Here is a 133364-nt window from a genome sequence, read left to right as displayed (position 1 = left end):
CAAGTGACACAGAGGCACAGATCTCTTACTTGCTGTGTACATGGTGAAAGCCTGGTGTTGAAAGTTCTGACAACATATTTGTTCACGTTTGTTTTTATTTGTGCACAGTATATCCTTGGGCACTGGGAGAACTTGCATTCTGGTTGTGAGAAGCTACCATTCTCTATACTGATAAATGCTATAGAGAAAAGGAGAGGGTAGGAAGGTGGCTTAAAGCATTTATCTTGAGGGTTGTCTGAAGTGAGATGGTCAGCTTGATTCTCTGGAGAAATAGGGCATGTCCTTTTTTTTTTTTAATACAAAGAGTTCCTGGATGTTAGGAATGTTCAAGATAAAAATTTCAGTGAGGAAAATAAGTCTTTTGTTAGGCATAACAGTTTACCTTAAACATTTGATGTGCAAACCTTCACTCCAGTGTTCTAGCTGTTGTCCAATCCACTTTATTTACCTCTAGTACCCTACACTATTCTTTCTTCCTCTGACCCCAGACAGGTTCTGTTTCCGGCACTCCTGGTGGATGAAGTGAGCAAAGGTACCTCACCTGCTGAGGGTCAAGGCCGGGTCACCAGTTCAGATCCCACCAGGCATTTTTAGGGCACAAGGAGAGTCAGTTGTACCGTTTGCTGCTGCCTCTAAAAAACATTAAGAATATGTGGACTTCCCTGGTGGTCCAGTGGTTAAGATTCTGCTTCCACTGCAGGAGGCACAGGTTCAATCCCTGGTAGGAGAATTCTGCATGCTGTGCAGTAGGGCCAAAAAAAAAAAAGAAAAAGAGATAAATAGGGAAAAGAGGAAAGGAGAAAAGAAAGTGTTTCAAAGAACCAAAAGTCCCGTGAAGTCACATTCTTAACTACTCACCAGGGAAAGGGCAAATAATGAGAGGGAAAATAAGAACTAAAATGGTTCAGCATTTCCAATGCCTTTAACTCCAAATGGAGGGAAATTAGTTCTCAGTAATTCTTAGGGGCAGAAGCTCTTGCCTATTCCTTGTCTGTTCTCAAGCAGACTCAGAAGGAGTGACCTCAGGTGCCAGCTAGTGACTGCTTTTTGTTTTACTTTGAAAGATACCTAAATTATCTAGTTATTCCCCACCCCACCCCCACATCTGTACTTCTGAGATACTTTAGAAGTTTGTCAGGAAGTAGAAATCAGGATTGCTGTCCTGAGCTCCAGGCACCCTTGGTCATGCTTATTTGAATTCGTCTAAGATTATAGTCTACGAAAGTGAGGAATGGCCTCCCTGGATGCAGGCACACACGCACATGTGGGATATTTTAGACACAGTTTTAGGCATGACTTCTCATAACTCCTCCAGAAGTTGTAGGAATATGAAAACCTCGGATTTAGAAGCCCTGATGGTCAAAGTTTGTTGGGAAGCATAGCGCCCAAGCATTGAAGCAAAAAGGCAGTTTCCCTTTATTTGAGAAAACATAGGGACATCTCAATAACTCTCTCAAAGGAAAACGTGATGCCCTACCCAGGTGAAGATGCGGGTCTCTTCCTTTGTGCGGTGTGGTGGGTGGTGGCTTTGCTCCTTGGGTGCTTACATCCTTGTATCAACCCCTCCCACCTGTAATCTGGGTTGGACTTGCTACTCTAACCCAATAGAATGCAGCCAAAGCAAGGCTGTGCCAGCTCCGGGGACCAGCCACCAGCCGTCGGCCAAGGCTTGGCAGTCATTCTTGTGCTCCTGAGCGACTGTGTAGGAAGTCCGGCTACCAAGATGGTGAGACCACATGCAGAGGCCGTGTGGAGAGGAGAGGTCACGCGGCTGCCCACAGCTGACTCCCATCTCTGGCCACCATCCTGCCAACTGGAATGCAAGAGAGGTGAGAAGAACAACGTCAGGATGAGCCCAATCAATTCACAGGTAGGAGAGATTTAAAAAAAAAAAAGATGGTGGTTGCAAATTATGAAGTACTGGGGAGCTTGGTTACTTAGCAACAGATTATCCAGCAGTGTTTTGTCCTTAAATGACCCTTTCTTATTTTGAAGTGTAAGAATGTGGGTTCTCGTGGAAAAATCAAGAAAAGAGTTTTGGGTCCTGTCAAAGACACCAATACAATTTTAAAGTTTAAGGCAGAATGTAGAACTTGACTCAGGTTAGAGGTCTGTGGTGTCACCACATGTTCAGAGTCCTCTTTCCTTACCAGACTGAGATGAAGTGACTGTAAGGACCAGCTCATGACTGTTTTTTGTTTTTTTTTTTTAATTGGAGTATAATTGGCTTTATAATGTTGTGCTAATTTCTACTGTACAATGAAGTGAATCAACTATATGTATGCATATATCGCCTCCTTCTTAAGCCTCCCTGCCACTCCCCCCATCCCACCCCTCTAGGTCATCACAGAACACTGAGCTGAGCTGCCTGTGCTATACAACGGCTTCCCACTAGTTATCTGTTTTACACATGGTAGTGTATATATGTCATGACTTTTGTCAAATATTAAATTTGTCTCAATTTTAATGGTTTTATTTTGGGAACAAATACATAAAGGACACACTGCTTCCCCTGATCCTTCTTGCCTCTTCTTTACCTTGGAATTATTTTAGAATTATGTCAGGAGGTAGGAATCCAACCATTTCATGGGCTGAGGTACCCAGACTGGAAGCCAGCAGAGTCTACACACCTTTGAGGGACTCAGAAAAGAAGAGAATATTTTCTTTTCCACTGAGACACTGCCTTCATCTCTATTAAAGCTGCAAGGGCAGGTCTGATAAATTACAGATAAATGTGTAAGCTTCTTATACAAGCAACTATGAGACAATATCCCAATGAAACTATTTCTTTTACTTACTATTCTTATGTCAGAAGATGATTGTACCTTTAATCTGAATTATAGTGCAAAAGACTTCAGATTTTTATATAAATTTGTGCTGATGTCAAGAAAAGCACATATAAGCAAAAGAATTTAAGAGAAAATGAAGTAGGTGCTACGAACCAAAATATATCATTGTGGTCTAACTTTCTTAAGTGTCCCATTTCATTTTGTTTTTATTTTTTATTAATTTTGTTTTGTTTTCTTACTTGTTACTTTTTCCCCCCCTGCATTGGGCACACATCATGCGGGATCTTTCATTGCAGGCTGCCTTTGCTCCATTGCATGTGGGATATTAGTTCCCCACTTAGGGATCTAACTTGCATCCTCTGCATTGTAAGGCAGATTCTTAACCATTGGATCACGAGGGAAGTACCCATTTTGTTTTTAATACTCAAAACTGTCTCAGTCACAAAATAGATGTTCAACACTGCCTTCCTCCTCCTGTTCTCCTTTGATTATTTTTGACAGCACTGGCTGGGGGAGAGAGATTTCACATTTATTATTTCAACATTGATTTATTCTTCCTGATTACAAGGTGTTTCCTTCTGAATCCCGAGTATTCATCTGAGAAAAAGTGGTTTTAGTGTCCCTGTTCATCCTTGTCTGGAATAGGATGAGGCATGTCTTGCTCCTTCTTCAACATGATCCTGAGACTCACAGAGCATTTCTTGAGGTTCCCTGATCTGGGATCAGCTGCATCCCCTTAATTTTTCACTGTAACACCTTCCTCAACTTTCCCTCCAGTGAGGAAGCTCTGTGCTTTCTCCTGAATCATTTGGCAGCTTCCCGTGAATCAGTTTGCACCGTGCGCCTCACACGAACACCAAACCCTCACCACCGGCAATTCTCCCAGCGTTATTCAAAATTCTGGATATTAAAAATTCTCCGTGTGATACAAAATAGTATTTATATCATAAAATAGTACTTAGCAAAATATAAAATTTCTTAGCACTGACGGCAAGTGTTAAATAAGTTGTTGCTATAATAGTAATAACATTCTTTAAAGTAAACATTCTCTGCAGATTAGGCCCAAACGGTTTGATTAAATAAAAGAAAAAACTTTTCATCGTATTCTTACTGAAGACAGTTAGCTTAGAGGGTCTTCTTTCCACTTGAGCCAAAGTCTCAAATAGTTTGTCAGAGTCAAATCCATAAATCCCCAAAGTGATGTTGCTCAGAAGGATGGTTTGTGAAATTCCACTCTGTGTGGTGATTTGGATGATCAACATGCTGCAGCCGCCGTGCTGTGGACCCAGATTCTTCCAGGCTCATAGTCAGTGCCCTCTCACATACTTGATCTCTTGTAAGGCAAGGAAAAGAATGGTTAGCAGTATTCTGGTCTGTCTGATTCCTGGGGGATTTCAAGGAGCACTGGGGCACAATGACCATGCATTCACTTTGTGTCTCCTAACCGGCACCTTCTAAGTGCTTAGAAATGGACTGAGTGACTGGCTTGTACTTGGTACCTCCCTCAGTTTTCCATTGGACATTCCTGAAGGAATGGGGAGTTCCTGTTTGGCCTCTCTTCTATTTGAGACAGTGGCCAGTGGCTAGAACTCCTTTCTGTTGAATACGTGTCAGGACTGCAAACCTAGCAACACAAAACATAAGCTTTTGGAGCAGAGCAGAGAATGGCTGAATAAGCGGAAGTGTTTCGAAAGGAGAAAACTCTTAGGCTTTGAGTCAGAAGTCCTCTCTGGCTTAGCATTGTAGCTTTGTGAGTTTGGTAAAGGCACTAACCTTTCCTGGTCTCTGCTCATCTGTAAAAAAGTAGGGAGAACAATACAAGCCCTATCTGTCTCCCTTACTGGCTTGCTGTAGGGATGAATTAGATGGTGTTTAAAGGATTGTTTCTGCACCATAGGAATCGCTTCCTCTTCTCTCTCCCCTTCTCAATCTTTTGATTCCACGTGTCTCCATCTCTCCCAGTAGAGTCGAGGGATTTGATTTCCTTGTTCCATTGGGAAAGAGAAACAGCAGTAACTCCCCTCCCCTGGTGCTTTGTCTGGTGGATTGAGAATTTCCCAGCCTCGCAAGCTTGCCTGTGTGAGCTGGCAATCCAGATTGTGTGTTTCACTCTGAGCTTTGGGCAGCTTAGCCTCTCTGGTTTTAAAATGGAAATGATTGTCACTTGAAGAAGAACTTCACATAGAATGCCTCGATTCATATCAACTCTCGTTTCGCATGAAAATCTCAAGGTCTTTATAAAAGGGACACACTGCTCAGTGTCAAGACTGCTAGTATTCACCTTTTAGTCAGCACTTTTCCCCACCAGTCATAGTTTCTCAAGTCCTGAACTACATGGCCATGCCATCTATTTTTTTAAGGGCATGAAAGAGTTGAAATTCTTGAGGATGAGTAAATGCAGTGGAATGAAGAAAGAAAGTGCATGAAGAAAGAAAGTCTGGCTTCCAGGAGTTCCAAGCAGCTCCAGCAGGTTTAAGTTATGTTGGAACTACATAGAAGGGATTCTGAACCACCCAAGTCCTTGGAAGTTATTTCTTCCAGGGCAGTGGTTGGATTCAGTGAAAACAAGAAAACCCTGACCCAACCATGAAATGAAGGGACAGTTTTAGAGTTGTTCCCTATGTACTGGGTTCTGCTAATTTTTGTGTGTGCATGTTTTCTACTAAATATATTCTTTTTAAAATTTTATTTTTGATTGGAGGATAACAACAATATTGTGTTGGTTTCTGCCATACATCAGCATAAATCAGCCATAGGAATACATATGTCTGACTCTTGCAATTCCAGGGACTGTAGCCCTCCAGGCCTTTCTCTCCATGGGATTTTCCAGGCAAGAATACTGGAGCAGGTTACCATTTCCTTCTCCAGTACATAGGTCCAGATTCTGCTTATTTTAACAAATCTGTTTGGGTGTTTGAAAAAAAGACTTCAGATTGTAGATGCACACAGATACACACACCGAAAATATTAAACTGAAATGGGAGATTACAGAAGGGAGAAATAAAATAGAAATTCAAGTTTGTAGTTTCAGTGAAGAGGTTCTGGGTATGGAAAGTGTATAGCTTTTTTTATTCATTAAACATGATTTAAATTTTTTCCTATTTAATTCATCTTTTTAATTTTATGTATTGGTTATAAGAAATGATTCTTGCCTGACAACCGTTACTTCATGTCAGCTTTCAGAAAAATTAAGGCATCCAAAAACTAGTCAGTTCCCGTCTCCCCTTTTGGTCTCATGGGTCTTTACCTACATTGGTAACTTTTCCTCTGGCGAATAATTAATGTGCCCGAGAGGCCAGTTCCACGTCCATCATTGTCAGACACTGACTTCCAAGCTGGTCGTCCCGCGCCTCCTTTCACCGAACAGCCTTATTTCCATTTGTTCCATTGATTATCTTTGCCGTCTGGGGAAACCCCTCCCTCCATTTTTTTTCTTTTGTTGTTGTTGTTTGTTTCATTGCAAAGGCAGGAAGTCTTCTCTCCCCTCTGCGAAGTAAGACTATCAGTGCCCCCTATTTTTCCTCTGTCCGGCGAAAGGGGATGTTTGGGGATAAATTTTTTGTGTGTGAGGTGAGGGGAGGGAGCAGACGGAATAGTGATGGTGATGCATGTGTTATATGCAAAGGTACCTGTGTTCACAGCATTTCAATCAATCCCAGACAGTCGGGACTGCTTCCCACCGTGGTTGTGAGTTTAGATCCAGTCCCTTCTTCCTCCCAATAGGAAGGAGAAGTAGTGTCGCTGAAGTTTTGCACAAAGAAAATGAAAATCATGTTCAGGGGCGAAGCCTGCTCTCGACAGTCAGTTTCCACGCCCACCCCCACCCTCCGCCACGCGCGGGCCCAGGTGCCGGGAGGCGGCGGCGAGTCCCTCCCGCGCGGTTGTCTCCGGGCGCAGAAGGCGTTGGAAGCCCAGGGCGCCGCGCTCCGCTTGCGGGGAACCACGCTCCGGCTGCTCCTAATTCAGGGGGCATTTCAACCAGACCCTGAAGTGACTCAACCTAGAAGGTAAAAGCTCTTAGGTTTGCTGCGGGTCGAGGAGAATACAGCCCCCCTGCTGACCGGGACGGAAAGACCACAACGTCGTGCTCTCGCTTCGAGGCGTTTCGCTCGCTCCGGTGGCTCTGCGCCCTCCGGCGGGCTGGTCGGAGCTGGTTTGCGCGGCCCGGAGCGAATCGGCCTCGAAGGGTTTCCCTTCCGAATCTTTCAGGAGGGGGTCGCCAGGCGGGGACCTCAGAGGTCCCAACGGGACATCCGGGTCTAACTCTTCCCCGGGTAGGGGAGGGGTTTGGGGTCTCGGCCTGTGACTTTCTGCCGAGGGAGAAGGTAAACCCAGACTGTACGCCGCGCCATAGGGAGCGGGTGGCCGCGTTCGCGGTGCTCGTGTCCGGATTCTCGGCCGCTCGGGTGCGGCCAGCGCCGGCAGTAGGGCTCTCGAAGGGTCAAGAGGTCTGTGCAGGAACGAGCCCAGGGCCGGGAAGCGCCCGTAGCGTCCCTGAGCCGGCTGGGTCGCCGACTGCGCCTTGGGCTGGGACTGGAGACGGGGTCGGGCCGGGGGCGCGGGCATCTCCCCCTCCTGTTACCCACCCCTTCCCTCCGGCCGGGCGAGGCGGCGTGTCCGGCGAGCCGTTGCGGGGCGCGGGGCCGAGCTGGATGGCCGAGAGCAGCCCGAAGGCGAAGTACGCCACTGACAGCCGAGCCAGACCTGGAGCGCGCGGCGCGCCGGAACCGCAGGGCTGGGCTCCCTGGGGATGTGAACCTGAAGACGAGGCGGCCGCGAGCGGCGGGGTGCCGGCCGGGGCCGCGGGCCGACTGAGGGCGAGTCTCCACCTGGCACCTTCGAGGAGCAGCGCCAGCGGCCCGCAGGACGCCCGGGCCCGCGCCGGACTCCCTCCCGGGGAACACAGGAGGGAGAAAGGGGTGGGGGCGTCTGCGGGGCTGGATTTGGTGGGGTGGAGGGGACGCTGGCTCGGGGAAGTCTGCGTGCGTTTACCCCTGAGAACTCGCTCCTACTTAGAGCTTTACCAGCAGGAAAGCGGTGAACAGGCAGGTGCAGAATCGTCTTGGAAGCAGGAGATGAAATCAGGTTCAAGACAAACTGTTCACCATCTCCAGGTGTAAATGGTAAAGAATGTATTTTTGCGGTCTTCGGAATGGTTCTAAAGGTGTCTTCTAATCAGGCAAGTTTCTGTGAAAAAGAAAGCTCGAGTGCTTTTTTTTAATTTAAGTTTTTAAAAAAGAGCTGATTCCTTCTTTATTTCTCAGGTAGAAATTGAGAGATTTATGGCAGACAAAACTGCTGATCATTAATAAAGCTGGAAATGAATTAAGGGCACCTTTCGGAAAACGTGCAGAACTGTAGAATTTCAAGTGATAAAGGCTGCTCATCTTGAGCTCTGTTTTATTTATTTATTTATTTTTGATGCTAAGTTGGTGTTAGAAAGGTGGGAGCCATGGCCTCTGGTTGTGAGGAGTTCAAGCTCCTTTTACTTTCGGTCTTTCCGACTTGGGGGAAAGTTGGCTATTAAAAAAAAAAATTGCAATGCTTTATTTTCATCTTACCAATGCAAAATCGTTTGTGTTCTGCATAAATAGCTTCATTAACAATTATAACTTTTCCTATTTTTTCGATAGTCATGTAAGCAGAACATCAAGGGAAAAACTAGTGGCCTCTACCTGTCCTGTAGGATCCTCCCTCTTCCTGCCCCCACAAATGGGATGTATTCTCCCTATTATTCTGCAGCTTGCCTTTTCAGTTAAATATATATATTATATAAATACATATATAACATATAAATACATATATATGAACTTATATATAAATACATATATACTATATACATTGTTGCTGTTCAGTCGCCCAGTCCTGTCTGACTCTTCCAAACCCCATGGACTGCAGAACACCAGGCCTGTCCCTCACCATCTCCCGAAGTTTGCCCAAGTTCATGTCCATTGCATCGGTGATGCCATCCAGCCATCTCATCTTCTGATGCCCTCTTCTTCTGCCTTCAATCTTTCCCAGCATCAAGGACTTTTCCAATGAGTCAGCTGTTCGCATCAGATGACCAAAATACTGGTTTCAGCCTCAGCATCAGCATCCTTCCAACGAGTATTCAGGGTTGATCTCCCTTAAGATTGACTGGTTTGAACATATATGGTACATAAATACATATATAAATATATAAACATATATACATGCATATATAATATATAGATGCATATATAATGTATGAAATATATAAATACATATGCAATATATAAATACTTATTAAATACACACACATATGTGTGTGCATGTGTGTGTGTGTGAGATTTGGTGTTCCTATGTTCCTACAGGCTGAACCTCAGTTTACCTGGTTGGTGGTTTTCCCCACTCTCCCCTGGGGTCAGACCCAGTTGTTCCACCTCCAGTGCCGCATAAGTTTGTATACTAATCCTTTCATGCACAATTACAATCCTAAGACTGTCTCCCACTCGTGCAAAGACAGCCGGTGCACAAGAACGGAGAGGCCCTGCATTTAAGCAATAGGGGATCCCTGGAGGAACTTCTTTTGCCTGAGAGGGAGAGGCTGTAGGGGATCCCTGGGGGACCTCCTTTCGTCTGAGAGGGAGAGACTGGAGCTGTGCGCGTCCTAAGCGCAGTCTTCCGGACCGGTCCTCTCGGTCTCGGGTCTCAGGGATGCTGGCAGCCGGGCGGTGGGTAGGAAACCCCGCCGGCGGTCCTCACTCCTGGTCACCGTTCCTCATCGGTCTGCCTCACTGGGGCAGGGGTCGGGCTGCGGGGGAGTGGGGCTTCGTGGGCACTTCTAGGACCCTAGTAACTCAGGACTGAGCCGGCCACCCGAGAGACTGGTTCGGTCGCGGTGGGTGAAATCGGCCGCAGTACCCCTCAGGGGACCGAGTTCTGATCTGACAGATGGCTAATATTAAGCTCCGCGCCGTCTTCACTCTGATGGTGGAAGGTGTGGGGCACATCTCTGCGGACCACCCCTCTGCGGGTCTCCCGCCAGAGGGACTTAGGCCGGGGCTGCGGAGATCCGATCTGGGAGCAACTCGGTCTCCAGGGAGGCGGGGTGGGCGGTGCGGTGGGCTTCCTGGAGGAGGTGGCGCTGCGCTGGGGCCTTGCTGAACCCATGGGACAACCGAACCGACTCCCCCCGCCTCTGCCAGGGCCTGGGAGCGCCCCCGCTCTACGGATCCCCTCTGCCCACGCCCAACAAGACCCCCCTGGACCGCTTGGAGCCAGACCCGAGCTTCTTCGTCGTACGGGTGCCCAGACACTGTAGGCCGTCGGGTCCCTGCACCTCCGGCTGTGCCTGGAGCCCCCCCCAGCGCACGGAACTCACCCCCCACTCCTTCGCCGAGGCGCCGCCCGGGGACCGCGCGGTCCCCCACCTGCCTGCTCGCCGTCGCGATGCTGGCTTAGACCTGGCGGCGCTCTGTCTTCGGAGGTCGGCTGAATTACAACCGCTGGGCGTATGAAACTTTGCTGTTTGTCCCCGAATGAAGGTTATAATAAGAACGACGTTTAACATTGTTAGCATCTCAGAGGAGGCGATGCAAAGTGTCCGCGGCTTCAGTGAAAAATTGATGAACCGCGGTAAAAAGCACTTTTTCCCCTCCTCGAAAGCTCTCTTACCCCAGTTGGTTTTAAACTTTTAACGTTGACTGTGTATCTTTTGCATTTCAAACCACTGTTTTCTAGACTTTTTTGGTTATCGACACCTGTAAATTTGTAAATAAAGCTTTCAAAAAGTATCTGTATGTGGAGATTTTATATTCTTTGGCAAAATTATTTAATAAGTTGTGTCTGTGTCAGTCGGGGTCTTAATTGAAATGGTGAAAGAAGGAAGGTTAAGGGGCAAAAGAGAGTGTTTATATAGGGGGCTCTTCCGAGGGACCATTGGCTTCCTAAGCCAGGCAGTGGCTCAGAGCGTTACCCATCACCAGTGGATGGAAGAGGGAGAGGCCCTACTGGAGCCCAGGGTAGTAGTAGACTTAGGGATCCTGCTAGCCAGGAGCTCTGGCTAGGGGACGAGGAGTGAAGCTGAGTCAGTCAGAGCCCACCAGGATGGGGCCAGAAAATAGACCCTGGGAGAAACTCCTGTCACTCTCCTGACTTTCTGAGACTGCTCCTCCTTGGCCAGACCTACCTACAGACCTAGAGGACAGGGGGGCATGAATGCTGCCCCAGGGAGGGGATGGGGACCGCGTCTCCTGCGGTAGAAAAAGTCCAGGCTTTCCTGGAATCGGCTCCATGGGAGGGAACTCAGCACAGAACTCCAGACCAAAGTAACCGCCGGGCTCTGTGTGTAATACCAGGAAGGACCCTCAGCTAGCTGCTGCTCTTCTCAACCTTGGGATTCTTGGGGGGAGCAGAAGTGAAGCTGTTGCTGCAGAGGTACACTGGGCCACCACTGAACCTGCATTCCAGGTGACAGTACTGAGCCAGCAAGTCCAGGCTCCTGGGAGGAAGGAGAGCCAGACTTCTGAACTCTTCAGGTGTGCATGCACGGTTTAAAATCATCAGTGTTGGCGATCTTCTCGCTTAGAAGACAGGGATTCCTAACAGATGTCCAGGGAGCAAGCAGGCTGTAGATCTGATGGCAAATTCCTCCAGTCGTCAGATGTGCGGGGCCCTGGGGTAGCAGCGTTTGCCCCGCCTAAGAGGTAGTTAGTTAGCAATGCCGAGTTCCAGGCCAGGGCAGCATTTCTGTGTCCAATCCTGAGTTACAACAGTGCTTCTCAGACTCAGATTGTGTCTTGTTCAGTCGCTGAGTCCTGTCCGACTCTTCGCGACCCCATGGACTGCAGCATGCCAGGCTGCCCTGTCCTTCACTATCAGAGTGTCTCTGCCTCTTACTCAATACAACGCAAATCCTGACTGAATAGGGCCGAGATGCTGCATTTCTAACAAATTCCCAGACGAGGCTGACACCCCACTCTTGCAGTGTCAGACGCTAGATCCCTTAGCCACAATGACTTCTTATGGACCGTTCATGACCTAACACATGCCGTGTTCAGGAACAAACACAGAGTCATTTTAGAAGAGCCACTGGACAGTTCTGGGTCATTTTTGCCCACCGGCTATGTGTGCCCTGCTCTTCCCCGCTCCCCCCACCCACAGCCCACCCTTCCACCTTGGCATGGAGATCTCACTTTCCTCCAAAGTCCTGTGAATCCTCTACCTAGACCACAGTTGTGACGGCCGTGGCAAGCCATGATGCTCGCTGAGAGGATCATGTGCTGCGCAGCTTGCTTTGTTAATCACTGGCTTATGGAAGGTAGAGGGACTCAGAAGATTTAGAAGGCTCTGAATTCTCAGAATTTGTACTACCGGAAATGCCCGGCTGTAACCTAGAAAGAAACAAGCAAATAAGAAATAGATACAGATACGTGAAGTGTTAAACAATAGCTAATTTGGGGTGAGGCCATGGAAATGCCCTATGGGTGTGGGCATGACACCAACAGCAGGGCTGCACCAGCTCAAATTGGTCAGGTCCCCTCTTCGTCGCCCTGGTGCAGTCCTGCTGTTGGTGTCACGCCCACACCCATAGGGCATTTCCATCGGTCTCACCCCAAATTAGCTATTGTTTAACACTTCACGTATCTATTTCTTATTTGCTTGTTTCTTTCTAGGTTACAGCCGGGCATTTCCGGTAGTACAAATTCTGAGAATTCAGAGCCTTCTAAATCTTCTGAGTCCCTCTACCTTCCATAAGCCAGTGATTAACAAAGCAAGCTGCGCAGTACATTCAGTCTTTGAGAAAGAAGATCTCCCTCTAAGAGATTCTGACCAAATGGTTTGGCCTAAAAATTCCCACTGAATAAAATATAACTCTCAACTTTGAGGTTGTGACTATTTTTTAAGTTGACAGCTTGTTTCATACTCGATTACAGCCAGGCATTTCCGGTAGTACAACATCTGAGAATTTAGTACCTTCTAAATCTTCTGTGTGATTATCAAAGCAAGCTGCACAGTGCAATCTATCCTTTAGAAAGAAGACTGAGGCTCGATCTCCCTCTAAGAGATTTTGACCAAATGGCTTTGGCCTGTCCATAGACAGAGGAGCCAGGCAGGCTACAGTCCATAGGGTCACACAGAGTTGGACATGACCGAAGTGACTCAGCATGCACACATACACACCGTCAGGATGTTTCAAATTTTAAAATCTCTCAAGGTGATTGTGATCGTGGCTATTAAATAGATGAAAATATTGATATCAGAACTATCCAAGAAGTCAGCTGTTTGTGTATTTATTTCATCAAATATTTCTTGAGCATTTATTAAATGCAAGGCACTATATTGTTTCCAAAGATAAACAAAGGCACATTAAGTGTTCTCAAGAGCATAAGGTTTTTTTACATGCGGGAAAGGCATGTAGACAAACAATTGTTAATGGTGGTCAGGGCAGTAAAGAATTGTTCTGGCAGAAAGCAGAGGGATGGATTCTGTGTGAAGGGGCCCGCACTAAAAATAATAATAGCTGACCTGGACTTCCCTGGTGGCTCAGACAGTAAAGAATCTGCCTGCAATGCAGGAGACCCCGGTTCAATCCCTGGGTCAGGAAGATCCCCTGGAGAAGGGAATGGCAACCCACTCTAGTATTCTTGCCTGGAGAATTCCATGGACAGAGGAGCTTGGTGGGCTACAGTCCATGGGGTTGCAGAGAGCTACGACTGAGCAAGAGTCAGACATGACTGAGGACTATTTCCTTCTGTTCTGAGCACTTCCTCAGGATGGGGAGGCCCCAGGGAAGCACTTTTGCTCACCTGAGGCCTTGAAGGAGGACAGAGCCAAGTGGGGAAGGGGAGTGGGGGTGGAGGTTGGGAGGATAGTGAGAGGGTAAGGCAACTAGGGGAGGTTACTCCTCCTTCTTCGTAAAATCAGAGTGGAGTCTCTCTGCTCCAGGTGGAGAACCTCTGTGTACTACGAAGGCCCAGAGGAGACGGTTTCCCAAACTGAGTTCCCTCTTCAGGGCGCTGTTCTCAGAGCTCCAGATTAGCATCTGAGAAGTGGGACTGGAGGAGGCTTTTGAAGCTGGGATTTTAGAATCACTGCCTTGCGATCAGAATCACCTGAAGAGATTTTAAAATTTGAAACATTCTGACGGCAGGCCAAAGCGCTTTGATCAGAATCTCCTAGGGGGAGGTCGAGCCTCAGTCTTCTTTCTAAAGGATAGATCGCACTGTACAGCTTGCTTTGATAATCACTGGCTTATGGATAATCCCTCAGAAGATTTAGAAGGTACAAGAGGGTCAGGGAATGTTGGTCAGATTTCAGCTCAAGGGTTTAATGGAGTTGGGTATGGAGGGAATGATGTCTGGAGAGAGCTGTTAGGCTGGAGCCAGAAAAGTAAGGAAAGAAATTTTTTTAAAGGGGGGAAAAAAAAAGAAACCGAGGGAGAAGCCAGAATGCTAAGAGAATGCATCAGAGGGGACTTCCAAGATGACCCGGGTCAGGGTGCTGATAGTGAGCCAGGTGGGTCTGGGGTGGGGCTGCTGGGGGTGGGGGAGGTGAAGGGCAGAGGGCTGTGCAGCCAGGGGACATGGACCCCATGTGGTCCCTGGAGCCCCGCAGGGGCAGTAGAGGAACGGGGACCATAATTCTCTCCGTGCAGATTTCAAGAACCTCCGGCCAGGGGGAGTAGATTTAATCAAGTCATCCAGGATATGAAGAGGGAAGTTAGAACAGAAGGCCAGGAGCTGGCCATTGAAATGCAAAATGGAGCGATGGTGAAACAGGAAAATCCACTCATACTGGACCACAGGGAGGAGGAAGAAGTAGCAGAAACTCTTAGTGATAAAAGGAAGTTTTCCACATCTCTCTGGAAACTAGGAGATGGATGTTTTTAACTCAGGGGCATAAGATCTAGAGTTGGGACGTGTTGCTGACAGACATGCTGCTGACAGCAGCGGCAGCTCAAGGCTAAGCAAGCCCACATCTCTTATCACCTTTGTAATCAGCGGTGGGGTTTACAGATAAGAGAGATTAGCAATGCCCTGCTTCTAAGAATTTCCTGTTTGAAATAATTATTCTTGATCACTAAGGTGCTAAACTTGAAAAGTCATTATTAACAAAACCATTTTTTTTTTCCTTCCTACCAGCTCAATATTGATTCCTTAGCCAAAGCCTCAGGCTTTGGTTAGGGTTCTGCTCAGCCTGGATGGCCTGACTTCCCACACTTGGCCTCCAGGGAGACCCTCTCATTCCTAATATTGAGCAACCCTGACCAGGCTCCCTGACCAGGCTCCCTGACTGTCCGACGGGCACAGGGACGATGCCCTGTGTCAAGATGGGCCCTGCTGCCCTGAGGCCTGACTGCGGGTACAGAAGCTGGCGCCTTCTGCTGAGTTGCGCAGGAGGGAGGGGAGCACACAGGGACACGGAACCCTGGATTCTCCCCAGTGTCTCCAAAAAGGCCGCTCCAGAGACCCTAAGAGGCGCGCCCCTAGAGAGAGAGACAGCAGCCCAAGGACCTTCAAATTCAAAACCAGAGGCAAGCTCCACTCATGCCTTAACAGAAGCATCACCCGACTCCCGACCCCTGGCGGCCAGTACCAGGCCTCACCAGGGCCGCTCATGCCTCTCGGGAGAACGTGCAGGGGAGGTGAGTTCTTGGCTGTCCTCAGGCGTTTCCTGGGCTCAACCCCTGCGGGGTGGCCAGCCTCTCCACCCCAAAACCCAGTGAGGTGTGAGGGAGCATCAGGTCGCCAGCCTCTGGTGTTACTCATCCCAGTTGGCCAGGCTTGAAAGCATGAACAATCCCTTCCAGGCAGTCTCCGTTCTCACTTCCCTCTTCCCAGAGGGCCCCTCCTCGGGTCTGGTCTGACCCGTGGGGGTCAACATCCTCTCCCACAGACCCCCCCCTACACACACACACACACTTCCTCCCTCCGGCTGTGCTCCAGCCTGTTTTTTTTTTTTTTTGGTTCAGGAGCGCCCAGAGAATGGTTTCCTCTGCTTGGCTGGTGATCATGTCAGACATTCTGGGTTCAGGGTCTTGGGTTACTGGGGACTTAAAAGCAGAAAGATCTGGGAGCCGTGGGAAGAGACGTTCTTGGAGGACAGAGAAGAAAAGTCCACCTGGGAGGCAGGCAGAGGGGCCCCAGGGGAGGAACCAGCCAGAGGGGCTGCAGGGGCTTGTGAGGGGCTCTGAGGACAATCACCGGCAGGTGGCCGTGGTGGTGGTCAGGGCACAGGCACACAGAGAGGGCCACATTGCAGTGGGGCTGCTGTCACCTGACCACTCAGAACGTCTCTTTCTTCTATACAATGTGAGTAATAGCAACTACCCGCGGAGTCATTGATAGGGCTAGAGATGTGTGTGGCGTGCTGAACAGAGTGACGTGGCCAGTAGGACCTCTGCATTCTTATGTCCAGGTGTATCCTTGCAGGTTGAGGGGGTGGGTGGCGTCTGTACCTCACCCTATCTGAGCCTGTAGTGACCAGGTAACTGACCAATCTCAATTCACTGGGACATAAACACAGAATGGTTTTGTGTTTCTTTCCAAGTATGGCTTCCGTGATGCTCTCCTAATTCTCCCTAACTTGCTCTTTAATGAATTCTTGGGAAGAATTTATTACTTTCTAGTTACTTTTAGTTGTTAAAATCTAACCCTTTTTATTTATTTGGAAAACGAAGAATGTGAAAGGTCAGTTCACTGTCAAGCCTCAGCCTTAGTTGAAATCTTATCCTTTCCATTCTCCTCCCGAGGGCGTAAGCAGGGACCTATCTCTCGGTGCTGGAGGAGGGTCTTGCTTGTCTCACAGATACGCCCTCCCCAAGGCCAGCACCTGCTGTGTGAGCTGGTGGTGGAGTGTGGGGCAAGGAGGGGAGGAGGACAAATGCCTTTTTACTTACCTGGCCACTGCCGTAGTTCTCTCTCTAATGCACCTGTGGAAATCATTCACCGATTTTAAAGCCCCAGCGTGACAGGGCTTGGCTCTCTCATGGCTGCAATGCGGGCCCTGAGGGGCCTCCACCCTGCCCCCTTCTCTGAAGGGAGATGGACTGTGGCTGGACGCATCCACATCCACTCTCCTCTCAACTCCTGCCCTGGGCAATGAGCCCACAGCTTCCTGGGAAGGTCTGACCACTGTGCATGGAGCCCTCCGTCATGACTCAGATGGTAAAGAATCTGCTGCAATGCAGGAGGTTCCATCCCTGGGTCAGGAAGATTCCCTGGAGAAGGAAATGGCAACCCACTCCAGTATTCTTGCCTGGGAAATCCCACGAACAGAGGACACTGGCAGGCTAAACAGTCCATGGGGTCACAGAGTCGGACACAACTGAGCGACTAACAGAAAGACACACTTGGCCCCAGGGAGATTCGTGTGTCTATGGACGTCATGAGATTACCCGGGGTCACCCCTGCTGTCCCCTGTCCCTGCCAGTTCCTGCCACTTCACCTCTGTTCAGGCAAGATCTCAAGTCTGATTCTAAGCTCACAATAAAATAGAGCAATTATAACAATATACCATAATACAAGTTATGTGAATGTAGTCTCTCTCTCTCAAAATATCTTACTGTCCTGTAGTCACCATTCTTGTGATGATAAAATGTCTGTATGATGGGATAAGGGAAGGGAACGAGGTAGGTAATGTGACACCGTTTTGGCCACCACTGACCTCCTGACAAACTGAGGAGGAGGAGCCTTGCTCCAGCTGATGTTGGATCTTCAATTGTAATGACGTCGATGATTGGATGTCAGGAGCAGATGATGCTCATGGTTGGGGATCTGAGACAGGATGGAGCTGGATGACTTGCGATTTCATCATGCTACTCAGAATGGCACACACTTTAAAACTTGGGAATTGCTTATTTCTAGAATTTTCCATTTAATATTTTCAGACCTCAGTTGATCATGGGCAGCAGAAACTGTAGAAAGCAAAACTATGGATAAGGATTGCTAATTTGCATCTTCTGCCTTTCTTTGTCAGTCTTGCTGGAAGTGTGTTAATTTTACCGATCTTTTCAAAGGACCGGCTCTTTGCTTCGTTGATTTTCTTTATTGTTTTCCTGATTTCAGTTTCATTGATTTCTTATTTTCCTCCCCTCTCAGTAAGGTATTCTTTTTCTCTGGCTTTAATGCTGCTTTCAAGAATTTTACTTTGTCTTCAATTAATTATGATGTGTCTTTGACCAAATTTCTTTGAGTTTATCCTGTTTGGATTTGTACAGGTACTTCAATCTGTAGATTTATGTTTTTGACAAATTTGGAAGGTTTTGGTTACTACTTCTTCAAATAATTTTTCAGCTCTGTTGTCTCTCTTTCTGGGACTCTGATTATAAGAATGACAGCTCTTATGTTAAGAGTCACAAAGGTCCCTGAAATCCATTCATTGTATTTTTAAAGTCTGTTTTCTCTGTTGTCCAGACTGAGTAATTTCTATTTTTCTCTCTTCCATCACTGATTCTTTCCTGTATCCCTTTTATTCTGTTGTTGACCCTTTTTTGTTTTGTTTTGTTATTTATCCTTGGTAGTGGATGTCCAAAGGATCTCTTTTGGGACTCTGTAAAGCTAGGATGACCCAGAAATGGATAAGAGAGACTCCTAAGAGGGTGAATTTTACTTCCTGTTACTCACACACACATGGGGCATCAAATCAGTTTTAATTTAATTGAAGGAAGTGAGTAGTTGAACTCCAAGCATTTGTTTATGCTGATTACCATGAATTGGTAAGAGACATCACTTTGCCGACAAAGGTCCAGTTAAAACTATAGTTTTTCCAGCAGTCATGTATGGATGTGAGAGTTGGACTGTAAAGAAGGCTGAGCACCGAAGAATTGATGCTTTGGAATGTGGTGTTGGAGAAGACTCTGAAGAGTTCCTTGGACAGCAAGGCAATCAAACCAGTCCATCCTAAAGGAAATCAACTCTGAATATTCACTGGAAGGACTGATGCAGAAAATGAAGCTCCAATACTTTGGTCACCTGATCCAAAGAGCCAACTCATTGGAAAAGACCCAGATGCTGGGAAAGATTGAAGGCAGGAGGAGAAGGGGGCAACAGAAGATGAGATGGTTGGATGGCATCACTGACTTAATGGACATGAGCAAACTCCAGGAGATGGTGATGGACAGGGGAGCCTGGCATGCTGCAGTCCATGGGGTTGCAAAGAGTTGGACACGACTTACTGACTGAGCAACAACCACCACCATGAGTTGAGGTCAGACTATAGAAGCTTTTGAAAATCAGGCAGATGTGTTTGAATTTTAATTCAAAATTTTAATAGGCAAGCAGAATCATTAAATGCTTGTGAAAGGACATGTGAAATATCCCACGGGCAACTATATGCTAAGGGCATAGTATCCTCACAGGGTACAAAACTTGTAGTGTGTGCAAAAGCCTGTGGGGTCAAGCAGACAAGCCAACCAGCCTGTCTGGAGTGGAGGAGAAGTTATAAACCGTCAGGAAAGAGAAAGCCCTGAGTGACGCTTCTTAAAAAGGGGTTTCCCACAAGGAGTTAAAAACAATTCCAAGATCTGAACTTATTTCCACTCTCTTTCTTATCAGAGTAAAATGCGTTTCAGTGGATATTTCTCGGAGTTATCAAGGGAATAGGTTTATTGTTCATGCAGAGGGTGGCAGCACCATTTACCAGGGAGAACATATTTAAGAGTCTTGGGCTCTTTCCAAGGCATTGTAAAAGTACTTTACAGTGTCGGATTTACTTTAAAGCTCCTTGTTATTGCAGTTGAGAAACAAAATGTATCCTGCACACATCCTATTCAAAACAGAAATTTTCTCCTCTGTTGAACATAGATAAAGAATGTAAGAATATGCATTTCATAGAGTGAGTTCACCTTAATATTAGATGAAAATGGGATCTGGTGCTTTTCACGACCAGGTTCATGGTAGAAGGGGGCACAAATCAAACATACCTTTGGAAATGTGATTTGGTTATGTCTTCAGTAGTCTAATGAGGCAATCAGTTCTTAAGAAAATAAAATGAAGGAAAATCCATGTCTCTTCCACCACTCCTCTCCTTCCTCCATCCCCTTCTTTAGAAATGCTGCATGTGAAAGTATTTATGTATAGCATCATAACACTTCTTAGACGCGTAGAAACTGTTTTCCATTAGAAGAAACCTGTTCACTCCCCAGGCTACACTTGCCTGTCTGATATAGAGATTAGTGTCTGCCTTTGGGAGCAGCTCGGTGCCATGGGGACCCCCGTGGGCAGCACAATTTTTTTTTTTTTCTTTTCTCAGCTTGCAGCAGACTGACCTCAGTAGTTGCAGCGCTTGGACTTAGTTGCTGCTAGCAGCAGCTGCTAGTCATGTGAAATCTTCCCAACACAGGGATTGAACCTGAGTCTCTCATGTCTCCTGCATTGGCAGGTGGGTTCTTTACCACTAGCGCCACCTCAAGTTCAAGCCCACTGTACTTGAATGAAAAACATACTGAATGCTGCTGCTTGCCAAGTTTTATAAACAGTGAGAGAAGCTAGGAGAAAATTTCCAACGAGTTTCTTGTTCAGCCTTTCTGGTTCTGTATCTTCAGCTGACTCATAAGAAGTGGCCCCTCCTGAGCCCTGCCTGGGGAGGGCGGCTGGGCTAAGAGTGTCAATCAGCAGACCTTTGAGCTTCACTCCAGCCCTCAAACATTTTGCCTCTGGGTTCTTAGAACCACACTGGGCGTTGTGTCCTTTGTGTCTAACTAGACTCACTCATTGAAAAGCAGTGAGATAAAAAGAGAAATCCGGTAATCTTGTTTTGAGAGCAAGAGATTAGGAGATTCTTAGCTGTTTCTAGACTTGGCTGCTTATTCGCAATAACTGATGAGCTTGCTAAAGAAGATGCAACTGTTTTTTTTTGTTTTTTAATTTCATTGGAGTGTAGTTGATGGACCATGATGAAAATATACAGATGCTGGAGATGTACCCTCCTCCTGCTCTTTCCACCTCAAATCCCAGGCTCCTAAGTTGAGTACATGTATGTGTAAGGGTGTGTGTACATGTACGTGTGTGCACATGTGTGCATGCATTTGTACTAGTGGTGTACAACAATCCTTCATTAATATTACTGTTACTGTCATTGCTAGTATCTTTTTACAGCTCTGGGAGCAGACTGAGCCCAGATTGGCAGGTCCTGCTCTGGGTCTCCTGTGCGGGGCCGTAGGAAGTGGCTGATGCTGGAGCCGTCTGAGGGCTTCCTTTCTCACACACCTGGACTGTGGCTCAGAACACCCACACTCAGCTTCTCCTGGTGGCTGGCAAGGAACCTAAAATTTTTACCAGTGCCCCCCTCCACCATCTTTCCCCCTAGGGTGACTCTCGATGAGCTAGGCAGTGATTTATGATCACTTTTAGGAGCTACTGGACTCCTCCTGCACTCTCTGTAAAGTCTCTCTGCACTTTACTCCTGCCAATGCAGGAGACTCGGGTTTGATCCCTGGAGAAAGAAATGGCAACCCACTCCAGTATTCTTGCCTGGGAAATTCCATGGACAGAGGAGCCTGGTGGACTGCAGTCTATGGGATCGAAAAGAGTTGGATACGCTAAATTACTGGACAAGCATGCATTTTTCAGTCCCTTGTTGTTGTTCAGTCCACCAGTTGTGTCTGACTCTTTACGACTCCACAGACCACAGCATGCCAGGCCTCCCTGTCTCTCATCATCTCCCTGAGTTTGCCCAAGTTTGTGTTCATCGTTGTGTTCATTGATGGCATCGGTGATGCCATCCAGCCATCTCATCCTCTGATGCCCTCTTCTCCTTCTGTTCTCAATCTTTTCCAGCATCAGGGACTTTTCCAATGAGTCATCTGTTCACATCAGATGACCAAAATACTGGAGCTTCAGCTTTAGCATCAGCCCTTCCAGTGAATATTCAGGGTTGATCTCCCTTAAGATTGACTGGTTTGATCTCCTTGCTGTCTAGGGGACTTTCAGGAGTCTTCTCCAGCACCACAGTTCAAAGATATTATCAGTTTTTTGGCATTCTACCTTCTTTACAGTCCAGCTCTCACAACCGTACATGACCACTGGGAAGACCATAGCCTTGACTATACAGACCTTTGTTGGCAGAGTAATGTTTCTGCTTTTCAACACACTGTCTAGGTTTGTCAGTGCTTTCCTGCCAAGAAGCAATCGTCTTCTGATTTTATGGCTACAGTCACCATCCATGGTGATTTTGGAGCCCAAGAAGAGAAAATCTGTCACTACTTCCACCTTTTCCCCTTCTATTTGCCATGATCATAGTTTTTTAAATATTTAGTCTTAAACCGGCTCTTTCACTCTCCTCTTTCACCCTCATCAAGAGGCTCTTTAGTTCCTCTTCACTTTTAGTCCCTTAAAATTGTAAAATTCTAGAATTCAAGCCATCACTTTTCTTTTGACCTAAAGATCATCTTCTAAGAGAACACAGGTGTTTCTCAAAGCAAACTGTCTTGTTAAGACAAACTTTCCAAATATAGGATTATCAGAAATCCTAATAAAAAGCTGAGAATGCTGCCCACTGGAATCCTGTTTACTCACTTGGACTCACCTTTACTGAGCCATCCCCATGACAGACACTCTCCTAGGAAAGGGTGAGAGAAGCAGGACATCGCAACCGGTTCTGTGTTTCCTGGGGACTCACACTCCTCCTGCTGCCAGTGGGATTGTAAATGTGGGGCAGGAGAGGAAATGAGAGCCTTTATGGAGAGTAGAATTTCCTGTGAGGCTACCTGCTGGGTCTGGCTCTAGATTGCCTCATATATTGGGCCAGGACTGGAGGTAGCCATGAAAGTGTCAAGTCCCAGGGATGTTTTACTTTCCAGCATTGTAGAGTGGGGTCGTATGACCAGTGCATTGGCAAGCTTGGGTCACCCACCTCACAGACATCTCCTTCACTGTAACATGATGCTACCTGATTTTAGCATTTGGGTCCAGTTGATATCTTCACTGGACTTCCCAGGTGGCTAATTGGTAAGCCACCCACCCCCCCGCCCCCGCCTGGTAATGCAGAAGATTCAGGAGATGAAGGTTTGATCCCTGGGTAGGGAAGATCCCCTGGAGGAGGAAATGGCAACCCATTCCATTATTCTTGCCTGGGAAACCCTATGGACAGAGAAGCCTGGTGGACTACAGTCCATGGGGTTGAAAAGAGTTGGACGAGACTGAGCAACTGAGCATGCATACATGATATCTTCACTGGGTAGACATTTTGGGACCTTTCTAGAAATCATTTCTAACTTGTCCCTTAGTAACATATATGGCAAAATCTGGTTTTTCTTTGAACCAGATTTTGGTCATTTCTAGCATTAAAAGGAAAATGTAGGTAAGGAACACATAGTAGACAATTGTTACTTCTCATCTCATTGATCTACAAATGTAAGTTGATGGTAGATGTCATCACGTTTTTAAAAAAGATGGACAGCCCCCACATTGATTCTTACTGAAATGAGTTTTTAAAAAGAGAAACTAGAAGCTTCCTCATATTAAATGAAAATTGACCAATTTAGTAATTTAAGCAAGGCTGAATGATGAACAACAATATTGTAATATTTTGTGTAAGTGAAACACCACTCTGTTTTCTAATGATTCCTATTTTCTAATTTAGAATTGCCACCATATCTACGAGTTCTCACTCTCTGGTGTAGAATGAGAACATTGTATGGGTTTCTGTAAGTCTGTTTAAAGCAGAAGGAAATGTATAATAGACTTTTCCTTGAACACTCTCCTTCTGGGCAGGAAGTGGATAATGTCAACCAAGAAAGGGATCCTTAGAGGGAGGAAAACCTGCCAGTGTGACAAACATCTCCCTCCCGCCTTGCTGTGCTTTCTTCTTTAATATTTCTTACTTAAAACTCAACTGAAGATCAGCAGCCCTTTGATATTAGGGAGAAAGGGATCAGACCATGACTTAAAGTGATTGGGGGGACAAGGCAGCCTAAGCCCATCTTACTGTGATAAGAACTTCTGGAGTGTTTTCTTTTCAAAACAAAAGCAAGTCTCATCTACAGGAGTGAAGGTTAGATAACAGCCAAGCTCTGGGGCTCACTCATTGGGTGTCTATAGGTCAATTTCATCTGAATTTCTCCATCTTTATAATAACAACTTTGAAATCTCTGTTGTGCTAACTTGAGATAATTTATTGGAAATTTTCTTAAATTCTCAAAAAGTACTATACACATCTAAGACAGTGGTACTCAAACCATCCTGATAAAATGCATTTCTGTTTTATCTGGTAACAATATGCATATTTGCAAATCATTCTATATAAATGAATGCTCTATATAAATGAAAGCAGTGCCATATGGGAGGAGACGTTTGAGTATTTAGTTTGCATTTCTGTGCATTCTTAATTTTCATAAGTTTCTTTTCTTTTATTGTTAAAAATATAACTCTTCTGGGACTTCCCTGGCTGTCTAGTGGTTAAGACTTTGCCACTCAATGCAGGGAATAAGAGTTTGATACCTGGTCAGGAAACTAAGATCCCACATACCTTGGGGCAACCCCCCCCCCCCCACCAAAATGTAAAACAGATTCAGTATTGTAACAAATTCAATAAAGACTTTAAAAATGGCCCACATAAAAAATATTAGAAAAACCTCAACTATTCATTAAATAAATAATTATTGATTACTTATCATGTGGAGGGCTCTGTTATACAGTTCATTGTGGGGCACATAAAAGTGATAAAACACTGTTTTTGTCTTCCCAGAACTTCACATTATCTGGAACCTTTCATTTTGAATTATTAAACTTATCTGTAGATGGAACAGGTGTCTTTCTTGAAATCATTCCTTGTGTGGTGAACAGAATTGATCATCACTAGGATGTCGACAGATTTGCAATGTAACAGCCTTCATCAGATAATGTGTTTCTTAGAAAGGAAGTTCAAAAGAACCAATTCTGTTAGATTGCTGACCTTGACCTCCTGTGGCCAAAAATCCTGTTTCCCTGTGTTTTGAAAGGAAACACGTTTTGAGCAAAGCTCCCAATCCCAGATTCCGTGGTTTTCCTTAAAGAGAGACAACAATGGAATTCTGGGAGAGACCTGACCAAAGCGGATCCATCTGATCCCTCTCAGGAGAGAGCAGTGTTTGTTTACTCTGCTTGGAGAGCTATATTGCTATGCACGTTCTATTATTAGAGTCCTTTGAAGTAGAAAAGTCATATGTCATGGACCTCCTTGGGATTAAATACGCTAAGGCTGTTTATCTGATGTGTACGTAGAGTACATAGGAAAGGAGAAACACCTGTTTGTTAAAAACAGACTCTGAGGAATTAGGGAGCAAATGTTTGTAAGTTTTGATTCTCTGCATAGTGTCACACTTGTTTATCTTACATCACAGGCTTCTATGTGGAGAGATGGTTTTAAAGAGGAATAAAAGACAAGAAATGTAGATAGAAAGTTATGTGGTATCTAGAAATCGTGTTGGACTGGAAGGTAACCAGGGGTAATTCCTGCCCTGATTATTTATGTTGTGAACTTCCGATGAGAGAAACCATATGAAGTTGCTTTGGAACATAGCTGTTAACAAACTAAAACATTTCTTATTTCTTTGTTTTGATCATCATTTATTTATTTTTAAAGCTCTTTTAAAAATTAAAAACAGGAAATCTCAAAATATTTTCTAATTGTTTTAGTCTTATCACAATATATCTTAAACTTTAAAACAATATTTACTTATTTATTTGGCTGTGCTGGGTCCTTGCGGCTTGCGGGGTTTTCAGTTGTGGCTTGTGTGATCTAGTTCCCTGACCAGGGATTGAACCTGGACCCCCTGCATTGGGAGCATGGAGTCTTAGCCACTGGACCACCAAGGAAGTCCCTATCTTAAACTTTTTTACACATAAATTTGTATTGCATTTTTAAAGGGCCTATGTACTATTTCCCTGTGTGAAAGTAAAAATCCATGTCCTTTAATGATAGATATTTAAATTATTTGGTTAAACTACAAAAAAGTCAAAGCCACAGTGAGCACTTGCGTTACATATACTTTTGTTCATTCTCAAACATCTCTTACTGAAAGTAAAGTACATGGAAAAAGGGAAGATATTTATTTAAGATGATATTCTATTGAAGATGTGGGCTAATATTGTTTATAGTTGTGGAATAAAACTTTGTATCAGGTAATGAGAGAGCCAACTGTAAGGGTAAGTGCATTTTGGAATTGGTGAAGACAATCCATCTTGACTTCTGTCTCCAGGAAGATGGTGTCGACAGTCTCTTCCCTGTTCCTCTTGCTAACTAAAAGCACTGGACATTTTACATAACATTCATGTTACAAGACTCCGAAAGATGGAAAACAGAAATTAGACTGGCTAGCGATCTTGGGACCTAGGCTTTATTTTTTGTCATGTATCTTAGACCAGGCATTAAGGAAACTGACAACCTGGAAATACAAACGGACCTAGACTAAAAAAGCCTCAAGAAAAGTCTGCAGTCTCTACACAAAGGACCAAGAAAAAGGAACCCTCACAAGAAAACTTTTAAAGAATATCTGCTCTACTGCAGCCAAACACCCCAGAAAAACTGTGGTCTTATCTCTCTCCCTGCAGCCCCCCATCACCTCCATTGCCCTGACAGCAAAAGCCTGGACTGCCATCCTTGCCCTGCTATAGCAAGGTGCCCTCACCCACCAGTGGGGCTTTAGTGAGGGCTGAGTGGGGAGTTGGAAGGTCTATATGGACCCCCACCCCCCTGTAATGTCAGTGGATACAACATGGAGTGACTGTATTCACACCTCCTCTGCTGTTGGGCTGGTGTCAGAGGAAGTCGAAGCGAGTCAGGGCTTTTATTAAGTTTAAAGGGGCTGCTCTCCACATGTGAATGCAAACCATGGGGGGAGCAGTCATGAAGAGTCTTCCCCCCAGCATCAAAAGAAGACAAATAGAAAACCCTGTATTAATGAGTAGCACTTTCCTTCCTCCATCAGAATGGTTTCAGAAGAGATCTTCCAAAGCATAAGATTTAAATGAGATCCAGATTCTCTAAAATAATACCCCATATGTCCAAAGTTCAACTGACTATTGCTCATTATAGCAAGATCAAGAAAATCTCAACTAGAATAAACAAAAGGCAGCCAAGGAAAGCCAAAGATGAGATGTTACACATATTAGATTTATCTAACAAAATTTCTAAAGCAGCCATAATATAATACATTTCAGTAAGCAATTACAAAGATACTTGAAATAAATGGGGAAAAAAAGAGAAAGTCTCAGCAAAGAAATATGAACTCTCAGAAAAGAAAGAAAAAATATAAAAGAGAACCAAATGTGAATTTTGAATCTGAGAAACATAATAACCAAACAACAAGAAAGACGACCAACCAACCAAATAAACCAAAATCCAACTGAATGGATGGGCTCAACAGCAGAATGGGGAATACAGGTGAAGGAATATATAAATCTGAAGAGGGAATTATAGAAATTATTTAATCTTAATAACAAAATGCTAAAAAATGAATAGTGCTTCAGTGGCATGTGGATCTGTAATAAAAATCTAACATTCATGTTATCAAAGTCCCAAAGGGAGAGGAGAAACCAGGTGGGGTTGAAAACAATGAAATAATAGCTGAAAAGCCCCCAAATTTGGCAAGAGACATAAACCTACAATTAGAGGGACTGAGAAATCCACAAACAGGCTAAAGTGAAATATTTATGTGCCAAGACGGATCGTAGTCAAACTTCTGAAAATTAAAGAAAGAAAACTTGAAAGCAGGCAGAGAGAAAGGCTGTACTACCTATAGGGGAAAAAGCAAGCCGAATGGGTTCCTCATGAGAAATAATGGAGGCCAAAAAGGAGTATCAGCATTCTCAAGAGCTGAGGGAAAAGAACCCCTAACCCAGAATCCTACCTCCAGGGAAAATATCCTTTAGGAATGAAGAGAAGGATCCAGAGAAAAACACCATGCCTCAGACCGGAGAGACAGACATACGAATACAGCGTATTCTGGCTTCTTGGAGCAGAGACTTCAGTGCTGGGGAGGGAAGTGCTGATATGTAATCGACAAATTGCAAGAGGCTCTAGGTGATCATTCTGAGGGTCAAAAACTCCAAGGAGACCCACAATTCTGAGATTTACCTTTAGGAGCTTGATTCCTATGGTATCAGAGAAAAATCCTCTCATGCGTCCAGCAAGGGAAGGGGAAGAGGAACCATTCTGAAACAGAGCAAAGCATTCTGATTTCTTTCTTTCTTTCTGTAGATGATATGACAATATTATTAAGGATCCGATAAATTCAACAGAAATTGTTAAACTATTGAGAGAATAAGTTGGCTATATGTAAGACAAAATACAGAATAAATATTACTTTCCTTTTTATTAGTGTTGAACAATTAGAAACTGAAATGAGAAAAATCATATTCAAGAGACTATCAAAATTAGTCTGTAAAATACCTGAGAAGTATTTAAAAAAGAATTATATATTTTTATTAAAGAAATAAAATAGGAAATAAGTATAAAATATGAAACAAGAAATATGTCTAAAATAAGTAAAAATATCATAATTTCTAAGAGCATGCAGATGCTGCTTCTCCTCAAATCAATGTACAATTATAATGCAAATCTGATTAATAACCTGAGGAATCATTCTGGGAAATAAGTTGATTCTAAAATTTATGTGGAAGAATAAGTTTGAAAAAGAAGAATTGTGAGGAGGAACTTGCTAAGATATTAAAATACACTTATAATTATTTAAATGAAAAGAGTTAGGCAATCATACAAAAACAGATAAATACATCACATTCCAGCTAAAGCAGGAACAGACACGTTTGTACAGGGTGGGTTTAATATTATGATAATGAAAGTATTTTGAAGAAAATAAAGTCACTCCCACACTGCACACTCATAAAAGTTTTAAGGACTTCTCTGGTGGTCCAGTGGTTATGACTCTGCACTCTCAATGGAGGGGGCCCAGTTCGATCCCGGGTCAGGGCACTAGATGCTGCACGCTGCAGCTAAAGATCCCACCTGCCACAATTAAGACCTGGTGCAGTACCTGCCCCCCACCCCTCCAAAAAAAAGGGTGTAGTATGAATTGAGCCTCTAAATGTAGAAGAAAAATTTATACTGTATTGTTACATTAAGGTAACTGTATTTAGTAGCAAAAATATCTTAGGGTTACAGTAGCTTAATGCTCTACTATTAATATAGGAGAGCATCTTGATTGTGCAGAGTCTGAGTTTGGAATTCTTCAGGGCACCCCTTCCAGGTGATGATTCACTATTGAGGTTGAGGCTGCTCTATCTTCTAAGCAATTTGAAATATGTGGTTTTGAGCTATTCTACTGAAGAAGAAGAGAGAGCTGGAGGGTCGAACAGGGGTGCTCATGGTCAGGGATCGCAATGACAAAGAAATGAGTCACTTCTGCCCACTTCCTATTGGCTAGAGCTAGTCATATACCAAGAACCTTATTCTAAAATGTGCTGAAGCCCATGGAAATGTGGTCGGTATTAAATATGTCCATCCAAAAATATAGATACACATATATTAAAACCTCAGGGCTGGGAGAACATTTCTTTTGACTGTATGGAAAAGAAAAAGCAATAAAGGAAAAATCAATTTGACTCCAAACAAGTTTTAAGGCATTAAATAGTGAAAGATGCCAAAAACAAGTTTAAAAGGCAAGCGACAGATTGAGAGAAGATATTTGCCACACGTATCAATGGCAAAATGTTAAAATTCCTGCTGTGCAGTTTCTATAAAGAAAAAATGACAAACCAATTAGAGAAGATAGCAAAGGATATTAAAAATTAAAAAATGCAGATGGTTGGACACATATGTACAAAGAAGTACACTGTGGTATTGTTGGCAACGGCATAAAAATGAAAATAATTTAATTTTCAGTTGGAATCTGACTGAATTGCATATGGCGTGTCTATATATTAGAATACCATGTGGTCATTAAAAGAGAACAGAGTTGATCTCTATGTTGATATGAACAGCCCTTGATATATAAGGAGAAAAAAGAGATATAGATCACCATGAGAAATATGATTATAATTTGAGGAAAATTAAATTTAATTGAAAATGTTAATAATATAAATGATAAATAATATAGATAAATAGATAATAATGCAATATGTGTTAGTCACTCAGTCGTGTCCGACCTTTGCGGCCCCATGGACTGTAGCCCACCAGGCTCCTCTGTCCATGGAATTCTCCAGGCAAGAATACCAGAGTGGGTTGCTATTCCCTTCTCCAGGGGCTCTTCTTGACTGGATCTCCTGCACTGAAGGCAGATTCTTTACCATTTGAAGCACCAGGGAAGTGCAATAATACAATTTAATATGACAAAAGAATATGATAAAAATATGAGCCAAACTGTTAACTTTTTTTCTGAAAAGCAAAGGAGAAGACATACCTAATTCATATAGTTTTCTAAGTGGTAGCGATTTTTTGAGTCTTTCTGCATTGTTTAAATAAAAATCCATCAGTGATATTAATTCATTCATTTATTCCTCCACTCATGTACCCCTTCATCCATCTATCCCTATACCCATCACTCCATTCATTTGTTTTATGGTAGCCAAGCAACAGGTAATAAGGACCAATTCTTAGACATTGTGTTTGCCATGAGTATTGCAATTAACACTGGGTTGAGCTCAGCCCAGAATAAGGAGGATGCCCAAATGTTGTTTCCTCTTTCTTGACCGTTGATTTAAAAACAAACCAAGAAAACAAGAAGAGTCTGGCTGGCCCTGGTCTTCTTGAGCGCACCATCTGGAATGGCTTCCCTCCTCTCTAACCTTTGTCTGCCCTGTAGATGACACATTGGTGGGGAACATCCTTTATAGTAGGAAATGGAGGTCAATAAAATTTGCACCAGTCTTTCCAATTTAGTATCATCCCAGTCAGGACATCCCAAAATAAAGTGTGTTTCAAAAATAGATCTAGGAGGAGAAAAAGCCAGGATTGAAAACAAACAATTAATCCTCTTCTGTCACTGATTCTGTGAGAAAACCAGATTAAAAAAAAATCAGTTTATTGTTCAGGTGCAATGATTTTGCTTGTTGGAAAAAAAGTGTAAGAACAAAAATAGTGCAGAGAGTTTAGCGTTGTAAACCATCCTATAGAAGAAAACAGGAAGTTGTTTAAGGGAAGAGAGTAACTGACCTCAGAACCTGAGACGTAAATGGCCCCTTTGCATCTGCAAAGTGTTGTACTGATGCTTTATTGATCAAAGTTGAATTGTACACCACGTGTTCTTTTGTGGCGACCCGGCAGCTTATCAACAAAGTGAAGAGGTGGAGCAGCCACAGTGTGGAATGATAAGGCATTCCAGCTGTTACACAGGAGACGGAAACTCACCTGTCTCTATTCCAATATGTGTACTTCTGTATACACATATTATTGTGAGTGCATGCACGTGTGCATAAGATTTTGTACTCTACAGATCTTTTTTATAAATTGAAGTATAGTTGATTTACAATGCTGTTAGTCTCAGGTGTACAACAAAGTGATTCAGTTATATATATATATATTTATATATAATATATATTATTTATATATAAGTAAATATATTTTTATAATATATAAAAATTATATATATATGCACATGCCTCCCTGGTAGCTCAGCTGGTAAAGAATCCACCTGCAGTTCAGGAGACCCCTGTTCGATTCCTGGGTCGGGAGGATCCCCTGGAGAAGAGGTAGGCTTCCAGTATTGATGGGCTTCCCTGGTGGATCAGACAGTAAAGAATCTGACTACAATGAGAGAGACCTGGGTTCGATTCCCTGGGTTGGGAAGATCCTCTGGAGGAGGGTATGGCAACCCACTCCAGTATGCTTGCCTGGAGAATCCCTATGGACAGAGGAGCCTGGAGGGCTACAGTTCATGGGGTTGCAAAGAGTCAGACATGATGGAGTGACTAAGCACAACACAGCACATATACATATACATATACATATACATATAAATATATATATATAATATACACATATATGTGTGTTCAGTTGCTCAGTTGTGTCTGACTCTGTGACCCCATGGCTGTAACCTGCAAGTTTCCTCTGTCCCTGGAATTTTCCAGGCAAGAATACTGGAGTGGGTTGCCATTTCCTACTCTAGGGGATCTTCCTGACCCAGGGATTGAACCTGTGTCACTTATGTCTCCTGCATTGGCAGGCATGTTCTTTACCACCAGCACCACCTGGGAAGCCTGTATACATACATATATATGTAATATATAGATACACTTTTACAGATTCTTTTCCCTTATAGGTTATTGTAAAATACTGAGTATAGTTTCCTGTGTTATACTGTTAGTCCTTGCTGTTTATCTATTTTACATACAGTAGTGTGTATATATGTTAATCCTAAACTCTTAATTTACCCCTCCCTTCCCTTTCCCCTCTGGTAACCATAAGTTTGTTTCCTAGTCTGTGGGTTTATTTCTGTTTTGTAAATAAGTTCAATAGTACTTTTTTTTAATAAAAAGATTCCACATACAAGTGGTATCATATGGCTTTTGTCTTTCTCTCTTTTGTTTTTCTCTCTTACTTCACTTCATATAAACATCTCTAGCCCATCCATATTGTTGCAAATAGCATTATTTCATTCTTTCCTATGGCTGAGTAATATTCTATTGTGTGTGTGTATGTATGTATACATACATACACACACACACACACACACACACACACACATATAAACCACATCTTCTTTACCCATTCCCCTCTCAGTGGACATTTAGTTTGCTTTCATGTCTTCACTATTGTAAGTAGTGTGGCAGTGAACACTGGGGTGTATTGTCCTGTAGGGATCTTTAATTGATTTTATGTGCAGTTGGATAGACATCCCAAACCAACTTGAGTTTTTTTCCTGGTTATAATCTTTAAAAGAATAGCTTCATTTTAGAAATAAATGTTTTTTCCTATTTTTCAGACTATTGGGAAATGTATGTTCAAAGGATACAGCTTTGAAAGGGAGAGAAATATTTCTTCCTAATATTCCATACGGTTGATTCTTCTTATAGTGCTAATGTGGGAAAATATCCACCTAGAGCTGTTTCCTGTCCAAGAGCTTGTCTCGATGCCAAGAAAAACTGTCACTCTTAAACATTCTCCCCATGCAACAAAGAGAATTGGATTATCTTAAGTCCATACTCTGAAAATGCAGGCAAAATTTCTCCTTATGTGAAGCAAAGGTGAGTCTCCAGGAGGTAGACAGGAGAGGTTTTATTTTTATTTGTTTTCCAGGAGAAGAAAGGAATACTCCACGAGATTTTGTAACTCATTCAAGATAGCGCTGGTCAGTAGCAAAGCTGATCTCAAACCAGATAACACCAATCCTCAAACTCTGGCCAAATGTGCTCTTGATGTATGATCCAAAAAGCTTATTTATAACATCTGCTGACCTCTGTCCTCTGTGATCTTGGTTGTCTGGAGCAACAGACTCAGCCTGAGCTCATATAGACCGCACGCGGTGATTCCAGGATTGAGGAGGCAGGATACTTAGAAGAGAAGAGGCTGTTTTGTTTTGGTAGTTGTTGTTTTCCTGGGGTCGACCCCTGTCATCACTTTCAAACACACAGAGGCTATTTCCTTTAAGCTGGTCCCTGAGAAGGACCTTTTTTTCTTTCCACCCTGTTTCTCGGGGCTGTGGGCAGAGCCTCTGCCGGAGGGGAAAGGGAGCAAGCATCCCAGAGGACCTGCCCTGTCCAAGGAGAGAAAGCCAAGCAGATGGCAGCTGACACGTAGAGGGCACTTTGGAGGAACCCTGGCCCTGAGCAGGTTTCCTGAGCCATGATCTGGGGTCCCTCCCTTGCAGAGCAGCCCAGAGGAGTCTGATGAGTTGGCCGAGAACCAGTGGGCTGGTCGCCAAAGGGCAGTAAATCAAAGTGAAAAAGAGGTGATATTTTAAAAGCAAACAACACTTTTGTTTGTTTGTTTTAAACAGCAGAGAAATAAGTTTTTCTAATGGTCAAAGGGCAGGAGATATAAAATAACACTGCCATGGAATAATTCAAAGTGATTTGTTTGTAAAAGTCCTTTTCCGTAATGAGCATGCGCTAGGATTATGAAACAAGATTCTCAACATTTCTCTAGATGAGGATGTGATTTTTACCTGGAAACTGGTGATCCAGTGTTCATGAGGTTCTTTCCACATTAAAATAAACAGAATACTCTAGTTCATAATGTCCACACAGGTGTTAAAATCTCTGTATAAAATTACTAGAGCCAAAATCTTTCTTTTTTTATCTTCATTCAAGTTCTGTTTCTTCTGTCTTTGATGAGTTTTCTTCACTTGGACACTCAAACTTGGAAAAATGCTTCTAAATTCTCACCTCCTGACATCAGCTGAGGATGGATTTGCAACCAGAAGAAGATTCTAGGGGAAATTAGAACTGGGTCTCAAGAAACAAGATCTCAGGACTGTGGATCTGGGGCTGTGATTCCACAGAACCTAGGTGACACCTACGTATTCACTGTTTATTGTGATTGTTCCTTTAATAGATTTTACTTATAAGGAGAAAATGTTTCCAGAATGTAAAAAATATGTATAAAGAATAATATCATGAATATTCAGACACGCATCACCTTGATTAAGAAATAAGTCAACTCTAATTATAAGGGAAAGATTTGTTGTGTTTTTCGGTTGCTAAGTCATGTCTGACTATCTGTGACCTTCTTGTCTCTCACTTTTCCTACAAGGAGCAAAGGTCTTTTAATTTCATGGCTGCAGTCACCATCTGCAGTGATTTTGGAGCCCCCCAAAATAAAGTCTGCCACTGTTTCCATTATTTCCCCATCTATTTGCCGTGAAGTGATGGGACCAGATGCCATGATCTTAGTTTTCTGAATGTTGAGCTTTAAGCCAGCTTTTTCACTCTCCTCTTTCACTTTCATCAAGAGGCTGTTTAGTCCCTCTTCACTTTCTGCCATAAGGGTGGTGTCATCTGCTTATCTGAGGTTATTAATATCTCTCCTGGCAATCTTGTTTCCAGCTTGTGCTTCATCCAGCCTGGCATTTCGCATGATTTACTCTACATGTAAGTTAAATAAGCAGGGTGACAATATACAGCCTTGATGTACTCTTTTCTGATTTGGAACCAGTCTGTTGTTCCATGTCCAGTTCTAACTGTTGCTTCCTGACCTGCATACAGATTTCTCAGGAGTCAGGTAAGGTTGTCTGGTATCCTCATCTCTTGAAGAATTTTCCACAGTTTGTTGTGATCCACACAGTCAAAGGCTTTAGCGTAGTCAATAAAGCAGAATTAGATTTTTTTCTGGAAGTCTCTTGCTTTTTTGATGATCCAGCGGATGTTGGCAATTTGATCTATGATTCCTCTGCTTTTTCTAAAACCAGCTTGAACATCTGGAAGTTCACGGTTAATGTACTGTTGAAGACTGGCTTGGAGAATTTTGAGCATTACTTTGCTAACATGTGAGACGAGTACAATTGTGTGATAGTTTGAGCATTCTTTGGCATTGCCTTTCTTTGGGATTGGAATGAAAACTGACCTTTTCCAGTCCTTTGGCCACTGCTGAGTTTTCCAAATTTGCTGGCGTATTGAGTGCAGCACTTTCACAGCATCATCTTTTAGGATTTGAAATAGCTCAGCTGGAATTCTATCACCTCCACTAGACTTGTTCATAGTGATGCTTCCTAAGGCCCACTTGACTTTGCACTCCAGGATGTCTGGCTCTAGGTGAGTGATCACATCATCATGGTTATCTGGGTCATGAAGATCTTTTTTGTAGAGTTCTTCTGTGTATTCTTGCCACCTCTTCTTAATATCTTCTGCTTCTGTTAGGTCCATACCATTTCTGTCCATTATTGTTCCCATCTTTGCATGAAATGTTCCCTTGGTGTATCTAATGTTTCTGAAGAGATCTCTAGTCCTTCTCATTCTATTCCCATTCTATTCTTCCAAGAATCCTTGGAAAAAAAGTTATGACCAACCAAGACAGCATATTGAAAAGCAGAGACATTACTTGGCCAACAAAGCTCCATCTAGTCAATGCCATGGTTTTTTCAGTAGTCATGTATGGATGTGAGAGTTGGACTATAAAGAAAGCTGAATGCCGAAGAATTGATGCTTTTGAACTGTGTTGTTGGAAAAGACTCTTGAAAGTCCCTTGGACTGCAAGGAGTTCCAACCAGTTCATCCTAAAGGAAATCAGTTCTGAATATTCACTGGAAGGACTGATGCTGAAGCTGAAACTCCAGTACTTTGGCCACCTGATGTGAAGAACTGACTCATTTGAAAAGACCTTGATCCTGGGAAAGATTGAAGGCAGGAGGAAATGGGGACGACACAGGATGAGATGGTTGGATGGCATCACTGACTCAATGGACATGAATTTGAGTAAGCTCTGGGAGTTGGTGATGGACAAGGATGCCTAGCATGCTGCAGTCTATGGGGTCACAAAGAACTGGACACGACTGAGTGACTGAATGGAACTGTCTCTCGCTATCTCCAGGACTTTGCCCAAGTTCGTGTCAGTGATGATGCTATCCAAGCAAGGGAAAGATGCAAAGTCATCAAAGCATAAATTGAAAACAATATATGATAGAGTGAAAAGAACACTAACTTTATTGTTCCTTTAAATTCACTATGAATCAAGGTAAACTGGAAATGGTCAAATAGGAGATGGCAAGAATGAACTTTGATATTTTAGGAATCGCTGAACTAAAATGAACTGGAATGGGCGAATTTAATTCAGATGACCATTATATCTATTATTGTGGGCAAGAATCCTGTATAAGAAATGGAGTAGCCATCATATTCAACAAAACAGTCTGAAATGCAGTACTTGGGTGCAATCTCAAAAATGACAGAATGATTTCTGTTCATTTCCAAAGCAAACTATTCAATATTACAGTAATCCAAGTCTATGCCCCAACCACTAATGCTGAAGAAGCTGAAGTTGAATGGCTCTATGAAGACCTACAAGACCTTAAGAACTGACACCAAAAAAAGATGTCCTTTTCATCATAGGGAACTGGAATGCAGAAGTAGGAAGTCAAGAGATACCTGGAGTAACAGGCAAGTTTGGCTTTGGAATTAAAATTAAGCGGGCAAAGGCTAACAGAGTTTTGCCACGAGAACACACTGGTCATCGCAAACACCTTCTTCCAACAACACAAGAGATGACTCTACACATGGACATCACCAGATGGTCAATACTGAAATCAGGCTGATTATATTCTTTGCAGCTGAAGATGGAGAAGCTCTATACAGTCAGCAAAAACAAGACCAGGAGCTGACTGTGGCTCAGATCATGAGCTCCTTATTGCAAAATTCAGGCTCAAATTGAAGAAAGTTAGGGAAAACCACTAGACCATTCAGGTATGACCTAAATCAAATCCCTTATGACTATACAGTGGAAGTGACAAATAGATTCAAGGGATTAGATCTGTAGATAGAGTGCCTGAAGAACTATAGATGGAGGTTTATAAAATTGTACAGGAGGCAGTGATCAAAACCATCCCCAAGAAGAAGAAATGCATGCAAAAAGGCAAAATGGTTGTCTGAGGAGGCCTTACAAACAGCTGAGAAAAGAGGAGAAGCAAAAGGCAAAGGAGAAAAGGAAAGATATATCCATCTGAATGCAAAGTTCCAAAGAATAGCAAGGAGAGATAAGAAAGCCTTCCTAAGTGATCACTGCAAAGAAATAGAGGAAAACAATAGAATGGGAAAGACTAGAGATCTCTTCAGAAACATTAGAGATACCAAGGGAATATTTCATGCAGAGATGGGAACAACAATGGACAGAAATGGTATGGACCTAACAGAAGCAGAAGATATTAAGAAGAGGTGGCAAGAATACACAGAAGAACTCTACAAAAAAGATCTTCATGACCCAGATAACCATGATGGTGTGATCACTCACCTAGAGCCAGACATCCTGGAGTGCAAAGTCAAGTGGGCCTTAGGAAGCATCACTATGAACAAGTCTAGTGGAGGTGATAGAATTCCAGCTGAGCTATTTCAAATCCTAAAAGATGATGCTGTGAAAGTGCTGCACTCAATACGCCAGCAAATTTGGAAAACTCAGCAGTGGCCAAAGGACTGGAAAAGGTCAGTTTTCATTCCAATCCCAAAGAAAGGCAATGCCAAAGAATGTTCAAATTATTGCACAATTGCACTCATCTCAAAGTAATGCTCAAAATTGCAAAGTAATGCTCAGATTAATGCTCAAAGTTGCAAAGTAGTGCTCAAAGTTCTCCAAGCTAGGCTTCAACAATATATGAACTGAGAACTTCCAGATTTTTCAAGTTGGATTTAGAAAAGGCAGAGGAACCAGAGATCCAATTGCCAACATCCTTTGGATCATAGAAAACGTAAGAGAATTCCACAAAAATATCTACTTCTGTTTCGTTGACTACGCTAAAGCCTTTGACTGTGTGGATCACAACAAACTGTGGAAAATTCTTCAAGAGATGGGAATACCAGCCCACCTTACCTGACACCTGAGAAATCTGTATGCAGGTCAAGAAGCAACAGTTAGAACTGTACATGGAACAACGCCTGGTTCTGTTTTGGGAAAGGAGTATGTTAAGGCTGTATATTGTCACCCTGTTTATTTAACTTCATGCAGAGTACATCATGCAAAATGCTGGGCTGGATGAAACAAAGCTAGAATCAAGATCTCTGGGAGAAACGTCAGTAACCTCAGATATGCAGATGACACCGCCCTTATGGCAGAAAGTGAAGAGGGACTAAACAGCCTCTTGATGAAAGTGAAAGAGGAGAGCGAAAAGCTGGCTTAAAGCTCAACATTCAGAAAACTAAGATCATGGCATCTGGTCCCATCACTTCATGGCAAATAGATGGGGAAACAATGGAAACAGAGATTCTATTTTCTTGGATTCCAAAATCACTGCAGATGGTGGCTCTACCCATGAAATTAAAAGACAGTTGCTCCTTGGAAGAAAAGCTATGACCAACCTAGACAGTATATTAAAAAGCAGAAACATTACTTTGCTAACAAAAGCCCATCTAATCAAAGCTATGGTTTTTCCAGTAGTCATGCATGGATGTGAGATTTGGACCATAAAGAAAACTGAGTGCCGAAGAATTGATGTTTTTGAACTGTGGTGTTGGAGAAGACTCTTGAGAGTCGCTTGAACAGCAAGGAGATCAAACTAGTCAATCCTCAAGGAAATCAGTCCTGAATATTCATTGGAAAGAGTGATGCTGAAGGTGAAGCTCTAATATTTTGGCCCCCTGATGCAAAGACCTGATTCATTGGAAAAGACCCTGATACTGGGAAAGATTGAAGGCAGGAGGAGATGGGGAGGACAGAAGATGAGATGGTTGGATGGCATCACTGACTCGATGGACATGAGTTTGAGGAAGCTCCAGGAGTTGGTGATAGACAAGAAGGCCTGGTGTGCTGCAGTCCATGGAGTCACAAAGATTTGGACATGACTGAATGATTGAATTGAACTGAACTGACTAAAACTCACTAGCAACATTTATTGAGCTCCTATTTGTGCCAGACACGGAGGTTTCAGAGATGAAGGATACCCTTGCTGACCCAGATATGATGGGAGACTCATACGAATGAAAGAAAAATATCACAACATAATAAAGTCCAGGAAGGGCTCTGGCAGGTACGTGATCTGAGAACTAAGGGACCACAGGGAAAGAGACTCTTACTGAGAGCAAATGTGGGACTGGGTGAGTTGTCAGTAAAGGTGGCCAGGGAGAGTGATTCTTGAGCTGAGTCTGGATGGAGAGAGTTGAGCCCGCAGCCAGGAGGAAAGGTGTGCCTGGCGGGGAAGCAGCAGCTTTAGGCTCTGAGGTTCCTGGGAGCTCTTTCTGGTATGCAGAGCAACTTCTGGGACCAAGGTGGGTTGGAGTGGGCTGTGCTAAGAGCTGGACTTTTCAGGAGGGGCTTCAGACCATCCCAGCTGCATGTTAGTACACACCCTCTGTTCAGAGATAAGGTGGGGTTCCTACTTGGGAGTGTCCGAAGAGGGCTTCATAGCTTCTGTGAACCCTTTGAAATTATATGCAATATGGTTTCCACGTGGCTCAGATGGTAAAGATTTGGCCTGCAGTGCAGGAGACCCAGGTTCAATCCCTGGGTCAGGAAAATCCTCTGGAGAAGAGAATGACTACCCATGCCAGTATTCTTGCCTGAGAAATTCCACAGATAGAGGATCCTCATAGTCTGCAGTCCCTGTGGTCACAAAGAGTTGGACATGACTGAGCGGCTAACACTTGCTCCTACTTAGCAGCATCACCAGCTTCTGGCTGCTAGATGACAGTATCACTCTCAGTGGAAAGCTCCAAATACCCCAGCATCACTAAATAGGGGTGGGGGTGGGGTGGGGCACTGTTCCAGTGGTTGGCAGCCCTGATAGGTACATATTAAAATTGTCTGGGGAGCTTCAGAAACTCAGTGTCTGGTCTCACCCTGACTGATTGCATTCTAATCTCTGGTGGGGGCTGGGGAGGACGTCCACAGCTTTTGGAAAACCCGATGTTCAACCAGCCGTTAGGTTTGAGGCTGCTGCACCTGGCCAGGTGTAGGGCTCTTCCTTGTGTGAAGAGTGAGGAGGTGGAGGGAGGGGTCAAGATAAGATTCCAGATTTAACTGCTGATGAACTTGACATGCTTGGAGGTCATTTAGATGAAGACATTCACTTCCATTTCTTGGTCCCTGACAAACTGTGTGTCCTTGAACCAATTACATATATTTCCCAGTTTTTATTTTCCTTATCTGTCAACTCTGATAACAACTACTCTAAAGAGTCTGTGAAAGGTAAAATACATTAATAAATGTGGAAGAAAGTAAAAACCATCTCATGCATACACACCCTTTCAGTTTGGGATGTGCTTAGTCACTCAGTTGTGTCTGACTTTTTGTGACTCCATGGACTGTAGCTTGCTAGGCTCCTCTGTCCATACAATTCTCCAGGTAAGAATACTAGAGTGGGTTGTCATTCCCTTCTCCAGGGGATCTTCATAACCCAAGGATCAAACCTAGGTCTCCTACGTTGAAGGTGAATTCTTTACCGTCTGAGCCACCAGGGAAGCCCCCCAGTTTGGGATATACCTTCAGAATTTTATTTGGAAAAAATATGGGAAAACATTTTATAAGAGCAAGGAGTGATTTTTTTGGGGGGATGGGAAAAGAACAACAAATACAAAAAGCACAAATTATAATAGATAAATTCAAGTAAATTAAAATAAAATTTCAAGACATCAAAAGGCTTCATCAGCAAAGTTAAAAGACAAACTAAAAACTGGAAAAATGTTTGCACAAATTAACAGATTAAAGAAATAGGCAATAAGTTCCTAAAAATTAAAAAAAGAAAGACAAAACAACCCAAGAGAAAATAGCAGATGTAAATAGGGAAGACAAGAAGAAGGGGTCGGAATGGCTAATAAAACATAATACAAGAGTCTCACTCCTGCTACCCTCCCTCTACCAGTGTTTAGGCAATAAATGTCATTGCAAGTGCTGCTGCTGCTGCTGCTGCTGCTAAGTCGCTTCAGTTGTGTCCGACTCTGTGCAACCCCACAGACCGCAGCCCACCAGGCTCCCCCATCCCTGGGATTCTCCAGGCAAGAACGCTGGAGTGGGTTGCCATTTCCTTCTCCAATGCATGAAGGTGAAAAGTGAAAGTGAAGTTGCTCAGTCATGCCTGACTCTCTGCGACCCCATGGACTGCAGCCCACCAGGCTCCTCCGTCCATGGGATTTTCCAGGCAATAGTACTGGAGTGGGGTGCCATTGGTGCAGTGTATACTATTTCTCATCTACCAGATGGGCAAACGTTTACTGAATTATAAGGCAAAAGAGACTCAGGCTGCTGTTGGGGGTATCAACTGGTACTACTACTTTTGGGCAATTTGGTAATATTTAATAAAATTTAAAATGTCCAAAAAGGCAGAGGAACCAGAGATCAAATTGCCAACATACGCTGGATTATCGAAAAAGCAAGCGAGTTCCAGAAAAACATCTATTTCTGCTTTATTGACTATGCCAAAGCCTTTGACTGTGTGGATCACAACAAACTGTGGAAAATTCTAAAAGAGATGGGAATACCAGACCACCTGACCTGTCTCTTGAGAAATCTGTATGCAGGTCAGGAAGCAACAGTTAGAACTGGACATGGAACAACAGACTGGTTCCAAATAGTAAAAGGAGTACGTCAAGGCTGTATTTAGTCACCCTGCTTATTTAACTTATATGCAGAGTACATCATGAGAAACTCTGGGCTGGAAGAAGCAGAAGCTGGAATCAAGATTGCCAGGAGAAATATCAGTAACCTCAGATATGCGGATGACACCACCCTTATGGCAGAAAGTGAAGAAGAACTAAAGAGCCTCTTGATGAAAGTGAAAGAGGAGAGTGAAAAAGTTGACTTAAAGCTCAACATTCAGAAAACTAAGATCATGGCATCTGACCCCATCATTTCATGGCAAATAGATGGGAAAACAGTGGAAAAAGTGGCTGACTTTATTTTCTGGGCTCCAAAATCACTGCAGATGGTGATTGCAGCCATGAAATTAAAAGACGCTTACTCCTTGGAAGGAAAGTTATGACCAACCTAGACAGCATATCAAAAAGCAGAGACATTACTTTGCCAACAAAGACCCGTCTAGTCAAGGCTATGGTTTTTCCAGTAGTTATGTATGGATGTGAGAGTTGATCTATAAAGAAAGCTGAATGCCGAAGAATTGATGCTTTTGAAGTGTGGTGTTGGAGAAGACTCTTGAGAGTCCCTTGGACGGCAAGGAGTTCCAACCAGTCCATCCTAAAGGAAATCAGCCCTGAATATTCATTGGAAGGACTGATGCTGAAGCTGAAACTCCAATACTTTGGCTACCTGATGCGACGAGCTGACTCATTTAAGATCCTGATGCTGGGAAAGATTGAGGGCAGGAGGAGAAGGGGACGACAGAGAGGATGAGATGGTTGGATAGCATCACCGACTCAATGGACATGGGTTTGGGTGGACTCCAGGAGTTGGTGATGGACAGGGAGGCCTGGCGTACTGTGGTTCATGGAGTCACAAAGAGTCGGACATAACTGAGTGACTGAACTGAACTGAACTGAAAATGTCCAATAACCTATAGGTATACTTCTATGAAAATGAACTGTAGCTCTAAGTATTAACATGGATAGATACCAAAGGTGATGTTAGGCAAGATGTTAAGTCACAGAAGTGTGCAGAGTCTCCTGTTTATTTAAAATGTAGAAAATACAAAACAATTATATTTTACTGCCAATCATCTACATTTTTGCTTTAAAAGAAATGCATGCAGGGGAGTGTTTAAAACCAAATTGAGGATATTGTCCCTCTGCAGGGTGGCAAAGGAATGAAATTGGGAGGTGACACAGGCTGGAGAAATTGAATAATTTGCCCTCGTGTCAAACCATCCTGGAGTGTGGTCCAGCATATGTGCTCTTAAGCTCTGCATCCCTTTGGTGCCTCCTTCTTTTAAGCTCTTATCCCCATATTTGAAAGAAGAACTTTTTCTGAAGGAGCTGTTGTGCTCAATCTGTTTACAAACATTTAATTGGGGGAAACTATTATGATTATGGCACCCCACTCCAGTACTCTTGCCTGGAAAATCCCATGGACAGAGGCGCCTGGTAGGCTGCAGTCCATGGGCTCGCTAAGAGTCGGACACGACTGAGTGACTTCACTTCCACTTTTCCCTTTCATGTACTGGAGAAGGAAATGGCAACCCACTCCAGTATTCTTGCCTGGAGAATCCCAGGGATGGTGGAGCCTGATGGGCTGCCATCTATGGGGTCGCACAGAGTCGGACACGACTGAAGTGACTTAGCAGCAGCAGCATTATGATTATACACTGGAAGTGACAAATAGATTTAAAGGACTAGATCTGATAGACAGAGTGCCTGATGAACTATTGACAGAGGTTCGTGATGTTGTACAGGAGACAGGGATCAAGACCATCCCCATGGAAAAGAAATGCAAAAAAGCAAAATGGCTGTCTGAGAAGGCCTTACAGATAGCTGGGAAAAGAAGAGAAGTGAAAAGCAAAGGAGAAAAGGAAAGATATTCCCATCTGAATGCAGAGTTCCAAAGAATAGCAAGGAGAGAAAGAAAGCCTTCCTCAGAGATCAATGCAAAGAAATAGAGGAAAACAACAGAATGGGGAAGACTAGAGATCTCTTCAAGAAAATTAGAGATACCAGGGGAACATTTCATGCAAAGATGGGCTCGATAAAGGACAGAAATGGTATGGACCTAAGAGAAGCAGAAGATATTAAGAAGAGGTGGCAAGAATACACAGAAGAACTCTACAAAAAAGATCTTCATGACCCAGATAATCACGATGGTGTGATCACTCACCTAGAGCCAAACATCCTGGAATGTGAAGTCAAGTGGGCCTTAGAAAGCATCACTACGAACAAAGCTAGTGGGGGTGATGGAATTCCAGTTGAGCTATTTCAAATCCTCAAAGATGATGCTGTGAAAGTGGTGCACTCGATATGCCAGCAAATCTGGAAAACTCAGCAGTGGCCACAGGACTGGAAAAGGTCAGTTTTCATTCCAATCCCAAACAAAGGCAATGCCAAAGAATGCTCAAACTACCACACAATTGCACTCATCTCACACCCTAGTAAAGTAATGCTCAAAATTCTCCAAGCCTGGCTTCAGCAATACATGAACCGTGAACTTCCAGATGTTCAAGCTGGTTTTAGAAAAGGCAGAGGAACCAGAGATCAAATTGCCAACATCCGCTGGATCATCAAAAAAGCAAAAAAGTTCCAGAAAAACATTTACTTCTGCTTTATTGACTATGCCAAAGCCTTTGACTGTGTGGATCACAATAAACTGTGGAAAATTCTGGAAGAGATGTGAATACCAGACCATCTGACCTGTCTCTTGAGAAACCTGTATGCAGGTCAGGAAGCAACAGTTAGAACCAGACATGGAACAACGACTGGTTCCAAATAGGAAAAGGAGTACATCAAGGCTATATATTGTCACCCTGCTTATTTAACTTATATGCAGAGTACATCATGAGAAACGCTGGGCTGGAAGAAACACAAGCTGGAATCAAGATTGCCGGGAGAAATATCAATAACCTCAGATATGCAAATGACACCACCCTTACGGCAGAAAGTGAAGAAGAATTAGAGAGCCTCTTGATGAAAGTGAAAGAGGAGAGTGAAAAAGTTGGCTTAAATCTCAATGTTCAGTAAACTAAGATCATGGCATCTGGTCCCATCACTTCATGGGAAATAGATGGGGAAACAGTGGAAACAATGTCAGACTTTATTTTTCTGGGCTCCAAAATCACTGCAGATGGTGATTGCAGCCATGAAATTAAAAGACGCTTACTCCTTGGAAGAAAGGTTATGACCAACCTAGACAGCATATCAAAAAGCAGAGACGTTACTTTGCCAACAAAGATCCGTCTAGTCAAGGCTATGGTTTTTCCAGTGGTCATGTATGGATGTGAGAGTTGGACGGTGAAGAAAGCTGAGTGCTGAAGAATTGATGCTTTTGAAGTGTGGTGTTGGAGAAGACTCTTGAGAGTCCCTTGGACTGCAAGGAGATCCAACCAGTCCGTCCTAAAGGAGATCAGTCCTGGGTGTTCATTGGAAGGACTGATGTTGAAGCTGAAACTCCAATACTTTGGCCACCTCATGCGAAGAGTTGACTCATTGGAAAAGACCCTGATGCTGGGAATGAATGGGTGCAGGAGGAGAAGGGGACGACAGAGGATGAGATGGTTGGATGGCATCACTGACTCGATGGACATGGGTTTGGGTAAACTCTGGGAGTTGGTGATGGACAGGGAGCCCGGGCGTGCTGCGATTCATGGGGTCGCAAAGAGTAGGACATATCTTAGCGACTGAACTGAACTGAACTGATTGGTTTTGCCAAATAATCTTTTCAGTTTCCTGACTTAATTTTTAAATATTCAAATATTAAAAATATTTCAGGCATAGCATATCAGTGGGCTTCCCTGATAGCTCAGTTGATAAAGAATCCGCCTGCAATGCAGGAGACCCCGGTTTCATCCCTGGGTCGGGAAGATCCGCTGGAGAAAGGATAGGCTACCCACTCCAGTATTCTTAGGCTTCCCTTGTGGCTCAGCTGGTAAAGAATCCGCCAGCAATGCGGCAGACCTGGGTTCGATCCCTGAGTTGGGAAGATGCCCTGGAGAAGGTAAAGGCTACCCACTCCAGTATTCTGGCCTGGAGAATTCCATGGACTCTATGGGGTGGCAAAGAGTTGGACATGACTGAGCGACTTTTACTTTCAGCATATCAGTACCAGCACATGTTATAACTGTGTAACTACTACATTTTTTAAACCTGTATTTAATGTATAACATATTAACAAAGGCATAATTTCCCTATCATTGAAGGTCAAAGAATTAGTTCAATTATATTTCTTAATTCTTAAAAAATCATCTGTTCTTTTTTTATACCCAGTTTTTTCCCCTATTCTTACAAAACTCTAATGAGTTTTGTAAAAATCTAATGAGACTGCATTGTGTGAGCTTTGCAAACATTTCTTTATACTGGAGGGAACATAATTCTTCAGTCTGAACCCATGATATATATATTTTTTGGTCCCAAAAATGTTTGAAACAGGAACCAATGTTGACATGGAGCTTCACTGTTTTGAAAATCTTCTTACGTGTGTTCTAGTCCTGGAGCCCAAAGACTCTTCAGGGTCGATTGGTGCATATAGTTACTTTCATCAGTTTGCAGAGACCATAATGCAGTGGTTTTAAGTGATTTACTCTGAGAGCCATTGATCTTGTTGGTCAGAATTCCATGTTCAGATGCACTGAAATGGCAAATTTAGGACAGATCTCACAGGAGAGCCCGTGGAGCTGGGAGATCATATTACATTGTTTTGTTCAGCTGCTAAACTGGGGGCCTGCTGAACTGGGGGTATTCGGTTACAAAGAACAGATATGGCAAACTGGGGTTTGCTGACCTGAGTGATCTCAATGGACCAGCTGGGATGGAGCAGAATGAGGTGTGGATGCAATGGGTAAAGGATGGAGCCAGGACTGTGGACCACTCTCTGAAGAGCCAAGTTATGGGGAGAGCTGAAGTTGGACTTGGAGACAAAGGAGGGGTTTTTACTTCCTTATTAAAGAGGAAATTCCAGAGCATGTTTGATGTGGTAGAGGAGGAGAGTGAATGATCTAGATTGTAAATGGAATTCAGATGTGAAAAAGCAGAGCCTCTGATGGAGTTTTTCACTGAGAGCAAGAGATGGAGCACAGGATGGTACCAAAGCAAGTGCATCGCTGCCTGGTGGATGCAAGGTGGGCCCCCCCACGATGGTCCCTGTTTTCTCCCTAATTCAACGTTAGCATCTGATGGGGAAGGGATGTGCATTTTTATAAGAAGTTTGAGCCAGGAGGGACAACAAAAGGAAGGAAAAACTCTCCCTAGTTTGTTTTTATTATATGAGCTGCTCAGACTCCAAAAATATTAGTGGGTATTTAAAATATCAATAAAAATATTAAAATTTGGATTAGAGCTCAAAATTTTTTTTTCTGACACTTTTACTAAGCTAGATTTTTCAACTTACTTTCTTATTCTTAAGACTCAAGCCTTTTCAAATTTCTGTGCTTAATGAGAACAATGTAGGTACATTGCAAAACATAGTGTTCTGAATTTTTAAAAATGTAGTTTATTAAGAAATTATCATGTGGAAGGGCTTGACATTCCTGTCTAGTAACTAGAATCTCAGCCCCTATTATTCTCCATTTTGGGTAGAGAAGTGAACACTATTTTAATGGGGTTCAGAGTGAGATTTTCATGTGAGCCAGTGTGGTGTTCATACTTGTTTGAAGTGTCTAAAGGAAATATTCATGAATCATCAGGATTTTAAAAAAATCAAGTGTGTTAGAAAACCTCCACTGAGTCAGCTAAGACATCCGAAGGGCCATTAAGTGTGTCTTAGAGTATTGTTTCTCCCTCCCTTTTTTTGTGGGATTTGAGATGTACAGTTCTGTCAGACCACTTGCTGTCAGAGTATGAACGTGTCACGGTAGGTAAGAAAAACTTCATGAAACAGAATACACTCACGTCCTGGCAACATTCTTTGAAGGTAAGTTGGTTAATAGAGATGAGGAATTGAACATGCTTTATCTTGGAAGGAGGAAAAGCAGAACTCGCTTTTGGTTTGCATTAGTGCTCATAGTGAGGGGGAGGCCTCCGTGGGCAGCTCCACACTTCTGGTCCCCAAATAAGATCCCCAGTGATGGGCTGCAGCTGTGTGAGTGCAGAGCATCCTGTTGTTGTTTGCATTCTTTCAGGGACATCCACGTGGAGCAGGAATGAGGAAACCAGGCTGGACACAAGGGTTCTGGATAGCTTTTACTGCTACAACATCTCCGTTTTCAAGCTTGTTTTCCTTAGGGTTAATTTTTTCGGGGAAAGTGGAGAAGGGTTCTAGTTTTGACTCTGAATATGACAGCGAGGAAGCTACTTTGTATCTGCGGGAGACTTTGTCTCTTCCAATTCTGTGATTCCAACCCTGTATAAATCAAACTCTATGTATCACCCTGATACTGGAATGAACTGCAAAAGCATTCTGCATCTACAAATATGACTTTGAATAGAGTCACGCTAAAATATTAGAAGCCAAAAGTTGTTGAGCACATAAAACATTTGAAATAAATCTTTGGAATGAAAAGAGGGAGGACATGTTGACCAGTTTTATTAGAGGAGTTCCAGGATTCCATTTTTGAAGGCTATTACGTGCGTACTCAGTCACTTCAGTCCTGTCTGTTTGTGACCCCAAGGACTGTAGCTTGCCAGGCTTCTCTGTCCATTGGATTTCTCAGGCAAGAATGCTGGAGTGGGTTGCCATGACCCTTCTTCAGGGGATCGTCCAGACCCAGGGATCAAGCCTGAGTCTCTTGCATCTCCTGCATTGCAGGGAGATGCTTTACCATCTGAACCACCAGGGGAGCCTGTGAAAGGTATGCTGCTGCTGCTGCTAAGTCGCTTCAGTCGTGTCCAACTCTGTGCGACCCCATAGATGGCAGCCCACTAGGCTCCCCAGTTCCTGGGATTCTCCAGGCAAGAACACTGGAGTGGGTTGCCATTTCCTTCTCCAATGCATGAAAGTGAAAAGTGAAAGTGAAGTCGCTCAGTCGTGTCGGACTCTTCGCGACCCCATGGACTGCAGCTTACCAGGCTCCTCTGTCCATGGGATTTTCCAGGCAAGAGTACTGGAGTGGGTATAAAAGGGTATTAAGTGATCTCATTGACACTGTCTCATGTTATCATGAATTAGCAAAGTCAAAGAAGGACCCATGTGTCTGCCAGCCTGTGTGCCAACCATGGCATCTAATAACGCTTCTTCTTGAAATAAGCCAGGGCCATGGAGGCCCAGCTCTCACTAGGCACATGAGCCATTTGTTCAGAATTTAGACCTTACAGATTCAAAAAGCCGAGAAGACACTGATACTTTCTTGTCCCTGTCTCAGCATCTCAACTAGGAAGATTTCCTAGTATGTTGCTTAATTATGCCTCAGTTTTCTCGTCTGAAATAGTATAATGTTTGTAATGTAAATATTGGCTTCCCAGGTGGCACTACTGGTAAAAAATCCACCTACCAATGCAGGAGACAAGACATGTGGGTTAGATCCCTGGGCTGGGAAGATCCTCTGGAGGAGGAAATGGCACCCTACTCCAGTATTCTTGCCTGGAAAATTCCATGGGCAGAGGAGTCTGGTGGACTACAGTCCATGGGGTTGCAAAGACTCAGACACAACTGAGTGACTAAGCGTACATACAATAATATTGAGCAGAGTTCCCTGTGCTATAGAGGTCCTTCTTGGTTAAAGCTTCCTTTCTTCTACTATTCTGTTTTTGATATCAAGGTTTATAAATGGCAAAAAATGAGTTTGGTTTTCATTCTCTTTCTGTTTTCTTGAGTTGGTTAATGTATAGATAGTAATTATCTATTTCTCAAAGTTTTGGTAAAATTCACCTTTAAAACTGCTTAAGCCTGGAGATTTTCTGATATTGATGACTCATTCAGTTTCTTTTTTTTTTTGTTTGTTTGTGTTAAATAAGGTTTATTGTTAGCTTTATTGCCTATAGTCTATAAGATGCAACTTTATTGTGCCTTTGCAAACAGAATACATTTAATATTTTATGTCTATTCATATTTTCAGTTTCTCTTTGAGTTAATTTTGGCAGTTCATATTTTCCATTCCATTTAAGTTGTCAAGTTTCTTGGCATATAGTTGTTCGAGGTATTCTTTTATGACGTCTTAAAGTTTTACTGTATCTTTCATGACCTATTTTTTTATTTGTTGCTGTTGATGTGTAGTCACTAAGTCATATTTGACTCTTTGCGACCCCATGGACTGTAATCCACCAGGCTCCCCTGTCCATGGGATTTCCCATGCAAGAATCCTTGAGTGGGTTGCCATTTCCTTCTCCAGGGGAACTTAGCATCCCAGGGATATAATCTGAGTCTCCTGCATTGGCAGGCAGATTCTTTACCATTGAGCCACGAGGGAAGCCCCCATCTGTTTTATTGGTTTGTTTCAAAGTTTCAGCCTTTTCCTTTATCTGTCCCTCTCTTATTTCTTTAATTTCCTCTTAGTTCATTATTTTGCATTATTTACTTCATTTTAGTTTCTTTGGGTTAACTGTGTTCTTTTACAGACTCCTAGAATTGTATGCTTAGCTCTTTAATTTCAATTTGTCCTAGTATTAACACTTAAGCATATATACATTCTCTCTAAATATTGATTTTGTGGTAGCCTACAGAGTACCACATGTATTTAGCTTTCAAGTATCACCAAGAATTTTAAAGAAGTAATCCCTTTTTTATCTCTTTATTTGTATTTTTTTTCAGAATTCTTCTTGATTAATATAATGTGCATACATGTTTGCACCTATATGTGTATATTTTTCTATAATCAAATTTTTATTTATTTTTAATTGTAGGATAATTGCTTTACAATATTGTGCTGGTTTCTGCCAAACATCAACATGAAACAGTCATAGGTATGTGTAATTCTTTATTTCTAGTCACCATGATGTATTCTCATTGCTCAGTGTTTCAGTTTATCTGCTGACTTCCTGCTGCAGAAGATAAGGGGTGCTCCCACATCCGTCCTCTGCCTCCATCCTAGGAGAGCCAGGGTCACCGTTTTACATTAAATCGATACTCAGGCTCTGCACTATCATATGGGTGTATAAGTAGTATTCGCAGAAGAGCTGTGCAGTATAGCATAATTACGTTTCCTGTTTTATGATCCTTTTCCTCCCTCAAGTTAATAATAGGCTTTTGGATTTTGTTTTCCTTGGTTTTCTGCTTTCCTATCCTCTTTGGCTTCCCAAGGTCTCCTCTGTAAGTTTCAGCCTGTTCTCACTGTTGGCCACACTCATCAGGTATTTGACTGGTATTCTTTCTTTCTCAGAGATCAGCCTCCGAGAATTCTTTGTCTGCTCTTTCTGATCTAGACTTGTGCTCTAGGCCTGCTCCAGGAGCCCCTCCAGGGGGGTTTCTCTTCACTGTTATGCTGGGAATCAGAGGCTTGAACAGGAAAGGAAAAGGAACTTTCTCCGAAGTTCTCCCACTGGTTCCTGCGTCTGGTTCTCCCCCTGTGTTTATGCCACTGTTCTGGTGGACCACACTTTTCAGGGGCTTACTGAGAAGAAGTGCATATTGTTCTTGATCATTTCACATAATTCTTATTCGTTTCTGAAATACTCATAATTATCATCTGTCTCTCATACCTGTCTCTTATTCATTGTCATGTGCCTCGGTGTGGGTCATTTTCTTTTATTATCCTGGGAACTTAGTAAGCCCACTCAGTTTGGGAGCTCATTTGCTTCAGTAGTAGGGAAATTTCTATAATTATTTCTAGAATAAAACTATCATTTTTTCTGCATGTGTGTCTTTATGGAAAAACTGTTATCAACTGTTAGCACTCTTGAACCTATTCTCTGTTTTTTCTACATTTCTTATCCTTTGTCTTTTTTCCATCATCCTATTTGTGTGTATATATATATATATGTACAGATATATATACATTTACAAGTATGTACATGGGCTTTCCTGGTGCCGCTAGTCATAAAGAACCTGCCGATGCAGGAGACTAAGAGACGTGAGTTCTGCCCCTGAGTTGGGAAAATACCCTGGAGGAGGACGTGGCAACCCACTCCAATATTCTTGCCTGGAGAATCGTATGGACAGAGGAGCCGGGTGGGCTACTGTCCATAGGGTTGCAAAGAGTCGGACATGACTGAAATGACTTAGCACGCACATGTATTATTTACATAGCACACATTTATGTGTATGTGTATATATACAAATAGGATGTTGGAAAAATATATATAATACATATATTAAATTTGAACACTTAGTCATTTTTCTTCTGATTTCTCCTTTTGTCCGTGAATCATTTATAAGTGTGCTTTGTAGTTTCTTTTTTTTTTTTTTTTGCTTTGTAGTTTCTAAAGCAGTGTGTGTGTTGAGGGGGGCACTGGAAATCTTTTTGTCCTTGATTTTTAATATTACTGAATTTTGATCTGATAATTCATTAGCATATAATTTTAAAGATATTAAAATGTATTGAATTTCCCTTTGACTTAATGCTTGTTTAAGTTTCCTACAATCTCACATATGTTCGAACTGGAGGAATATTTCCTGTTTGCTGGATATAGTATTTTACATGTACTTCCCTTACATCAAGCCTACCAATGGGAAAACATTTATTCACACTTTATCATCTTATCTGTCATTGTCCAGGAGATTTATGTTCACTGGTCCCCAAACAGACCCTGTGTTGTCCCTTCAGTTACTCCCCTCAGTTAATCCTGGAAACCTCTGATTTGACTTCTGTCTGCACAGTTTTGCCAGAAGGTCACATACATGGAATTGCACAGTAAGAAGTCTTTTAGCTCTGGCTTCTTTCATGTAGAAAAATTCACTTAAGGCTTATCTCGGTTGTTGTGTGAGTCAACAGTGTGTCCTTTGTTTGGCCGAGTCATGTTCTGTTGTGTGCTTGGACACAGTGTGTATATCCAGACACCTGTGGAAGCTCATTTGGGTTGTTTCCAGTTTGGGGAATAAAGCTGTTACGTTTGCACAGAGGTTTTTATTTATTTTATTTTCACTGAAAAATTGTTTATTAAGGTGTTAATGTTTTATATAGTTGATTCAACATTTGTATAACTTAAAATTCTGAGTTGCCCTTGAGTAATCCAGGTATCTACAATACTCACATGTATGTAAATTGCATATTTCCTGATATTCAACATAGATTTCTCTAACTTCCATTTATCAGACAAGTAAAGCATTAATCTTTCAAAGCTACACCTTTACAAGTTCACAAATTCCGATTTCTCTGAATTTTTTTTTACCATATTTAAACCTTCTTAAAAGAGGAAACCGAAAGCCCCAGACCAGAAACCTGAATCTGCCTTTCACAATATATATCAAATCATCATGATGTACACTTTAAACATCTTACAACTTCATCAGTTACACCTCAGAAAAGCTGAGGAAAAAACTGAAATTGCACACAAAACAGCCTTAATCTGAACCAATATTGAGAAACAGAGCAATGAAAATGATCTTTATTTATCACACAGAAAAAATACAGAATATATTTAGTAATTTATTTTTACCTAAAGACAATATACTTTGTACTTAGAGAAATGAAAGATTAGTTGTCAGGAGTTGCTTTTGGAGAATGATCAATAAGTGCCTTATCGATGATCGGATACGGAAACGAGGGGCCATCACCTCTTGCTTGCATTAATCTTCGTACTTCCAGCTCCTTTAATCGTAATTCAGCCTTTTCAGCTTCAATTTGAAGGATAGCCATTGTTCTTTCATAATTCTTCTCAGGACCATCAAAGAAAGTTCGGGCAATCCATCTTGATACAGGATGCTTGAAATATTCCCAGTGTTCTGGGACGTAGCCTTCTGGAATTTCTGCTAACTCAGCTTCACCAAAGAATACATTTATCAAAGTTATGCCAATTGCTACTGGAATCCCAGTCAACAAAATGTAGAATCTCAGTAATTTCAAAAAACGTTTGTCATAGAATCCGGAAGTCTTGATGATAAATAGTCTTTTCCCATGGTCTCCACTGTGTCATACAGGAGCGACAGTCTTCGGAAAGTCACGGGTGAGGAAGCCTCACGGCGGCCGAACAGAGTGGCCACTGCAGAAACCGAAGCCCGATGCAAAACACTCATGGCCGCCATGGCTACTACGGGCAAGAGAACAGCCGCGCAGAGGTTTTTAGGGGAACATGTATCTTCAGTTTGCTTAGGAGTCGGGTTTTTGAGTCATGTGGCAAGCATGTGTCTAACCCTGTTCCCTCCTCCAGGGGATCTTCCTGACCCAGGGATCGAACCTTTGTCTCCTGCAGTTCAGGCAGATTCTTTACCATCTGAGCCACCAGGAAAGCTCCCCTAACCCTGTAGGAAATTGTCAAATGGTTTTGCAAAATGTCTGTGTCATTTGTGTTTCCACTAATGATGAATGAGGGTTCCTGTTGCTCTGCACCTTCACCAGTCTTGCATGGTTAGTTTTTTAACTTTTAGCCATCTGAGGTATGTAGTGGTCCCAATGTGTGGTTTTAATTTAGCTTTCTTTTTTCTCCTCCAGCTGTACGGCAAGTAGGATCTTAGTTCTTTGATCAGAGATCGAACCTGAGCCCTTGGCAGTGAGAGCTCAGGGAGTCCTAACCACTGGACCACCAGGGAATCCTCTAATTTAGCTTTCTTAATGTTTCATTTTACATGGTTATTTGACATCTGTTTATTATCTTTGGGGAAGTATCTTTTCCTATATTTCACTCATTTTTAAAGGCTAGGGTGGTTCAAACATTGTTGCACTTTAAGAGTTCTTTATATATGCCACACAGATATGAGACTTTTATCAGATATAGGATATATAAATATTTATCTCAAAGTTTGTGGCTTGACTTTTCATTCTCTTAACAGTGTATTTTACAGAGCAAAAGTTTAAAATTTAAGAGTATGATTTATCAGATTTTCTATTATGACTCATGTTTTTAGGCTCATATCTAAACACTACTCACCATACCCAAGTTCACAGGGATTTTCTCCTCTGTTTCTTCTAGAATTTTTAAAGTTTAAATTTAGAATTAGGTCAATGATTTATTCTGAGTTAATTTTTGTACACAGTATTAGGCACTGGTGAAGGTTTTTGTTTTTTTTTTCCTTTTGTGCACATGGATACTCCACTGTTCCAGAAACATTTGTTGAAAATATAAAACTCTCTTTACTAAGTTACATTTGTAAATACTTTTGCCAAAAGTGAACTGTGTTTGTGTAGGTCTATTTCTGGGTTTTTAATTTCTGTTTCATTGTTAAATGGACATACCTGTCCATCCAGCATCTTTCCATTCAGCATCTCTGCGGTCCGAGTGCACTGACACCTGTCCACCACTAGATGGAGCGCTCACAGCAGCTCATTTCCTAGGGCTTCCTCTCCATTCATGGTTCAGTGCTCTGTGTTATATTTATTTTTTAAAAATTAATTTAATTATTTTAATTGGAGGCTAATTACTTTAAAATATTGTAGTGGTTTTTGCCATACATTGACATGAATCAGCCATGAGTGTACATGTGTCCCCCTTCCTGAACCCCCCTCCTACCTCCCTCCCCATCCCATCCCTCAGGGTTGTCCCAGTGCAGTGGCTATGAGCACCCTGTTTCATGCATTGAACTTGGACTGTGATATATTTATATGTGATATATATGTGATATATTTCACATATGGTAATCTACATGTTTCAATGCTATTCTCTCAAATGATCCCACCCTTGCCTTCTCCCACAGAGTCCAAAAGTCTGTGCTTTATATCTCTTTATGTATATCTTTGTTCTTTGTGTCTCTTTTGCTGTCTTGCATATAGGGTCATCGTTACCATTTTTTAAATTCCATATATATGCATAAATATACTGTATTGGTGTTTTTCTTTCTGACTTACTTCACTCTGTATAATAGACTCCAGTTTCATCCACCTCACTTGAACTGATTCAAATGTGTTCTTTTTAATAGCTGAGTAATATTCTATTGTGTATATGCACCACAGCTTTCTTATCCATTCACCTGCCGATGGACATCTAGGTTGCTTCCATGTCCTAGCTATAGTAAACTGTGCTGCAATGAATACTGGGGTACAATTCTGGTTTCCTTGGTGTGTATACCCAACAGTGGGATTGCTGGGTCATATGGCAGTTCTCAGTCATGTCTGACTCTTTGCCACCCCATGGACTAGTCCATGGAATTCTCCAGGCCAGAATACTGGAGTGGGTAGGCTTTCCCTTCTCCAGGGGATCTTCCCAACCCAGGGATTGAACCCAAGTCTCCTGCATTGAGGGCAGATTTTTTACCAACTGAGCTATCAGAGAAGCCCCAATCCCAAAGAAATGCAATGGCAAAGAATGTTCAAACTACCACATAATTACACTCATCTCACACCCTAGTAAAGTAATGCTCAAAATTCTCCAAGCCAGGCTTCAACAATATGTGAACTGTGAAATTCCAGATGTTCAAGCTGGTTTAGAAAAGGCAGAGGAACCAGAGATCAAATTGCCAATATCCACTGGATCATCAAAAAAGCAAGAGAGTTCCAGGAAAACATCTATTTCTGCTTTATTGACTATGCCAAAGCCTTTGACTGTGTGGATTTCAACAAACTGTGGAAAATTCTTCAAGAGGTGGGAATACCAGACCACCTTACCTGCCTCTTGAGAAATCTGTATGCAGGTCAAGAAGCAACAGTTAGAACTGGACATGAAACAACAGACTGGTTCCAAGTAGAAAAGGAGTACGTCAAAGCTGTAAATTGTCATCCTGCTTATTTAACTTATATGCAGAGTACTTCATGAGAAACTCTGGGCTGGAAGAAGCAGAAGCTGGAATCAAGATTGCCGGGAGAAATATCAATAACCTCAGATATGCAGATGACACCACCCTTATGGCAGAAAGTGAAGAAGAACTAAAGAGCCTCTTGATGAAAGTGAAAGAGGAGAGTGAAAAAGTTGACTTAAAGCTCAACATTCATAAAACTGAGATCATGGCATCTGGTCCCATCACTTCATGGGAAATAGATGGGGAAACAATGGAAACAGTGGCAGACTTTATATTTTGGGGGTCCAAAATCACTGAAGATGGTGACTGCAGCCATGAAATTAAAAGACACTTACTCCTTGGAAGGAAAGTTATGACCAGCCTAGATAGCATATTAAAAAGCAGAGATATTACTTTGTCAACCAAAGTCTGTCTAGTCAAGGATATGGTTTTTCTAGTAGTCATGTACGGATGTGAGTGTTGAACTATAAAGAAAGCTGAGTGCTGAAGAATTGATGCTTTTGAACTATGGTGTTGGAGAAGACTTTTGAGAGTCCCTAGGACTGCAAGGAGATCCAACCAGTCCATCCTAAAGGAGATCAGTCCTAAGTGTTCATTGGAAGAACTGATGTTGAAGCTGAAACTCTAATACTTTGGCCACCTGATGTGAAGAACTGACTGATTGGAAAAGACCCTGATGCTGGGAAAAATTGAAGGCAGGAGGAGAAGAAGACGACAGAAGATGAGATGATTGGATGGCATCACTGACTCAGTGGACATGAGTTTGGGTAAACTCTGGGAGTTGGTGATGGACAGGGAGGCCTGGCGTGCTGTAATCCATGGGGTCGCAAAGAGTCAGACGCAACTGAGTGACTGAACTGAATTGAACTGAATGGCAGTTCTATTTCCAGTTTTTTAAGGAATCTCCACACTGTTCTCCATAGTGGCTGAACTAGTTTGCATTCCCACCAACAGTGTAAGAGGGTTCCCTTTTCTCCATACCCTCTCCTCTGTGTTATATTTAAAACAGATAACCAGCAAGGTCCTACTGTATAGCACAGAGAACTCTGCTCAATATTTAAAACAATCTAAATGGGAAAATAATTTGAAAAAGAATAGATACGTGTAGAACAATGGCTGTACACCTGAAACTATCACATTGTTAATCAACTATACGCCAATATAAAATAACAAGTTAGAAAAAAAACACACCATAAAAGGAGAAAATGAAGCAAGCAACGGCAGTGCAGAGGTACATAGGCCTTGAGTGGACTAGAGATTGTTCTGATTGTTGTCTACATCTGTCTTTGGCCTGATCTCCGTTAACGTCATTATCAGTATCTTCCATGAAGACACAGAAGGCAAGGTGTGTGGGTGACACAAAGTCAGGGAGGAGCGTGGGTGCCTTTGTATGCGTCATAAAGATACCAAGAGCTTTCAGTGGACTGAGAGCAGACAAGTGGATGGATGCATGTTTCCTGCCTTTGATGGAGTAGCAAAAAGAGCTTTAGACAATGAAAGGGGAGCTCTGAGTATGTGTGTTGTAATAGCTGTGATGCTGTAACCATGCCATTTCACGCAGTGCTGCCCAGGGCGTAGGCCATGGACCACCCATTCAGAAATGGCGTGTTGCCCTTCCTGGAGGAGGCAGGAGTGCCTGCCAGGCGTCAGTGAAATTCATCATGAAGCACATTGCTTAGTGGAGCCGAATAGGTACAACTTGCTGGGTAAAGGAAGCAGGGAGGCAACTCACGGTCCAGAAGTCCCTCTTCATCTCAGGGAGAGCCTACCTTTGAGTAGCGCTGAATTGCAAAGGCTCCTTGGTGTCAGGACTAAGTACTTAGTACTAACAGTGCTACGTACAGTATTTGCGTCCTCACATTTGGACAGAGGCACAGCAGACCTGAGAGCTTCTCAGGTGGTTCAGTGGTAAAGAACCCACCTGCCGATGCAGGAGACCCAAGAGACATGAGTTTGACCCCTGGGTTGGGAAGATGCCCTGGAGTAAGAAATGGCAACCCCCTTCAGTATTCTTGTCTGGAAAATTTCATAGACAGAGGAATCTGGTGGGCTATAGTCTATGGGGGTTGCAAAGAGTTGGGTACAATGGAGCAACTGATCACAGCAGACTGAAGGCCAGTGTCCTGGAAGGAGTAGGTTCACAGGCTAGACCAGACTGCCTCACTTTCTTTATCGGATGGATGGCAGCAGCAATATTTAACAAAAAGGGCTGTTGTACTGAGGGTCAGAGGTATAACGGCAAAATTCACAGCGTGTTTCTTTGCACGTGGTAGAAATGTGCTCAGTCCATGGAAATAAGAATTAGTGTGTTTCTCCTTCATGCTTCTTGGAGGAAAGTACTGTTGTTTTCCCTGTTTCATAGATGAGGAACTGAGCTGAGTTCTGATGCAGTTTAATATCATCCCCTGGTCATGCAGTTCCTACATGTTGGGCCCAAGCATAAAGCCAGGTATTCTCTGACTTCAGGTTTTCGACAACTGCTTATTGATCATAGCGCACTGCCCATTCCTGGCCAGGCCAGACCAGTGACTTTGAATTCTTTTGACCAAAATTCAATTGTCATAACCTAGTACCACTCGCTGTCCTTCCACAGGCACATGGACAGATAATCTGATACAAAAGTTTCATGAACTAATTCTTCCCCTTCATAAATACAATGCACTCTGAATTCTTCTACTCCATTTTTTAAAGAAAAAGCTGATGGTGACCTGTTCAAATTGACTTCATGGCCCACACATGTGCTGGAACCCACAAAGTGAAAGCACTGTAATAGAAAATTCTGTGAACTCTTCAGTTCTGATTTTCTGATTCTCCTAGAGAAACAAAACAAAAAACCACACACACACACACACACACAAAAGCCTTCCAACCCAATTCCCTTTGTCCAGAACAGAAGCCCTGAACTTGGGAGTAGTTTATGTGGAAGAGAATAAGGATTTTAGCCTCAGTTGACATGTGGAAACGCAGAAGGCTTGCCTTCAAGGCCACCTCAGGAATCCTGTGTTCCCTGTGGGGCGCCAAGTTTTAAGAGAAATCAACTACCCGAACACGTTCATTGAAGGACAGTCAAGGTGGAACAGAGTCTGAAATTGTTCAAGGAGCTGGACATGTTTAATCTGATTCTGATGGAAAGAGCCTCTACATCATTAAAAAATAAATATATTACGATAATAGGTCTCTATTGGATACTAGTTGAATAAGGCTTGGCCCATCTGATGCGTTATCTCACATCAAGCTTATTTTTATTGGTTTTTTAGATTTTGGTGTCTAAAGTGAGAATCATGCAAAATGATTGTTACTGCACTTCCGTCCTGGGAAAGGCAGACAGGAAACCGCCCCTCCCAGGCTGAGCGGAGGAGCTCTTGAGCTTGCCCTTGGCCAGACGTCTGCCCAGCTTCAAAGGGGTTTCAAAGGGCGGTGACCGACTTCAGCCCAGGCCATGCTTTGGAAGTCAGACCTTCGTCTGCCAGGAGCCGGCCCGCCCGGGAAAGCCCCCTGCTCCCCAGGCTCTGGGCTGGTGGGAAGCTTTTGCCAGGCTATTTCCCTCCCTCTGGACTCCCAGTGAATCAGGAAAGGAGGGAGTGAGAGCTGAGAGGTCCCTCCCCAGGTTTCTGACCTCGGGAACGCCTGGGGCTGGAATTCCCCCCTGAAAAGTGGCTCCAACAATAGAGGTTTGCGCTGTGTGGCCAGGCAGAACATTCTATTGGAAGAAGAAGCAGGTTTGGTGGTAGTTTATTAAATTCAGGAAGGAAAGGGGAGAGAGGAGTCATGAATGAATCAAAGATTGCAAAATCTTGAAGCCAAATCTGGCCCCTGAACACAGTGGGAAAACTCAAAAGGTACCGATGTGGGGGGTGGGGGAGAGGATGGAACTCTCGTGGAACTTTCTTTGTGGCTTAGAGTTGGAGCTGTGTTCATGAACGTCCATATTCATGAAAGCTGGAATAGTTAAAATATGTAGCTCTTGCTGCTCAACTGTTTGCCCACCCGTGTTAAGTCCTGATGCTTGGGGTGAAATGTGGTCACAGTTAAAAGGAAAGTGGGTCTTAGGGATGTTAGAATTGGGCTGTTGTCTTGGACAACAAACCATTCATTCGTTCATCCATTCATTCATTCTCTCTCAGAGGGGAGATGGCCTCACCTTCTCCCTCCCCATCACCGGCAGCTGTCCAAGGTCCCAAATGACTGAGTGGAGAAGGGACACCTTGGATGTAACCAACTGGAAAAGATTCTGTCCTCGAGCTCAAATTAAATTAGTCTGGAAGTGACCCAAGGGGGATTCTCTTAAAAAACTGTGCTAGAATATGTGTGGCATAAACTGCACCATCGAAACCACTTTTTAATGTAAGAACAGTTGTGTTAAGTTCATTCACATGGTCATGCCACCCATCACCACTGTCCACCTGCAAATTTCATCTTGCAAAACTGAAACTCTGTCCAAAGAAGCCTTTGGTATTCCTCTCTCTTAAACTTTTTTTTTTTAAATAACAAACTGCGCTATCTTTTGCTTGCAAATTTCCAACAAGTTAGTAAGGTAGCGATAGTAAATATACCAGTTATCATAGATACAGTTGTCATCTTTGGAATGAATGTATCTGTTTTAAGCCTGGCCACTTGCAGATGGAGCCTGACCTCTAAAAAAGTCTCAAGGACACCCTCTCTAAGAGTCATTCAAAACCAATCTTGGCCTGTGGGTAAAGGTGATGCGAATAAACCTTTTTCTGTGAAAAGAACTGTGATGTAAAAGACTGACTGGTCCAAACCTGGGTTTCTGACTGATAGGAGTGCCTTTGCTATGCTAATGAGGTGGTGCTCCCCAGGCTCCTAGGTAGCCTCAGGTTGGGGGCTGGTTTACCAAGGAGACCTGCCACGTGATTAGAGGTTTGGGACCCTCAGCTTCCTGACCTTGAGGAGGGGGCAGCAGCTGGAGACTGGGTTCATTCTCTTGGACAATAAGTTAATCAATCATGCCCACGTACTGAAACACTGACAAATACTCTGGATGCTGAGCTCAGAAGAGCTCCCTGGTTGGTGAATGTGGACAGGCCTGGAGGGTGAGATGCCTGGACTTACAAGGAGGGGGCAGGGAGGCTGTCTCTCCCTCCCTCACTCACCCTATGGGGCTCTTCCTTTGGCTGTTCCTCCTGATTTGTATCTTTTTATAGTAAAACTGGACTTCCCTGGTGGCTCAGAGAGTAAAGAATCTGCATGCAATGCAGGAGAGCCAGGTTTGATCCCTGGGTCGGGAAGATTCCCTGGAGGAGGAAATAGCAACCCACTCCAGTATTCTTGCCTGGAGAATCCCAGGGACAGAGGAGTCTGGTGGGCTACAGTCCATGGGGTCTCAAAGAGTCAGACATGACTGAGTGTCTAACATTTTCACTTTCATAGTAAAACCAGAGCTTCCCTAGGTTCTGTGAGTTTTTCTAGAAAATTATTGAGACCAATGGGTCATAGGAACCTCTGAGTTTATCACCAGTTGGTCAGAAGTTGGGGGAAGACCTCGGAATCCTTGAAGTGCAGCTGACGCTAGTGTGAGGGCAGCCTTATTGGGCGCTGTTTGCTTTGCAGTGTAGTGTCTGTTCGGACTCCAGGTGGTGAGTGCCAGAATGAACTGCAGGACAAAACAGAATTTGTTGTTGTTGCTCAGTCATGTCCGACTCTTTTCAACCCCATTAACCATAGCACTCCAGGCTTCCCTGTCCTTCACTATCTCCTGGAGTTTGCTCACTCATATCCCGTGAGTCTGTGATGCCATCCAACCATCTCATCCTCTGTTGCAGCCTTCTCCTTTTGTCTTTGATCTTTCCCAGCATCAGGGTCTTTTCCAGTGAGTCAGCTCTTTGCATCAAGTGGCCAGAGTATTGGAGCTTCAGCTTCAACATCAGAACAGAATAGACCTCTGCTGGAGAAAGGGGAGAACAGCTCTGAATCTGGCTGTGTCTGTTGGAAGACAGTTCTCTGGGGATCTTCTGCCTGTTACACATCTTGCCATCAGGACACTGGCTGCTGTTTGTTCTCTTTCAGAGGATTTGTGTTTAGCAGACAGCCCAGGCGGACAGAGATGTGTCTCTCTCCAGAGTAAAAGACAGATATGTTTACTGTCCTTTAACAAGAATTGAGTTTCATGAACCCAGGGTTCCTTTTATATGACACAGCACATTGCATATCCAGGTGTCATCTGGCCCTCTAAGCATCACTCCATGGGGTTGGGGCCAAGGGATCTGGCACAAAAATGCTCACTCTTTGGCTACTTCTTTTGCTGTGAGGAGTAACCTGTTCTTCAAATCAAGAGTGTTATGAATTCTAGCAGCATCTGTGAACTGAGGCAGCTAGCTTGTGACTGGGAGAAGCTCAGACTCTCCAAAGTTCTGAACAGTGCCCCCCATTAGTTTCAGGACCTTGGGAAAGTGAACACTGTGGACCTGAATTTTAACACCTGTATTGTGCTAGGTCTTCACAAAGGTCCATATAGTCAAAGCCATGGTTTTCCCAGTAGTCAGGTATGGATGTGAGTTGGACCATAAAGATGACTGAGTGCTGAAGAATTGATGCTTTTGAACTGTGTTGTTGGAGAAGACTCTTGAGGGTCCCTTGGACAGCAAGAAGATCAAACCAGTCAATCCTAAAGGAAATCAGTCTTGAAATATTCATTGGAAGGACTGATGCTGAAGCTGAAGCTCCAATACTTTGCCCACCTGATGCAAAGAGCCAACTCATTTGAAAAGACCCTGACGCTGGGAAAGATCGAAGGCAGGAGGAGAAGGGGACGACAGAGGATGAAATGGTTAGATAGCATCACTGACTCAGTGGACATGAGTTTGAGCAAACTCTGGGAGATAGTGAAGGACAGGGAAACCTGGTGTGCTGCAGTCCATGGGGTGGCAAAGAGTTAGACATGACCTAGGGACTGAACAACTACAAACTCTAAGAGTCAAAGGTTCACTGTAGTTTACCAGTTTCTTTAGTTTATGGTGCTTACCAATGCTCTGTATAGAGTTTTCCTTCCTGTATATGACTCACAGAACTAGGTAGGAGAAGGAAGGAGGAAGGGGGAAGGAGGATGTGAAATGAGAGAGCAGAGGATGGAGGAAGGTGAGAAAACTCACACTCTTTATCCAAGGGTTTGGAGATTGTTTCCAAAGCACTGAGTGTCTGATGTCTGGGAATCTTCTTTCCAGGGTGTTTCTCCTGAGGAAAGAGGAGCATCTTACAGACAAAATTTATCTTTAGCAAATAGTTAATCTCTAGATTAATTGGAAATTTTTTCAAGTGATGTAAATTATTTTGACTAATTAAATTTATGTATAAATTTGTAAATTGTTTCTTTTTCCAGATGAAGCTGGTGATCCCACCATCCCCAAGGTAGAAGCTGGGAGGGGTGTCCCAAGATTCTCCCCTCCTTCACCCAGCAGACCTGGTCTATTGATTACATCTCCACCACACCCTCAGTTTTGCCCTCTTTATTCATTCCCACTGCTTTCTTTAGTTCAAGCCTTTATTACTTATTTCCCAGAGCTTAGCAAAATGTTTTATTTGTGATAGGTATATTAGTCTGCCTTTTCTAGAGACACAGAACCAGTAGGATGTACTTGCATCTTTGTATCTATGCATGTGCGCTGAGCAATGTCGCTTTAGTTGTGTTCAACTCTCTAAGACCCTATGGACCATAGCTCACCAGGTTCCTCTGTCCATGGGATTCTCCAGGCAAGAATACTAGAGTGGGTTGCCATTCCCTCCTCCAGGGGATCCTCCCAACCCAGGGATCAAACCTGGGCCTCCCACATTGTAGGCAGATTCTTTATAGACTGAGCCACCAGGGGAGCCCATCTATATCTATATCTGTATCTTAATCATGTTTGCAAAATCCCTTTTGCCCATAACATAACACATTCATAAGTCGCATGTTAGAATGTGGACATCTTTGAGGATCCATCTTTCTATCCTTCGGTCAATAAATACTGCAACTAATAAATACTGATGAGTTAATGAACTATTGGTATCATCACTTGACTGGTTTCTTTAAATCCAGTTTCATTGCCTTCAAGCTTAGCCACATTATCAGAATGGTAATTACAAAGTAAATGTCACGTCTCTCCTCTGTTTGAAATTCTTGAGCCGCTTGTCACAGACTGTAGCATAAAATCCAAACTCCCATCACAGCGTGCACCACCCACCTTCCTCCCGGCTTCTGTCATAGCCTGGCTGTATACAGTAGGTTAAATGATGCAAAATTACTGATAATTGACCCATTTTGAATTACAAAAATAGCAATTTATACAGTTCAATTTAACATCGTCATTAACCACACTGATACGCTGTCTCAACATAATGTATGGTTGTCTCATTGTAGCAAGATTTCTCCAATTTCCCCTTTCTTGTTGAAGTTCTTCACTCCTGTGTATAAATATAGCCCACCAAGTTCCTCTATCCTTGGAATTTCCCAGACAAGAATACTGGAGCGGTTTGTCATTTCCTTCCCCAGGAGATCTTACTGATCCAGGGATCGAACCTGTGTCTCCTGATTGCCAGGGGGATTCTTTACCACTGAGCCACTAGGAAAGCCTGTTGCACAAATTATGAAGTACTTGGTGTGATAAGGTTGTGTGTGTTTTTTGTATGAACTTTAGCACAAGATGCAGTCTGAACATGGCTTTATCTCTGCTAGCTGTCTTCCTCTAGATGTTATAATTTTGTATCCTATGGTGATCCTTCCCTCTGGCAAAGACTGAGGTCAGGCTGGCATATAATAAGCATGCAGAGAGCAGGGTGAGGCTGACACAGTGTTTTCAAGCATCTGTAGATCTGCTTGGGGGCTTGCCGAATTTCCTCAAAATGTTTGTATCCAAATAGGTCCTCAACAAATGCTTGTTGGGTGAAGAAATGAAAATAATTGCCTTTGCTGCACTGTTTTGTTGCTGTTGTTTAGTCGATAAGTTTTGTCCGACTCTTTGCGACCTCATGGACTATAGCCCACCAGGCTCCTCTGTCCATGGGATTTCCCAGGCAAGAACACTGGAGTGGGTTGCCATTTCCTTCTCCAGGGGATCTTCCTGACCCAGAAATCAACCCCAAGTATCCTGCATTGCAGGCAGATTCTTTACCACTGAGCCACTGAGTAGGTAGGCAATAATATTACTCAATGAAAGAAAAAAAGGCTAGTGTGTCAAGTCTATCCAACCCAGGTCCTTACTTTGCAGAGGAGTTAGATGCTCAGCAGAGGTGAGGACACTTCCAGAGTATAAGACCTGCCCTGACCTCTGATTGTCCACTGCACCATCCTGCCCCCTGCTGCTCAGCTCATCCAAAAAAAAAAAAAAAAAGATCAGTGTTTCTAAAGGCACAGTTTCCTCTGGACAGAATTTCTCACTCTCTCAAATTGACATTTGGAGTCACATTCGAAGGAACTTTGTTTCTTATATGTTACACTTACAAAAATTATATCTTCTGTGTCTAGGAGAAAGGCAAACAGATTGTGCCTTTTTCTGAGCATTTAAAACCAATATGAGACCACAAATTAATAGTGAAACACCCCCAATAAGCAAATGATTAAATGGATAATAGGCTTCCCAAGTGGCACTAGTGGTAAAGAATCTGCCTGCCAATGTAGGAGACATGAGGGTTCAATACCTGTGTTGGGAAGATCTTCTGGAGAAGGAAGTGGCAACCCACTCCAATATTCTTGCCTGGAAAATCCCATGGACAGAGAAGCCTGGTGGGTTATAGTCCATGGGATCACAAAGAATTGGACGTGACTGAGCGAATGAACACAGTTAACACTGATAGTGTGTGCACTTTAGAACATGTGAAGAGGATGGGTCTCATGGTATTTTTACCATAAAAACAAACAAGCAAAAACAAAGGGAGGCAAGGAGAATCTGGGAGGTGATGATGGATCAGCCTATTTCCTCGACTGTGGTGATGGTGTCATGGCTGTTTTGCAGATGTCAAAGCTCATAAAAATGTACATATCAAATACATGTAGCCCCTTGTAGTCAATACATCTCAATAAAGTCATTAAAAAAAAAAAAACATGAAACAATATGAGACCTTCAGCCAGGGGTTCTGGTGACCAAAATGAAGGTGACATGGATGACAATGATTCATCATCCTCTGGGCCCCCCACTCCCGCCCCTCCCCGCCCCCCCGCCGGGCTTCTGGCAGTACTCGGAGCTCCTCTCTGCCTGGGCTGAAGAGGTATGCACATGAGTGTTGAGAGAGTAAGCGAAGAGTGAAGGCAATACTTGCATGTTGATAGTCTAGTATGAAAGATTACTGCTTGTTAATTGTTAGAAGTCAGAGTTTAGTTTAGTTTTTTTTTTTTTAAACAGGCCTATCTTTTAAGTGGAGCTGCTGCTGCTGCTGCTAAATCGCTTCAGTTGTGTCCGATTCTGTGCGACCCCATAGATGGCAGCCCACCAGGCTCCGCTGTCCCTGGAATTCTCCAGGCAAGAACACTGGAGTGGGTTGCCATTTCCGGAGCAGCACTTAACAAACATCTGTTGAATTTAATCAACCTGCTTGTTAATGGGGACTTGACCATCACGTCATGATGTCTTACCAAACGAAAACATACTGTTCAAGATAAATACTCAAAACATCAACTTCAGGATAAGGTAAAAAGCTCACACGGTCACATGCCACCTTCTATTTGTATGCCAGAGAGAATCCATTGAACAAACAGGTTATTTTATTGGTCGTTTAGTAAAAAGTTTTATTTGAAGTAGATTATTTGGTTGCATATTATAGGTAACTAGAATGGCAGGGAAAAAGCACCTGTGTCTGGACATTTCTGTATTGGAATGAGAGGAGTGCGCTTACTGACACTCACTAGTAGTTGTGAATTTGAGACTAGCTCTGTTCTTGGCCAGCCTGTGGCCTGTGAGTTACCTGCAGTGCTTGCCGTTGCTACAGGTAATCCAGGTGACAACACAAACATCGCCGTTCCCTCTGACCAGCACAGACAGAAGCCCAGTTCACTTCCAAGCAGCGTCTGGAGCCACAGGCTCCCCAGGTTGCCAGGCCGTAGGCTCTGACCCTTCCCGACTCCAGCCCTTCTGATAAGACATTCTGGAAGCAACTGAGGAATTTCGTCTTGGAAATTACAGGTAAAATATATGCTTTTTTTTTTTTAATTCTCCTTACCCTTTTTAAAAACAAGAATTGGTAATTAAAATGTTAAGCTCTATAATTAGGTCTTTAAAAGGGAGGCCGTCTTAAACTTTTACTGAAACGTTGAAGATTGCTCAGTGGTGTGGAAACTATGCCAATGATGGTGGAGAAAGAAAAGGCTAGAGCGCAATCGTTTTTAGTCCTGGTGCTATGGGGAAGGTGAAGGAACTTATATTTCTTGTAGGGCATCTTGGCAGATATTTCTAAGGAGTTTCAGCTTTCAGAGGTTCTTTGGACAACTCTTCTCTAGTTCAAGAACCCGTGGGCCGTGCGCAGGAGTTGAGACTAATCCCACACATCACAGCATGGTCCAGGATGCCTGCTTTAGCCCTTCCCCTGGGCGGCTTATTCCTCCTCCTGTTTATACATCTGTCGATGGGGACAACATTAGAAGGGCTGTGTGGGCACCGGTTCATGAACAGAGATCTTGTTTCTTTGAGTCTGATATGTCTGCATCATTTGGGTGGGGAGCCCCACGTGGCCTGGGGGACATTTGGTGTTGTTGCTCGGTAGTGGCATTCAGTGACTTCATGTGAGCTAACTTGAGGACCTCCCTGAGGGCACTCAGACTCTGTCCCCATCTCTCCAGCAACAGGAACGGGGCCACTCTGCAGCCTCAGGGGGTGTGATACGGGCTTTGGAGGCTGAGCAGCCACAGCTGTTTGTGGGTAGGGGGCAGCGCCAGTCAGGAAACAGGAATCTGTTGGAGCCCTGTTACCCCGGGGGCCAGGGATCCTCAGGAGAGGGTTCTGTCAGGCTGGCCCCACTGAACTGAACAGAAGCTTCTACTACTAAACTTGTTAATAAATCCTCAACCTCTTCATTTCTTTTTTTCTTCTTTAGTTGCTCAGTGGTGTCTGACTCTTTGAGACCCCATGGACTGTAGCATGCCAGGCTCCTCTGTCTGTGGGCAAGAATACCGGAACCATTTCCTTCTGCATTATTTCCTTTGGCATGCTTGAAATTAATGGCATAATACTTTCACAAGAACATACCATGAATGTCTTTCTTCCTTTTGGCCAACTAGAATTTGTATATTTACATTGCACCATGTGTTCTGAGTAACTCAGAATGACTGTTCAGGTTCCTTGCTGGATCAGCACCATAGAAATGGGTGTTCAGTGTCTGCTTACATTTACTTTAGTTAACCTCTTAAACTAATCTAATAGCAACATAACACAGAAGCCAGACAGCACCTTTAGAAACTTGTAAACACAGCGAAAACCTGGGCATTACTAGGGTGAAAGGACTCCTCAGCACCAGGAAATGCTAGACTAGTTTGGAGAACATAACTTAACTGGTCAAGCCATGTAGAAAGGGAACATTGCAGTCAGCTTTTAAAACATACTCTGTGACTTTTCAGGTGGTTAATTGACAAAGCGTATAGACTCTGGCCATTGGATTATCTTACTCCAGGTTAACTTACTTAATCACAAAGTAATTTTAGCAATTATCAAACAGGAAAAAAGATCAGTAAATATCATTGCTAGGACATTCTATGAGGAAATTGCTTTCTATGCACGGCTGGTGAACCCCATTATTTATATATCCTTATTGTATATGAATTAATGCCATGGTGTTGTCATAACTATACTCAAATAATGAAGACACACTCAAATATCAATGAAAATAATTTTTCCTTTGAGCAGATATTTCAAAATTTTATGGCATTTCTGGGACATTAACGTAAATATCACTTATCATGATAAAGTACTAGCCGAGGACAAAGAAACCTGGTGGGCTACTGTCCTTGGAGCCTCAAAGAGACAGACACGATTGAGTGACTGAACAACGACAAGCTGCAGGAGGCGTATGAGATTGGCTGTTGAAGAGTAGGGGGGCTCCCCTGGTAGCTCAGACGGTAAAGAATCTGCCTGCAACGCAGGAGACCTGAGTTCCATCTCTGGGTCAGGAAGAATCCCTGGAGAAGGGAATGGCAATCCACTCTAGTATTCTTGTCCCTAAGTTACTTAGAGAAATGTGGGACCCTAATAGTAATAAGTAATTTAAAGTGAAGCTTTCTAAAATATCAAAAGATTTTCTATTACTCAAATGGTTTGAAACTCGAAGTCTCAAACTTCATGTCTTAATCATGCTCATCTATGAAACTAGGGAATATAGGTGTAGCATTTTTAGAGCCATTAAGAAAATGAAGACTGATTGACAGTTGCTTTTTATTAAACAATTGTGTTATTCATATCTGAAGCTATGTGACATTTCAGAGAAGGCATCTTTGAGTGTTGAAATTATAACATTGGTCTATGATATAAAAGCCAGTCTCTGAACTAAAAGAAAGATCTTTAGTAATTAGGGCTGGTGGAGTGTCATTATACATTAAGAATTGTCATCTAAGACTTCAATATTAATTGATCAGAAAAGCATTTTCATGGCAGGTGCTAGACAAATGGCATCTGTTTTAACACAGAAGAGAAAAGCAAGTTGTGAAAGGTTTTTAAAGGTCCCTGGGGGAGTTCTGTGCAAAGAACACAGAGCTAGGCAAACACTTCCTATTTCTACAGATTTTGCCCCAGACAGTGATATAGGCTCTGGTCAACAGGAAAGCCACATGGACACCCCCTTTCTTGGAGACCCCTGCAGCTCCAAACCTAACCCTACAACACTCAAGGCATCCCAGCAGTGTATGTGAACTATTTCCCTTATGTCTACATCCTGTTATCTGCCCCTTGGTCTCACCACTCTGATAAGGAAGGAAACCAAATGCCAAGAAAGGAAGAGGAAAACCTGACTGGCTTCCCTTTAAGCCCAGAACAGAAGGGTCAGCACTCGGGTTGGCTCAGGCTGCTGGGGGGGCTTCCTAAGGAGCTGGGAGGTGGGAACAGGCCGAGAGCGACGCGCACTAGTGCCTCCTGCTCCCTCCCAACACCATGCCCCGCTCTCCCCAGTCATCCCGGGGAGCTGGATCCCAAGACAAGCTTGATTGTTGGGATGGGTCTTTGAGAACCTCGGTGTGGGGGCCTGTCTTTTCCGTCTTTGGTCTCCATTTCCACCTGTGTGATGCAGAAAAAAGACCACTCTTGTAGGCTTGTTTGATATTTAAGAGCCCAGCACATTTTTCCCCCAGTCTTTAAACTTTTTTTTGTAATGGAGTATAGCTGATTACATTATAGGAAATGGCAATTATGGAGTAGGAAATGGCAACCCATTCCAGTATTCTTGCTTGGAGAATCCCATGGCCAGAGAAGCCTGGTGGGTTACGGCCCATGGGATCACAAAGAGTTGGACATGACTGAGCGACTAAGCATGCATAGCTGATTAACAATATTGTGATAGTTTCAGGTGAACCCCGAAGGGACTCAGCCATACATATATGTGTATCCATTCTCCTCCCAACCCCCATTGCATCCAGGCTGCCACAGAACATTGAGCAGAGTTCCCTGTGCTACACAGTAGGTCCTTGATGTGTATCTATTTTAAATATAGCAGTGTGTACATGTCCATCCCAAACTCCCTAACTATCCCTTTCCCCTGGCAACCATAAGTTCACTCTCTTAAGTCTGTGAGTCTCTTTCTGTTTTGTAGGTTAGTTCATTTGTATCATTTCTTTTTAGATTCCACATATATGGGATGTCATAAGATGTTTCTCCTTAAGAGCCCAGCACATTTTAAATGCTTTAGGGATGTTAACTACTGTTATGTTTTTTGACACCACAGCCCCAAAGCCCCTATATTTGTCTAAAGAGTGGAAGTAGCTGGAAAGGGCTGACCTTGAGCAGCAGTGTTGGCTGTTTCATCAGAAATGTGCATGAGCTCACCCAGGAGGTGCTTCCTCGGATTATGTTGATGTCAGACCTGGTGGCTCTGACTGTTCCTACGAAGTGATGACTGTCCCTAGAACCTTCCCATCCCCATCTTCCGCTGGTGGGGCCTGAGGCTTCCATCCTGGCCTGTGTTCCTGATGCCAGGACTGTTGGGGCTAAGAGCACAGGGAACCCACCATGCTCTGTTCACAGATGTACACCCGCGGTCTTCGCCTCTGGAGGCTGCTTTCTGAATGTAGACTTTTTTACTGGGAGGATTTCTCTCATTTGGTCATTACAGGGTCTGATGACCACACTCAAATGACTGCCACCATTCTGGGGGGCCTGGGGGTGCCAAGCACCTGGCCCGTTTCCAAGTAGAGGAGCAGGGTGTCAGGTCTGGAGCCTGACCTGGCCTGGGGCTGAGACCCCAATGCGTGACTCTCTAGTTCAGGCTGGGTGAGTGGCTCAAGCTCTCAGAGCCGGGTTCTCCTTTCTGGTACATCAAGGAGAAGAGTGGAACTGACCTCAGGAGGGCGTGTGAAGGAAAGGGGTGCCTGGCCAGAGTCAGTCAGAGGCCGTGGTGTCACATCGCCTCCACGAGACCTTTTCCATAGCAACCCTCTGGGGTCAGGTGCCTGGCACCCCCCCAGGCCCCTAGAAATGGTGGTGTCCACTTAGTGGCATCACTAGACCTGTAATGACAGGGCCTTAAGACTCTAATATGGGGGCTTCCCAGTGACTCAGTGGTAAAGAATCCGCCTGCCAATGCAAGAGATGCAGGTATGATCCCTGGGTCAGAAAGATCCCCTGGAGTAGTAAAGGGCAACTCACTTCAGTGCTCTTGCCTGGAGAATCCCATGAACAGAGGAGCCTGGTGGGCTACAGTCCACTGAGTTGCAAAGAGTCATACACGACTGAGCTCACACACACACACACACACACATACACACACTGTGCTATCCTGTAGGTCCGTACTAGTTGTCTGTTCTATACACAGTGGTGTGTATGGGTGTGTATGTCAATCCCAACCTCCCACTTGGAGCATCTCCTCTTGGTGGCTGCCATTCCTTCCTTCCTAAAAGCTGTCTTTGTTCAGTTGGTATTCATACCTTCTCCTTGTCAGAGCTGCGGCTTTGTTACCCAGGCTGGCCCAGGACAGCTGTGGTTGGTGGTGGCCGAGCTGTAGAAAGGATCACCGTGGAGCTCGGCGCCCCCACCCGCCACCTCCCCAGACCCCAGGCCTTCACCCCCTGATTCCAGAGTGAAAGGGAAAAGGTAAGAGATTAAATGCTGATGAGTTATTTACAGGGGGCTCAGGTCCACAACTGCTACAAGCCACAAATCAACCTGATAAGACCAGGGATGTGCTGACATGGATGGAACTAACAGAGAGAAGGATTCTTGGGCCTGAGGGCTCTGGGGGTGCCTGGCAGAGTCAGTGGTGGGGCTCGGAGGCTTGCCTGGTTCCACCCCAGAGTGGATGGAGAGGGGACAGAGCTGACCAGTCCCCTTGCAAGTCCTAGATGCAGCTCTGAGACCTTCCTTTGTCCTGGGTGTTCCCTAATTTTCTTACAGTTGATCTGAACGCTTAAAATCTTGTAGTGCAAAAGGCAACCTGACTTTTGCTTCTCCAAAGACAAATCTCAAAGGAAAACTCTTCAATATAGGCAATTATTTTGTCTCCTTACATCTAAGTGCCTATTTGACATATTTTGTCAAACTTCTCTGTAGTCACAGGAGGTACAATTGTTATTCATCAGTTAAGGTCTTTAGACATACAGAGGGAAGCCTACACTTGGCAACATGAGTAGAGAACTTCCATTATATTCTGGTAAAAGGGCCAATTTGACATGGGCATCAGTATCTGAGCAATTTTTTTTTACAGTCTCAGATCCAAATACCTTTCAGGAAACTACAAAGAGCATTATTTCTACAGCTTAATTAGAGCTTACTAAAGTCATGGGCATTTCACTTATTAACAGGAGGCTTCCTGAGGAAAAGTAGAGTAAAAATGTAAGCATGCACATTCAGACTGTTACTTTTTAACAGGTGGGATGGAGAAGAAAAAATGTTCCTACTGGTTCAAGGTAATTGTTTTCAGTGTTATGGTCTCTGAATGCAGTAACAAATGGGAAGCAAAATGACTTCACTTTATAGATTCAGGGGAAAAAAAATCACTCTGTGTGGGAGAAGACTCTATTATAAAGTCATGGATTTGAGAATGTTTCACAAAATTTCAGGGTCCTCTGAAACATTTCTGTAAAATCTTTAAGAGTAATGTTTGTGGTTGGCGTGATGTATTTGTGATTGCTGCACTAGATCAGGCATTGCCCAGACACCCAAATTATTTATTTTACTGTCTTGAATTTGTGTCTTAGGGGTGGGGAAAATGGAGGGAATTTGTTTCAAGCTCAAAGCCTGGTACACCGTAATGCTTCTGTTGGATAATTCTTGCAGAGCATAACTGAAACATGAAAAATAGACATAACTATGTTTTTTGTTAAAAAAAATTTGAATCCACAGTGCAGAGCTAGTTTGGTGGGGTCTACAGTGTGAGACAGAAGATTCTTCTATCTTTTCTCTCTGCTGTTATTGGCTACCATTCCCAAGGTTACCTTGTAGTCCAAGGTGGCTGCTGGAGTTCCAACCGTTGAATCAAATTCCAGGACAGAAAAGAGAAAGAAGGAAAACAAAAAGGGAATCCCTCCCTATTTAGAAGTCTTCCTGAAAGAACCATACTATACTACTGCTTTCAACTCTGTTTAGACCTGGTAGCAGATGGCCTTGACAGACACTGAGAAATGTGCTTGACTTACAAAAAAAGTCAGAATCCTTTTATTAAAAAGGAGGGAAGAATGGATTTTGACATACAGCTTTCAATCCCTGCTATACAGCTCAGAAAATACTTGTTGCAGGCAACTGGACCCATTGGCCAGAACTGGTGCACACGAGACCATTTGTGGATTGATCTGCTCTCCTGAGAAACTGGGCAGCTCCTAAATCTCACAGTGTTATACACCCGGGACTTGGGAGAGACAATGCTGGCCCTGCACACATCACGGCTGACCTGACCTCTGTGGTCAAGGACGGGACAGCCCTGGCGCTCGTCTGCCCTTCAGGAAGCTGGGTGTGAGCCTGAAAGTGTGAGACAATTGCTGTCAAGTTCCATCAGCTGGAAATCCAGGGCCCTGACAATAGACGAGGTGGCCTGAGAATTGCTCCAGTTTTCTCCACACACCCACACACGGGATGAAATCTAGGCTGGGCTCCAGTTTCCGCATGAGTTAAGAATAAGAAACCACTGACTTTATAAGTGGCTCCACCACTTAGTTTCTGTGTGACTGAGGATCAGTTGGTTAACATTGTGAAGCGTCAGTTTCCACCTCTTTAAAATGGAGGTAATATTGATAAAAGCCTGTTCTTTGATGGACTGGAGTATTAAGAAAAAAAGAGGGGACTTCCTTGGTGGTCCAGTGACTAAGACTCCATGATCCCAATGCAGGGGACCTGGGTTCAATCTCTGGTCAGGGAACTAGATCCCACATGCCACAACTAAGATTTCACAAACGGAAAGTAAAGATCCTGAGTGCTGCAACTATGACATGATGCAGTCAAATAAGTAAATTTTAAAAAGAAAAGAAAAAGAATGTGGGAAGCTCTGCTCAATGCTTGGCACGTACTAAGTACTCAATAATTGTTAATGATAATTAATAATGCAAATAGCAGAACAAAAATCTTAAAAGTGATGTGGAAAATCCAGCAGCTTACAGCCTTTATTCCTAGCTTGTCTTGAGGGCAGGAAGAGTGCAGCTGGTGTCACAGTATTAATCCTTGCAGAGCATGGTTTTCCTTTTCCAGAAACCAGTTTAATCAGCATTTAATGGCCAGTGTCTCTTCCCTTTTGTATGTTCGTGCTAAGTCACTTCCCTCGTGTCTTACTCTTTGCGACCCCCCTGGGCCCCCCAGGCTCCTCTGTCCATGGGATTCTCCAGGTGAGAATACTGGAGTGGGTTGCTATGGCCTTTTCCATCCTTTTGTATAGTTTACGGTATATGTCAAACTGTTCTTAGCTATTTTGAAACAAATAAGCAAATACAGAGAGCACGCCTTCTTGCAGGAGCCTAACGGCCGAACATGTTGACAAGGAAAGCTGGCTTGTGGTCCAGATGAAATCCTCTGCTCAGTCACAATTTCTGCTCTTGCCTAAAGAGCTCTTTGGAGCTAGACTCCATGTTTAAATATGAAACAGAAAGGATACCATGAGGCCCAACAGAGATCCAAATATAAGTGAGGTTTGGAAGTGACTCACCACTGCTACAGACACTGCCTCTTCACCCTGCGTGGCCCTGACAGGCCTCTGTCTCCCTCTCTGCCCCATAGGTGGATCCAGCCCCTGGACTCCCTCCAAGCTGGTCTTGCTGGACATGACCCCACCCTCCCCCACCTGCTTTGCTGGGGTGTTGACACCTCCCCCTTACTCCTGTCCCTCCCAAACCTTCCCTGGCCCACAGATCAGCCCAGTTTCTCCAGGGCAGCCTCTGTGTTTCTGCAGCTTTGCACCATGCTTGTAATTACTCGCTTAGAGCTCACCTTGCCTGGGAGGCGTGGATTCTGGCCCCAGGGACTGTGTCTTACTGTTCTTGTTGGTACACCATGTCTGGTGTCCCCTCCCATGAAAGCAGACAGGATCCAGGGCCAGGCGGACTCAGGGCCCCTGTACAATCCTACACACCTACATGGAACTGGGGCAATGGGGGAGGGGAGATGGTTAGGACAGAAGGGCCAGTGAAATCAATCAGTTCAGTCATTGTTTGTCAGATGGGGTAATGGTACCAGTTTGCTGGATCTGCCAAACAAAGTACCATAAGCTGGATAGTTTGGACAAACTATTGTCTCATAGTTCTGGACCTAGAAGGCCAAGATCAGAGTGTCCGTGGCTCTGGTTCCTAGCCAGGCCATGTGGGGAGGGTCTGTTCCTTGCCTCTCTCCCAGCTTCTGGGATTTGTGGTCAGTCTTTGGCTTGTAGATTCATCTCCTGTTCTCTGCCTTCATCTTCATATGGTGTTCTCTATGAGGGCCCAGTACTGTCCAAATTTCCCTCTTATAAGGTCATAACTGGGTTAGGACACACCCTAGCACCTTGTTTTAACTTGATCATGTGCAAAGACCCTGCTTTTATAGAGGGGACGGTCCACAGGTACTAGTGGTTGTGAGGATACCCATCAGTCCACAAGGATGGCTCAGATCATCACCTACTATCCTCTCTGTGAAGGGTGATGCTTCTTATACACCATTTTTAGAATCTGGGGCTTGCGTAATTTTCCTGGGTTTAGTCTTATTTGGTGTCTTTTGTGAGAAAGAATCATAAGTCAGGAAAACTCGGGTTATAAACTAGAAGGCTGGTTTGCTTGGATAAAGGAGCTTGTTTGGAAAATTGTCTTCACATGGTGCTCTCAACAGACATTAGACCTCTTGGCTTCATATTTACTAAGAAGGGCAGCCACGGAGCTCCCTTTATTCTCATGGATCAATAAACAGTTATTTAGAGAAAGTGATCTTGCCCATGATTTAATGCAAGTCACCCAACCTTTGAAATCAGAAGCAATGCAAGTTTTGCCACATCTTCACTGTGTGGCCCCTGGCAAGTAACTTTATTGTCTGGACATCAGTGAGTCATCTGGAAAGTTCTGGCTTTAAGGACCCCTCTGACTGGAAGCTTCTTTGGAAGATGTGGTTCTTTTAGAGTGGAAAGCAGAAACGTTCTGTGAGGAATTGGAACTGTGACCTTGATGCTTTTGAACTGTGGTGTTGGAAAAGACTCTTGAGTGTCCCTTGGACTGCAAGGAGATCAAACCAGTCAGTTCTAAAGGAAATCAACCCTGAATATTCATTGGAAGGACTGGTGCTGAAGCTGAAGCTCCAATACTTTGACTACCTGATGTGAAGCGCTGACTCGTTGGGAAAGACCCTGATACTGGGAAAGATTGAGGGCAGGAGGAGAAGGGGGTGGCAGAGAATGAAATAGTTGGATGGCACCACTGACTCAATGGACATGAGCTTGAGCCAACTCCAGGAGACAGAGAAGGGCAGGGGAGCCTGGCGTGCTACAGTCCATGGGGTCACAAAGAGTTGGACACGACTGAGTGACTGAACATCAACAACGATAAAGTATAGGAACAGATCAACCAAGCACTTTCCTATCCATTATCAGCGGTGGACATGAGGCGGTTCTGACCTCAGCACAGAGGGAAGGGACTGGTCCCTGCCTTCGTCTGTTTTAATGTGCTCAGCATCTGCTCCCTGCACAGGACAGCCCAGCACAAAGGACATATGCCCTTTTCTAGGGTCACTGCCCCCTCACCCATCCCAGGGTCACTCTCTGCTGGATCTGTGGTGTCAGAATTCTCAGGGGTTGAATGTGTCATTTTCATCCTCACAATGACCAGTTTTTCCAAAGAGTTATTTCTGTAAGTATCTGATAACATGATCAACAGCCAGATCTGAGTTTTTACTTATATTACGGAGCCTTCAGGGTGTCTTGATAATCTTGGCATAAAAAGTCCTGCTAATAATAGCATCGTTACTATAAATAGAGATTTAAGATGCCCTCTCCTTCTATTGTACTGCCTCTTACAATGCTCAATGCATCTTAACCTTTTTTCTTTATTTTGTCATAAAACCGTGACCCTTGATGGTTGGGAGCATACACAATAGACCAGATGTCTTAACCGTGTTTGGATAAATCAGTCATCACCTTCTTTTTCCAAGAAGAATGAAGCAGAATGGCTTGAGTGAGGCGTAGACTCTGCTTTCCATTTGGTCTTTCCAAAGCAAACAGAAAAAAGACGTAACCGTCCACTAGCTATGCCAGGTCAGTGGTAGGGAATCAGGGTTAAGGATGCGACCATCGTTATCATGAAAAGAGAGGGAAGTCAGTGTTTCATCTCACTTAAAGTTGAGGCTGAAAATAACTAACTCAGGAGAAAGAGGATTGATTAATGGATTGAGTTCTAGTTTAGGGTTTGAGGGGGATATAAATTTTATATGAAGCTAGAGAGACAAACTCTTGATACAGCAGCTTTTCCTTCAAATTGAAGAATGCTTAGATGTGCATATATTTTTATTAAAATTTTTATTTATTTATTCATTTTGACGGTGCCGGGTCTTCGTTGCTATATACAGGCTTTCTCTAGTTGTGGCAAGCGGGGGTTACTCTTTGTTGCAGTGCACGGATTTCTCATTGCAGTGGCTTCTCTTGTGGAATACAGGCTCTAGGGCGTGTGGGCTTGGTAGTTGTGTTGCATGGGCTTAGTTGCTTTACAGTATGTGGGACTTTCCTGGACCAGGGATCAAACCCATGTCCCCTGCATTGGCAAGCAGATTCTTAACCACTGGACCACCAGGGAAGTCCAGCGTGTGTGTTAGTTGCTCAGTCATGTCCAACTCTTTTCGACCCTGTGGACTTTAGCCCACCAGGCTCCTCTGTCCATGGGATTCTCCAGGCAGGAATACTGGAGTGGGTTGCCATTCCCTTCTCCAGGGGATCTTTCTGAACTGAAGGATGGTTAGGGGTCTGGTAAGAAGAAATTCTGTTGGGAGATGGCTTTCCAAGCAGGGGGAATGGTAAGCAAGAGGCATAAAAATTGAAACCTTTTGGGAATTCCCTAGTAGTCCAGTGGTTAGGACTCAGTACATTCACTGCTGAGGGCCCAGGTTCGATCCTTGTTTGGGGAAATAGGATCCTGCAAACTTTGAGGTGTGGTCAAGTTATATAAGATGCAGCCCTGAGCTTATAGATTTGGGCCCGGGAGCATTGTCATCCAGGGATTTCAGACTTGGGTGCACAACTCTGAGAAGCCTGGGAATGGGCTTCACTTAGTCTGTGATGTTTTATTGAAACTTTGAGTGTATGTCTGTGTTTCAGATATTTATTGCTATATAACTACTCCAACGCTAACTAAGACACTAACTGGCCTAAAACAGCAGCAAGTTACTGTTTCCCATGATTCTGCAATCTGAGATTGCTCAGCCAGGAAGTAGAAATTTGCCTTTGATCCCCATCCTGGGGTTTGGGGCCCGGTTGTCTATTTTGAGGCCTCCTTTATGTTTAGTGTCTACCCTCCTGTTGAGAGTTTGAAGCAACATCTACCCTGTCAAGGGGTTCCTCATCAAAGGTCACCTCTGGGGACGTTTCCACAATTCACACATAAGTCCCCCCTGCTGTCAAGCACAGACCTTTTGGAAAAAAGTGGGCATCTTGAGCACCAGTTTGGCTCAATATCAGTAAGAACTTTCTTATATATAAAGTGAAAGTTGCTCAGTTGTGTCCGACTCTTTGCGACCCCATGGACTATACAGTCCATGGAATTCTCCAGGCAAGAATACTGAAGTGGGTAGCCTTTCCCTTCTCCAGAGGATCTTCCCAACTCAGGGATCGAATCCAGGTCTCCTGCATTGCAGGTGGATTCTTTTACCAGCTGAGCCACTAGGGAAGCCCTTCTCATATATAGCGCTGTCTAATTATGGGCTTTGTCCTAAGCCAATGCACTTCTACTCTTAGATAGTTAAGCAGTTGATGTGCGACCCTGGCTCCTGGATTCCGCAGGATCAGTTCCACCATTCCAGAACTCTGTTCCACTGGATAGTGTCTTATGATGACTTGGAATTAGGGGTCCTGAGTTAGTTGTTCCCTAAAGTACCAAAGGGGCTTCTCAGGTGGCACTAGTGGTAAAGAACCTGCCTGCCAATGCAGGAGACATAAGAGACCAGGTTTGATCCCTAGGTTGGGAAGATCCCCTGGAGGAGGGCATGGCAACCCACTCCAGTATTCTTGCCTGGGGAATCCCATGGACAGAGGAGCCTGGCTGGCTACAGTCCATGGGGTCACAAAAGAGTCAGACGCGACTATAGCAACTTAACACACAGAACACAGTGTACAAAAACCATGATGATGCAGAAAAGCTGATGAGCGGTCTGGAAAGAGAAGTGCACTTGGAAGTATGGAAAATATCTGTTTCCGTAGCACCGTGATTAACTGGAGGGAGGGGAGTTCTTTCTTACCCAAGGATGTGAACACAGAGAAGGAAGACTCCAGTTTCTCAATTGCTCTTTGCTGCATTAGGAAGTTCTCAGCTTATGTGCTGTGTGCATGTCCTAAGGGGAAAATGAATGATTGAGTGTCAGCCTCTTACCACTGATCAATGCTGGTGATCACCCTGCAACAGCCACTGTCCTGACAACTTCATTAGCAGCCACAGAAGTACGTTCCTGCCTCTCTTACATGACTAAGTGGCAAGTTAATTGACACCAGGGCTTCTTTGGTAGCTCTGTAGTAGCTAATCAGCCTGCTAATACAAGAGACACAGTTTCGATCCCTGGGATAGCAAGATCTCCTGGAGAAGGAAATGGCAAGCCACTCCAGTATTCTTGGCTGGGAAATCCCATGGACAGAGGAGCCTGGTGAGGTACTGTCCATGAGGTCACAAAAGAGTCGGACATGACTCGGTGACTAAACAATAACAACAAATTGACACTGAACCTCTTCTCATGCTTTAAAGACATTCTTCAAAGGTATGTTCGATACCACAAAAGTCATTGTCAGCTATGTTAAAAAAAAATGATGCCTTGTGGGTGACAATGACGAGATCCTCCAGGCTCCCATTTTTATTTGGGATCAGAGTGTAATTGCTCATCTTTGTGACACATGTGTGACACTTCTGGTCATATCCAAAACTGCAGGGAAAATGTTAGGAGCCTGGAAGTGAAAACATTGGGATGTGATTTATTCTGGGGCCAGAGTTAATCTCTTTCCACTTTGGGTCCGGAAATTCACAGGCTTTGTTTCCTTGATAAGACTTGGGGCATCATGGGCCAGTAGGGATGTGGTCGTGAGGCAATCGAAGGTGTGGACGGTGTTATCAATGGCCCCAAGTTAAATGTGACAGACATTTCTGAAAACCTGACTTGATTCAACTGATGAGAATATGTTTTAGATTTTTTTGCAATGCTGCTACTTTTAGTAGCTCTATTTACTCCTCTATAATTTAAATATGAAATGAAAACTTTTTTAAATAAGAGAAAGCTATCTGAGTGGATGGGAAAATGCTGCCTATTTTTGGTATAAAAATTGTCTGTCATTTACTTGTGATTTCCACGTAAGGGGGAAAATATTACTGTCATTGTATTGTCTAAAATATAAATGCTAGAAATAATGAACCTGCACGCAAAATTTATAGCTTGTGTGATTTTCTTTATATGAAAAAATACTTTTTTGCTTATGCAACGGTGAGAAAGAAGTATTATTAAATTCACATTCCCTTCTTACTTGGTACATATGTTACCAAGCAGTCACAAATGTTGTAAGTTGCTTATTAATAATAATTTCAGCTGACATAATTTCTTAGTAGGTATTATGACCTAGGGTTTCCCAGGTGGCACTAGTGTTAAAAAATCCATCAGCAGTGTAGGAACTTCAGGAGACCTGGGTTCGATCCCTGGGTCGGGAAGATCCCCTGGAGCAGGGCATGGTAACCCACTCCAGCCTTCTTGCATGGAGCACCTCATGGACAGAGGAGCCTGGTGGGCTACAGTCTATAGGGTCCCAAAGAGTTGGACGTGACTGAGCACGCAAGCTGCTTTATCTCATTTAATCTTAAAATAGTTCTGTAAGACATATACCACAATGACCTGCCCACGCTGTGTAATTAACCAGGTCCCACAGCTGGAAGGTGTGCAGGGGCAATGGTCCACGTGCAGGTGTGTCCATGTCAGTATCAGATGTGTCCATGGCATTTGGTCAGTGTCCCCCATCAGCCTGGATGACCTCAGACTTGGATAAATTCCATCGATGGGAAGCTTCATAGACATTTCCAGAAAGGAGAAGATGGCAGAATTTTCTAATTATAAAGAGAGGATTGGCTCCAAGTAATCAGCTAATTTCTTAAAGCATCTTAGCTGCCACAGATTAGTGGGAACTGTACCAAAGCAATTCTGTATTCCATTTCTTTTGACCTCCAACTTTTGCTCTGGAAGTGAAGTATTTTAGAATTTCTAACCAGCATCCCAAGATACTACCGTACTTTTCCAGTAAAAACACCCTCTATTACAGCTTCACAAAATCAGCTGCTGAGTTCTTGTGTCCTGTTAATCAAAGGAAGGACTCTGGTTTGTTAAGCATAAGACACGGGGTTGTAGGCAAGTTACTTCATTGAATTCTTGCACACACTGTGTGAGCTGGTTTGAGTGTCCATATTTTGCTGGGAAAACAGCCTCAGGGTGAGTGGGATTCCAACTCTGCCACACGCCCTTCTTAGAAACAGACGTATTATCCCTTGAAAAGCGAGGAAAAGACAATGATTTCCTCAAATAAGCAGATTCTTAATTAACCTTCCAATTCTGTCTCAGTGCTTCCTCTCAATGGTTGGGTTGTAAGTCCATGTGAGTTCCAACTCAGAATCTGTTGCATCTTGGAAAAGCTGCCTGGTGTGTTGTTTCAGGAACTGTTGATGTAATCAGCATAGCTTTGTCTGGGAGGCTGGAATCTGGGCCCAAAGTGTCCCGATTTCCACCCTGTGTTATCTCGGTAGACATGCAGCTGTGAATCAGTAGTTCCAGGAAGGTTCCTTTGATGGTTATTGACGTTTCCAAATGAGGGGGGCATGATGCAAGCTGCCGATGAATCTAGTCAGCACATTTCACCCACAAAGATTCCAGAAGCTGAAACGTAGGCTGAAGTTGGCAGGCCAGAGATCCAGGGGGAATCAATGACTCGCCCTCCTCCTGGGCTTGCTCCTGCCCTGTCACTGTGGTTAACAAAGGTTGGGTGTCGGGGAATTCCACCTCCCACCTTGTTAAATCTGGGGCATTTGGGATTATTGATTCAACTGTAGGAAGGAGTCCTAACATTCCTCATAGGGCTTCCCAGGTGGCGCTAATGGTAAAGAACCTGTCTGCCAGTGCAAGAGACATAAGAGACGCAGGTTTGATCCCTAGGTCGGGAAGATCCCTGGAGGAGGAAATGGTAATGCACTCCAGTATCTTTGCCTGGAGAATCCCATGGACCGAGGAGCCTTGTGGGCTACAGTCTATGGGGTCTCACAGAATTGGACACGACTGAAGCGTGTTGGCATGCAGGCACACAGTGCCCGGGTCAGGGAGAAGTTCTGGGCCAGGTTCTTTAAAACCCCACTCCATAGTCAGGACCCATGTTTGGTTCCTGATTCAAAGACCTGGAGGGCTCCAGGGTCCCTGAAGCCGCCGTGGAGGGGTTGGCAGGCTGCATGTAGTTGCTGAGTATCAGGTACACTGCTTCTTCATCCTGCTTACTCCCCAGTTAGGGCAGCTGGGCTCTCTCTCCCCAACTTCATACCCTGGTGTCCACTGAGACTGCGTCTAGGTTCCTCATTCCTGTGAGTTAATGCCAGGCACCAATGTCTTCAAAATGAGTCTGCAAGACTGCCTCCTTGAATCCCTAGAGCAGCTCATCTCCTAGGAAGCGTGGAGCTCTGTTGCCTCCTAACCTCACATTCTGCCTGGTTCCAGAGACATCTGCTGTTTGGACCGGAACAGGTGCTGACCAGTGCTGTAGTGATCACACAGTGTGGTAAGAAAAGCCAGGATCCCAGCCAGATGGACTTGACAGAGATATTGGTTCCAACCTGCCCTGAACTCGCTGTTGGACCCTAGAGGAGGCTGTTTCCCCAAGGTTGTTTTAAGGTCAGAGTTGAGATGTACAAAGCCCCTGGTGTGATGTCTGGCATGTGTTGGCTACTGCTAGCTGCTAGTGTTGATTGTGTCTTTCAATGAACTCTGCACAGTTACAAATATAACCTAGGCCTTCTTTTTTAAAAAAATTATTTATTTGGCTGTTTCAGGTCTTAATTGCATCATGCAGGATCTTTCATTGCAGCCCATGGACTTTCTAATTACAGTTCAGTTGTTGTGGCACACGGGCTTAGTTTCTCTGCCACATGTGTAATCTTTCCAGGCCAGGGATCGAATCTGCATCCCATGCATTGGCAGGCATATTCTCAACCACTGGACAACCAGGGGAGCCCCTAACTTAGACCTTCTTAAGCCTCTGGGACGGTTGGTAACATTGTAAACGCAGAAGTCAGGACTCACATTCTGTACCAGTCCAGTGATCTTTTAAGAACGCTTATCCTGGTTTTGATGAGGTTCAGGCTTCCCTGGTGGCTTAGAGGGTAAAAAATCTGCCTGCACTGTGGGAGATCCAGGTTCAATCCCTGGGTCAGGAAGATCCCTTGGAGAAGAGAACGGCCACCCACTCCAGTATTTTCCCTGGAGAATTCCATGGGCAGAGGAGCCTGGTGGGTTACAGTCCCTGGGTTGGACCTGACTGAGCACACACAGACAAGGGGCTGGAAGGCTTGTCAGCTTGTGAAGGTACATTAGATAACAGATTGGTTTTACAAGCAAACGGCCTGGAGTCAAGACTCTTGGATCATTGAAAATGAGACCATCGAAGAACATTCATGAATGAGCTCTACTTGCTGCAAAAAGAACACGGAGACTAGAGAATTTTCCCTTTCTAGTTTCTGTGAGTCTGTGGAGAGGTCTCTTTCTTTTTTGTATTTTCTAATGTATGTATATTTTTTTCTTTTAGCCTCCTAGGCATTTTTTTTGCCCCTCACATGTATTTATAGATTCTACTTACAAAGCTTAAAATTACAACAAAAGTGCCATTTCATACACCAAGTTTAGTTCGTTTTAAATCCTGTCTTGCAAATTTCTCCTCCTACGAAGCAAAGCTGTCCCCTCTTGTTGCCTTATGTCTGTGCCTATTTTTGAATTACATTTAAAAAAGGGCTCATCCACCTTTGATAAGGAAGTTAATACCATCGACTGGCCAGCTTGTGGGTTTTATCCCATGACTCTAACTGCAAATGATGGAGCATCTTTCCATTTTGGTTATTTCCGGGAATGGAAAGCTGATCCAAAGGCAGAAGAATACTCTGTCCTGTAAGGATTAAAGAAGGAATTTTACAGAAACAAGGTTCGCACAGTAGATGACGCTTTCAGGATGGCATGTTGCAGTAGATTGAGATGGGTTGTGACATATGGTTGTTGTTGTTGTTTAGTTGCCCAGTTGAGTCTGACTCTTTTGGCATCCCAGGAACTGTAACCCATCAGGCTCCTCTGTACAAGGGATTTCCCAGTCAAGAACACTGGAGTGGGTTTCCATTTCCTTCTCCAAGGGATCTTCCCCATCCAGGGATTGAACTCATGTCTCCTGCATTGGAAGGCAGATTCTTTACCTCTGAGCCACCAGGAAAGCCCCTGTGACATATTGAGTTGGGCATATTGAGTAAAAGAGAGGCTGGAGAAGCAAAGAGCCAAGGGATTGAGGGGGTCCCAAGGAAGCCAATTGTAGCCCTGAGGTCAGAGTCAGGCTCAGAACCTGGGCTGCTGCAGGAGGCACATTTTGAAGGGAGTTTAGAAGAGTAGTTGCAGTATTTCGATCTCACCAACATAGGAAGCAGGACCAAAGAAGGAGCTGGACAACAGCCTTAGGCAACCAAAACTGCTTTGGCCATGAAGCTGACATTTCAGTTTAGCCTGAAGTTTTTATGTATTTTACTGAAGTATGGTTGATATACGACCTTGTGCTCATTTCTGCTGTACAGCAAAGTGATTCAGTTACACATATTCTTTTCACATTCAAACCATTATGGTTTATCATGAGATATTCAATATAGTTCCCTGTGCTGTAGAGTAGGTCTTTGCTGTTTATCCATTCTATATATATTAGTTTGCATCTGCTAATCCCCAACTCCCAGTCCACGCTTCCCCAAGCCCCCTACCCATTTAGCCTGAAGTTGTGTACCCGCCACGTTAGGTCAGAAGCTGGTGTCAGTGGTGGGAAGGTGCAGGTGCAGGTAGGTGAGAATTTGGGGGGAGAATCCTGAAGGGGCATTCTCAGGAAGAAAGGCAGTTGCTTATTTTATAGCAGCTCCAGGTGTAGGTCTACCTTGATTTTAGTATGCTTGGGGCTTCAGCTTTTGTTCAGGATACTGGGTCTTCTGTCTGGAAAGGAAGATGAAAGAGAGTGAGACCAACCCTCATGAAATGTTTTCCATTTAAAAAGGACTTGACTCAGCACTTTACATATGCTCCTCATAGGCTGTTGCCCAGCCTATGAAACACTTGTCTTTCCCTGTATTTCACAGAAGACAAACTAGATAAGTTCACCCTGGGGCACATGAGTGGCTAGTGGTGGGCTCTAGACTCACTGCAGGGTCTGCACGATTCTCACGTCCTGCTCTGTTTGCACTGCAAGGAGATCCAACCAATCCATCCTAAAGAAAATCAGTCCCGAATATTCATTGGAAGGACTGATGCTGAAGCTGAAACTCCAATACTTTGGCTACTTGATATGAAGAGCTGACTGATTGGAAAAGACCCTGATGCTGGGAAAGATTGAAGGCAGGAGGAAAAGAGGGTGACAGAGGATGAGATGGTTGGATGGCATCACCGACTCAATGGACATGAGTTTGAGTAAACTCCGGGAGTTGGTGATGGACAGGGAGGCCTGGCATGCTGCACGGGGTGGCAAAGAGTCGAACATGACTGAGCGACTGAACTGAACTGAACTGAACCTTGCTCTGCTGGCTGCAAAATAGGTCAATAAATCTGAGACAAAGTGTTGAGGCGAGGAAGACGACTTTATTTAGGGAGCTGACTGCCTGAGAAGATGATAGCCTGGCACCTCAAAATAACTATCTTGTGGGGTCTGGATGTTGGGTTGTTTTGTAGAGTCAGAGGGAAAGAAGGAATGAGGAACTATAAAGTCAAAGGGCAGAAAGAAAGGGAGAGGCAGTGGGGAAGTAAAGTGAAAGGATCTTCAGTCTTGCAAAACATCTCCAAGGGAATGGCCAGCCTTTGGAAGGGGTGTGTTAATCTGTTCACAGGTGGACAGAGCCAGGTTCTTTCTCTCTGAGCTGAACAAAGGCACTTTAGTTTATGGTCAGGCAGGGGCCAGGGCCCTCTGAGGCAGGCCATCATGTGTGATTGTAATAACAAAAGCAATGAAAAGCAAGTCAAAGAAAACAGTTCCAACATGGAGTCAGCATTGGCTTCTCCCTGTAACATGCTTGTCAACTACAGGCTGCTTTCCTGAGTGCCTGGTGGCTCCGGCCATGAGCCCCACAGCAGCTCCCAGTATCACTACCTGGCTTCCAGTACCTATTTCTCCTTCTCCTACCTGTCTCTTAAAATCCTTCCCCCTACTTTTTTGATGATTTAAAATAAACTTTACTTTTTGGAACAGTTTCACGTCCACAGCACTGATGAGCAGAAGGGAAGGAGGTTTCTCATTCCTGCCCAGTATCTGCCAGGTAAGGCCCTGGCTTCTGCTCTTACTGTTACCAGGGTGGTCTCTCCACAGGGTAACCCTGAGTTCTTCGCCAAAACAGCTGCAAGCCCCTCACCACCACGTGGGGCCCTAAACAGCCTGGGTGCCTCTTCTTCTTCCCTTGATGTTGCCTTCACTCTCCACTTGGCTCGTGTCTTTCTGCCTCTCTGCCCTCATTTCTGTCCCAGGGCCTTTGCTCATGCTACCCCTTCTGTTTGGGATACGTTTCTACTACATCTTGGAATAGTTTATTTTCCTTCAGATCATTTCACCTTAAACATCCCCTTCTCAGAGAGGACTTTCCCAAGAAACTGACTGGCTTTCATCACTTTTCTGCCAAATTACTGTACTTTGTGTGTGTGCTCAGTCATCAGTCACATCCGACTCTTTGCAACCCCATGGACTGTAGCCCGCCAGGCTCCTTTGCCTGTAGAATTCTCCAGACCAGAATACTGGAGTGGGTAGTTATTCCCTTCTCCAGGCGATGTTCCCAACCCAGGGATTGAACTTGAGTCTCCTGCATCTCCCGCATTGGCAGGCGGATTCTTTACCATTGCACCACGTGGGAAGCCCTACCCTACTTTACATTTTTCAGATCACTTCTGTACCTGAAACTATTTTATTTACTAATTTTCTTTTTCTTTTTTGTATGTAGTTCCATCAGTTAGCTTTTACCACATAAGAACGTTTCCCAAACTTAGTGGCTAAAACATGTGTTTGAATTGAGCTTACAATTCTTGGGTTGGACTAGGCTCAGAGGGGCGGGTCTTCCAGGCTAGGCTAGGTTGCTTCTATGTCTGTGGTCAGGGAGGTGTCTCTGTTTCTGAGGGTCAGCTGGCTGTTGACTGTGGTGACGGGGAGCCTGGCCTAGGTTTCTCGCATCATCTGTCAGGCTAGCCCAGCTTATTGGCATGAGGTTTCTCAGGAGAGCTGAGTGTACTCATTATCTTGAGGTTCAGTTTTGGTACTGCTGTAATGCCCCTCCACTTCATTCTATCATGCAAAGCCGCTCAGATTCAAGCGGTGAAAAATAGACACCACCTGTGTTGGGAGGTGCTACAGATGACACTGTAAGGGATGTGAACATAGAGAAGGAGTCAATTTACTCATTTTTGTAAACTCTCTACCATAACAGTGTATATTTGCAATTGACTTTAAATTATGTGCATCTGAGGGTTCTTTTGAGTTTGGGAAATTACCTTCCTTATGAATCTTTGTAGGCCAAAAACAGTATTTCTTCCTGTAAAAGTAAAACAAGCTACTTATTTGCTATTTTTATTATGTGTAATATAATACACTACAGCACCATCATTTTATTTCAGGCCGATTATTAAAGATTTGTTTCCATGCTGACCTGTTTCTGTGCTATATTTCTCTTCCCGGTCTTTCCCATCCTTGTGTACATTATATTCTGCCATTAGAATATCATCTTGAATACCATTTTTGTCTTGTCCTTTTTCCTTCTCAAAAATCTGTATTAGTTCTGTCGTAGTAAACTCAAGCTCCCGGCCTGGGATGCAGCTCCTTGCACTAGCTGTTTGTTACCTCCCCACATCAGCACCTTAACTGGTAATCACTCCCCAGTCAGCTAATCTCATGGCCACCTGGTGTCTGCGGCCATATCTGGGGTGTGCAGAGGACAGGCTGCAGGGATCCCTGGGATAAGGGTGGAAGTCTGCACTGGGAAGGGAGTAAGCCAGATCTGATTCAGGGAAGACCCCAGCTTTAGCACGGCTGCCATGGTGCTCTGTTGGAAGGGGTGGGCAGTCACCATTCACCTTGACCGTGTGTTTAGTCGGCAGTCTCCTTGGTAGAATTTCTATCAGGCAGGAAGTCTGGTTGGGCTGCAGCAGGCAAAGGCCATCTTAGTCCAATCAGTGGGGTCCATGGCAGTCTTTTCACCGCAGAGAAGTGGAGCATGAAACAAGGTCAAGAACTGCAGACTGAAATACAGACTGGCCCACAGGGAAGGCTGAAGTTCAGGGCCATGCAGCTGAGTAGGCACTCAGTCATTCTTAATCCCCTGGAGAGGATGAGGCACTGGGCGGTCAGACCGGGGAGGCTGAGTCTGCACTTTGCAGACTTTGGTGGCCAGACTGTGTCAGGTCAGGCGGGGGACTGGCAGCCCTATCTGCTGGCCTTCTTCTTTCTGCTTTGACAAGTGCTCCACTTTTTGCTAGAAATGTATTCTTTGCTGCTGTGCTTAGAGGGAGACTTTGAAAAGCCATAGTGGACAATTCTGATACCTCTCAATTTATTTGATGAAAAATAACTTGAACCATTTTTACAATAAAACATTACAGTTACAATATAAAATTGTCATGCTGTTTTTCAGGCAAAATTAAAATTTCAACTTCAGACTTTGATTCCAGCTCCAGTCTGTGATTATATATTCATTTCCCCCTCTCCTTAGAGGTACTAGGATGCAAAGAATTCAGAAACGCAGAATTTTAGGCAAATAAAGGGCCACTAGAGGCGCTGCAATTATTATGAAAGTTAATTAAAGACACAGGTTTTCTGCACCCCAATATTCACTGAAGCACTATTTACAGTAGCCTAGATATGGCAGCACTCTAAATGTCCACTGACAGAGGGATGGATAGAGAAGATACAGTGTGTGTATATATACATACATATATATGTATATACATATATACAGTGGAATATTAGCCATAAAAAAGAATGAGATAATAGCCATTTGTAGCAACATGGATGGACCTAGACATTATCATACTAAGTGAAGTAAGTCAGAGAAGGATAAATATCATATGATATCACTTATACCTGGAATCTTAAGAAAAAATATACAAATGAACTTACTTACAAACAGAAATAGATTCACAGACATAGAAAATAAACCTGTGGTTACCAAAAAGGGAGGGGGAGAAGGATAAGTCAGGAGTTTGAGATTCTTTACCGTCAGAGCCACCAGGGAAGCCCAATATACACACACTACTATATATAAAATATATAGCCAACAAGGACCTACTGCATAGCACAGGAGACTATATTCAATATTTTGTAATAACCTATAAGGGAAAAGAATCTGAAAAAATATATATATACACACATATATATAAAACTGATTCACTTTGCCGTATATCTGAAAACTAACACAGCATTGTAAATCAATTATATTTCAATACAAATTTTATTCTAAATTCATAAAAAGTATGTTTTCACTTATATGTGGAATTTTAAAAAAGCAAACATGAATCAACAAATATAATAAAATAGACTCACAGATACAAGGAACATCCTAGTAATTGTCAAAGGAGAGAGAAGTGGAGGGAGGGATGTAGGTGAAGGTGACAAGCTACCAGTTATAAGAGAAATAAGACACAGGGATGGAATGTACAGAACAGAAAATGGTGGCAGTATTTTATAATAACTTTGCATGGTGTGCAATACCTGAAATACCAAATCACTACATTGTACATCTGAAACTAGTATAAGATTGTGAGTCAGCTATAGTTCAATAAAAAATACATATGCTAAAATTTTTTAGAAATTTCCATTTTTAGAATGAGTTTAAAAGACCATGTTTGTGACTTTTAAAAATATTCCTTAACAGGAAAGGAAAGCTCTTGATGACAGGATTAGTGCTAAGGATTAGAATAAAACTACTATCTGGAGAGAATATCCAAATGTCTTCTTTTTTAAAGCAAAAGTGTCATCAGTCTAAAAGAATTTCAAGGTGTTTTTCTCACTTTTAAAAAATAACCGACATCTATATTAAAATAAGTAAATCCTTTTGCATAGTACGATTTTATTCAGGAAAATCTATTTCCTCCAAGCAATAAAGATCTTCCAAACATTTAAAAATAACTTAATCTAATCACACAGATGAAATGAAAATTTCCACTGTCATCTCTTCATAGAAAGTTGGAATCTTTGAACAGCTAAATATTTCCCCATGGCAGCGTGCTAAGAACACACTATGGGGGACTTACCCCAAATCACTTTTTAGAAACTGGCTGTTTCCAATAATTGATATAAAATCCAAGAGCTGCTTATGAATGGGAGAGAAACGTATAAACTGAGAGTCTACTTACCTGATTTTTCTAAGCAGAAATATAGTTTTATTTTGTTAGGAAGTTTAGGAATACTTTTTTTGGATTGACTTGTTTCCAACCTTAGCACGTGAAGTGAAAGTCGCTCAGTCATGTCCGACTCTTTTCGACCCCATGGACTATACAGTCCATGGAATTCTCAGGCCAGAATACTGGAGTGGGCAGCTTTTCCCTTCTCCAGGGGATCTTCCCAACCCAGGGATCGAACCCAGGGCTCCCCCATTGCAGGCAGATTCTTTTCCAGCTGAGCCACAGGGAAGCCCAAGAATACTGGAGTGGGTAGTCTATCCCTTCTTCAGTGGAACTTGTCGACTCAGGAATCGAACCAGGGTGTTCCATATTGCAGGCGGATTCTTTATCAGCTGAGCTACCAGGGATGCAACCTTAGCATGATTATACATATTTTGAGGATAGCTGCATTTTCTTTGACTAATAGTGAAGTTATTTCTTTTTTGGTAGAGTAAAACATATCTCTCTATAGTGTTTTGAACACTCTTGAAGATACTATTCAAAAGATGATTTATCCTTGACAGACATATTTTTTAGAGCAACTCATTTTTTTTTCCAGTTTTTCATTTATTAAATAGTACTTATCAGTTCTGACCAAGTGATTATAACTCATTAATTTGCCCTAAATTAAAAATAAGTATTAGTCACAGAAATGATGAATTTCATCTTGGTATAGTTTAAGAAATTCTTGGAATGTATAGTAGTCTGTTTTAATAATACTGTTTCTCCATAAGGCTGTAATAGACGTGAAGATATTTTAATCTGGATCATTTTGAATTTTAATTTTTGATATATCTAGATCAGTTTCATCTGATCAGCCAATGATGGAAATGTGAAATTCCATTATGAATTTGGGGACTTTTTGTTATTTCACAATAATTCTGACTATAGTGTTGATTATAGGATTCTGTTCACATCATAACTGTAAATACTACATAACTTCCCGAGTCTGCCCATTTCATAATGTGAATAATAATATTCACTGCTTTCACAATTCTTTCTCTTGGTGATCCCAACACACAAATTATAGCCCCTCCTTGAATGCCTCTAAAATCTCTCTTTTCTTCTGACCTCTCTCCCGATGTTCAACGTTATATTAATAACTGCTTTTTGCACACCACTACCTGGATGTCCTTCTATGACCTCAAACTAAGTATTTAAAAATGGAATGTATTAGGACAATTCCTGACTTCACAGTCTCTCCTCTTATGTAGCTTGAAAAACTCGAGTTATTCATTTAAATGAGGACACAGCAAGTATACTTGATAAAAGCCAATTCCTGTTGTCATCTTTCTTCAGCCTGCTTCATGCAATTTTGCTGAACTATGCTCTACACTGGCTTCTTTAGTTATAGGAGATTATTCATTTAAAGGATTAAATAAATTACCTACCTCCTTGCCTTCCAGAGTCGACTTATTGTTGTGTTATTTCGGGTTTACCTCTGAAACTTTTGGAAATAATTTCCTTCCTTTCTATTTCTATTCTCATTACTCTAAGTCAGGCCCTCAGGAGCTCTTGATTTAACTATTTTTAGGGCCACCTTCCCAGTTTCTGTCACCACAGTCTCCTCCCTGCAAGTCATCTGACATACAAAGTCAGTGAAAAGTTCAGTTCTGATGTCATTTCTGCTCAAAAATTTTCAGTGCATTTCCATGTTCTACCGAATAGAATCGAAACTCCTTAGCCAGGCATTTAAAAAATTCTTTTATTCAAGTATAGTTGATTTACAATGTTGTGTTAATTTCTGCTATACAGCAAAGTGACTCAGTCATATACATATATATATATATATATATGGTTGCCTGTCACTACTCTGTAAATATACATCTCTTTACTGATTCAGTTGCCATGTCTGTGTTGATGGTGATGTTACAAATGGAGGTTTATAACTATCATTTCTCATATCTACCCTCCCTCCTTTCTTTCCTTCCTCCCTTTCTAACTCCTTTTTACATTTTTAAAAATTTAAGTTGGAGGATAATTACTTTACAATATTGTGTTGGTTTCTGCTATACATCAACATGAATCAGCCATAGGTATACCTAGGCCCTCTCCCTCCTACATCCCACTCCATTCCACCCCTCTAGGTTGTCACGGAGCACAGGATTTGAGTTCCCTGTATCATACAGCAAATTCCCACTCGCTACCTATTTTATATATGGTAATGTATGTGTTTCAATACTACTCTCTTAATTCCTTCCACCCTCCCCTTCTGTCACTGTGTCCACAAGTCTGTTCTCTGTGGCTGCCTCTCCTTTGCTTCCCTTGCAGTATAGTTTCATCAGTACCATCTTTCTAGATTTCATATATATGTATTAATACATGATATTTGTTTTTTCCTTTTTACTTTTTAATTGGTCACTTGTTTTAAAGTCAGAATTTACAAGGCAAACTGTGCCATGTCATCACCCTGTTCTTTTAGTGATGTGTTTGGAGGCGACATTCGGGAGCAGGTTTGAACCAGGTCCTTCTTTCCCAGAGCATCCCTCCCGTTGTTTTTGAGGTTCAAACCTGAGGTGAGAAGCCCGGTAAATCCGATTAGATGGGAGGCATCTTCAAATCAGATTAGACTGCAGGTAGCTGCTGCAGGCAGTACGTGTCATTCGGGGACTGCGTGTGTGACACAGTCCTGAAACACGTTCAACCCCCTGAAGACTAAGCCGAGCAGTGGGAGACAGGGTGTGTGGAGGCGTAGCACCCCTTCTGCGTGGGACCTCTCGCACTTGTGCTGTGCTGAGCAGCTAGACTGTTACACTTACAGCCCTTTTTATAGAACTACATCGATGCCATAATGCTCAGAAGTGCTTGCATTAAAAACAAAGGGCTTAGGTCCTTTTCTTTTTAATGACTACCATGAATAAATACTGACGCAGAACTACTTATCAAAGAATGACAAAAATGTCATTTTTAGCAGCATAACAGCTTTTTCTCTTTAATACAAATAAATGAGGACTTGAAAATGTCTGGGAGGAAAATGCTCGTGAATTGGGGAAGTACTTTCCCTTGAGAATGGTACTAGGAAAGCGGAAAGCAACGCAAGAGACGCTAATTAGGAAGACTCAGGACTCTGGAGCATGATGGGAACTGGCTTGTCTCTGGCTGTGGTTCCCTTAAGGTGCAGTCTGCCCAGTGATTAGCATCGCCTTGGATTAAATTAATTGGCTGCCCTCAATCTCTGAGCGGCTCCACTCAGAATGCACCCAAGGACACTAGTTTCTTTGCACGAAATGAAGAGGTTACATATCCAGTAACATTTGTGAGGATTATTGAACTTGAGCCATCTTTTTAAGGGAAGTTTCAAGTTTTGGTAAGTACAAAACTATTTTAAAAAAATCTTTATTGTGAAAATCATCTATTTTAGCTAGCTGTACTTTATTTTATATTTTATATCTAGACTACATATTTGTGTTCTATCTATAACCATTAGAAAAGCAATAACTATTGCTAATGTTATCTTTACCCAGATAAGCAAAAAACCTTCTCAATATGCTGATATTGAAGTAGGAGGGATCTTTAATATCAGGAAATCAAGAAATTCAAGTGTATTCAGATATGAGTAAAGGATTTTTCCTGATTTAAAAGCTCTATTTACTCATTAGAGATACCTGTGCAATACATCAAAGAAGGAGGGTACTCCTGCTTCAGAAGAGCTGGGACTGCCACTGGGAATGTGCATGTGTGCTAAGCCACTGTAGTCATGTCTGACTCTTTGCAACTCCATGGACTATAGCCCGCCAGGCTCCTCTGTCCATGGGGTTCTCCAGGCAAGAATACTGGAGTGGGTTGCCATTTCCTCCTCTAGGGATCTTCCCCACCCAGGGATTGAACCTGTGTCTCTTACACCTCCTATATTGGCATGTGGGTTCTTTACCATTAGTGCCACCTTGGAAGCCATAGAGAATAAGTCCCATATTTCCTTTCTGAACCCCAACCCCCAGTCCCACTCCATAGAGTTATGACCTGTGAAATGAACTATTTTTTCTTGCAACATCAGATCTCTGAATCACTACAGAACATAATGAATACACCAGCTTTATATTTTGTTTTCTACTTCACTTTTCTTTCTGAATTGCTTGCATTCTTACTATGTGTCAAAAATTAAATTAAAAATATAATTAAGAAATGATGTGCCTACACCTTATAAACCTGTCATCTGTTGTCAAGTGAGTGGGGGAGAGAAGGAAGGTACAGCCCTCTTGGTGGAGGCAACTATTTAGCTCTGAGCTGCACACATGACTCAGACCAGTGACGGCACAGAGCAGTGTAACAATAGTTGCACCTAAGGAAACTAAGGGTGCTAAATCTGGTTAATCTTAAAAAGCTTTGCAAGTATTCACAGCTTCATGGTCTGACTCGGCAATGAAGAGCAGTCAAAGAAGAGGGGATGATATTGGTAGCAAGCTGTCATTAGAAGCAGATTTCAATATAATTTGGGGTTGGAGGCACAAGATTTTGTGTACTAGTTGCTTTGCCACCTCTAGGGCAGTCAGTGGTGAGGACAATGGAGGACCTCAAGGTCCTAGCTTCCTTGCAACCCCATGGACTGTAGCCCTCCAGGCTCTTCTGTCCTTGGAGTTATCCAGGCAAGAATACTAGAGTGGGTAGCCATTCCCTTCTCCAGGGGATCTTCCTGACCCAGGGATTGAACCGAGGTCTTCCACATTGTTGGCAGATTCTTCACTGTCTGAGCCACCAGGGAAGTCCCACTGTATGCACAGAGATCCTTTTATTCAATAATAGTGGAATCTCCATTACACTCTGCTGTGCTTGCCCACCTCACCATGGGCTCTTAAATCCCAGCCACATGTATGCAAAATATCAACACTTTCTCCAAAACCTCCTCCAGTCACTTCCAGGAGTTCCCAGAGATCCTCTAACAGCAGTGAGGACCAGCGGAACTTGTTTTTTTTTTTTTTTTTGCTGTGGCCTCCTCTTCAAGGTGCCTGGCAACTACTCTGCTGCAGGTAATTGCTCTGCAGATGGTCCTCCTCTGCTGGGCATATGGCATCTTCCCAGGACATGGTAACTGCAGCTTCTTCCTTCATGCATTAGATTCAAAACCAATGATCAGGCCTGGGCAGCAGTCAGACCGGGACCATGGGGGGCCATGTCTTCCCTCCCATGGACCCTATCTTCTATGGTCTCCTTTCTGGTCCCAGCACAAAATCTTCTTTTTTTTCAGCCACAAAAAAACAAAAACCAAGACACCCACCCCCCACTGCCAAACAAAACCCTAAGTGTATCAGCTCACATAACTGTGTTCCCAACATGATCAGCAGGTGAGCGGCTCTCCAAATAGTGAGATCCTGGCAGGATGCTACTGGAATTAAAAGCCTCACCAGGAACTTGGTGGGTTAAGTGGTAAAGAATCTGCGTGCCAATGCAGGAGCCCCATGTTCTATCCCTGGGTCAGGAAGATCCCTTGGAGAAGGGAATGGCAATCCCCTCCAATATTCTTGCCTGGGAAATCCCATGGACAGAGGAGCCTGGCAGGCTACAGTCCATGGGGTCTCGAAGAGTCGGACACGACTAAGCGTGCACACATGAACTTACGTATAGATGAATATGCTATTCAAATTTAGGTGGAAAATGGGTCTTAAACACTATTCATGTAAAATAACTCCAAATAAATATTAAGTAAACGAGCCTAAAAAGTGGTTGGAGGCAAAGACTTCTGAAGTCTTTTGTTCAGATAATGAAGGAATTCTTCCCTTCCATCACAGCAGCGTGGCACAGTTTGTCAGGTCAGACCAGAGTTTATCAGCCGAGGATGAGCAGAGATTGAGGTTTTGCTGACACCGCAAAGCTGGATTCCCTAGCTCCTGCTACACTGCCTTTCGTGTCTTAAGTATTATAATTACTGTAAACTGCTTGAGAAGAGAGAAGGGGAGACGCATCTCATTTCTCGGCTGATCTTTGAATCCATTATATTAAGTTACATATAAATAATATTGGCAAGTCATATTGGAGATAAATGAAGAGTCTTAGATAACAGCTTGCAAACATTTAAGTAAGTGATTTGGCCTAGATTTATAACTGATCTACAGTGCTGAACATGCCTTATTCATCTGTATGATACTGATCATATTTATTTAGTTTGTTCAATTTGTCTTCAAGGCTGCAGGGCATTCTTACTCTGTCAAAAGACACTAATAATTACATTGATTTAGAACAACAGAAAGTAGCCGCAGTGTGCTACCAATGAAAAACAAGCCAAGCCTCAGATAAACCCTCCCACAAGCTGCTCACTTGTCAGTCAGACTCTTGGAATCTGGACAAGGAAAACCTCAGTGACTGGCTGAAATGGCTCTTAAATTCCATCGGAAAATTTCACTTTCCAGGCTCTATTGGGAGCAGTAACCAGATTGCATCATTTGTAGCAGCCCATAGTAATGCCATCCTTCATTCTAAAAATATTTGTTTAGTGCAGCATTTTCCAACGTAGGATTAGTTGTGTGTAATTTAACTGCATTTTGTATAATCTGTAATGAAAACATCTTAGACTACCTTAATATGGCTCTTTTTTTTAAGGGCCTTCCAGAATTTAATGTCAGGAAACAACTTCTTCCAAATGAGTTCATTTGATTCCATCTAACAGACAATTTGAACTTTATGAAGTTTTCCTGTGTTCTCCCTTTTCCTTGACTGCCAGGACGAGCACAACTAAACTGATCAATCGCAAAGCTCTTCTCATTGGATGGTTTCTGATTTGTGTTTCTTTTATTTTTAAAATTGTTCGATAATATCTGCTAATTTTAAAGAGTCACAAAATTTGGCAATGTATAAAAAACACAAATATTATCCACAGCTCTGCCATCAAAGATAACCACCATCAACACTGGGCTGTATATACATTTTCTTCTTCTAGTATAATAAATGTTATACACATTGGCAACGGCATAGCATGTGTATTCTATAAGCTGCTTTTTCACTTAGTAATAAATGTCATGATCACTTCTCTATGCCAGTAAATACAGGCCAATAAAGCCCTCTTTAATGGTTGTGCAGTTTTCCATGGATGTATACCTCATGATTTATCTATCTGTGCCCAATTCATGGGTGTCTTTAGGTTGTTTTTAATTTTTATTTATTTTATTTATTTATTTAGCTATGCTGGGTCTCGGGTGCAGCATGTCGGATTTCTAACTGTGGCATGTGGGATCTAGTTCCCTGAACAGGGATGGAACCCAGGCTCCCTGCATGGGGAGAGTGGGGTCTTAGTCACTAGACCACCATAGATGTTCCTTTAGGTTGCTTTTAATCTTTCAGTTGTAAATACCCTTACTTAACTGCTGCTTTTATATCTTCTTATTTTAAGCCCTGAAAGTTATCTTTCAAAACAGGGAGGTATAACGAATGAATAAGTAAATGAATGAAATCCTAGGAACAGCTATCAGTAGCTGTGTTAGCATCAGCACGTATTCCTCTTGGTGCTGTTACCATGAAGATGAATAATTTCCTTCCCTCCCCAGGTCTCAACCAAAATGGGCGAAACTCCTTCCACCAGTTTCTCCATGGTTCGCCGGATCTCCTCTGAAGGTCAGCTTCCTTCTCCTCGCCAATCGGGCATCACCCAGCCTGTCGTGGCCAAAAGGATCAGTTTCTACAAGAGCGGAGACCCGCAGTTCAGTGGGGTCCGGGTGGTGCTGAACCCTCGTTCCTTCAAGACATTCGATGCTCTGCTGGACAACCTGTCGGGCAAGGTGCCCTTGCCCTTCGGGGTGCGGAACATCAGCACCCCCCGGGGGAAGCACAGCATCACGCGCCTGGAGGACCTGGAGGACGGTCAATCGTACCTGTGCTCCCATGGCAGGAAGGTGCAGCCGGTGGATCTGGACAAGGCCCGGCGTCGCCCGCAGCCCTGGCTTAGCAGCCGAGCTCTCAGCACGCATGTGCAGAGAGGCCCCGCCCCTGCTGCTCCCGTCATGCTGCGTGCGCCGCGACGGCTCTTGGTCTTCAGGAATGGCGACCCCAAGACGAGGCGTGCAATCGTGCTCAACAGGAGGGTCACGCAGAGCTTCGAGGTCTTCCTGCAGTACCTGACACAGGTCATGCAGCGCCCGGTGACCAAGCTGTACGCCACAGATGGAAGGAAGGTGAGCGTTTGAGGGGACCGGGGCTCTTCACATCTGAGCTCGAGTAGTGAGTGATGTGATGGTGTTTCCCTCTCCCAAGGTTTTTCCCGCGTGTGCGCATGCATGTGTGAGAGCGTTCGTGCAGGCTTACAGTTGCATGCTAACATGCTTCAGTGTGCATGGGAGGGCACTGGCTCACCTGGGTAGATGTTCTTCCTTTTGAGGTCAGATTCGGATGAGGCATGGTCCAGGAGGACCTCTTTTTTCTCCTTCACTCTTTCCCCTGAACCTTGACTTACAGAAGGTGTTGGCACATAATCTGTTACTGTAGGATAGGCCAATAAATCGTGAGATGAGGTGTTGAGGCAAGAAACAGGACTTGATTCAAAACCTAGCAGACTGAGAGGATGGCAGACTAGTGTCCCCCAAAACCATCGTTTTGGAATCTGTATGCCAGTTTTTTTTTTATAGAACAGAGAGGGGGAGGAGGTGAGAAAATACAGTAAAATAGCCATTAGTTTTGCAAAATATCTCCAGCCTGGGCCAGCCTGGGGTGGGGATGTGTTAATTTCTTCTTTTCTGCAGCCACCCACGGGTGGACAAGGTCAGATTGTCTGTCTCCCCATGAGCTGAACAAAGGCACTTTAGGTGAGCATTCAGGCAGAGGGGCTGGGTTCCCTGAGACCAACCATTATGTAATAATGGCTGATAATGTGATGATAATAACAAAAGCAACTGGAAAGCAAAGGTTAAAGTCAAAGAAACAGATCGAACATAGAGTCAGATTTTCTCTACCCTGTTACATAATCTCAATGATATTTCTTAAAAAAGAGTGGCCTAGAGTGCTATTCTGTTGGGGACAGAAAGCATTTTTCTGGGACTTTCGTGTCTACAATCACTCAATGTCAAAGTCCTGGAGTGACTGTCAGGCCCTTTCCCAGCTGGATGCTTGGGTGCGTAGGACAGGGGCAGTACTGCATACCTTTTGAAGGTTTGTTTAGTTATGAGGGCAGAACTCTGATCTGTCCCAGGCAGCTGTGGGCTGAATAAGGATGTTGGTCTAATGCCTCCTTCTCCCCCCAGTCCCCGTTTGGTACTTCATTAGTTTGTATACATCACTGGTGCCCAACAGATGGTGAATATCTCTTTCAAACCGTGGAGGTTGTTAAATTAATTCAATCTGTCATAAACTCAGTGTGTGGAAAGAACAGAACTTCATGTTGCTCGTGTCAGGACCACAACTCTTCGAATTTTTCCCTAGGTTCCCAGTCTGCAGGCTGTGATCTTGAGCTCTGGAGCTGTGGTGGCAGCAGGAAGGGAACCGTTTAAACCAGGAAATTATGACATCCAAAAGTACTTGCTTCCTGCTAGATTGCCAGGCATCTCTCGTCGTGTGTACCCCAAGGGAAATGCTAGGTCAGAAAGCAGAAAAAGTAAGTCACTTAAATATATAGCCCTTATTTTTAGCCCTAAGTTTTTTTTTTTACCCTCAAAAACAACAACAACAGCAATTCATCTTAAGTGACCAATTTCCTTCATCACAGAAAAAGAGAGGATCAAAACATTTTAAACTGAAATTGGTTCTATTTATAGCTGCAAAGAGTCAGAGAGATTAATAATTTTAAAAAGATTTTTTTCAAATCAATCAACGATATTATCTATTTAAATTGATGAGTTTCTTCTTCTTTCTTTTGTTTTGCACCTAATACCTAGATAAGAGATCAAAGTGCCATCATTTCTTGATTTAGAGAGGAATTCTAAATTCTATGGGATATGGGTAGGTGATGCATCAGTAGTTTTGGAATTTTCTGTATATAATAAATACCATGTAGCACAGCTGAGCTCAAATTAATTGATTGACTTAAAAAAAAATCTAACTACATACATGCTCCACTTTCTGAAGTTATTCCAGTAAAAGCCACAGGCCCTTAGATTCACTTTTTATTAGCTAAAAAAAAAAATTCATATGGCCAGTTCATGCTAGTTAACAGTACTCTAGGTTGATAAGTCCTTAAATATCATATAGTGTGACGATAGTGTCCCCTACCCTTTGGATAGGGGAGGAAGAGGATCTCCTGATACCCAGGAGTGTGGTATAGGCTGTAAGTTACCCTTTTCAGGCATAGCTGATCTCATAATTCATTGTGTGCAGCATTTTAACTTGGTGCCAAAGTGTTGATTGCCATTTACACTTCAATTTTAGTTTTTATTTTCTTTCCACGTGCGATAATACACATTTTAAGTGGTGTTAATTCCTCTACCTATTGCTAAAATGGGCAGATTCAACTATTACTTATTGTTGTTATTTAGTTATTTCATATATTCTATTGCTTCAGTCGTGTCTGACTCTTTGTGACCCCATGGCCTGTAGCCTTGCCAAGCTCCTCTGTCCATGGGATTCTCCAGGCAAGAATACTGGAGTGGGTTTTCATTTTCTCCTCCAGGGGATCTTCCTGACCCAGGGATTGAACCTGTGTCCCCTGCATTGCAGGCAGATTCTTTATCATTGTGCCATGTGGGAAGCCCATGGGGAATGGGTACATAGGATGTACATGTGTGCAGCTAAATATCTATTTTGCCTAGGGTAGTATTGTTTCACCCTGGTCATTTTATTAAAATGATTTTATTATCTTCTCTCTGATGTGGGTTTCTGAGCATGGTTTTTGATAGCTTCAGGGAATCTGAGGGCTTTGGTAAGTTTTTACTTTAAAATATAATGAGTGAAACATTTTCATTTATAATTTTGGTAAGTGTATTCCAAAAATAAGAGAAAATATCTCTAGCCTTATACCCTGAAAAAGGCGTTTAATTGATGGTGAGCATATGCACAGGGCTTCCTAGGTAACTCAGTGGTAAAGAATCCACCTGCCAGCACAGGAGACGACAGAGACTCCGCTTCAATCCCTGAGTTGAGAAGATCCCCTGGAAGAAGGCTTGGCAACTCACTCCAATATTCTTGCCTGGAGAATCTCATGGACAGAGGAGCCTGGTGGACTGCAGTCCATGGGGTCGCATAGAATCAGACACGACTGAGCGATTGAGCATAGCACAGCACAAGCATGTGCACATCTGTACAAGCTACAGATAGGAATTTGACTGAGTTGAGGAAGCATGAGTGCCAAGGTCATCACTAGAGATGCATGTTAAAAAAATACCTAGATATCTGGGTTTGTGATTAGCTCTCTTCTCTTTTGTGACTGACATTAAATTAAATGTACTGTTTATAGAAGATGATGTTAAATTAATAATTATTACTAAGTTAATCTTGCTTAAAATAAATTATAAAACTGTTTTCACTTTGGTAATGCTATAGATACCTCTCTTTGATACATACTGATAGGAAGATGAATACCACCAAAAAACCATCCCTAGCTTGTATGGATAGGTAAGCAGCACTGGATTAGCCCCAAGTCCAGTACTGTGAAACACACTGATACCGCAAAACCAAACCCCACAGAAACCTCTTTATTTTTGCTAGAATCCTTAGAAGTTTCTACTTTATACTTTATGTATTAAAATTACCTTATTAAACTCATTAAGACTTAAGTACAGTTCTGTGAATTTCCTCACTGAAGTAGAATTTAAGATCTCTTTTAAAGAGTATGTTGTAGAAATGTACCAGATATTACCATGAATTAAAGTGACCAAAGGAATACATAGAGGTGAGAAACTTAACAACATCTTACTGTGACATTTAGAAAATATGGTATTTTTCATACTAATTGTTCATTTTCTTCTTTTCTTTCTTTGCTGCCTCCTCTATTGGATATTTATGACTTCTCTCTCTTCCACATTGTATTTTACTTTTAAAATCTTCAAAGTGAGCACACATGTACCTTCAAGCCCAACATCTCAGATTTATTCTCTTTCTTCTGAGAAAATGCAGAGTAATGATTGCTACTCAGATCATTCTTTTGCTTCTGAAAATTACTTGGCATTAGAAAAAAATGATTCTCAGAATTTATTGATATATCCTTCTGAAGATGATGTTGAGAAATCAATTATTTTTAATCAAGATGGCACTATGACAGTTGAGATGAAAATTCGATTCAAGATAAAAGAGGAGGAAACCATAAAATGGACAACCACTGTCTGTAGAGCTGATTTGTCCAATAATGATGAAAAAAGTGAAATAAGCAGTCTCCCAGGGAGAACAGATGATCAATCATCTGGTGTAAAGATTACTGCGTGTTCATTGTCCGCAGACGTCTCACCTCTGGAGAAAGGTGGTAGTCAGGTGGACAGTCTAGCCAAGGAGGTGAACACTCAAGTGAAAGATCAAGATGCTGAAACTTTCAGTTCTACCAGCTGGGAGGACCCCACTATGGACACAGATGCCACCCAGGGAACTCAGGATCGAGTGAAGCATCGTTTCTACAGGCCCCCTACACCTGGACCAAGGAGAGTGAGGCAGAAGAAGTCTGTGATAGGGAGTGTGACCTTAGTATCTGAAACTGAGGTTCAAGAGAAAATGATTGGGCAGTTTTCCTACAGTGAAGAAAGGAAAGATTGGGAAAACAAGTCTGAGTATCACATGGTCACACATTCTTGCAGTAAAATGTCATCTGTGTCCAACAGACCCATACTTGTTCAAGTTGATAACGATGAGCAGGTAGCATCATCTTTAGAAAGAAAAAAGGAAAGCAGATTGCTCAAATCAAGTGCAGTAAGTGCTGGTGTTGTAGAAATTACAAGTCAGAAGATGTTAGAGATGTCCCATAATGGTGGCTTGCCACAAACTACATCAGAAAACTCAATTGTGGAGGAAGGTATAGTAGATAACGTCACAGCAGACAACAAAGCTAGTGTCAAGAATTTAAGAACTTATGGTAATACCAATGATAGATCCAGCCCTTTCTTAGCAGATGCAGCTCCCTCTTCAAGTAACAACCCTGGATCTGACAAAACTATTTTCAAGACCCCAGCTTCAGTAGGATCCTCTACTGTCACTACAAGAATTGACCAACTGATTCATGAATTTTCTCAGTGTGGTTTAACAAAACTTTCAGAAAATGAAAAGCAGATTTCATCATCTGTTGCCAGCAAAAAAAAGGTGACATCTCAGCAGCATGTGATAAATTCTAAGCATCAGGCTGGGGAGATGGCAACTAAAAGAATCCCCAGGAAGAATAAGAAAATGAACACAGGTAGAATTTCACAGGAAACCATATTGCAAGATTCACGTAGTCCCCTCAAAGGGGCCATACTTTGTGAGAAAGACCTCCATGCAAGTGATACGGTAATTGAATCAAATTATTTTTCTTCCAAAGGTGGTAATGTGAATTCCAGAAATTTCCATGGAAATAAATTAAATACTATTCATAAACCTAAGGTTCAAGGACTTTTAGCCAGAAGAAAATCCAAATCACTAAACAAAGTAAACTTGGGAGGACCTACAAAAAGGGAAATTGGTCAAGGAGGGAAAGTGTTTTCCCATAATGAGATCAGATATTGCAAAAATACTTTTGAAAATCAAAATTTATTTCATTTGTTTAACTTCCTTGAGCAAAAACCCAGTGCTTTTTGTGGGCCAGAGTCTCAGGCAGAAACAGCATCTTGGTATTTGAGAGGAATGTCAAAGAAGAGTTTAGTTTCAAAAGTTAAAAATGCACACATAACTTTAAGGAGCCAGAAAAAACAAAAAAAGGATAAGTTGAAATCAGATACTACTGTAAGTAAGCAGCATGTCACAACCAGGGCAAATTCCTTGGCTTCTTTGGAAAAAGCTGTTTTTCCTGAGAATGTTGCCCATCATTCAGTTCAAAGTTATGTACAAAGATGGTTGCAGAACTTAAGTCCACAAGCAGCTTTGCAACTTGGCAAGTCAGCTCCAGTATACAAAAAGGAAAGGGGTGTGGCGAGTTACAACAACGGTTGTCTTCCAGGAAACAGTTCCCACACTAGTTCTGGAAAAGGAAATGATTCTGTTCTAGAAAGTAATAGACACACAACTAAAAGTGCCAGGTTGACAGGGGACAATCTAGGGAAGAAAGTAGTTATGTCTTTTGACAAAGACAGCAGTGAAGAACTCATCCAGGATCACTGTGAGAGCCAGACTGACTCTCTGAACGATACTTACTTGCTTTCCGTTCATGAATTCTGTACTTTGTCGCAGTCAGCTACTGATGAGCCTAATGCTAAAAGTCAAATATCTGCTGCAAAGTCAGGGCAAGAGATGAGCCTTGTTTACAAAGACACAAACCTTGCTGCAAAAGGGCCAAGCGTAGAGACTGCCGTACAAGTAGATCTGGAAGGGGATGCCCCACAGCACTTGTCACCAGTCCAGCTGCTTCGCCAGCTGCAAGATTTGGTTCCTAGTAGTCCCAAGGCTCAAAATGGAGTTGTTCAGATGCCAGGTCCACTTTCAGAAGTTCCCTTCCCTTCTTTGATATGTAATTCCTCCACTAATGTACTTCTAGCTTGGCTCCTGGTGCTAAACCTAAAGGGAGGTGTGAGTTGCTTTTGTCCAGGTGACGCTCTCAAGGCGACCAGTGGAAGTTCAGAAACACTTGCGTTGTTGGAGGTGCTGAAGCACATTGCCATCACAGAGGAAGCTGATGACTTGAAGGCCGCTGTGGCCAGCTTAGTGGAATCAACCACGAATCACTTTGGAGTCACTGAGAAAGAACAAGATGTGGTTCCAATAGGTCTTTCTGCAAATTGCTCTACACCCAACATTCAGATAGTTCCTCAGTGCGCTGAAAATGAGAAAACACAGAAAATCTCTCTAGATGGAAGCCATACTGCCGGTGAGGAAGTCTCTGAAGTCTGTGTTACAGCAGTGACTCACTCTCCACGTAAAATGGGCACTGTAGTTAAGACTTACCCTCCAAAAGAGACATGTCACCTCAGTGAAGAGTCTTTCCCCAGTGATGACTGTACCATGGATCAGACTTCCATGAATAAGGCTTGTTTCTTAGGAGACATCTCTTCACTTACTAATGCTTTGTCTTCTCATGAGGCTTGTGCTTATGAGCAAAACTGTATCTATGAGAGAGCTGATAATTTGGAATTGACTGAAGAGTTAGAAAGAGTTGATGAAGTTCAGAAAGACAGAAATATCTTGGCAGACCCTGGGTGTAAACACGGCTCTAATATGTTGGTGTCACACCAAAGTATCAGTAATTTAAGCCACTGTGGCTCTTTCCAAAATACAACTGAGCCAGAACTTGATGGAGAACATAGTTTTTTAGATAAATTTGAAAGTTGTTCATTAAAGAAATTTCAGGATAAAAAGGTATATACATCTTTTGATAAGGAGGATTCAAAGACTTCTGAAGAACCAGGCTCAACAACCAACAGCATGACATCAAATGAAAGAAACGTCTCAGAATTGGAATCTTTTGAGGAATTAGAAAACCAGAACACTGATATCTTTAATACAAAGGTAAATTCAGGGGAGCGAGTGACTGAAGAATTGATCCGAAAGGAGTTAGAGGCTAGTAATAGTTTGGAATTGATTAAAGTGTCCAGCAGAAATGATGCAGAAGAAGGAAAGGATGGTGTAATTTGTGAGACAATCAGTAGGAGACTGGTGACACCACCGTCGTTAGTATTTTGCTATGATTCTAAGCAAAATACGGAAAAGGAGCCGAGTGAAGGAGAAACTAAAACAAGAGTCAAAAAGATGGTGGAAAGCATGGAAGCTGGAAGTTCTGCAGAGTCCCCTCTTAATTCTAAAAACGGCCTAAGAAGGTCAGGGACTTCTGATTGGTCAGATTATAGACAAGACAGTGAGAATGAACAGTCATACAAAACATCCAGTGATGGCCCCAGTGACAGTGATGAGGAGATGACCCCAGAGAAAAAATGCAACAAAGGATTTGTTAAAAGGACAATAAAGAAACTTTATGGTAAAGCAGAGATGATGAGACCATCTTTTTTTGCTGGATCTACACACACATCTCAGGTTTATCCTTGTGATTCTGTGGAATTTCAGGGCACTGGGAAAGTAGGTCTTTATGATCCTGAAGGTCAGTCACTTGGCTCTTCAGAACGGGTATCTAGTAATTCAACTGTGTTGCAGAAATTTCTGGAGCAAAAACAAGATAAATGTGATGTTAATAACGTGAGGGCCAGTTTTCCCAGGGAAGACATTGCAGAACATGGTACAAAACAGAGCAATCATAAAAGAATCCTCAGGGACAGGGAAGACGGAGTACTGATTGACAAGGGCAAGTGGCTCCTGAAAGAAAATCATTTGCTGAGAGTGTCATCACCTGATTGTTCTGGCCCGTGTGGCCATGCAGACACCACATCAGTGGATACTCTACTGGATAATAACAGCAACGAGGTTCCGTATTCACATTTTGGAAACTTGGCTCCAGGCCCAAACATGGCTGAACTATCCTCCTCAGAGCTAGAGGAACTGACACAGCCTCCTGAGCTGAGATGCAATTATTTTAACATGCCTCATTGTAGTGACTCGGAGCCCTTCCATGAGGATGAGCTAGATATTCAAGATGAAGCTTGTGCTCAGGAGAGAAAACCAAATCACCCAGCAGAGGAGAAAGGTAACCTTAGATCAGAGAGAGTGTGTACGTCTGCCTCTCATGTCTTTGCGTCTGCTGGTAACAAAGTCTATCCTGTCTCTGATGGTGCTGTTGGGAACCAACCGTTGGCTGGTAGTAATGTAATTCATGGCACCCTTCAGGAAGGCGACTCTTTGGATAAACTCTATAATATCTGTGGTCAACATTGCCCAATACTAACTGTGATTAACCAGCCCGTAAATGAGGAACACCGAGGATTTGCATATTGCAAAGATTCTGATGTTGAAAATTCTTTGAGTCTCCAGTTATGGATGAAAATACACCCATGTTTACGACAGTCACGCAAAACCATGTTCAGAGATAAGAACAATAACACAAGTAGTAGAAGAGCACTTGTTGATAATGCCGTTGGCAATACACACGATTGGCCTCATTTTAGTAACACATTTGACTTGATGGACAGAAAGAGAAAATTAAAACGAAGTAACTGCTTGGGCTTAGAGGAAGAAAATAATTTCAATAAATTTCAGTCATATTTAAAGAATTTCTTGCACACGTTGTTGTTAGTTGTGGGTCAGGTGAATTCAAATACACAAGACCCCAACAGTCAGACAAAGGAAATCTTTAAAGTAGTTGATGAGAACAACAACTTATTAAACAGCAGATTCCAGAACTCAGGAACGAATCTTAACCAAGTAGTCAGAGAACACAGCTATCATTTGTCCTCTGAAATGCTTGGCCAAGCCCGCTTGTTTTGCCAAGTTGAGACATTCTTAGGTATTAGCAACAGAAATATCTTAGAAATATTTTATATTTTTGAAGATGAAAATCTTTTCATTTGGGAAGAGGAAAACTAATTACACTGGACTGATCTTGAAAGCCGTGATGAATGAGCAGATTTCCAATTTCAGTATCAGCGCAGCCTTTCATCAGTGTTTTCTCCTTATGAAAAGATGAAGCACACGGGATCGGCGTGGATTAGATACCTCTAAGAATTTTCCACTTCTTCAGAATGATCTTACCCTGGAAATCTTGCCACTGAATAATCCAGTTTGACTTTCATCACTCCTGTATTCTTCATTTTTCCAGCAGTTACAGACTCGATTTCTATTCTTTTTGAACTTTCTATGTGTTTTTCTCTTGAACATGTGTAATTTCTTATTTCTCTTATTTTCCTCCTAAGATATCATAAATGCCCTGAAGACAGGAATTACATCTCTCCCTCCCTTTTTTCAATGTCAACTTAGTGCAAAATGTGTATTGAAGGTATTGGTGAGTTACTGGAATAGACATAGCTGCAGATTACTTCATTTATTAATTTTAACTGCTGATTTGGTGAAAGTATGATTATAAGAGTGTCACAACAATCTTGTAATGTTTATGTGTGTGTGTGTGTGCGCGCGCGCCAAATGTATTGAATCTACTTTGCTTATAACATCTGTCTAATGAACTTGCAAGTATTTCCTTAGTACAGGACTCACCATTTTTCCTCATGACTAGAAAATGATGCTGTACCACTCAGCTGGCTCTCCAGTACTTTGGCTAGAAATTATAATCTCTTTAACATTAGTAAAATGTCAAGAAATTTAAATAGGTCAGAGAAAATGAAAACGTTTAAGGCATGCTCTGTGAAGAAAAATGAGAGGAACTGTAATGATTCAAGTTGGAAAAGAAAAGAGAAAGGTGACTTCAGAGTTCTCAAATTTGAAAAAAAGAACTGCTGTGAAGAACTTCACAGATTTCTTTCCATGTCCACCTGTGTTAATAAAACATTTAATTAGATATAAATAAAAACATGTTGCTTAGAAGGAGAAATAAATTTGATTAGGCTGAGAACCATAAATTGTCTCTTCAATACTTGCGGTATTTTTGTCTCGGTCTTGACCCGGGAATCTTTTTAGGTTCTTGTTTTTCATTGTTTGATGGTATAGAAACAAGTCTTATAAAATGTGGAAATCTATGTCTCTTTTCTGGAATTGACTCAAAATAGAAAAATTAGTGGTTTTGGAGCCACACATGGAGGTGCTAATATAACAAATTTGACATTGGGGAGCTAAAAGTAATTACTTACATAAGGAATACCTTGGTTTTCTATTTCAGTTCAGCTTGAGTCATAAATTCATAAAAAAATTATGAGTTGCTATTTATTTAACCATAGGAATACTACCTCTACATAGAGTATGATTTTTCTGCATTGAGTGATGCACTCTTCTAATTAAAATATGGAAATTGTAAAGTTATGTAAGCTTCTGTAATGAGCAATGAGAAATTTTGGTGAAATAAAAGGGCTAAAATTGTGGAGGCATACCTGCACTTAGCTTTATTGCATTTTGCAGATACCGCATGGTTGGTTTTTTTTTTTTTGACAAATTGAAAATTTGTGGCAACGTTGCAGAGCAGAGACACAGGGAAATTATTTTTGCTTTTAATTTGGAAGGAGTGATATTTGGGGTTTCCCCAGTGGCTCAGCAGGTAAAGAAACCGCCTGCAAGAGATGCAAGAGACTAGGGTTTGATCCCTGGGTAGGGGAAGATCCCCCGGGTTGCATGGCAGCCCACTCCAGTATTCTTGCCTGGGAAATCCCATGGACGGAAGAGCCTGGCGGGATATAGTCCATGGGGTTGCAGAGTGGAACATGACTGAAGGGTCCTAGCATGCACACACCCATGTTATTTAGGCATACCAAGGAAATGGGGGAAATCACTCATAACAACCGGAGGTTTTAGAAAAACGTGGCATATAGCATATGGTTTTTAGTAATATGACACCAAATGTTGTCCTGGGAGGCCCAGATGATACTGGGAAAGATAAATTGGGAGTGACGAACATGAATGAGAAATGTTCAGCTGTGTAATGTACTTGTTTAAAATGAACATGTTCCAACGCACTGAAGTCTGAGACTGGGAGCCTAGTCTTTCTCGTGTTTATATCCCAGACCTAGCATTTTACTTGATCTGGGCCATGGTGGGCGCCTCATAAACGTGCGCTGGGTGGATACAAAGTGCTTGTCATGCTCTTGCTTTGTCACCTCTGCATCCATACGTATGGGAAGATATGCAAAGATGCTGAGGTATAGAACTAAGTTTCTTGTATTTTATGAAGCCATATTTCAGTCGTATTTTATGAAGCCATGTCTGTGAAAATCATTTTTTTTTCTTTTAAACATTCAAAGGATTTTAAAATTTTTCACAAGGCTTACATTAAAAAAAAATCTTGAAACATTGGGAAGTCTAGATTAAATGACATTAGAGGAAGTTTTAAGACTAGCACACAGACGTGACTTCTGCTTTGGAGATGAAGTGGTTGAGGACTGAGAAAGGGGTCTAGCCTATTGTGTTCAGGGGAATAAACCACCAGGTGGGCTGGTGCAGTTACCACCCATGGCCACCAGATGGCAGCTGTGCCACATGCGGCCAGGCGCTCAGGCCCCTTGGAGGCTGGTGGGCTCCCTGAAGCAGCTAAAGTTCAAGCCAGGCCTGGGCTGCGTGCCTCTGCTCCAGAGAGCTGAGGACCCAGTTGTGCAGGCAGCCCCGAGTCGCAAACCCAGAAGGGATTAGCAGTGTTCAGAATTAGAGGAAATACACTGTTAGCAAGGAGGGTAAGTTCACAAGTCGTGGGGATATGAAGGGAAGCGTTGGCCATCAGGAACCATCAGAGTTGATCCCCAGGAAAGATGAGGAGACTGGAGCAACCAAAACTCTAAGTCAGGTTGAAGCTTAGTTAATGAGTTATGGGCTGGGTGCATAGGAGTGGTTTTTACATGAAGCTAGTAGGTGTTTTCCAGGGGATGGTGAAGCACAGGGAAGCCTGGTGTGCTGCAGTCCGTGGGGTCGCGAGGAGTCAGACACAACTTAGCGACTGAACAACAGTCAGGTGTTCCGGGCTTCCAAGGTGCTGCAAGTGGTAAAGAACCCATCTGCCAATGCAGGAGACATAAGAGACATGAGTTCGATCCCAGGGTGAGGAAGATCCTTTGGAGAAAGGCATGGTAACCCACTCTAGTATTCTTGTCTGGAGAATCCTGTGGACAGAGGAACCTGGCAGGCAACAGTCCATGGGGTCACAAAGAGTCAGACATGACTGAAGTGACTTAGCATGCACACACACACATCAGGTGTTCTCCCTCTTCACCTTCAGGGACGTACATGTGCCCCATTTTCAAGGGTTAAACTGAGGTGCTGAAGCCATGTTCCATGCAGTCAGCACTCATTCTCTCAGTTTTCTCATCCACCAAATGGGGGCCCTGTGAGGAGCTGCCTCAGAAGAAGGTTGAGAGATGAGCTGGAGAGAATGTGAGGCTTGCAGCACAGAGTCTGCCCATCACACTGGACGCACATTGCCTGTCCCTGAAGGCGGTTCTCCACCCCTGCCCCCGGCACACACCTTTAGTCACCCCTAGTCAGTGAAGCTCCTCGTGTGACCTGGCGCTTGTCAAGCTGCCACCTCTGCTGGGGCATAGATTGAGTCAGTTTGTGCACAAGATCTTCAAGAGCAGAGTCTCGGTTTCTCCTGTACATCAGCTCTGCTGTTTATTGTTTTTTGAAGTCAGACACCTTGTGAGAACTTGTTTTCTGGTGCGGTTTCCCTCAACTGGGAAGCTGGACATGGGGCTTGAACCTTTTGTTCCTCAGAGGGGAGACCTCCACGGCCATGATATCCTGCACACTTGTGGGTCACCACACATGGGCTGGGGGTATGGGATCTGACAAGACCACAAGTACAGGTACAAGTCTTTTTACAGGACATACATTTTTATTTCTCCTAGGTAAACATCTAGCACTAAAATTGCTAGGTTGCATGGTAATCGTATATTTAACTCTTATCAGAAATTGCAAGCTGCTTCTACAAGTAGCTGTGCCATTTCACATCCCAGCAGCAGCTTATGAGAATTCCAGTGGCTCTGTATTCCTGCTTGCACTTGGTGTTATCATCTTTTAAATTTTAGCCATTCTGGTGTGTGTTTAGTGATATCTCTTTGTGGTTTTAATTGACATTTCCCTAGTAACTATTGGTGTGTGTCATTCCTGTGTCTTTTATGGCACAGTATCTTTTCAAATCTTATTTTCTGTTGGGTCTTTGCAGTCTTTGCAGAGTAGTAAGAGTTCTTTATATGTTGTGAATATAATGTATTCAGATATATGTTTTACATGTTTTCTTCCAGTCTTGTTGTTTTTCAGTTGCTAAGTTGTGTCCGACTCTTTGTGACCCCATGGACTGCAGCACACCAGGCTTCCCTGTCCTTCACTATCTCCCAGAGTTTGCTCAAATTCATGTCCATTGAGTTGTTGATACCATCCAACTATCTCATCTTCTGTTGCCCCCTTCTCTTCCTGCTCTCAATCTTTCCAGCACCAGGGTCTTTTTCAATGAGTCGGCTCTACACATTGGGTGGCCAAAGTATTGGAGCTTCAGCTTCAGCACTAGTCCTTCCAATAAGTATTCAGGGTTGATTTCCTTTGGAATTGACTGGTTTGATCTCCTTGCAGTCCAAGGGACTCTTAAGAGTTTTCTCTAGCACCACAGTTTGAAAGCATCAGTTCCTCAGTGCTCAACCTTCCTTATGGTCCAACTCTCACATCTGTTCATACCTTGCTTTTTAATTTTCTTATTGATGAGACTATCGATTAGCAAAAGTTTTAAATATGATAAAATTCTATTTCTTTTATTTTTATATCTTTTATAAAATATAAGGTTTATATCTTTCAAGTCCCATCTAAGAAATCTCTGCTTAGCCCAATGACAGGACTTTCTATGTATTCTTGTAGAAGTTTTATAGTTTTAGTGCTTACCTTGGGTGTATTTGACTCATTTGAGGTTATTTTTTGTATGTGATAGTAGGTAAGGGCCAAGGCTCATTTTTTTTTCAGGTGGATGTACAATTATTCCATCACCCTTTGTTGAAAAGACTATTCTTTTCCCATTGAAATACTCTCAATTGAAAAGGCTAGACTTTTGTTGAAAATCATTCAGCCATATATGTGTGGGAGTATTTCTGCTCTCTCTATTTTATTTCATTGATCCGTGTTTCTATTTGTATGCCAAAACACACCATCTTGATTACTGTAGCCTCATAATAAGCCTTGAAAGCAGATAGTGCAAAATTTTCCAACTTCGTTCTCTTTCAAAATTGCAGTTATTCTATCTTCTTTTGTTTCCCTCTTCTTCAAATATTGCTCAACCAGCTGGAGACCAAAGCCCTGAAAGCCTTGCTGGGAGTTTTCAAGCACTGCCAGGTACACAGCTTGGAAGTAGCCTTGGACTTTATGCTCCTGGGTGTAGATAGAAACCAGGACAAGATGTGTGAGTCCAGTCAGCTTGGTGCTTAGAGGCCTTGTGCAGAGAAGTGCCACAGAGAACCAAACACCACAGCCCATTTGTAAAGCCATCCATCACTGTCTTGGACTCTCAACATTGGCATTTTGCTACTTTGGGGTGGAAGTGAAAAGAAAGGCTTCTCTGGCAGGATTAGAGAAGCAGTTCTCTTCCATTAGTTCTATGTCTCCTGCTACTCAAAAGTTATTTATTTTACGACCACTTTTGATTTCACACAATCAATCTTCAAACAGTAGTATCTGTAATGCGATGCTTTTTTTTTTGCCTTGCTTGGAATACAGTGGCCAATGGTTTCATCCCAAGTATTCATGGTTTCCCCGATGATGGCTCAGCAGATAAAAAACCCACCTGCCAACATAGGAGATGCAGGTTCGATACCTGGGTTGGGAAGATCCCCTGGAGGAGGGCATGGCAACACACTGGTATTCTTGCCTGGAGAATCCCATAAACAGAGGAGCCTGGTGGGTTATAATCCATGGGGTTGCAAAGAGTCAGACACTTTGCGACTGAGCTCATTAGTGGTTTATATTTGGCCAGCACCCGCTGATTTAAAAAAAGGAAAAAATGGAATTTATTCTGCCTTGTTGCTACAAGTCTGAATTCTTGGGCTTGTGGCTGCATATTTCCAATCTCTGTTGACAGTCTTCTTTCTGTCTCTGTCTCTTCTCTTTTTAAAGGACACCAGCACCACTCAAGTGTGACTTTACCTTAACTAATCACATCCACAGCAATCGTGTCCCCATGTAAGGTCATATGCACAGGGCTCAGGAGCGAGAGCTTGAACATGGCTTTCTGGGGACTTAACTCACAATAGTTTTCCTGTCCTAGAAAATTTATGCGAAATGTATTTATCACATCCCAGCATTCCCCAAAGCCTTAATCATTCCAGCATCAACTTTAAGTCCAAAATATCATTTATCATATAATATCATATAGTCATCTCAAAAAGTGTGGAAGCCCATCTTTGATAGCATGTAAGTCAGGTATGGGTGAGACACTGGCTGTGTTGTCTCTTGGGTCCAAAGTCCTGTGAAACCATACACAGACTTGATGTATGCTCAGTTGCTCAGTCATATTCGACTCTTCTCAACCCCAGGGACTGCAGCCCACCAGGCTCCTCTGGCTATGGGATTCTCCAGGCAAGAATACTGGAGCGAGTTGCCATTTCTTCCTCCAGGGGATCTTCCCCACCCAGGGATGGAACCCACATCTCCTGCATCTCCTGCATTGGCAGACAGGTTCTTAACCACTGCGGCTCCTGGGAAGCCCAATGAATTACACTGATTAATTTTTAAATATTAAAAATCTTTGCATTCCTGAGATCAACCTAAAGGTTGTGGTTGATTTCACTTCCAAATATTTTTGTTGAGAATATTTCAATTATGTTCATGAGTGTTATTGCTCTGTAGTTTTCTAATTGTACCTTAGTCTGGTTTTGGTATCAGAGTAATGCTCATCTCACATGCTGAGTTGGGAGCTGTTCCAAAGGATTTGTGTAGGATTTGCATTATTTGTTGCTTAAAGTTTTGGTAGAAAATTCACCATCTGGGCATGTAGTTCTTTGTTAAAATGACTTAACTACCAATTTTAATTATTATTTTTTAAAAAATAAAGGGCTTTTGAAAATTTTAGTTATTTTATTATGGTAATTTGAATCTTTTAGCAAACTATTTGTCCATTTGTCCATTCTCTGCATCCCATTTCTATCCAGCTCATCTACTCACCTTTCAACCTGCTGTTTCAAACTAGGGCCTAATAGGGTATGAATGGGCTTCCCTGATGGCTCAGTGGTAAAGAATCCATCTGCCAATGCAGGAGACGTGGGTTTGATCTCTGTGTCAGGAAGATCCCTCGAGAAGGAAATGGCAGCCTGTTCCAGTATTCTTGCCTGGGAAGTCCCATGGACAGGAAATCCCTTGTAGCCTGGTGGGCTATAGTCCTTGGGGTCACAAAGAGTTGAAAACAGCTGAGTGACTTAACAACAACAGTAACAACAAGGGTATGAATATTAAGGTTTTTAGAATTTTATCTACTCACCTTCTTCCTCCCATAATGTTGCTGAGCAAGCCAGGTTAGCTGCCCTATAAATTCCTGAAATCATGTCTCACTATTCTCTTGGCTTATGTTTTACAAAGATTATAGCACAAGGTTTTATACCATCTTTGTTTAATTTCTGTTGATTTTTTGGGCCAGTTATTTTTTTTTAATTAAAAAGTTTTTATTTTGCTAGCTTTTCTGTAATGTTACCTCACTCCATCAACATCCTACCTTAAGAATGTTCTGTGCTGGTATTTCTTCCTCTTTGGTGTGTTGGCTTTCCTGCCTCATCTAGATTATAGACTAGGAGAGGACCAAGACGTCATTCTGTGATTTCCATCTACTCCTTCCTGTGACCCTGGAGGCCCAGTAGTACTCAGTGACTTGTAGGGTGTTGATTGATTGAAGTTATAAACTAGAAGATGAATCTCAGTTCATGATCTTTAGATTCTACTCTAGTTTTTACAACACTCCCTTCCAAGGTTAAGGTTTTAGTGATTTAAAGAGGTGCAAAAACATATGGTAAACAGACATCATATTTCATTATTTTCAGTTTTATTTCTGTTCCTATACCTTTCATCTTTTCCTATCGTAGTGTTGGAAAGGCAATTTCTTTCCCTATTGATTTGGTCCTTGTACATTTAGCAAGTATTGATCTCCCTGAACTCTTTGCTGCATTTCTAAGGCAGCAAAAGCTGAAGAGCTTTCTTTCATTTTATTCAAACAAGCACTAACATACTAGTTACTCTACAGAAAATAGCTAGGGTTTTCCCAGCTCTGTAGTTTGTAATTACAATTTAGTTGCTTCTGCCATTGTTAAAGACAGCCTGTCCATCTTTCAGTTTTTTAAAACAGCTTTTTTATTTACTAACTGATTGTCTACCAAGATGATTTGGTGGCCTAACATGCCTTTTTACTGTTGGAAAAATTTAGTAGAATTTCTTGTTTTAAAGTAGATTTAAAAAAATAGACATTCATTCAACATATATTTATTGTACCATATAAGTAAAATTTAAATCTAGAATTTGATTGTTATTTGAATAATCAAGATAGGAAATATACTTTAGTTGAAATGTGGGTGAGAGTGATTCACACTCTAGAATATTACTTAAGTTACAGTTCTGAATTTTACTGCCTCATTTTCTCTCTTGATGTAAGCTTGAGTGTGTTTCCCTGATTTTTCATTACTTCAGTTTTCTTGTTAATCAATTCTTGATGTTTACTCCAAGGAAACCTGGAAAAATTAGACTGAATATCATACTACTGTCAATATTTTTAGTTTATCTCAGTTATGTTCACCAGGAACTGTATATAGTCTAGCACTGTTTTTATTTGTTGCTGGGTGGTACAAAATTTACTTAACATCTGTGGAACTTAGTTACTTTAATTAGGAATACTTAATAAGTGAAGAAATTGTATCATGTGACTTTTGAAATTCCTTTAAATTATCTGATTCCAATTTTTATGTTTGTGTAAATTATTACATAATTTTTATTTTGGAAAATAAACATCTGAACTCAAAAGATCTTAAAAGATATAATTATGAGTGTATATATTATATGTCAGAGCTAAGACTATTGGAGATATTTGTTAAAATTCTGGGAACTTAGGAGAACTTATATAGTGACTCTTGGAGTCTAGGCATGATCAACTATGACAACCATATTAAAGATCTTCTAGGAAATATTCTCCCAGTTACACCGTAGGAGGCAGTCATTTTATTGAGTATTTAAAAAATCAGCTCTAAATCCTGTGTTATAGCACTTTTCTGGAGGAGATGGAGAAAAGTAAGTTATGTCCATCCTGAACTCTCTCAGCTTCATGATTATCTGCTCTTCCTAGTCTTCCGTTATGTAAGTTGTTGTAAGTCTCTGTGGTGTTTGTGCATGTATAGGTGGTAACTGGAAAGTTTCCATAATCACCAGTGACTTGCCAAATGCTGGGACCAGCTCACAGATTTATATTATATTGTATGGACAACATAGAAGTTCAGCCCCCATATATCTTTATGGAACAGATGGAGCCCGATTTCAGGATGGCCATGAAGACACATTTACTGTGAGTAACAAAACTGAGTAAAACCTGATAACGTAAGGGATGCATCTAGTAGGTATTAATACTTTGGAATGAATGCAGTCTGTCGAATTGGGTGCCTCTTATCATAACAACACGTGTCTTGCAGAAGCTCAGTCAAAAGTAATTCGTGGCAATTTTTTTTCTCCAGTGGATTGCACACAAGTAAAACTGCAATATGGTAAGAGACAACAGCTAGAGAGAAATACTGGATGACCAGCATTTGTTGTTGCTATACTTGTGGCTGTCAGGAGCAAGGGCTGTGCCTTTCTGTGTGAGGCTTTAACAGATAAGCCTAAAAGTCAAGGTCAAAAGGGAAAAAACGATCAAATAAAGGAAAGCAGAGAAGTTGTCATCAAGTGATTAAGTCTTGGCTAGACCCACTGAGATCAAGATCTAGGGAGAAACAGAGGTAGCAAAGATGAAGCAGGGTAGATCAGCATGTGGAATCTTTTTCGTTTCAGCGCTCATGTGGGCTCAGTAGTTTTGGCTTGTGGGCTTGGTTTCCAAATAGCACATGGCATCTTAGTTCCCCCACAGGAATCAAACCCACATTTCCTACATCGAAAGGCAGATTCTTAACCAGTGAACCTCCAGGGATGTCCCATCCACTATGTTTTTTGTATGTTATTTTCATCCATCTCAAAGTATTTTTAAATTTCCCTTGCAATTTCTTTGACTCATTCATTGCTGGAATATGTAGTTTAATTTACACATATGTGGGGATTTTCCAGTTTTCTTTCTTGTATTTATTTCTAGTTTCATTCCACTGTAGTTAGAAAACATACTCAATTGTCAAAGCCTGCTTTGTGACATAACATATAATCTATCCTGGAGAATATTCTATGTGCATTTGAGAAAACTCTCTATTATTACTTTTAAAAATTATTTATTTTTAATTGAAGGAGAATTGCTTTACAGTATTGCATTGATTCTACCAAACATCAACATGAATCAGCCACAGGAAAACTCTGTATTCTTGCTTGTTGGAGTGGAACCTTCTGTCTGTTAGATCTAGTTGGTGTGTAATGTTGTTCAAGTCCTCTGTTTCCTTACTGATCTTCTGCTTAGTTGTTCTATAGTTATTCAAAGACGGGAGTTATTCAAATTGTCTCCGACAATTTTTGTAGACTATTTCTTCATTCAGTTCTGTCCATTTTTGCTTCATATATTTTGGCACTCTGTTATTAGGTGTGTAAACTTGTATAATTCTAAGATCTTGTTGACTGATTATTCTATCAATATATAATATCGTAATATAAGGTTTTAAAAATGGAGTTTATGAAATTACATGGAAAGAAATTCTTGTGGTTCCTTTGCAGATCACGGTTGGAGACATTGGGACGCTCTTTAAGGTCCGTGTTGGTCACACCAACTCTGGGCTCTCCCCTTCCTGGCACTGTAAAGAGGTAAAGAGGTACCCACGCTTCCATCCTTTGCCCGATCCTTGTAAATCCTGCTTGGGAATCAGACTTTGTACTGTGAGCTGATGGAGTCAAATCTGGGCCTTTTAGTCAGTATATTCCTCAAGGGAGTAGTATCATGTGCCATTAATAATTTAACACCTAATTAATTGAGAAGAGCACCTCAACCAAACAGTCCTCTCACCTCTTTGCAAAGAAAACGCTTGGGACTCTGTAAAAACTCACATTGCTTCTTGATACGATTGTGCACTAAGTCACCTCTGTCATGTCCAACTCTGCGATCCTATGGTCTGTAGCCTGCCAGGCTCCTTTGTCCATGGGATTTTCCAGGCAAGAGTGCTGGAGCAGGTTTCCATGCCCTCCTCCAGGGGATCTTCCCCACCCAGGGATTGAACCCACATCTCTTACATCTCCTGCATCAGCAGGCAGGTTCTTTACCACTAGCGCCACCTGGTTGTAATAGTGATGGAAACATGACTAGGTGGATGTCTGCTTCAGAAGAATTGTAAAAACAGTCCATTTCCTTTGGTGAAATAATTATCTACGAGACTGGAATTCCAACCCTCAAATTTAGTCTACTCATGCTAAGTGATATAATGTTCCCTGCGTACTTTCAGGAGCAAAAGAAGGCTTAAATTTCCTACATTGTTCAGAATTAAAAATTTTACTTATTTCTGTGACTGCAGAAATGCACCTCTTTAACACTGGAAGTCACACAAGTTGTCATCCATTTTTATGTATGGTGTATCTACATCTTTTGTCATTTCAGAATAAATAATCTTTAAGCAAGTTCTCAAAAGGCAAAGAACACCCAGTCAAACCCCAGATATTCTTGGCAAACTTCTTCTATAGTTTTATAATATATGAGAAAGTTAATGAAAAATTCATGGAAGATGAGTAAATATCTTTTATTTCATTAGCATAAATATATATTTATTAATAATGCCGTTCTTTTACATTAAAGACACAAAAGATCCTGAAGCAGAATGCAAAAATGAAATTTACTTTATGAAAATACAGAATGCAGAGGTCAGATTTCAAAATTCAGGATTACTGCCTGGCTTCTATATAAGATACTTTTCTCTTTTATGCTATTTAGAGCTTTTGAAGTATGATATTCGCATTAATATGTGATTAATATATAAAATCATTTGATTATATATGATAGTAATAATACTATCTTTTATTTTTCTCTCCTAGTGAGCTAAACTAATTTATGAAAGTGATCACTAACTCATTTGGTTAGTAACCAATAAGCAATATTATGTGGGTTATGAAGCTGGGATGCTGAGACAGTGGTTAAGTGATCTGAAAAAGTTATTTAATATTGCTGAGGAAAAACAAAAGCATCAGGCCCAAAGTTTTTAGTGTCTTTCTGTCTACGGCAAGTCCTCTCTCATTGCAAGGCCACATGTTTGCCTGAGGGTTACCTCACCCGTCCTTCAACACCAGTGAAGAGGAGATGTTCTTGATCCAAGGTCTTATCCTGAATATATAACACCCTTACATAACTAGCAAATCAAGATGCTAGATAATGGGTAGAGGATTTTCTGTCGAATTTTTATAGTACAGTTTAGAAGTTTGAAGCTAACTTGTGCCTATAACTTGAAGGAATTTGAATGAAAACACAGAGCCCTTATAGCAATGATGATATGACATGTCCACAGCCCATAAAATAATCATGTTGCTTTTCTGAACTTCATGTTGTTTCTTACAGTTTATTTAAGGAAGGTTACAAAATAAAACATTTCAAATGGTGATTTATTTTGTATTTCTCAAGTGATGTTCCTTGGACTGTAATAAAAACCTGACCAAATAGTGGTGGCAGAAGGGAATGGATTCTGTTTTTGGGGAGCCTTGCTCAAAGTGTGATGCGATTTTATGAATGCAAGTTTCTGGAGTTTACCAGGGCCCACAGAGACAGTAGGTTTAGGAATCAACAATCTACCTTTATTACTACGTGATTTTCTAAGCATGTTAAAGTTGAAAATCTCTGATTGAAGACATTTTAAAGATAGTAAGATTAATTTAACAGATAAAACAAGAGCTCATTGAAGCTTTTAAAAGAATAATAGTACCCTACTCATGAAAGGCTAGATTTTAGAATCAGAAAACATATTTCTACTTTTCAATGATTTGGGGCATTTGTCTAATCCTACCAGAATTTATTAACATCTTTGTTTAAGTCCAAGATGAATAGATTAGATAAAATATGGTATAGAAAATGTTAGTCCCTCACTCGTGTCTGACTGTTTACTACCCCATGGACTGTAGCCTGCCAGGCTCCTCTGTCCATGGAATTCTCCAGGCAAGAATACTGGCATGAGTAGTCATTCCCTTCTCCAGGGGATCTTCCTGACCCAGGAGCTGAACCTGGGTCTCTTGTATTGCAGGCAGAGTCTTTACCATCTGAGCCACCAGGGAAGCCCTAATATGGGATAATAGGTACCCAGATAAAGAGTGATACCTTGAATGTCAGTAATTGCTAGGAACCCAAAGAAGGAACTATATAGATTTGAATCTGTAGTGCATGAAATCTAAGCTCATGCTAATGTTTTAGAAAATCACTTTAAAATAAAACAAAGTCATTACTAAGAGTTTGGAACAAGGAAGTAATAGATTTTTTAAAATTGTAATTATCTTTCCAAATAGGAAAATATGGATGACGCTTAGAAAATTTAGGAGGAAATTGGCATGTTTGGCATTTCAATATAGAGAAATAAGAAATTGAAAAATTTCTAATTAGAGAAAAGAAATGCCATTGTGCTTGAGAAAGCAATAAAAGAAGAAATTAGCACTTTTCTTGTCAAGTGTTCAACAGCTTTTACTAAAGAAAGTTGAAAGCCTTCTTCAATGTCAGGCTTGGACACAAAATTGTATTTGACTCTTTGATAATGTATTACGTTCTTTAGAAGTCATGCTGTTTCTATTATAGATAAAATTGTGGGACCTGAATGCCGGAAGACAGTTTCACATACCTGTTCAACGATGGTTGGCACGAGATCAAGAGGATGGGGAAGTCTGTCGAGAATTTCCTGTTTTGAACAAAGGGCAGCCCATCCTTCCAGGTAGGGCAGATCCACTCCAGGTAGCATGAATAACACTTGCTTGCCTAAATGTTGAAGGACAGGGAAGCTCAACACATATCGAGTAAATAAATAAGTGAATGATTAAGAAACTGCTTGCTTCTCACAAATTGCTTCTGCAGAAATGACAGCTGCATCTAAATATTTTTTAGTTGTTTCATGTACTGGCATTCAGGAATATGTTCTTGTCAACAGTTAAGCCTGTAGGAAGGTCAGCTGAAATGCCTCTTAATCAAAAAAAGAAAATTTATTCTTAGAAGGTCATGAGAGAATTGAAGGTCCAATGAAGTTATTCCTGGGCTGAAAATCACAAGTCAATGTATGCTTTGCTTATCAGGCTCAGCCTTATTTTTGAAAATTTATCTATTTGATTTGGAAATGAAAACAGGATGGCTCAATGACTTTCTGAGCATTTGGCCAAAAGCAGGGATGCGATCAGGACTTGTGTAAATGTGGATGAGAAATAGGATGTGTTTAGAGTTTGACAGTTACTGCTCATAGCTACATGAATTCAGGGTGATTCTGTCCGTAATACATGCTTGCTCTTGTGTCTGCTGGCTTCTGCTTTGCAGGAGAACAGGAAAAGGATTTAAGAGAATTATTAGATGGGCAATTGATAAAAACAGATTTTTCTCCAGTTCAGAACATTTTCTATTAAAAATGTGATATCTTAATTTTCCAAAGAAATAAATGATAGTAAGTACTATGTGAAGTTGAAGAAGAGCTCCACAATGTCATAGCATCTAATATTAGGTTTAGGTATGTAATAACTTGGGCTTCCCTGGTGGTCAGACTGTGAAGAATCTGTCTGCAATGTGAGAGACTTGGGTTTGATCCCTGGGTCAGAAAGATCCTCTGGAGAAGGGAATGGCAACTCACTCCAGTATTCTTGCCTGGAAAATTCTATGGACAGAGATGTTTGGTGGGTTCCAGTCCATGGGGTCTCAAAGAGTTGGACATGACTGAGGGAGTAACACTTTTCACATAGTAACTTGTGTAACTTAATAGGGAGCATGAGTCACTGAAAAATTTGAAGAGACTGATAATTCCTTTGTGGTTTTTAAATATGGTGTAATGAACTCTTTGTTAAGTTTCTGAAGTTAAAATATTTTTGAAAAGATATAAACAGTTCTGTTTGCTGAAAAGTGAAGGCTTATGTGAGCCTTGTTCTCACCGTTCATAAGCCTTTCCCTCAACACTTTCGAGTATTCTTCTCAACACTCTTCCTCATCAGCCCACCCTTCACCTGGGGAGAGATTCGCCAGGTGCCCTGTCCTACCCACTGTTAGTAATGATGTGGAGGTCACATCTGCTTCTTCATCTCTCATCTTAATTGTAAAACTGCTCAAAGGAGGCATATTCTGCAAATACATCCTTGTTTCCCTTGCCTTCCCTATGGTAATTGTTGTGTGTGTGCTAACTTGCTTCAGTTGTGTCTTACTCTGTGTGACCTTATGGACTATGGCCTGCCAAGCTCCTCTTTCCATGGGATTCTTCAGGCAAGAATACTGGATTGCCACTTACTTCTCCAGGATCTTCCAGGCCCAGGGATAGATATATATATGTATATATACATCTCTATCTATATAATATGTGTATATATATATTTTATTGTAATAACAAACATATAACATTAAATTTACTGTCCTAAACATTTGAAAATGTACATTTCAGTAAGTATGTTCACATTGTTGTGCAACAAATCTCTAGAACTCTTTCATCTTACAAAGCTGAAATTCTATTTCTTCTTGTGAGAGTTTGGGCAGATTGTGTTTTTCAAGGAATTGGTTCACTTCATCTAGGTTATCAAATTTGTGGAAATAGAATTTTCCATGATATTCTTTTATTATCATTTAAAGTTTCCACAGGATCTGTAGTGGTTCTTCCTGTTTCATTTCTAATATTTGTAACTTGTGTCCTCTCTCTTTTTTTGCTTAGTTAGCCTGGATTGAGGCTTATCAATTTTATTGATCTTTTCAAAGAACCAGCTTTTGGTTTCATTTATTTTTTTTTCTATTGATGTACTGTTTTCAGTTTCATTGATTTCTGCTGTAAGTCTTATTTCTTTTCTTCTTGCTTTCTTTGGATTTAATTTGATCTTCTTTTCCTAGTTTCCAAAACTTAGATGATTAATTTTAGATCTTTTTCTCCTAATGTATGCATTCAGTGCTATAATTTTCTCTAAGCATTGCCTTTTTCTGCATCCCACAAATTTTGATAAGTTGTATTTTCATTTTCACTTAGTTCAGAACATTTAAAAATTTCTCCTGAGAGTTCTTCTTTGACCCATGTGTTATTTAGAAGTGTGTTATTTAGTCTCCATATGTTATGGGATTTTCTAGTTATCTTTCTGTTATTGATTTCTAGTTTTAATTCCACTGTGGTCTGAGAGCAGACAATGTATGATTTCTGTTCCAAGTTTGTTAGGTGTGTTTTATGGTCCAGACTGGTCTATCCTGGTGACTATCCCGTGTGAGCTCGGGAAGAATGTGTATTCTGCTGTTGTTGTCTGACATAATCTATTGATGTGTATTATAAACTGTTGATCAATAATGTTATTGAGTTCACCTATGTCCTTACTGATTTTCTGCCCATGGGATCTGTCCATTTCTGAGAGAGAAGTGTTGAAGCCTCTACTATGGTAGTGGATATATCTCTTTCTCCTTGCAGTTCTATCAGTTTTACCTTATATAGTTTGATGCTCTGTTAGGATTATCACTGTCTATCATAACATTAAGGATTATCATGTCTTCTTGGGGAACTGACCCTTTTATTATTATGAAATGCTCTATTCCTGATGGCTTTTCCTGTTTGACATGTGCTCTGTTTGAAATTAATACAGCTACTCCTGTTTTCTTTAGATTAGTATTAGCAGGCTATATTTTCTCCATCAATTTACTTTTAATTTATGTGTATATTTACTTTTAAACTGGTTTTCTTGTAGACAACATATGTGTGTGTGTACTAAGTTGCTTCAGTCATGTCCATCTCTGTGTGACCCCCATGGAACGTAGCCTACCAGGCTCCTCTGTCCATGGGATTCTCCAGGCAAGAATACTGGAATGGGTTCCCATGTCCTCCTACAGGGGATCTTCCTGACCCTGGATCAAACCCGCATCTCTTACATCTCCTACATTGGCAGGTGGGTCCTTTACAACTAGCGTCACCTGGGAAGCCCAAATAACATATTCAGTTCAGTTCAGTCGCTCAGTCGTGTCCGACTCTTTGCGACCCCATGAATTGCAGCACGCCAGGCCTCTCTGTCCATCACCAACTCCCGGAGTCTACCCAAACCCATGTCCATCGAGTCGGTGATGCCATCCAACCATCTCATCCTCTGTCGTCCCCTTCTCCTCCCTCCCCCAATCCTACCCAGCATTAGGGTCTTTTCCAATGAGTCAACCCTTCGCATGAGATGGCCAAAGTATTGGAGATTCAGCTTCAACATCAGACCTTCCAATGAACACCCAGGATTGATCTCTTTTAGGATGGATTGATTGGATCTCCTTGCAGTCCAAGGGACTCTCAAGAGTCTTCTCCAACACCACAGTTCAAAAGCATCAATTCTTCGGCACTCAGCTTTCTTCACCGTCCAGCTCTCACATCCATACATGACCACTGGAAAAACCATAGCCTTGACTAGACGGACTTTTGTTGGCAAAGTAATGTCTCTGTTTTTAAATATGCTATCTAGATTGGCCATAACCTTCCTTCCAAGGAGTAAGCGTCTTTTAATTTCATGGCTGCAGTCACCATCTGCAGTGATTCTGGAGCCCAAAAAAATAAAGTCTGACACTGTTTCCACTGTTTCCCCATCTATTTCCCATGAAGTGATGGGACCAGATGCCATGATCTTAGTTTTCTGAACGTTGAGCTTTAAGCCAACATTTTCACTCTCCTCTTTCACCTTCATCAAGAGGCTCTTTAGTTCTTCTTCACTTTCTGCCGTTAAGGGTGATGTCATGCGCATATCTGAGGTTATTGATATTTCTCCCGGCAATCTTGATTCCAGCTTGTGTTTCTTCCAGCCCAGCATTTCTCATGATGTACTCTGCATAGAATTTAAATAAGCAGGGTGACAATATGCAGCCTTGACGTACTCCTTTTCCTATTTGGAACCAGTCTGTTGTTCCATGTCCAGTTCTAACTGTTGATTCCTGACCTGCATACAGATTTCTCAAGAGACAGGTCAGATGGTCTGGTATTCCCATCTCTTTAAGAATTTTCCACAGTTTCTTGTGATCCACACAGTCAAAGGCTTTGGCATAGTCAATAAAGCAGAAATAGATGTTTTTCTGGAACTCTCTTGCTTTTTCGATGATCCAGCGGATATTGGCAATTTGATCTCTGTTCCTCTGCCTTTTCTAAAACCAGCTTGAGCATCTGGAAGTTCACAGTTCACGTATTGCTGAAGCCTGGCTTGGAGAATTTTGAGTATTACTTTACTAGCATGTGAGATGAGTGCAATTGTGTGGTAGTTTGAGCATTCTTTGGCATTGCCTTTCTTTGGGATCGGAACGAAAACTGACCTTTTCTAGTCCTGTGGCCACTGCTGAGTTTTCCAAATTTGCTGGCATATCGAGTGCAGCACTTTCACAACATCAATAGTTGGTTCTTATTTTGGGATTCACTCTGACAATCTCTGTTGTTTAACTGGTTTTTAAAAATCATGATGTTCAAAGTGGTTATTGATATAATCAGATTAATATCTACTGTATTTGCTACTGTTTTTGTTACTCTTATTCTTTATTCCTATTTTTATCTTTTACTCTTTTTCTGTCTTTTATGGCTTCAAGTAAGCATTCAACTGAGAAGCTCATTCTATTTCTCTCTTTTTTTTTTAGCATATTCGTGACACTTTAAAAAAACTTTATTTAGTGGTTGCCCTAGAGTTTAGAAATACACATTTACAGCTAACCCAAGACCACTTCAAATCACACACTATGTTTTCATGAGTAGTATGAATCGGGACCGGGAGCTGACTATGAATTGGTCTACCAGGAGCAGACCAGGAGCTGACTGTGGCTCACATCATGAACTCCTTATTGCAAAATTCAGACTTAAATTGAAGAAAGTAGGGAAAATCTCTAGACCATTCAGGTATGACCTAAATCAAATCCCTTATGATTATATAGTGGAAGTGACAAATAGATTCAAGGTATTAGATCTGATAGAATGCCTCAAGAACTATGGATGGAGGTTTGTGACATTGTACAGGAGACAGTGATCAAGACCATCCCCAAGAAAAAGAACTGCAAAAAGGCAAAATGATTGTCTGAGAAGGCCTTACAAATAGCGGAGAAAAGAAGAAAAACTAAAGGCAAAAGAGAAAAGGAAAGATATACCCTTTGAACTTTGAATGCAGAGTTCCAAAGAATAGCAAGGAGAGATAAGAAAGCCTTCCTCAGTGAGCAATGCAAAGAAATAGAGGAAAACAATAGAATGGGAAAGACTAGAGATCTCTTCAAGAAAATTAGAGATACCAAGGGAATATTTCATATACAGATGGGCACAATAAAGGACAGAAATGGTATGGACTTAAAAGAAGCAAAATGTATTAAGATGAGGTGGCAAGAATACACAGAAGAACTCTACAAAAAAGATTTTCATGATCCAGATAATCATGGTGGTATGATCACTCACCTACAGCCAGACACCCTGGAATGCAAAGTCAAGTGGGCCTTAGAAAGCATCACTACAAACAAAGCTAGTGGAGGTGATGGAATTCCAGTTGAGCTATTTCAAATCCTCAAAGATGATGCTGTGAAAGTGCTGCACTCAATATGCCAGCAAATTTGGAAAACTCAGCAGTGGCCACAGGACTGGAAAAGGTCAATTTTCATTCCAATCCCAAAGAAAGGCAATGCCAAAGAGTGTTCAAACTACTGCAAAATTGTACTCACCTCACCTGCTAGCAAAGTAATGCTAAAGTCCTCCAAGCCAGGCTTCAACAGTATGTAAACTGTGAATTTCCAGATGTTCAAGCTGGATTTGGAAAAGGCAGAGGAACCAGAGATCAAATTGCCAACATCCATTGGATCACTGAAAAAGTAAGAGAGTTCCAGAAAAACATCTGCTTTATTGACTATGCCAAAGCCTTTGACGTATGGCTTAACAACAAACTATGGAAAATTCTGAAAGAGATGGGAATACCAGACCAGCTTACCTGACTCCTGAGAAATCTGTATGCAGGTCAGGAAGCAACAGTTAGAACCAGACATGGAACAACAGACTGGTTCCAAATCAGGAAAGGAGTACATCAAGGCTGTATATTGTCACCCTGCTTATTTAACTTATATGCAGAGTACATCATGTGAAATGCCAGGCTGGATGAAGCACAAGCTGGAATCAAGATTGTTGGGAGAAATATCAATAACCTCAGATACGCAGAGGACACCACCCTGATGGCAGAAAGCAAAGAAGAACTAAAGAGCCTCTTGATGAAAGTGAAAGAGGAGAGTGAAAATGTTGTTTTAAAATTCACCATTCAGAAAACTAAGATCATGGCATCTGGTCCCATCACTTCATGGCAAGTATATGGGGAAAAATGGAAACAGTGACAGACTTTATTTTTTTGGGCTCCAGAATCACTGCAGATGGTGACTGCAGCCATGAAATGAAAAGATGCTTGCTCCTTGAAAGGAAAGCCATGACCAACCTAGACAGCATATTAAAAAGCAGAGACATTACTTTGCCAACAAAGGTCCTTCTAGTCAAAGCTATGGTTTTTCCAATAGTAAAGTATGTATGTGAGGGCTGGACTATAGAGAAAGCTGAGCACAGAAGAATTGATGCTTTTGAACTGTGGTGTTGGAGAAGACTCTTGAGAGTTGCTTGGACAGCAAGGAGATCCAACCAGTGCATCCTAAAGGAAATCAGTCCTGAATGTTCATTGGATGGACTGATGCTGAAGCGGAAACTCCAATACTTTGGCCACCTGATTGAAAAACTGACTCACTAGAAAAGACCCTGATGCTGGGAAAGATTGAAGGCAGGAGGAGAGGGGGCTGACAGAGGATGAGATGGTTGGATGGCATCATTGACTCAATGGACATGAGTTTGAGCAAGGTCCGGGAATTGGTGATGGACAGGGAAGCCTGGTGTGCTGCAGTCCATGGGATCACAAACAGTTGGATACCACTGAGTGACTGAACTGAACTGAGTCCAAGACCACTTCAAATCACACTATATATTTTCATGAGTAGTATGAATCTTTTTAAAAAATTAATTAATTTATTTTAATTGAAGGCTAATTACATTACAGTATTGTAGTGGTTTTTGCCAAACCTTGACATGAATAAACCATGGGTGTCCATGTGTCCCCCTTCCTGAACCCTGCCTCCCACCTCCATCCCCATCCCATCCCTTAGGGAGGTCCCAGTGCACTGGCCCTGAGCGCACTGTCTCATGCATTGAACCTGGACTGGCGATCTATTTTATGTATGGTAATATACATGTGTCAATGTTATTCTCTCAAATCATCCCACCCTCGCCTTCTCCCACAGAGTCCAAAAATCTGTTCTTTATCTCTGTGTCTCTTTTGCTGTCTTGCATATAGGGTCGTCATTACCATCTTTCTAAATTCCATGTATATGCATTAATATACTGTATTGGTGTTTTTCCTTTGACTTATTTCACTCTGTATGATAGGCTCCAGTTTCATCCACCTCATTAGAACTGATTCAAATGCATTCTTTTTAACAGCTGAGTAATATTCCATTGTGTACATGTGCCACAGCTTTCTTATCCATTCATCTGCTGATAGACATCTAGCTTGCTTCCGTGTCCTGGTTATTATAAACAGTGCTGCGATGAACATTGGGGTACATGTGTCTCTTTTGATTCTGGTTTCCTCAGTGTGTATGCCCAGCAGTGGGATTGCTGGGTCGTATGGCAGTTCTATTTCCAGTTTTTTAAGGTATCTACACACTGTTCTCCATAGTGGCTGTAGTAGTTTGCATTTCCACCAACAGTGTAAGAGGGTTCCTTTTTCTCCACACCCTTTCCAGCATTTATTGTTTGTAGACTTCTTGATAGCAGCCATTCTGGCTGGCGTGAGATGGTACCTCATTGTGATTTTGATTTGCATTTCTCTGATAATGAGTGATGTTCAGCATCTTTTCATGTGTTTGTTAGCCATCTGTATGTCTTCTTTGGAGAAATGTCTGTTTAGTTCTTTGGCCCATTTTTTGATTGGGTTGTTTATTTTTCTGTTATTGAACTGCATGAGCTGCTTGTATATTTTTGAGATTAATTCTTTGTCCGTTGCTTCGTTTGCTATTATTTTCTCCCATTTTGAAGGCTGTCTCTTCACCTTGCTTATAGTTTCCTTCATTGTGCAAAAGCTTTTAAGTTTAATTAAGTCCCATTTGTTTATTTTTGCTTTTGTTTCCATTACTCTGGGAGGTGGGCCATAGAGGATCCTGCTGTGATTTATGTCAGAGAGTGTTTTGCCTAGGTTTTCCTCTAGGAGTTTTATAGTTTCTGGTCTTACATTTAGATCTTTAATCCATTTTAAGTTTATTTTTGTGTATAGTGTTAGAAAGTGTTCTAGCCTCATTCTTTTACAAGTGGTTGACCAGTTTTCCTAGCACCACTTGTTAAAGTGATTGTCTTTTCTCCATTGTATACCTTGCTTCCTTTGTTAAAGATAAGGTATCCATAGGTGCATGGGTTTACCTCTGGGTTTTCTATTTTGTTCCATTGATGTATATTTCTGTCTTTGTGCCAGTACCATACTGTCTTGATGACTGTAGATTTGTAGTATAGCCTGAAGTCAGGCAAGTTGAGTTTTCCACTTCCATTCTTCTTTCTCAAGATTGCTTTGGCTGTTCGGGGTTTTTTTTGTTTCCATACAAATTGTGAAATTATTTGTTCCAGTTCTGTGAAAAATATAGTTGGTAGCTTCATAGGGATTACATTGAATCTATAGATTGCTTTGGGTAGTATACTCATTTTCACTATATTGATTCTTCCAATTCGTGAACATGGTATATTTCTCCATCTATTTGTGTCATGTTTGATATCTTTCATCAATGTTGTATAGTTTTCTATATATAGGTCTTTTGTTTCTTTAGGTAAATTTATTCCTAAGTATTTTATTCTTTTCGTTGTAATGGTGAGTGGAATTGTTTCCTTAATTTCTCTTTCCGTTTTCTCATTGTTAGTGTATAGGAATGCAAGGGATTTCTCTGTGTTAATTTTATACCCTGCAACTTTACTATATTCATTGATTAGCTCTAGTAATTTTCTGGTGGTTTTCTATGTAGAGGATCATGTCATCTGCAAACAGTAAGAGTTTAACTTCTTCTTTTCCAATCTGAATTTCTTTTATTTCTTTTTCTTCTCTGATTGCTGTGGCTAAAACTTCCAAAACTATGTTGAATAGTAGTGGTGAGAGTGGGCACCCTTGTCTTGTTCCTGACTTTAGGGGAAATGCTTTCAGTTTTTCACTATTGAGGATAATGTTTGCTGTGGGTTTATCATATACGGCTTTATTATGTTGAGGCATGTTCCTTCTGTGCCTGCCTTCTGGAGGGTTTTTTTTTTTTTTTATCATAAATGGATGTTGAATTTTGTCAAAGGCTTTCTCTGCATCTATTGAGATAATCTTATGGTTTTTATCTTTCAGTTTGTTAATGTGGTGTATCACATTGATTGATTTGTGAATATTGAAGAATCCTTGCATCCCTGGGATAAAGCCCACTTGGTCATGATGTATGATCTTTTTAATATGTTGTTGGATTCTGTTTGCTAGAATTTTGTTGAGGATTTTTGCATCTATGTTCATCAGTGATATTGACCTGTAGTTTTCTTTTTTTGTGGCATCTTTGGTTTTGGTATTAGGGTGATGGTGGCCTCATAGAGTAAGTTTGGCAGTTTACCTTCCTCTGCAATTTTCTGGAAGAGTTTTA

The 133364-nt window shown here is 42.4% G+C and overlaps 2 protein-coding genes across 2 annotated transcripts; one reads left to right on the top strand and one right to left on the bottom strand.

Moving 5' to 3' along the window:
* Positions 1-38702: 38702 nt before the first annotated feature.
* On the top strand, positions 38703-110340 carry RP1 (RP1 axonemal microtubule associated). The gene is made up of 6 exons (XM_081505110.1): positions 38703-39291; positions 66875-67159; positions 67458-67651; positions 99403-100026; positions 101267-101438; positions 103827-110340. Exons 4-6 carry the CDS (start codon positions 99415-99417, stop codon positions 109352-109354), a joined length of 6312 nt encoding a protein of 2103 aa, XP_081361236.1. The 5' UTR covers positions 38703-39291; positions 66875-67159; positions 67458-67651; positions 99403-99414; the 3' UTR covers positions 109355-110340.
* Positions 53236-53900, bottom strand: LOC145511341 (NADH dehydrogenase [ubiquinone] 1 beta subcomplex subunit 5, mitochondrial-like). Its single transcript, XM_081504397.1, has 2 exons — positions 53837-53900; positions 53236-53675 (listed from the first exon to the last, which is right to left on the bottom strand). Exons 1-2 carry the CDS (start codon positions 53898-53900, stop codon positions 53353-53355), a joined length of 387 nt encoding a protein of 128 aa, XP_081360523.1. The 3' UTR covers positions 53236-53352.
* Positions 110341-133364: the final 23024 nt, after the last annotated feature.

The sequence above is a fragment of the Giraffa tippelskirchi genome, chromosome 6 (genome assembly GCF_054371585.1).
Source record: "Giraffa tippelskirchi isolate mGirTip1 chromosome 6, T2T-mGirTip1v1.2.pri, whole genome shotgun sequence".
NCBI lineage: Eukaryota > Metazoa > Chordata > Mammalia > Artiodactyla > Giraffidae > Giraffa > Giraffa tippelskirchi.
The sequence above is the reverse complement of the archived record's forward strand: the minus strand, read 5'-3'. Positions and strand labels throughout refer to the sequence as shown.

What these genes read in the sequence shown, in the direction of transcription:
- LOC145511341 (XM_081504397.1), bottom strand. Translation starts at nt 53,900, where the DNA reads ATGGCGGCCATGAGTGTTTTGCATCGGGCTTCGGTTTCTGCAGTGGCC. An exon ending in GGCCACTCTGTTCGGCCGCC is followed by an intron (nt 53,676 to 53,836) that starts GTGAGGCTTCCT and finishes GGATTCCAGTAG; the next exon opens with CAATTGGCATAACTTTGATA.
- RP1 (XM_081505110.1), top strand. Translation starts at nt 99,415, where the DNA reads ATGGGCGAAACTCCTTCCACCAGTTTCTCCATGGTTCGCCGGATCTCC. An exon ending in ACGCCACAGATGGAAGGAAG is followed by an intron (nt 100,027 to 101,266) that starts GTGAGCGTTTGA and finishes ATTTTTCCCTAG; the next exon opens with GTTCCCAGTCTGCAGGCTGT. An exon ending in TAGGTCAGAAAGCAGAAAAA is followed by an intron (nt 101,439 to 103,826) that starts GTAAGTCACTTA and finishes AAATCTTCAAAG; the next exon opens with TGAGCACACATGTACCTTCA.